Source organism: Adiantum capillus-veneris, chromosome 24 (genome assembly GCF_014529385.1).
Source record: "Adiantum capillus-veneris isolate H3 chromosome 24, ASM1452938v2, whole genome shotgun sequence".
NCBI classification, from domain to species: domain Eukaryota; kingdom Viridiplantae; phylum Streptophyta; class Polypodiopsida; order Polypodiales; family Pteridaceae; genus Adiantum; species Adiantum capillus-veneris.
In genome coordinates this window covers 55570138-55714316 of record NC_140954.1, presented here as the reverse complement: position 1 = coordinate 55714316, position 144179 = coordinate 55570138, and the positions used below count along the sequence as shown (strand labels likewise).

Sequence of the window (144179 nt, the reverse complement as noted above, 5' to 3'; positions counted from 1 at the left end):
GCTGCAAGTTTCCTCACAGGTGGGAGGATACAATGTATGCCTTATGTGGTTTGATGCTCAGGGAGACTAATGTGATTGCATTTTGAGCTCGGCAATGTATGCCTCGAGCATGTTTTTTTGCAGTCACAGGTAGAGCAGATATTTGTGTACTAGATTTGCAGGTGTTTGCAATGATGTATGCAAAGTGTGGAGATTGGTGCATGCATTTGGAGTGCGGTTTGATGCGCTTTGGTTGCTCATGGTTTTGAGTGTGCAGTCAGTTTGGTTACTGGTTTTGTGGCCGTTTTACTGACGAAACTCTGGCGAAATTTTCCCAGGAGTTTTATGCGCATCATTTATGCAATCTAGGTAGAGATTGCGGGTTGCACTCAGCATTTGCGTGCGGTGTTCTCTGCAGGTGGGAGATTTGTGCATGTGTATGCATCGATACCGCACAGTGTGGGCTTGGTGATTCGCTCACGGTTTGACAGGCGTACAATTATCTTGGCACACTCACAGGAGTGAGTATTGTGATGTATGCTTGTGTGGCTACGAGCTAGGTAGCCGGATTCGAGCACTAATGGCTTAAGGTTTTTCAGCAGGTTTCAGCTACAGGTTTACAAGTTTACAGGCAGGTTTGAGGGCTTATTTGGGTGCTAAATTTTCAGCCATTGTTTCCTCTTTGCAGGTGTCCATGTATGGCTCAGTTGTAGGCTGATCTGGGACACATTTGTGACTTGTTTATGCAGTTGTTTAAGAGCTGAATTTTGGGGCGGGGCTGTTTTGGGGCTGATTTGCAGCCATATTTGCAGACTTTTGTTGATGCGATTCGAGCCAGTTTAGGGCTGATTTGGTTGACATTTGCTACTCATTGTTGGTTGCTCTTTTGCGAGCATTATGGCTGATTTTTCATTTGACTTCCAGCGTTATGGTCTGACACAGTTTGATGGTGTAGATTTTGTTGCTTAGAAGGAACATATGCTTGTTGCATTGGCGGATTTGGGGCAAGATAAACCCTTGCGTGGTTTATCGGCGAAGCCCAATTCTATGCGTGATGATGATTGGCAGGATCTTGATGAGTTAGCCATGTCTACGATTTGTTTGCATCTGGTTGAGTCTGTTTACTGGCAGGTCTCGAGGGAGACTACAACTCATGCTTTATGGCAGAGTTTACATGCTATGTACGCAACATCCATGTCTACAGGGGAGTCTAGTCCCACTTCTATGTCCATGGGAGAGATTGGTCCCACACGCAAGTCTCGACGGCATAGAGACTTGACATGTTGGCATTGTGGACATAGAGGGCACATTAGGCGTCGATGTTTCAGGCATTTGAGACAATGGAGGCGACATATGTGTGATGCAGATTTGGGCATGACAGATGCTAGTGAGATCAGTACGGTGGTTACTGAGTATGCTTGTGACGGCGATGTCACATTTACATCTAGCTTGTCTTCAGACGATCTTATGTCTACGGATTGCATATCGGATTGCACATTGTCTTCACATTGGTTACTAGATTCAGATGCTACTTTCCATGTCACGTCGCATCATGAGTGGTTTAGCACGTTTTCTAGTGGGAGACTTGGTTGTGTGCACATGGCTGATGGTGTTGTGTATGACATTGAGGGTGCAGGAGACGTATGTTTGTCCTTGCCCAGTGGTATGAGATTTACCCTGCGTCATGTGCGTTATGTGCCAAATCTGAGACGGGATTTGATCTCAGTCAGACAGTTACGGGATAGTGGATGTCGGGTATCGCTGCTTGAGCAATCTTTTGCGTTGCATTTGGGTTCGCTAGTGATTGCAAGAGGTGCCAGGAGTGGTATAGGTTACCCATTGCATGTGGATCATGGGAGAGACAGTGTTGTCTCTGTGATCACGCAACCAGGTAGAGAGCGAGAGAGCAGGCGAGTCTCTTTTGCTTGTGGGTTGCAGGATGCTTTGCATGGAGTGCAGAGTAGTGAGCTCGTTGTGCACACAGTTGGGGCATGAATTGAGCAGTCACACAGAGTGGTGAGGACAGAGTCAGACATGCATGCTTTGCTAGTGACTAAGCAAAGTAGAGACTCAGTTGTGCGAGATACTTCTATGCAGGATAGACAGGTAGAGAGGTCTTGCTCTAGTGAGTCACAACAAGAGGACGTTGTGCAAGAGTCTATGCATACGGAGTTAGAGCATGAGATCTCTAGTGAGTCACAGCAGATTGAGTGGTCATGTTTGCAGTGGATGATTGCAGAGGAGGCTGAGACGTCAGCGATTATGCAATCATTCCTTTCTATGCTCGACAGTGAGCATGGGGATATAGTTGTGCAGGATATGTCTTCCAGCACACACCTAGAGCAGCTAGTTTGCTCTGAGGTTGCACGACAAGTTGATGCATCTTTTGCGGACAGTCAGGAGATGCATGTGGCTGACACGCCTTGTCAGTCAGAGATGCCTATTGCCAGGGATATATATGTTGATGCATGCTCCGTAGAGCTAGCAGGGCCCGCTAGCATTGCATCGGCATTTGGTGGTCTCATGTATGAGATGTTGATCTTGAGACCGGATATCGCAGCTGCAGTGGGAGCATTTGCAGTTGGGGTTGTCAGTCGTTTGTTGACTGATGATGGCATAGTGCACGAGGGAGATATGCAGGTATTGCGTACATACTTGCAGTACGTGTGCGGTACGTCTGGTGGTGTATGGACTTACACGGGAGCAAGACAGTCGGATGCACACGATCACAGCCAACCAGTGGGCATCGGTTGAGAGCGGTTTTCTCTCGCCTTTTGTAGTCTTTAGACTAGGTTCTCTTTCTTAAAGGCACAGTCGCCTTTAAGTGGGAGGTTGTTGGAATATAGGCGCCTGTGCCTTGCTCGGCCGCCCAGAGTCTGGGCACCCACTGACTTGTATACCTTATACATAGCATAAGTGTATAGGGGGCTGCTCACTCATTGAGTCTCTCCACCCACATCGTATGTGTGTCTCCTTCTCTCCCTCTCACTCTCCGTCTGTGGTGCTCCCCGATCCCCTTCAATGATGATAGACCGCTTTTGGCGTGTACAAAGTAGCGTTTATATGCATGGTCATATGTACAAAAAGATGTAAATACATGCATTTGGGAGCTTTGCATAGTGGTTTCAAGTTCAAAAAAAGGTGCAACGTGTGCACATTGTAAATATGTGTGCTTGCGTGTTGACAGTCGAGCATACGTACATGCCTGGATAGGGTATCAGGGCCTTGAATATGGTTCTAGGTGGCTTATTTTGGCTCTAGATAATGTTTTTGAGCTTTCTAGAATGTAAATAATGCAAGTGACAAGTGTGGGTACTCTCATCCCGCTCAAGAAGTTTGACACATGCGGTAACTATCTATTTGCGGCGCCTGATCTGCGGTGATACATGCATCGCCCTAGAAGTGGTCAAAAATGGAATGTGGGGATGTGGAAATGTGATTTGGGTATTGAGGATCAAGCGTACAAAATTTGGTGAATTTTGGAGACCGTTTGGGGTTTTTCCTGCAAAAAATGCCCGCCATGGGTCAAAACTGGGCCAAAAATGGTCAAAAAAGGTGTGAAATGGCTTCAAATTGCCACATCACTCACGGTGGCGTGAGCGTTCTAGCTGAGGGAGGACTTTTGAGGAGAAATATCAACACTTTCACCCCTCTGTGTGTGGGAGGGAGCAGGGTTCCTACAGGTGGTCTAGTGCAGTCCCGTTGCGTTCGCGTCCTGTTTTCGAGTGTGTGGAGGAGTGAATGAGAGATTTCTCTCTTCAATTTTGCACTTGGGAGAGTCTATGGGAGTTCTGAGGTTTCCATGGATGTGTGTATGCAAGGAATTGAGGGAAGAAAGTGCGGCTTTCTGCAAGACTATGTGACCCTGTATCGGTGCCATTAGGGTTGGCGCTACTCCAAAGAGTCCAACAGAGTGGAGTTTGGTGAAGTTTTCGCAATGGTTTGAGAGTGGCCTTTTGTGACTGGAGTTTTTGGGTTTTTGATGTTTTTTCTTGTATATTTTGGTCCCCATCAAGCGTGATTTCAAGTGTTGATCACCTCGACTCACCTTGTAGTGTCTACGGGCAGGCAAGGGCTTGTAGGTCGAGGCGTTTGGAGTTTGAATTGAGCTTGTGGGTAGTGTTTTCAGGGAACTTTTGAGTGGTAGTGAGTGAGGTGAGGAATTTAAGAAATTCCTTGTGTTGTGTTGAGTTGTCTGGGTGTGTGAGTGTGCGCACGACATCTTTTGCTCCATCAACGTGTATAATGTCTCCTAACTCAAATTTTCTCCAAATTTAAACTTTAGACTCCCCTTGATGTCTTCTACCCACTGCAAGTTTATTTTGTGATTCTTACCTTATTTTGACACTAGAGACATTATACGCATATAATGTCTTTTGTGGTAGACTGAGGTGACTTTTATCCAATGATTCCCTATCACTCAACTTTCAAAACTCAATTTGGAGATTTTTTGGGCAAGTTATGATCAATACAAGCATGAATCCGTCCAAATCTGTCTTCTGGCCTTTACAAGCTCAAATGAGCTCCAAATGCAATGAAATTTTGGCTAGGAACTTCTTTTATGCTCTAGGACACTGAGGTATGCCCAAATGTTTGTTATGACCTAGATCTGGCCACTAAGACATTAAATGTGTATAATGAATTTTGGCTCAGAATGACATGAAATTTTGCAAACAAGCTTAAAACATCATTTCCAACCCTTCCATGTGGTCAAAAGTGAAATTTGACTTTCAGATCTTGGCATGAGACATTATACGCATATAAAGTCTATGTGTTTAGATTTTGACAAAATTTGGTATGTGAGCTTGTCTTGTGGTGCTTAACACCCTGGTATGCTCAGATCTCAATTTTGGTCTCTAAAAGTGTCCTTTAGACATTATACGCATATAATGTCTAACTGGTCAGAATGAAGTGAATTTCACTCCAGAGGTTCCTCTCTATACTTGCAACTCACAACAAGTTTCAAAACTGAATTTTGACACTTTTTGAGCAAGTTATGATCGCTTTAAGCAATCACTTTGTGTAGATTTGTCTGTGGTCTTTGAAAGCTCAAAATTGCTTCAAATTGAATGAAATTTGACCTATATGCTTCCTAAATGCTGTAGATCACAAGGTTGCACTCAATTGTAACTTTTGACCTCAAATTTGTCCTCAAAGATATCATATGCATATGATGTCTTTTTTCTCATATTCTAGTTATGTTTCTACCAGAGGTGCCCCTTAGTGTGTACAACAAGAATATGTGCTCATAGAAAATTTTGGAACTCAAAAATGCACAGAATCATCACTTTTGATAAGGAAATCCCCTGAAAGAGTAAAATCCCCCCAGTTTTCAATCTGTAAGCCCAAATGAGATGAAATTTGGTGTATGTGCTCAACACAACATGCAAAAGATGGGTATAATGTCAAAAGTTCAAAATTTTTGCCATAGTCACCCCTCGGACATCATACACGTATGACGTTTGATAATGAATTTTTGCACAAAATTCATTCACAGGCATCCCCAAGTCTCTAGCACTGGCTTTCAAGCACATCTACAAATTTTCATACAAAAAATGTGCTCAAAATCACAAGATTTTCTTTTTTTTGTTTCATACACTCTGTCATTTGTCTTTTGGGTATCAACAGTTGGTCAAAACTTTAGTTTCAATGTGAACTTAGGGTAAAACCCCCCTTTTAAATACTCTGGTGCAATCAAATTTTTCAAATTTGGTCTCCAGATACCCCTTGATACATCATACACGTATGATGTCCAAGTTTAAAGAATTGCAATTTTTGTACACAAAACCTTTGCGCATGCCCTCTTATATGCACACAAAACCTTTGCACATGCCCTCTTATATGCACACCAACCTTTGCACATGCCCTCTTATATACACAAAACCTTTGCACATGCCCTCTTATATGCACACCAACACTCTTTTAAATACTCTGGTGCAATCAAATTTTTCAAATTTGGTCTCCAGATACCCCTTGATACATCATACACGTATGATGTCCAAGTTTAAAGAATTGCAATTTTTGTACACAAAACCTTTGCACATGCCCTCTTATATGCACACCAACAATCAATCATGAAAAAATGTCAATAGAAAGTTGTTTATTGCATTTTTTCTCAAAAGAAGACTTTTAGAGATCATGAATGCAAACAAGTACTTAAGCAAATATTTCAATGATGAATAGCTCTAGATCAAAATTAGATCACTTACCTATAGCTACTCCTAAACAACATATGGGGTTTGCATCTATGAGTAGAAAAATGCTTCAATGCCACACACGGACTAGCAAACGCTTTTATCACCTCACAAATCACTCGACCTCCAACAACTACTTTAAGTTTCAAATTCTAACTAAATCTACCTAGTCACAGACCCTCGGCAAGACACACGCTTCCTGGCTATCCGCTTGATCCTTGAATAACCTCTTCTGGATCCACTTAAGAAAAAATATTTTTTTAGCTGAGACAAAAGCAAGCAACCATCACACAAGTGTTAGTAGGAATACCTACCTAAGTCCCTTTGTCCTCGGCAACGGTGTCAATATTGCGGGAGCGAATCACACCACCTATAAAGTGCAAGCAACACAACCTAGATCAAAATGATGTCAATCGAGGAAATCTATGACATGATAGGCGCACGGAGGCAATCTCTTTAGCTTACCAAGTTGAGACCATCCCCATGCATACAACACTGTGGAAGGCTAACTAAACCACAATCTAGAATCTCACTACTCTCAGCTACACCACTAAGCCACATACACACAAACGAAAGGAAACTCACCAAATCATGCCAGAATCGTACAAAACAAGGAACGCCATTCCCTCACTATGATAAACCTGTCCCAAAGCCTCTACACTCAAAGTCCTAGCTCTAAACCATCTGCAAAAAACATGTATGAAGACAAAGCCGGACTTTGAAAGTGCTCGAGACTAAAATCTATGCGTAGCTTATGTCGCCACAATTCTAATGACTACTTGCAAGCAAAAAACAGACACCATTTGATACACTTACGACCACAAATAGCTCGTAATCAACATGCATGCTCCGTTCCAGGAGGAATGCTTGGGGTTGTCACGTAGCTCTTGCCGAGCCTAGCACAATGGTGCAGGTGGATCTCCAATGTGATGAACGAGTGGGGAGTTGTGTCAAGATGAATCTCATGCTCTCTCTCTCTCTCTCTCTCTCTCTCTCTCTCTCTCTCTCTCTCTCTCTCTCTCTCTCTCTCTCTCTCTCTCTCTCTCTCTCTCTTTCTCTCTCACACACAATCGACGGTCGCTTAAAACTTGATTATGATAAAAGTTCTCTTTACAAAAATAACCTAGGTACCTTATATACTAAGGCTACCATAGGTTAAACCTAAAATAGAGTTCAAGGGGTAAAATGGCTTTGTATGTACAATCTGGAAGTGCCATTGCACCTCGGCTTTTGCAACTAGACTAGCTACTTATTACAATTGATGTTTCTAACCATAATTTGTAGCATTTCATAACTCTCAGAAGATAAGACTTTGAGACAGAAATTGATTATGCCGTGTTGTTGACCCAGGGGTCCACAAAATACAATAAGTAGGCCCTCACACTTGATTTGAATGGCCTTTTACTTATTGTTGTAGAGACCCTCTTTGGTGAAAAGCCTTCTGTAAATGCAGGAGAAATGATAAAGCACACATGCAGTCGACCATCTCGAGAAGTGTATTGTCACAAAGATAGCCACAGCTTCTTGGATTGGTGCATCATATTTTTCAATGTGTTTATATGAAGCAATTGCATGACCCCTAAAGTGGAAGGAATTCTAGACAGTGTCTTCAAATTGCAGTGGCCTTTGCTATCATGTGTTATGTCACAGCAAGATTGCAGAAGGGCATCTTGGCTGATGCACAATAAGCCTATATTCTTTAAATACTTCAAGACAACACTTTATCATTAATGATAGTAGATACAAAGTCTGCCAAAACAATGAAAGAACTTGGCTTCTTTCTCCCAAGTTGGAGCACCAAACTGAAAAGCAGCAACAAGACTTCTTGGCAGACACTTTAAAAGACTGGCTATTTCTATGGTTACAATTGGAGGATCTAATTCTTATACGGCTCGCTACGTGTTTGATACCGGCATGGATGCATTTATTGATGCAGTAAAAAGCCAACTAGAAATCTATCAGAGAACTCACAATGAAGCCCAATGGAGGTAGGCAATCCGGCACCGACAAATGGAGGCCGACGTAGAAGCTTGGTCGCATAAGAAGGAACGGCTAGAGAGGGAAAGAGTGGAGAGAGAAATGTTAGAGCATCTCAGGCGAGAGAAGGAAGCAGAGAACCAAAGGTCAATTACAAACTCCCACAGAAAAGTAAACAATTAGAACCCCGGCAAAAATAGCAAACCTTTTGTAGAGTCTCTTAATAGCTTTTGTAATCATGGGAATCACCCTTTTGATATACAAAAGCTTTCATCAGTTTGTGAAATTTTTTTTATGGAAACCCTGTGTGTAGCTACTAGTAGGTTCGCTTCTTTGTTCTTTTTGTTGGTATTTTTGAATAGAAATCACTTTTTTAATGGTAGAAACCACTCATGGATTGGTAGAAAGCATTCTGACATTGGTTCCAGCTCGGTGGAAACTAGTCTAGAAACCATAACAGACTATGGTAGAAACCATGTATGTCCCAGTAGAATGGTAAAAACCAATACAAACCATTTAGAAACCTAATGAGTGGAAGGCCTTGCACTCAGCTGCTTGAAAGAAAATGGGCAAGAAACATTGTACATTTTTTTAGAAACAGTGAGATGGTTTGAGAGGAGAAGAGGCAACAGCCAAATGCAGTACATTCTCATGAGCTGATTTGAGAAGAGAAGAGGCGACAGTCAAATGTAGTACATTCTTATGAATGGATTTGAATACATTGTCCATATTTTTCAACACTCGTCCTCCTCAATGGCTACTCTATTGTCTACCTCAAGATCTATTGGCATGTTGTCGTATACTATGGCTTGAGTACAAGGTCTCATTAGCATCCTTTTCATCATCACTACCTAATGCATTGATAGGGACAATAATGTGATACATCCAACTTCAGCATAGGCCTCGTTTGTGCATCTTCTCCAAGCCCCTACAAGCACCAAGTGCAAAATCATGCTAGCCACCTAAACCTAAACGCTCGGGCATTGCAAGAATTGTATCCGTTAACAATATGAATGGAGCAAGATTGAGGAATAGCTTCAAAATCCCAACTAATGTTGCGGTCTGTATCCCCTTCTTGGATCTCCCAAAAAACTCTACCTTCTATATTTGAACTTGAGAACTTGAGCCATAGAAAGGCCACAACATCTCTTGAACATTTCATAGTTACACCATCTACCTTGAGTTGCTCTTGTGTCAACGCTCTCTTTATAACTACACATGCTCCATCATGTTCACCCTTGCCATGACCTGAGCAAAAGAAGTTCCATAGCATTTCAGTACCTGTGATATGTTTGTATCATGCAACAAAGTAAAATTGTCACTTTTCCTTGAAGTGGGATGCTCCTCTATCTGACCACACCCAATGATACTTTGGTACTAGCCCTTGTTCTTTCAACGATTTTTGATGCAGCAATAAGCAATGTTGAACAAACAATGTATCATTCTTTTTTCCATCCAATACATAAGAATGAACAACCTTCTAACCGCACTGTTCATCTGGAAGTGGTTTATATGCACTAGAATTGTGACTTGGAAGGAGTTCCAATGCATGGACTGGATTCATTTTGCTCTTTAAAAGTGGAATTCTTGGTAAAATCAATGATGGAAACAGTTGTATTGGCTGTAAATTATTGAAGAGACTCCTTAAATTATTCAGCTTGCCACTTGTAAATGAAATTATGTTTAATGAGCTTCTAAAGGTGCATATGAAACATATGGAGAAGCTCACTACAGGGTAGTTTCTTGTGAGAAAGATCCTTACTTTTATTTCTTCTACCTTATTACCAGTAATGCCGTTAACATAGACTACTATTTTGACATCCTCAAAAACTTTAACGAAAACCTGCAAATCCTTCAAAACTAGATTTGATGGACACAAGGCGATTTTTTGGTGTCACAATCAACACGGTTGCCCATTAAAAAATTGTACTCGTGAAAAGCTGAATTTATGGGCTTGGGGCACAAAAAACACTCACATAATGTTGTAGTATCTTGTATGCATGGTTAGAAGCATTCCAAGAAGTAGTGTGTAAGTCATGGGCACACATTGAGCATGTGCAATCACATGCAACTCCATGTGTTGCATGTGATTTATTTCTTCCCTTAAATATGTCATTTGCACATGCACAATGCAGCAACATGTAATTCTTTCCTTGAGCTTGCGCACAAAATATTTCTTTAAATACTCAAAACATTGTTGTTGAATTTGAATGTTTGGATAAGCATCCTTGAACCTTTCAAATAGCTCCACCTAAAAAACAACACAATAATCAAATCTAGAAACCAGGTATTCCAATCACCAAAGCACAACAGAGCCACAAACCACAAGAAAACTGCTAGAAACCTCCGAAAAACAGCTAAAAACCTCCCAATCAATGATGAAAAATCAACTAGTCAAAGCTAGAAACCATATGTCACATTGCTAGAGACCACCTTGTCATAGAACTACCAATCATATGCTCAGTGCAACGAACCACATAGGTGCAGCTAGAAACCTATCAAAAAGCAGTACAAACCTCCAAATAACTACAAGAAAGCACCTACTTACTGCTAGAAAATACAAACAAGTCAAGCACTACCGACAAACACTCGTACAAACCTGTCAAGGATTATTGAGAAACACCTACTCAATGCTAGAAACCCGGTAGGCCAATCACAAAAGCACAACAGTGCTAGAAACCTCCCAAATACTACTAGAAACCTGACAAGAAAAGATAAAAACCTCTCAAGAACTACTAATAACCTTCCAAGTAGTGTTGGAAAACTAGAATCTACCGCTAGAAACCTCCTAAGTTCTATTGCTAGCTATAAAATTGCTACTTGAAACCACCTAGTCAAAGCTAGAAACCATATGTCACATTGCTAGAACCACGTTGTCTGTAAGGTCCCCAACCCGCCTATACCAAGATCGGGATGGGATCCTTGACAGGTCTCTAGGTCTGATAAAAATCGGAGTCTCTAAACAAGAAAAATCCAAGGAATAGACCTTTACCATTGACAATGGCTTGGGTCTATAGCCTTAGAAGCAGACCCAGTCCTGTCTCGCAGCGGAAACGGGACAATGTATTCAAACAACCTACAAAAAAAAAAATCTTATTTAGGCCCTATAACTTCATCACTCAGATTATAGTTTCCTTAGCCAACGCTTTTTTCCCCCTAACATATGTGAGGGCACAGCCGTTGGTGGATTCCTCTTCCAAGTGAGAAGTTTCTAAAACGTTTTACTGCGCGGGAATGGATAGTTACCTGACTAATCAGGTCCACCCGTCCATGATTGACAACCTTAGTCAATCTCCACTTACCACCCCGCACTCACACATGATTCGTTTATCTTACTATCACATTGTTTTAAACATTTAAAATAATGGTTTCTTTTAACGTTTCATCACAATAATTTCTTGAAGACAGCATTGAAAGCATTCCTTTAGAAAACAGACATCTTTAAACTTAAGACAGGGTACTGTCAATCAAAACATTGTCTATAATAATCATGACCAGTACTCTTCTTGTCTCAAGACCACCTAAGGGTGAAAAACGGCACCCATTCCTTATTCAAATCCGGAGTGGATAAACCCCCACCCAAGGTTCCGGGTGCCAATACACCAAACCAGTTGCCCATACAACCGGGCGGCTCCCCTAGGATTAAAAAAGCGGTATCCTAACTTATGTAGAAACATCAAGACATGACACGGAGTAGAAACTCATCGTTCATGGGGGTAACCGACTTAACCGTGGCTAAAAAGCCAATCATTATCATCAATTTATATCAAGGAGTCGGAGGTGTCTTGAGACAAGCTGTCTTAAGGATGATCAAACATATCTTTCCTAATTCAACCAGTTTTAACCCAAACAATTCTCTCCTACCTTATAAATAAATGCACGTTGGAAGTTACCTTCCGTTTTGAGTCAGTTTATCCTTCGTATGCAATGCTAATTTATAAAATAAATTAAACTAATTAAAGACTTAATTGAATAATGGGACACCCACCTGGGATTGATTGGCCATCTGCTGCTGCACTGGCACCTGAAGACTCTCCTCCGTAGGCCTACTACTAGGCCCGGCTTCGTCATCGTGCGACGCTCTAGTTTGTTTTGAAGCTACTTCCTCATCATCAGATGTAGGATTTTCTCGGGTTCTTCTTGGTGCCATAACTTCTTATCCGTTTAAAAAGGACGTCTAATCATTAGGTAAATAAATCAAAATCTAGACTTAGCCTTTATATTCAACCGTAACCCATCCAAGGTTAAATTTATAGTCTTATTTGATAAATTCTTGACCTAGTAATTTCTTATTTGTCTATATAAGCATGATAACTTCTTCCAGCGCTTCCCTAAGGGTTTTCTAAGCTCTCCGAACTTTCTTATAATTTTCTATATCTTTTTCCTAATTTTCCTATCAACTTTTAAGCTAATAATTTACTTATTTTGGGATTAATATTTATTGTATTTAATTTCTCTTAAAGATTTCATTTCCTTAACTTGATATCATAAGTTTACACTTACTATAATTTTCCTAAAAACTTTTGACCACAAAGTCTATTTATTTTAATTAATCATTTGCTAAAAATAAGACTTTTGGTCAATTATAATTTTTTTAACCTCACCAATTAACTATGGTATAATTACCACAAGTAGATAATGATATTTTTGACCTCTGGTAATTATCTTATTATTTTCCAGCTTAGTTATATAATTTCCATCTTCAATTTTCAGCTAAATTTACAATAATTTGACTTAAATAAATACTTTTTTAACCTTGAAATATTCATCACGGCCTCTTTATTATGTAAACTAGGTTTGATAAATAGAATGTAATCATATAGCATGATTTACTAATTTCCCCCTTGAAATTTCCACCAAAATTAGTATATTTTGACTTAGATAAATATTTATACTACTTTTCTAACCTTGGCATAATTATCACGGCCTCTTTATCCTATAATAAAGCTCTGATAAATAGCATGTAATCATATAGCATGATTTACTAATTTTCCCCTTGAAATTTCCACCAAAATTAGTATATTTTGACTTAGATAAATATTTATACTACTTTTCTAACCTTGGCATAATTATCACGGCTTGTATACCCTATAATACAGCTCTCATAAATAGCATGTAATCATATAGCATGATTTACTAATTTCCCTCTTTAATTTTTATTTGAAAATGGTGTAATTTGACTTAGATAAATATCTATACTACTTTTCTAACCTTGGCATAATTATCACGGACTCTTTACCCTATAATATAGCTTTGATAAATAGCATGTAATCATATATCATGATTTACTAAATTCCCTCTTTAGTTTTTAGCTAAAAATAGTGTAATTTGACTTAGATAAATATCTATACTACTTTTCTAACCGTGACATAATTATCATGGCCTCTTGACCCTATAGTACAGCTCTGATAAATAGCATGTAATTATGACACATGATTTACTAATTTTCTCATTTCTTTTTGACCTAGAGATAGTATAATTTGACTTAATTAAATACCTATACTACTTTTCTAACCTTGGCATAATTATCATGGCCTCTTGACTCTATAATACAGCTCTGATAAATAGAATGTAATTATAGTGCATGATTTACTAATTTTCCTCTTTACTTTTTAGCAAGAATTAATATAATTTGACTTAGATAAATATCTATACTAATTTTTTAACCTTTACATAATTATCACGGCCTCTTTACCCTATAATACAGCTCTAAAAAATAGCATGTAATTATAGCACATGATTTACTGATTTCCCCCTTTAATTTACCCCTAAAAACAGCGTAATTCCAATAAGATAATTAGTTAAACTAATTTTCTGAGCTTCTCCTAATTATCACAGGTTTTGACACACCTAGTTAGCCACTGGTAAATATATCACAGCATTTAAATTCCATTAACTAATTTTCCCTATTTACTTTTCTCAAAACTTAGTGTATTTTAGCTAAAGTAATTATCTAAATTACTTTTCTGAGCTTCTCCTAATTATCACAGGATGTCACACATCTATTTAACCACTGATAAATATATCACATCATTTGAATTCCATTTACTAATTTTTCCTATTTAAATTACTCAAAAAATAGGGTATTTTAGCTAGAGTAATTATCTAGATTAAGTTTCTGAACTTATCCTAATTATCACCGCTTATTGAACACCTAATAAACCACTGATAATTATATGGAAGCATTTGAATTCCATTTACTAATTTCCCCTATTAAAAAGTGCTCAAAAAATAAGGTATTTTAGCTAAAATAATTAGCTAAATTATTTTTCTGAACTTATGTTAAATATCACGGGTTTTTAAACACCTAACTAACTACTGATAATTATATGGAAGCATTTTAATTCCATTTACTAATTTCCCCTATTAAAATTGTTCAAAAAACACAGTAATTATGCCTAATTAATTATCTAGACTAATTTTCTGAGCTTCTCCTAATTATCACAGGTTTTGTGACACCTAATTAACCACTGATAAATGTATCTCAATAATTGAAGTCAATTTACTAATTTCCCCTATTTAAATTGGTCAAAAAACAGAGTAATTCTACCTAATTAATTAGCTAGATTCATTATCTGAGCTTTTCCTAATTATCACGGATTTCTTAACACCCAGTTAACCACTAATAAATATAATATAGCAATTGAAATCAATTTACTAATTTCCCCTATTTAAATAGCTCAAAAAACATAGTAATTCTGCATAATTAATTAGCTAGATTCATTATCTGAGATTTTCCTAATTATCACAGGTTCCTTAACACCCAGTTAACCACTGATAAATATATTATAGCAATTGAAATCAATTTACTAATTTCCCCTATTTAAATAGCTCAAGAAACAGAGTAATTCTGCATAATTAATTAGGAAAATTACTCAGGAAATTATAGGATAATTTTCCTAGCTTAATGACTGTCTAATGCAACTCTGATAATTCCCTCATCTTAATCTAAGCTTAATTAATATACTTATCATTAATTCATGGTTAATTTGGCTAATTTCAGCTATAATATGATAGGATAATTAATTAGCTTAATATTACTAAGCTTAATTACAATAATCAGCAGAGATTGATTAATTTAAAGAGGTATAAGGAGCATGCATAGGCCTAATCTTTGATTTATTAACAATTTATCTTAATCTAACCTTGCTGATTAAGAAGGATTAGGTTAATTACCGTTAGGGTTAATCAATTAGAGATTAAACTCTAATGATTTCTGCGCAGTGTTCTCTCTAGATGAGAAAGAGAGTAGCACGGCTCCGAGTCTGTGTAAAATGTGAAGCTAGGGGTCCTATTTATAGTTTTCTGGCACTCATAAGCTCTCACCGGCTGAAAAAGGCAGTTGCTTGAAGTTCAAGCAGCCCCCAGCAAGTCAAAAAACGACCCCTGATCCTAAATGAGTCCCTGGCAGGTCAGTGATGACCCTCCCATTACCTGCCAGCTTTTAAAATGTCAATTTTGCTATAATTTGACCTATTTTTGCTTAATTGGTAAATATCTTGTAAATATCTGGGAGACCTTTAATAAAGTCTATGCTTAAATGATTACTGTAACCCTTCAATTTTTCTATTTTACTCAATTCACAGTGTAAACTTCCAGGGGTCATAACTACGCCAGTTTTTATCGGAATTCAATTCTGAAAATTTCTAGCCCGGGGTTTGTTGTGCTTAAGATTCCAAAAATACCAAGATTTGCCATGGTCGGACAATTCTACATTGCTTTTTCAATAATCATATCAGTTTGATTAAGCTTATACAACCTTTAAGGTTTCAGAAACTGGAAACCTTACATTGTCATTGAACTACCAATCATCTACTCAATGCACCAAACCACATAGTCGCAGCTAGAAACTTGTCAACAAGCAATACAAACCTCCCAATAACTACTAGAAAGCCCCTACTTAGTGCTAGAAACTAGAAACAAGTCGCACACTACCAAAAAACACTTGTACAAACCTATCGATTTTCAGTCCACCCTACCATGCATCCACCCTAAACATCTATTTTGAATATACTAAAACTCATAATGATCTCCCAAAGAGAGAGAGAGAGAGAGAGAGAGAGAGAGAGAGAGAGGGGGGAGGGTAGAGTTTAAAAGAAACTTTTTACTTGGCCCTTAATGTAAAGGGTGGATTTACAAAATCTAAGTCATTTACAAAGATTAGAGATTCACATTTTAAAAGACTTTGAGCTATTAATTGTTTGCCTATGCATTCTTTTTTTTAAGTGGATGCCTAGCAGACTCGCATTGGAAGGTTTTCCTATGCATTCTTAAAGAACCTCATTAAAAGGAACCTAGCATGCCTCCTTACGATACATCTTGCTCTATCTCATCTGCCATGGAGAGAGATTGGAGCCTTAAAGAATCATGCAAGTAACTATAAAAGTAGTAATTCACAAAAAATCATCCAAACATGTTGAAGATATTTTTCTCCTAGTTAGTTGATGTATTTGATATTGAGATGACTTTATCTACTTTAAAAGGATGTTTGGTTTAACATTTACAATGTGAGACTACCAATGTACAACGTTTAAACCATCCAACAAATCATCTACTCACAATTGTGAATTTGACAAAGAAAAACATTTATAATATGAGATGACCATTTTGCATTAACCCATTTTTGGCATGTACAAGGGACATTCCCTTGACTTGCTCTCTTTTTGCCTTGACCAATAAGAACTTTTTATTTTTTTGGTTCTTATTGGATGCAATTCAAAATTAAAATCCTTCACTAAATGTCTTAATTTCAAAGTGATTCTTAATTTCAAAGTGATTATGTCTCCACAATTTTAAAACAAGGTGAGAATTTACTATGGTATTCATAAGGATATTGAGAATACTTTCATAATACGAGGCTCTATTAGAATCCTAGCCCCCTCAAGGCACATGTAGTGCTTGAGGGAGACTGTATTCTTTTCTAGATAATAAAAATTCTGTCAACTCACAATTGTGAGTATGGAAAAAAATAAAACAGAATTTCATAATAAGAGGCTTATTTATGTGAGAGAAAAATAGAAAGTGACAGTAGTTTTTTTTTTCAAAACTCACAATTGTGAGTAGATTATATTATCATAGCAAAAGAATTACAGGTTCTTGCCATGCTCAAGTCTATCCATGATAGCGTTCCCGGGTCATTATTACATTGATTGGAAGGGGAGACAGCCTATGTAAGTGATAAGCCCACCCTTTCACCCAAGAGAGTCACTCATAAAGGCACCTACAGCCTCGCTCCACTCTTCATAGCTAATCTTTTTCCCAAAGAGCATGATCGCCTCCCTATTTTCTTGGACTATCTTTGGGAATGTAATTGTTTCAATGTGTTCTTGAATATCCAACCGCATCTCTTGCCTTCAAAACATAAAGGAAATAGCAGTATCTCACCATTTTTGTGACTATGAGAAGCGCTTCATTCTTAAATACCTTCTCTCCCAAGAATATGTACTTTTTTAAGAATCCTATTTTCCAAGTTTTATAGACCCATTTGCCAATTTTCCCTGCTAGACCACAAATTGTTGGACACTCTTTATATAGGTGAGTGAGGTTTTTACTACCTGATCTGCATTGTGGGCATCTACCAAGACCAATTCCCCTAAAGAACACCTTCACACAAATTAGCATGGCTCTCCATAAAATTTTCCACATGAAAATATTCATCCCATGTGGCCATGGCAGGCGCCAAATATTGTTTACAGTTGTCTTCCATCTTGACTCTGATCAATTCTTTCCCCATTTCTTGTAATGGGAATGGCCTATGAACTTTGAGAATAGCGAAATTACAAGAATTAGAGTGAGAATTTTTGTGATTACTTTGAGAACATAGAGGGTGAACTTAATTGATGGTAGCAACATGAACGTAATACTTAATTAACTTGGTATGAACAATACTTTTGCAAGAGAGAGAGTATTAGAGAACATGACAATAGTTGAGGACCGGATTTACTTGGAGCCGGTCCCCCCTCCAAAAGGCGTTTGTATTATAGATTCTCCCATCAAGAGAGACTTGGTACAATACAATCTTTATGTTCCATGTGACCTTGGTGATTCTATGAAGATGGAAAGATTCATGCATCACGAGCATAACATAAACTTTGCAAAGTATTAACTATCCCAAGCCTCAGTCCCAAGGCCTCAAACACCTTTGAAGGTGGAGAGAGCTAGCAGGGAATGAGGGTAGGAAAGAGGAATAAGAATCATTCATAGGAGAAAGAAATAGTTCCTCACTTATCATTACTCTTCTTGCTTAGCATAGCATAATAGCATAGTAATGAAGATGAAGAAGATGGCAAGCTTAAGCATTGAAGCATGTCTCTTGGTTGGATTTGCATTCCATAGCCAAGAGTTTTGGTGTAGGCTCTCCACTTCTCAACAAGCTTGGAGAAGGAGATGGATCTCTTGCACTTTCCACTCCACACAATGAGAGAATGTGTGTGTGTGTGTGGGAGAGTATACCCCCCCTCTCCTGCTTGGTTCACCTCTCTCTCTCTCTCTCTCTCTCTCTCTCTCTCTCTCTCTCTCTCTCTAGTAATATTTAATTACATCATTTGGGACATGTGTCCTCTTTTTCCTCTTTGAGAGAAAGAACTTAATTATTTATTTGTATGCATCTAAATTCTCATTGGACCCCTTTAAAGCCTATCTAATAGGATTCAAGCACATTATGAGGGCCACATGTGGAGAATTGTTTGAACGTGTCTTTTATGCTTCTTAAGTCATTTGGCTTGATTTGAATACTTTAAGTACTTAGTCAATCAAGCATGTGTCTTTTATGCTTTTCAAGTCATTTGGTTTGAATTGAGTACTTCAAGACTTAGTCAATCAAGCATGGAAACGTTCATGTATCTTGAGAATTTATCTTTGAATTTAACATTTCAAAAACCTTAGTGTATGTGTCTTTTATGCTTCTAAAGTCATTTGGTTTGAATTGAGTACTTCAATCCTTATTCAATCAAGCATGCAAACGTTCATGCATCTTGAGAAATATTTGAATTTAACATTTCAAAAACCTTAGTCATTTAAACATAAAAATCACCTCAAGCTTTGGGCAAGGTTCTCACAACCACTTTAAGTATTTTAGCACCTCATGCCTGGGGAGGATTCCCACCTCGAGGTTAGCCCTAGCTTGCATAAGTTCAAAGGACTTTTTAACACTAACTTTTGGAGGTCTTTAATGAAGCTAACCCTAAGGTCTTTTAAGCTCCATGAGAGGCACGTTTCTCTTTGATAGACTACCTCCTTTTGGACCCTTATTGAGATGTAGCTATCTCTCCTCTTGGTCCCTTGCTGAGGTAAATTCAGAAGCACTTATTTCACATTTCTCTTTAGTAGACCATCTCCTTTTGGACCCTTGTTGAGATGCAACCATTTCTTCTTTTGGTCCCCTGTTGAGATAGGCCTAGAAGCACATATCTATATCCTAACTCTTGTTCCCCTTTTATCTTCCCATATTAAATTATCATTTTAATATGAGAAAATAATTTGGTAAAGTTAAATATTATATTTATGACATTTCTTATTAAGCGGAGAGAGCCAATCCTTTGAATACATAAGTGTATAGTACACTTTTCTAGTTTGAGGTTTAAGGAAGTGTCTCTTCTTAGGACACTGCCAAGATTTCCACTTGAACTTGGATTTGCAGTCTAGTAACCACACCTTGTTCATTGGTTCTAGAGCTCTATTGATTAGTAACTTTTCTATCTCTTTCATATTATGCTAGAGAGCAAGGTGGTCTATTCCGTTCCAGTTACAACTGATGTGCTCCCAAAGTTGACCAAGATGTTGAATACCTTTTTGATTAGTTTTGTCATAAAATTTAATATCTAACTAGCCCAAATGATGTTCTCATATTAAATTGATCATTTAATGTGGGAGAATAAACAAAAACAAGAGTTAGAATAGAGACATGTGATTTTAGACTTATCTCAGCACACAGGACCAAAGGTAATGGTTCCAAATGGGAGATGGTCTAGCGAAGATCAATTCCAACTAATCGAGTCTAAAAGACCTTAGGGTTAGATTCATTAAGGCCTCCAAAGGGTAGTGTTAAAAGTCCTTAGACCTAGGACCTTAGGCAAGCTATGGTTGAGCTTAAGGTGGGAACCTGGCCCAAGCTTGAGGTGCTTGTCATGCTTGCTGACTAAGGTGCTTGAGGTGCTTGTTGAATAAGGTGCTTGAGAATCTTGAAGTCAAACCAAGCACATACCACATGTGTGTGGACTATTGAGCACTAAATTATATCACTATCAAAAACAGATTTCTCGTATCACAGGTAGAAGTTCTCTTTGATAGGCTACAAGGTTCAACCTACTTCAGTAGGATTGACCTTAGAAGTGGCTATCATCAAATAAGGATAGTGAATGAAGCTATCATACAGTCTACGTTCTGTATTATGTTTGGTCTTTATGAATATATTGTCATTTCTTTTGGTTTGACAAATGCTCAACCGCTTTCAACCGCCTAATGGAGAAAATCTTTAGACCCTACTGCAAGTTCACCAAAGTATTCTTTGATGAAATTAGCATCTACTCCAGATCCTTGGAGAAGCATAAGCAACACCTCCATGTAGTTTTCCAAGCTATGAAGGAGAATAAACTTTTCATTAACCACAAGAAGAGTGAATTTTTCCTCTAAGAGATTCAATACTTAGGTCATATTATCTCTCAAGATGGTATCCATATGGATCCAGCCAAGCTTGAGGTATGTGCACATACTATAGATGCTTCATAGAAAAATTGTCCCAAATAGCAGGACCACTACATGACTTGACCAAGAAAAATGCTAGGTACATATGGATTGCTAAAGAGCAAAGTGCTTTTGAGAATCTTAAAGAAAAGTTTACTTCTCAACCCGTGCTTACACTACCGGATCTCTGAAAACCGTTTGAGGTCCAATGTGATGCTTGTGGAGATTACCTTGGAGTAGTTTTTCTTCAAGAAGGACATGCCATATCATATGAGAGTCAAAGACTCAATTATGACAAGATAGTATGAGAAGGTGTTACTAGCTATTCGGCATGCCCTTGACACATGGAAGCACTATGTTTTTGGTGACTCCATTCATCCTATGCACGGATCACCAAAGTCTTAAGTACTTCATGGCGCAAACCAAGCTCTATGAAAAAACAAATGAGGTGGGAAAATTTTCTTTTGCAATTCAATTTTCACATTGTTGGTAAGCACAATCAAGTAGCTAATGCACTATCACGATTGCCAAGAGCCAATGCGGTGTCCATATCAAGTCACAATGATCTATCTTCTATGATACATGAGTATGCTACTGACCCCGATTTTAAAGATGTAATTTCAGCCCTTGCCTTAGGGAAGAAAGAAGAACCCTTCACCTTGCAGGATGATTATCTTCTCCATGGCAATCGGCTATGTGTTACTCACTCTCTTCATGATAAAGTGATGTATGAATCCCATGTTCCTCTCTATGCCCCCAGCGAGGGATTCAACCTACTATTTGAGGAGTAGAGACATATTTTTATTTGCCTACCATCAAAATGGACATACAAGACTATGTGTCAAAATGTGTGGTATGCCAAAAGAAAAAATCTGATAGGGGGAAGCAACCTATGATTTCTCCAACCTTTTCCATGGTAATATCCATAGGAGAGCATATCCATGGATTTTTTCTTTGGATTTTCCAAGTCCATCCATGGGAATACAAGAATATGGACAATAGTAGACAGGTTTAGTAAACAAGCATGTTTTATACCTGTCAAAAAGACTATTAAGACACACCAAATGGAAACCCTCTTCATATCCCAAATTTTTAAACACCCCATGGCTTGCCAACATCAATAGTGTTGGATAGAGATCCTCGAATGACTACTAATTTTTGGAAGGGTCTCTTTGAGAATCTAGGTACTAGGCTCAACTTCTCTTTGGCCTATCACCACAAACGGATGGACAAAATGAAATAGCCAACCTTACCATTTTAGATCTACTTAAGACCTATGTTACCAAAGTAGATCAACGTTCACAATGGGAAAAGTACCTACCTCTTATAGAGTATGTGTACAATAACACTATCCATACTACTATGGGGAAGGCACCTTTTGAAATCAATGAAGGAACAACTAAAAGTCCCTTGCTACTTAAGGTACATGGTAAGATCTTTGTTGGTTGCCGATGAGCATAGCCAAGACCTACAAGAATCTTTCCAAAAGATTAAGGAGGCTATATCCATCTCACAACAAAGGCAAAAGGTTGTTGCTAGCAAGCACAGAAGGGCCTTAGCTTTCAAGGGAAATTATTGGGTTTATGATTAATGGTATGAGAGGACAATACTTCTTTCTCGTATGTTACTTCTTCTTCTTCCTCCTCTTCCCTACCCCCATTCCCTACTAGCTCTCTCCACCTTCAAAGGTGTTTGAGGTCTTGGACTTGAGGCTAGGGACAAGCTAATTCTTTTATTAGATTAAGTTACGTGCACAATTGTGGTTCATGAATCTCTCTATTTTCATTGCACCATCAAGGTCTCAAGGAACACAAAACTTGTATTGTACCAAGTCTCTCTTTATGGGAGACGCTATAATGCAAAAGCCTTTTGGAGGGGGGGACCGGCTCCACATAAATCCGATCCTCAACTATTGTCAAGCTCTCTAATCTCTCTTGCAAGTATTGTTCATGCCAAGCTAATTAAGTACAATGGTTCTGTTGTTGCCTCTAATCAAGTTCTCTCTCTAATTTCTCAAAGTATTCTCATAAAATTGCTCACTACTATTCTCTAAATTCCGCTATTCTCAATGTTCATAGTCCAATTCTATTACAAATTTCCTCGAAAATTATTACAGAAGCTAGTAGCACAATCATCAATAGAGGTAGAGTATATTGCCTTATCTGCAACAACTAAGGAAGGAATATTGATTCGTCAATTCCTCGAAGAAACAAATCTTTGCATGCCTTATACCCATCACTTTACATTGCAACAACAAGTTTGCCATCATGATGACTAAGCAACACAAGCAAAGTGAAAGAACCAAACAAATTGATTTCAAGTAGTATTTTATTCAAGATTTGGTTGGTCTACACACCAACAGATGAACACTAGGCAAATTTTCTTACAAAACCATCTCCAAAGCTCAAGCACTAGAACTTTTGCAAATACATTGGACTTGTTTGAAGAATAGCACTACTCCCTAAAGTACTAAGCTTAGGGGAATGTGTTCAAATATTGACAAAAGTCAACACTTGTAAATATAAATAACCCTAGCACTTTAGGAAAATTAAAGTAAAAACATATGAATGGTCGTGAACCAAAATGGCGTGAACCAAAATGGCATGAACCTCTGTAAACTTAAATGCCCATTTGGGCCATAAACAATACAACTTCATCTCAACATACTCTTTTCAAGTCTCTATGTTTTCTGTTGTCTTGTCTGTACACTTACATTGTCTACATCAAATGTTGGTGGTGTCAAGGCATGCCCTTCTATACACTTCTTTGAAATGTGTTGGGGACAAGCATTGTGCCTCCTGACAGCACCATCATCAATGCCGCACGCTCAACATAATGAAGCCTTCGCAAGGTTTCATCCAGGGATGGAAGGTGGTTCTTCATCGATTTCCTCCACTCGCAAATTTTTCATCCACAAGAGGATAATGTTGAGGTTTTTTGGAAAATGAAACTAAATAACAAACAATAGCTTAGGTTAATGCAAATTTTTATTCTAGACGTAAAACAAAAACCTACCAAGTCCATTGTCGTTGTTTACAAGTTTTTTGTGATCACTCGAGAATTTCATCTCATTTATGAGAAACCTAATATAAAATATTAAAAAGAAAAGCTTATTGATTAGAATTTTATTTTTTGAAATATTATTGAAGGAATTGTGTGAGGTTAGCAAAATGATTGCTTCCAAACACTGATTTTGCACGTTCATATTTGAAAATTCATATTTTGCTAGATAGAAGTAAGAGGAAAGGAGATAACTAGCCTAAAATCTGAGAAAAATAGTGTAAAACTAGCTAAAATTTCCCCTTTGGAAAGACACGTGGAGGAGATCTAGATATTGATTAGAAAAATGACACATCTCAGATAGGAATCTCTTCAACATGTTGTTCAATACTTGTTCCACTTTCAAAATTGATCACATTTGGCACATATGTCGACCATAGCATTTCCAATCATGCTCGAGGGGTGCATTTATAAGGAACCACCTATATAATGTACATCAAAATGATATTTAAAAAAACCTTGTACTTACATTTGTGAGGTAGTAAAATGATCCGTTTTTTTTCAAATTATATATTTTTTTTATTTTCAAATAAAAAACCTTTTCGATAATGTTTTTAGTGCACCCCCCCCCCCCCTCCCCCCCCAAAAAGCACTAAAGACCATGCGGTTTTGAATGAAACCAGAGCCATGGGATAAATGACGAGCAAGTAGGGCATGAAATTCAAGATCAATGTGCACCGTGGAGATGCTAGCCTAGTTTACTTTTGTTACAAGAGTTTATGTTTCTTTGTTTGTGTTCACCATATAATGGTATGTACTTTATCCTTGCATGTCATCAAAAGCTATCAGCCCACATGGTTAGGGAATCCCCTATGTCATTGGACATGGCATGGATTTGATTCACCTTGCAAACATTGATCGAGGCTTTTTTTTTGTTCATCCATCCGTCTCGAGATTCCTGCGCTCAGTTCACAACCGTTGATCCCACCACTCATACATCATTAAGGCCTCGTGTGATTTAGTGCCCCCCAAATAAAAAAGAAAAAAGAAAAAATAGTAAATAAATAAATTCCTCATGATTTTTTTTCATGTTAAGGCCTTGCATAATATAAGGTATTCCTTTTCTTTTTGAAAACTCACAATGGTGAGTAGATTATTGTTAGCAGGGTTGTAGAACTACAAATTCCTCCTATGCTCATCTTGAGCCATGACATCTTCAAATTAGCATAGATACATCAATTGAAACGGGAGCCACCCCATGATAAAGGAGGTTAAGGCCTTGCATAATATAAGTTACTCCTAATGGCTTAAAAAACAAGGTGAAGTATTCACTTATCATTGAGGGATCATGAGAGTTAAACATCTATTTTGAAAAGGTCTAAACTCAAAATGATCTTCCAGAAAGAGAGAGAAAGAGAGAGAGGGTAGATTTACAATATGTAAGTTACTAGTTGCTATTTATGATTAAAAGTGCACAAACTTTATCCATAACAATAACAATTAAGGTTTAAAAAAAGATAGTTATCATTTTTAATTAAAATGTCACTTACAAAGCTTAAAAATTCACATTTTACAAGGCTTTGAGCTATTAGGTGTTTACCTATGCATCTTTAGAGAACCTCATTAAAAGGAATCTAGCATGGAGGCACTCATGAAGGCTTTGAGCTTTGGACCTAAAATGTGTGTGATAGTTTGCACGATGGGGGAAGGAAGCTATTCTGAGCTTCTCTTCAACAACAAGATAGTGGGAGGGTTTGAGTTCAAGATCATTCAATCAAGTGAAACTGTCTCCTTACCCCACTGCTTTTTCATATTGTCTCTCACCCTCTGGTGACCTCACTTGAGGACAGTGCGGCAAAAGGGGAAATTCAAGGTCTTTCACTCCCTGGAGGAAAATAATTGCTTGCAAATCTTTCTGTAAATGACTCTTTGCTCTTTCTTAAAGCCAAGTCAAAAATGCAGAGAAGAGCCCTCAAGATTATTCAACTCTTTGTCTCTACCTTCAGCTCTATGTGCAGTATATTGAGAAATCAAGATTGATATCTCTCTCAGAAAATGACTCCTTTGACCGCGCACAATGGTCAAGAGAATTTATAGGCAAGGGTAGTGTGCTCAGGCACCTAGATGCTCCACTTGGGATGGGTATTATGGATAAACATAGGTTGCACTTGCTTCTCACCAAAATAAATAGTAGAATGAGAAAATGGAAGTTTGTGCTTCTCCCCTTCCATAGTAGAGTCATGGTGATCAATGCCTTTATGATACCATCCATTTTATTTGTATCGCCGCTATTGAAACTAAGAAAATCCAATTGGAAACAATTCTTGAAGCTTATCAAATGGTTCCTGTGGAAAAGCAAAATGAAATCCACAACCCCTTGCCAATGGGGGAGATGGGAATGGGTAGCAAGAATAGGAATCAAGGCAACATTAGGATTATTGACCCTATGGTGCATGCAAAAGCTTTGTGTGCCAAACTTGTTGTCTCTCTAATGGATCAAAAATAGGAATGGGCTATCATGGCATGGGATATGATAAATGATGCAAAGCTTGACTCAAAAGAGGGCAAATGGAAGAAGGCCATAGTGCTAGACAAGATTTTGGAACCTTTTTGGACTTCCCTAAAGCTTGGCAACGACACATGGGACCTACCACAAAAGTGTAACAGAGGACCTTCAATCTTGGAATGGGGGGAGAATTTAAGGTACTTCAAGGATTCCTCTCTCAATTGGTCCCCTTGGCTCTCCAAACTTGGAAGGGGCTCTCTGGACCCCTTTTGGAGGGAAGTTGCATGAAAAATAAGCAACAAAGGAATTTCTAAACTCTCTCATCTTTGGGATGATAGAAGCTTTTGCTGGAAGGATGTGGAGCACATGGTGGTGCAACATAATTTGGGGATATATGAAAGGCTCCTTATTCAGTAGACTCTGGGAAGTATTGAGATCCTCGATTCCACCTGTCTGTGGATCAAAAATAGATTGGAGAGCCTGGCATTAGCCAAAAGACAAAGTGTTCTCGCTTCCCAAGACCCAGCTGGTGTACAAAGCAGATTGGTTTTTCCCAGTGAGTGGAGCAAGGCAATAGGTGCCACTATGACTGACTCTCTTGTGTGAAAGGGTGGGCTTATCACTTACCATAGGGTGGCTCCTCTTTCAACCAATGTAATGATGACCCGGGGAAGCTATCATGGCTTGACTTGAGCACGGTAGGAACTTGTAATTTTTTTGCTATGCTAATATAATCTACTCACAATGATGAGTTTTGAAAACAAAACTAGTGTCACTTTCTATTTTTCTCACACAAAGAAGCCTCTTATTATGATTTTTTTTTTTTTCATACTCACAATTGCGAGTTGAGAGAATTTATATGATCTAGAAAAGAATACAATCTCCTTAAAGCACTACATGTGCCTCGGAGGGGGCTAGGGTTGCAATAGATTCTCTTATTATGAAATTCTTCCCGATAGCCTTATGTAGGACATAGTGAATTGTGGAGACCTAGTCACTTTGAAATTAAGACATTTGGTGAAGGATTTTGATTTTTAATTGTATCCAATAAAAACCAAACAAATACAAAGTTCTTTTTAGTTAAGGAAAAAAGAATGAGGCAAGTTAAGGCAATGCCCTTTGTACATGCCAAAAATGGTTAATGCAAAATTGTCATCTCATATTGTAAATGTTTTTGTTTTTGCCAAACTCACCATTGTGAGTATATGATTTGTCAAATGGTACAAACATTGGACGTTGTTAATCTCATATTGTAAATGTTAAACCAAACATCCTTTTAAAAGTGAATAAAGTCATATCATCCAAATACATTAACTAATTACAAAAAAATATCTTCAATATGTTTGGATGCTTTTTTTTGAAAGAGTATTTTTATATAGTGACAAGCATGGTTTTTGAAAGAGGATTTTTATATAGTGACAAGCATGGTTCTTTAAAGCTCCGATCTCCTTCCATGACATATGATATAGAGCAAGGTATATTATAAGGAGGCAGCTAGATCCCCCCCCCCCCTTTTTTCCATACTCACAATTGTGAGCTGAGAGAATTTATATTAGCTTGAGAAGAATACAATTTCCTTCAAGCACTACATGTGCCTTGATGTACACAAAAAATGAGGATACCCAACTAGAGATGATACACCTACCCTCTTGAGTGTTCTAAGCAGTTCAATGCATGCATCCATTCTTTATTCTTGTTAACTGGCCCTCTTCTTGCCCCTACAACATGTATGAGATCAGTGCTCCAATGAACAATATTATCAAAATGAGCTACAATTAGCTTTTCCTTAAAAACTTGAAGGTTCCTAGACTTCCAGGCCTAGTTAAGGTAGCAAGATCTCATAATTTGTGTACACACCAAATTGGGCTGGTTTTGGCTTCCACGGCCTCCCAAGATCAGGTCATCTATACAAAATATGATCTTCCAAGTCCTTTGTACACATTTGCAGACCTTAGCGGCTAGCCCCTGTGAAGTAGGGCACCTGTCAAATAGATCAAGCAGCGGCTGACCTATAGCCACAACAAGTGTTAGAGACAATCCCTCTTGTGTGCACCTTAATCCTACTAGGCAAGGCTCCCCAAATTACCTCCTAGATGAATACCTTTGTGTATTCAAGCACTTTAATCTTCTACATAATATTAACACTCTTTTTTCAGCGTTCTTCTAACCAAGTTTTCTTCCAAATTTTGTTTAGTTAATCCATTTCCCAAAGGCCATGACCGCCTCCATACTTTCTTTGACTATCTTCCGAAATTTAGTTGCTTTCAATGAGTTTGCAAATATACAACCATTCCTTGCCTTCCAAACATGGTGAAACTAGAAGTATCTCACAATTGTGTGATTATGAGTAGTGCTTGACTCTTAAACATCTTCCCTCCCAAGAATAGGTCATTTTTAAGGAATCCTGTTTTCTAGGTTTTTTGGATTCATTTGCATATTTTCTCTACTCACCCACAAGTTATTGGCACTACTTGAATAGGTGAGCGAGGTCTTCCCTAGATGATCTACATGATGGACATCTATCTATACTAATTACCTTAGAGAACACCTTCATCCCAGTCAGCATGGCTCCCCATAAAACCTTCCACATAAAAACCTTCATCCTATGTGGCCATGGTAGGTGCAAAATACCGTCTACAATTATCTCTTATCTTGACTCTCACAGGTTCTTGCCCCATTGCTTATTAAGTGGTGAGAACTAACCCTTTCAATACATAAATGTATAGTACACTTCCTTAGTTTGAGGTTTAAGGAAGTTTCTATTATTAGGCCACTGCAAAGCTTTCTACTCAAACTTGGATTTGTAGTCTGGTAAACACGCCTTGTTCATCCATCCTAGAGCGGTACTGATTAGTAACCTTTCTGTCCCATTTAGATTATAATGAAGAGCCAACTGGTTTGTTCCTTTCCAATTACAACTATTGTAATCCCAAAGTTGACCGAGATGTTTAGTACCTTTGTTATTAATTTCCTAGTTACTTCTCTCCAAAAAGGGGTCAATAGGATGCTTTTAGCCTTGGAGAGCCAAGGGGACCAGTGCGTTATAGGATTATGAAAGTACCTAAAGAACTCTCTCCACTCCCAGGACTCTGTGTCCTTATAGCAAGTTTGCTTGTCATACCCCCAAGTTTAAGAACGGCCCACGGAGGGGCAATCAACTTGTTGTGCACTTCAAGCCCTTTCCACATACCACTTTTCAATTGTATCTTAGAGCTATACATCATATCTTTTGCCATAATATCCAGCACTTGGTCCTATTTTTTTAGTGCAACCACAAGTTTGGTGCACAGGGTTTTTTCATGAATGCTAGGATTAAGAATCCCAAGACCACCTTGATCCATAGGGTTGGCAACGGTTTCCTATTTAGCCATTGCCAGGGTTCTAAGTCTTTACTATTATTCTTTCATAAGAATCTCTTAATTGGTTATAAGAACTCTTTCTGGTTGCAACTGGCCAGCGTAAGCAACGGCCCATTGAAGGCTAAATAGAGAAGCAAGAAGCAATTTGTAACCGTAATTCTACTCAAAAAGGGGAGGAGTACTAGTATTTTCAAACATGTGGTACCGTAATAAAATATTATGTTTTTGAAAAAAAGAGTATAACAATGAACTATTTAGATTACAATATATTTTAAAATCATAGAAAATAATTTTTGACACGATACTCAATGCCCCTCTTTAAATAGAATGGTACACAAATCTCAACACCCTCTCACAAGGTCCTAAAAGAAATAAACAAAAAAGTTTATTATCATTAGCTTGCCATGTGGCACTAATCTGCAAGCTTTATCCAGTGATCGAGAGATGCACCCAAAATCCAACCCTTAATTAAGGACTAACAAGGTGAGAATTCACCATGGCCTACATAAGGCTATTGACAAAATTTCCTAATAAAAAGCTTCTTTGAAAAAAAATAGAAGTGACACTATTATTTTTAAACATGTAGCGTCGTAATACAATATAATGTTTTTTGAAAAAAAATGTAACATTGAACTATTTACATTACAATCTATTCCAAATGCATGTAAAATAATGTTTGACACAAAACTCAATGCCCCTCTTTAAAGACCGTGGTACACAAATGTCAACACCCTCTCACAAGGGCCTAAAAAGAATAATTTAAAATTATCATTAACTTGTCAAGTGGCAATAATCGTCAAGTTTTTCCAATGGTCCAGATTTGCACCCAAACCCTTCATTAAGGACTTCTTATGTAGTCCAATAATGTAGTCTAAAAATAAAAACTCCACCTAAAATGCAAAAGTGAAGTGTGTAGAAAATAAAAAGCTTCTTGCAAGCGGGAAAATCAGAAGACTTTTATTCTATATAAAGAGGTGGCCTTGCCTATATGCAATGTGTCATGCTTTTGTGGAGTTTTATTAATTTTAAAATGATTAATGGTACATAAAAAAGAACCAAAAGTTCTAAAAAACTTATATATTCAATCTTCGAGTCATTTGTTGCATCTCCTCCAAAAACGAAAATTGCAGCATTTGAGAAAGATTATTTGAAAGGACATGGTTTCATTCTCTTCAAGATTTTGTAAGGCACTTTTGAGGGACACATGTCAAGCAGCAAGAATTGAACAACCTTCAAGAGGCCAAAAATATATTCACTACCTACATAATGCAAGGACACTCTAGAGAGAGGAAAACTTTAAAGAGAAAATAAAGGAGAACAGAAGCACAAATGTACCAATGTGCACTGAACAACCTTCAAGAGGCCAAAAATATATTCACTACCTACATAATGCAAAGACACTCTAGAGAGAAGAAAACTTTAAAGAGAAAATAAAGGAGAAGAGAAGCACAAATGTACCAATGTGCACTGGAGCACTGGACCACCTCTTGACATGGAATCAAAAAGTTTTTTGATTGTCCACCTTCATGTGTCATTTCATTTTCTAAACTTGTTGTTCACTTATGCATTTAAGATGTGTTTCAATGCAAGGACACTCTAGAGAGAAGAAAACTTTAAAGAGAAAATAAAGGAGAAGAGAAGCACAAATGTACCAATGTGCACTGAACCACCTCTTTACATGGAATCAAAAAGTTTTTTGATTGTCCACCTTCATGTGTCATTTCATTTTCTAAACTTGTTGTTCACTTATGCATTTAAGATGTTTTGAAACAGCTTTTATTTTTTTGAGATTGGGGCCCTAATAGCATAGCCCTAATGGAGAAATGACCGAATTTGTAGAGAACCTTTCTTTTGTTTTCATTGGAAACAACCTTGAGAGCTCGTGGACTTCCTTCGTCATGAATAAGATAATCAACAAGTCCTCCATAGAATAGTGGCCACATATATTTTTGGATTTCTAAAAGAAACCCTTAGTGTTGTGTTGGGTTAGGGAGATTTTCGTTGTTTTTAGTACATGATGAAGACTTACCTTTCATTTCATATCCTACATGTCTTTACTTTTCTTACATTCTATTGTTTTAAAATGCTAAAGTGAAGCTTCACCTTGCGTAATTTTAGTAAATTTTACACACACACATACATATATGGGTTTTTTTTAATTCTAATGTTTTAGAATGCTAAAGTGAAGCTTCACCTTGCATAATTTTAATAAATTCTACGCACGCACACATATTAATTAGTTCTTTTTATTTCACCTTTCATTCCACAACTTCATATTTCTTACATTATATAGCTTGATTCTATACAGTGTTAACGTTTGAAAAAGTCTCTTTTATTAGGCGGCTGTTGGTCGAGTTTCCTCCTCACAAAGAAGAAAAATGGAAATACTAGAAGAAATTTAGAGATTTGTAGAATTTTTAGACGACTTTCTCACATATTTCATCGGTTTTTCTTTCGTTTACCATGGTTTGCAGCTAGCTAGTCTCGATTTTCAATCGGCTCAAGACTAAGCTGAGGCAATCCTTTCCCAAACACTGATACCATTTTAATTCAACCTAACAATTTTATCACTTTCTTATTGTTTTTGAAAGCCGCCGTGACCCTTTCACTTGTTAGCAACAGCTCTGTCATTGGAATGTTGTTGCATGTGAGGCTCGTACGACCCTATTGCTCATGACGTCTTATGGCAGTAGTCAATGTTGGACATGCTTGCTCCTTACGGAAAAGGCTTTATTCTAAGGGGCTAGGTGTGCCGCGAGAGGGGGGCCCTAGTAGTTCCACTCATGGCTTATTGTTGTGCCTATTACCTCCACCCTCATTTTTGGTGTTGTCGAAGAGGCCTGCCCCCTCTGGACCCTCATGTTGGGGAACTTTGATGACAGTTTCTTCTTGGATTTGATGACACCTCCAACAAAGTGGCAAGCAATAGTTGTGTGTCTAGCGAACGACCCTCTCTTGGTGGCCACACTCCTTGGTGGTTAGAAAATTGCCCTCCTTCTAGTCCGCTACAAATGATGGTGTTTGGCTCTTTATTAAAATCCTTTTGATTGTTGGTTTGTGGCGAGTCTGTTGCCACTTGGATCTATCTCCTCTTGGGCATTTGGCACATGATAGAGTCCCATGGGGTGAAATTTTTGTTCACCCCCACACACACACACAACCCCCCCCCCCCCCCCCCCCCCCCCCACCCACCCCCCCCACAACAACCCAAAAAAAAAAAAGAACCACCAAAGTATGTTAGTTATGTGTTTGATTGCATTTCCTTTTTCTTCTCATTATGATATTACTTGAGTTTTGGATCCTAGAAAACTTGGTGGTTTGATTATGGCTTTGTTTTTTAGGTGATGGAGCTATCAAACTCCGCCTTGCTAAAAATATGTTTCTTGCTTTCATGATCTCCTCTTTTTGTATGGGTATGGCCCCCTTTTAATTCTTGTTAATTGTTGGTTTTATGATGGGTCTATATTGGTTTTATGATGTGTCCATTGGTTCCATGGCTCCAGTTGAGCATGGCCTACTCTATATCTTTTTTGGTTCTGATCACATATAGACTCACAAATTGAGAGTTTTTGAAAAAAACACGGTGAAGAGTCACGAAGGCTTGCTAAGTTGAGGGGGATGAGGGAGGGTAAGTTTAAATAATTGTTTAAAATCACAACTAATTTTTGGAGTGTTTTAATATGAAATTATATTATCTATTTTTAAAAAGTGGCTCTTACCCGCTCACCTTAAATAAAATACATTAATTAAAAGATGCCTTTAAGATTCCTTCTAAGCTCATCGCCTACCCCTCACCTCCTGCTCGTGTTGCCAAAACCTTCTCTCGTCTGTGTGCTACCCTTCCCTACCTCTTGGCGTGTGCCTGTGAGCCTGCAAATCTATCTTCTTGGTGGCAAGCTTGCACCTAAGCTTCCCATTCATGGACTTGCACCTAAAGAGCAGTCCCTCCACATCATCACTAATATGTCTGTGTCAAGGTAGGACGCAAGAAAAAGAGAGAGAGAGAGAGAGAGAGAGAGAGAGAGGGAGGGAGGGAAGGGGGGGGGGGGGAGAAGAAGAAGAAGAAGAAGAGATTTTATTTACATATGCCTTGTGAAACATCCCTACCACTTCTCTACCAGAGAGAGAGAGAGAGAGACCTAATTGGGATCCATAGCCTCCACCTGGCTGGCCTCCCCCTTCTCACTCCTCTACCTCTAAATCTCCTTAGGCATATTCTCATCATAATCACTAATGGATCGTTTTTTTATTTTCTTCCAACTGGTACCCCCTACTTACAAATGGTTTATATATTACAAAGGGCCTCACCTAAATAATAAGGTAAAAGGACACATTGCACAACAAAATTTTGAAACAAAATAAAATAAAAAGGAAGTAAAATAAAAAAACACATCAAAAACTAAAACTAAAAAATATTTGAATGTTTTCTTATTATAAGAAAAGATAGATTTAATAAGCATACAAAATAATAAAACAATTTCGTGAAATGAAATTTATTAAAGATCTTAAATGAAAGGACCCTTTGTTAGTGGGTGCTCGGTGCCTATAGCCTGCACGGTACCCTAACAAATCTTTGGTCAATATTTTCTATCTCTTATCTCTTTTGCATTAAAAACATCCCTATGATCAATTATCATGACCCGAGGTCTTATTCAAACTTCCTAGTGTCCTAAAATCTATTTGTCCATTTCCAAACACCCCATATTTTCTCTTCTCTATTTTACATACTCCCTCTTTACACACACACTCTTTCCATTACATACACACACTCCATTTTCATTAGCATGAAGAAGAAGCTCCACAAAACTGGCTATGGCTACTAGGTATATATCTCTTCATTTCTTCTTAAATATAATTCACCTATATTCTTCCTCTATCGCTGATGCCCTAATACAAATGATCTACTTCAACATATGTGAAATTGAAGTGACTATTCATCACTTTAGCAACACCAATGCAAAAAATAGGGTGAATCTTCCAGATTTAGCTAGTCTCTCATCTTATCCAATTTCACCATTGGTAAATTTTTCTTTATGTTGCTCATTGTATAGACCCATAATAACTATAGATCTAAAGCTTACTAACTTAGTAATAGCCCTACCACCTATTACTTCACCTAAATCACTTACCTCCTAAGAGAATTTGAGTTTGTAATTAAGAACAATTATGTGAACTCTAATCACTTCAAGACCTATAAAAGGAGAGCCTCTCTTTGTAACAAGACATGAAGTAATGCAACAAGTAAGAAGCTAGAAGCTTCGTATTCAAGAAGCCTTGCATTATGTCCATGCTAGCTTAGTGAGTGACAATTGCCATAACCTTGCATAATGCTTGCTTAAACCAAAAATGCAAAGTGCTAAACGTTTTCCCTCAATTGATATTGCTTGATATCTAAGGGTAGTGCATGAAAATGATAGTTGTGCTTCCATAGAAGAAAGGAGAGAAATTGTGTGTTTCTTCTTTAGTTGTACGCTCCTTTTGGTGTTCATCAAAGAAGAGGTCATTGGGATTCAATTCTTGATGATGTTCTCTTGTCTTTTGTTTGCTCAACATCAAAGAATCCATACAAGTGTAAGTTTTGCAAGTGCCCTTTCATTTTTTGGTGGTTTGATTGGTGTTTTGTGTGTAATCCTAGCCAGGGATTTCATTCACGTCTTCACGTGAACTGTGAAGTGGTAATAACATCAATTCACAAGCACCTGCTAGCCCTTCCTGTTAGCTCAGTGGTCTTTTTGTCTAGCCCGGCAGGCAAGCTGTCATGCCCGACGGGCTCAGCTATATCCTTCTCTTGCTCCCCATTTCTAGAGGTGGCTATATAAACTATGTCTTATCCTTGCATCCGTCTATTTTGGCACACTTGTTGGCTTAGTTGAGGTGTTGCTTTTCATTTAGGTAGCTTTGATTCCTATATTTTTTAGCATCACGAATAATCACAATTGACTTTCCCTTGGGTGTCTATCCGCCTGGAAACAAGTTTGGGTAGGGAGCATCCTTGCGGAGGGTATAGGTGGTGCAAGTGCTTGGGGTTCCATTTTATGGCTGGAATGGAGCGCTCTTTATCACTACACCTATGTATTGTTTGTTACATATAGTTACCTCCCTTTGGTGTCTATCCGCCTAGAAAAAGGTTGGATAGATAGCATCCTCGTGAATGGGTTAAGTGGTGTTAGTTCTTGGAGCTCATTTCTATAGCTGGGATGGAGTGCTCCTTATCATTACATCGGCGTACTTTTTTGTCACGTTTAGTTACCTCACGTGGGTGTCTATCCGCCTGAAAATAGGTTTGGGTAGTGAGCATCCTTGTGAAGGGTTTAGATTGTGCAAGTGTTTGGAGCTCATTTCCTATGCTTGGAATGGAGCGCTTCTTATCATTGCATTGACGTAGTTGTTTGTTACGTTTAGTTACCTTGCCTGGGTGTCTATCCATCTGGGAACGATAAGGAGCATCCTTGTTAAGGGTTAGATGGTGCAAGTGTGTGGGGTTCATTTCTATGGTTGGAATGGAGTGCTCATGAACTACACCAGCATACTTCTCTGCCCATTTCTATTGCTAAAATCAAATTTTTGCTTCTTTTTTCTTTATGTTTATATGTATATTATTTTACTTTATTATACGATTGTTCAATTAAATACTGTTTTTCAAAAACATAATATTTTTACAATTGTATGAATGTATAGGTGGCTTGTGAACTTGTCATGGACGCCAATGCTTTCTTTCAAAACATCAATGCAGCCACTTCTAGTCGCCTGTTGATTGGTGGTGAAGTATCAAACAATGGAGCTTCCAATAAAGGAAAGCGCAAGGTGCTAGGGCCTAAGTGGAAATTTGCTGAGAACGTAAGATCATTTATAGATTGGTGTTGCAAATTATGTGGCAAAGAAAAATCAGGAGGTACACCTCGTATTAGGGAAGACTTCCTTGGATCAGGGAATGGAACAGCTAATTATAGGTCTGATGGAGGCAGATGTAATGGTGTAGGTCATGAGAGTGCTATGAAACACTTGAGAGCTAGAGTTGTTAGGAGGTGTAGCCAATGCAAGGAGACCTAGAATATCGACTCCAAGCCATTATACTTCAGAGCACCAAGGAAATGCTGCTTCAACACAAGGCGGACAAAATAGTGGTGCGCCCTCCATGCCGGCCAACACACACACACAAAGAACTAGCACTCAAGATGGATCACCCGAGTACTAGTTTGAAATGTGTAGAATGACGCAAGTAAGTCTAGAGCAAAGCTTTCAATCAACTGCTCTTGAAGAGGCACAATTTGCTCTTGCACAAGCTATCTATTTTACATGCGGTTTTATGTTGATGGTCACACGAGAGTCATGGAAGCCTGCATGAAGAAGATCAGTGAGTATGGGGCTCGTTTTTCCCCTCCATCATATCATCAAATGCAGACAAAATTCTTGGATAAATGCTTTGTAGACACCCAAAAATAAGTTGATAGATTGATCTTGAAATCAACTGATCAAACAGGATGCACTATAGTCAGTGATGGATGGTCAAATGTCCATCGTAGGCCGTTGATTAATGTAATGATATCCAGTCCTCAAGGGAAGTGATTTATTAAATCGGTTGACAAGTCGGGTGAGATAAAATCATGGAGCTATATAGCCGATATACTCACAAAAACAACTCATCAAGTTGGTGTCCAAAATGTAGTACAGGTGATAATGGACAATGCCAAAAATTGCAGAGCAGCAGGTCGTCTCTTGGAGGAGCACTTTCTTAGCTTGTACACATTTGGTTGCAATGCACATAGCTTGAATCTTGTGTTGCAGGAATGGTATAAGAAAGACGACACTGATTGGTTCAAAAACATTATACATAATGCAAGGAAGGTTCTCGGGGGGTGCACTATATAATCATGTTAACGTATAATGTGAGTTCGGTAGGACGGGTTTTAAAATGTCAAAATTTAAGGCAATTTAACAGCGATACATAAAAATAAGGGGTTTTTATATTCAATTTTGAAAAATTTTCCTTAAATAAGGGGTCATTTTATTCATTTAGACATGTTAAAAGAAGGGTTTTTTAATACTACACAAACGCACGTTACATAGGGGGTAATGAACGATGAACCCCTCAAGAGAAGGTGGTCAAGTTTATTTTGAAGAGACAACCTGTGCTAGACATGTATCGGCAATGTATGTCCACAATATTGAAGCTTCCATGTGAAACCAGATTTTGCACTAACTTCTACACTGTGGAGAGTCTTTTGCAAAATAAAAATGATGTTTTGGAGACAATTGTTTGTGTTGGCTTCTATGAGTGGGAAGCATAGCAACCAATACGAGTAAAAACAAAGGTTCGATCCGTGAAAGTGCTTATTGATGATAGACACTTTTGGTCTGATGTTGGGGACACATACTTGGTGATGAGGCTTGTGATGATATCTTTGTGTCAATTTGATCTTAAGTTACCCAATATAGGGAAGGTATACATGTGCTGGTATAATGTTCACGAGAGCTTGAACTCTCCTTCAGAGACAAAAAATTGTTTGATCAAGCCCTGGAGAGCACCTTTTAATAAGGCTAAAAGAGATATCTTAAATAAGTATGTACATGCTCGATGGGTTAGTGCACATAGCCCACTACACAGTGTTGTTTTTTTGCTTGATCCAGAGCACTGGAACATGGATTGTGATGAATCAAATGAGGAGGTGATTGAAGACTTCTATGAGGTGGTAAGTAATTTCTATAGCAATCCAGATGATCAAGCCTAAGCAGTCATCACTGACCTGACAAAGTACATGGTAAAGGATGGCCTTTTCAATTCGGAGTTTGTGCAAAACCTTGCATCGGAACAACCAGCATGGAGATAATGGCTCATGAATGGTGCTTCAGTGCCTACATGGCATTGATTCATCGTTAGGGTTCTTGCACAATGTGCTGCCAATTCAAGTTCCGAGCGAAACTAGAGTACGTACAGCTATGTACACTCGACTATTTGTAATTGTCTTCTTTGTGAACGAGCCAAGAAATTGGTTTACCTATAGTGCAATCACAGGTTACTTAGCAACATTCAATCAGAAAGGTATGAAGAAGATAGACCGTGCTGGACTGTGGATATGAATGACAATGACGAGGAGCAAGGGGAAGAGGTGACAATCAAAGAACTTGAGTTCTATGAGCTTGGTGGATGTACTTTGCTTGAATTGAATGCGTACCTTGAGGCGGATGATTTTCCTCGTACTCGGCAACTAAGGGCATTGCGGAGCAATGATGTAAGCATAGAATAGCATTGTAGGTTAACACTTCATTGAGGTGCAGAACAATTGAATGTAATGCAAACCCTTTTTTTTGTGGCCTATGGCCCGTGGACCAAGTGACATACCACAACTTTTATTTTATTGCCATATAACACGGTAGTCTGAGTATTGTCATTGATGAATTTAAAAAGCATCATAAATTGTGTTTGCAATTCCAATGGAAAACTTTATACACTTTGAATTTATAAAATTACTTTATGCACCAAGGAAGACTATCAAACCTTCACGAATCAATTTACCAACATTTAAAAAGTCACAGCAGTTTTACAAGGCTTCAATGCTCATTGCAAGAAGGGAGACATATATAAGGATCATAAGAGTCACTGCAACCCACTCTAGGCTAAGATTTTTACAATTTACAAAGATAAATTCAAATTATCCAAAATAGACTCTCTCTCCCTTGTAGTTGCTGCCAATAAGCGTTGATAGTCTTTCTCCATTTTGAACATGGAATACATAAGCTCATCAATCGGAGCCTTGAAAATGTGGCACTCTTTTTTATATATAATCTTTTGCATGAGACATGGAAAATGATACATGTGGCCACAAGCTATTTTGTGGTGTCCACTCCAACTATGAAAAAAGTGTCTGCAAACCGGGCAAGGGCCCACTTCATCCTCGGTGTGAGTTGGAGGTGGCTGCAATGTGTTAGGATGCTCGATCATTGTCATGATCGATTTTTGTTGAACCCGTTTCTCCATTTCACAAAGTTCACACCTAAGCAACTTGATATCTCTCAGTAACTCTTTGTTATTGCTTGAATCCCATTTGTTATTGCTTGAATCCCCTTCCCCCATTGTCTGTGTGGAGGTACAAAGCTGTGTTTGCAATTCCTCCACAACGTCATGTGTTTGCATAGCAGAGCCAGCCAATGCATATTTTAGCTCCTCTCGGATATTGTGACTGTCTCACTTCGGATATCCACTATGCTCTTATAGGGGGCTCTACTGTTGAAGTCCACTGGCTCATTTTGAACAAATTGGACGTATAACATCTTTGCAAACCACAAGGGATAATCTGTGTGGTTTAGTGTACTCCTTGTGCATGCACGATATATAGCTTTGGCATGCATGTGTATGTCTTGCACAACACACTTATCCAGCTTCCATCTTTCCTTGAGAATAGAGAAGTCAGGACACATTTGGCTATGCTTCCTTGACCATCTCTGTGGTGACATCTTTGTTGATGTCTTTCCGTTGCTTGCCATTTGCCAACGCCCACTCACTGGTCCTTGCGAAAACTCTCGCTTGGTCATTTGGGCCAGTTGCATCTACAAGTGCACGCAAGCAATCGTATGCTTTTTTAGATTTCTCAAGCTTGTCCATACCTATCACAAACACATTTACACTATCTCAATGTGTGATAGAACTTATGTTTGCATCATAGATACAATTGAAACTCCAGTGGTACACCTTGGTTTAAGTTATCACAGCACACCACATTTTGTATTAATCACTTTGCACCATGAGTCCATCATTCCAAAAAGACTTTACTTACAAATATAGTGTCTAGATTTCAACTAAAACTATAACAACACACCACATTTTGCATTGATAGCTTTGCACCATGATGCCATTACTATAAGAAGAATTTACTTGCAAAAAGATGTTTAGATTGCAATAGAAAATATCACAATACACCACACTATGTACTAATTTCTTTGCTTCATCATTATAAAAAGACTTCACTTTTGAATACAAATTCCAAGATTCAACAAAAAATATCATGAGACACCACATTGTGTATTAATCGCTTTGCACCATGAATCCATCATTATAAAAAGGTACAATTTAACTCAATGGTCCATGAATATACAAAAAGCTCCATTTACATATGTCAGATAATCCAAAAATGACCACTGTCTACAAAAGTGAACAAAGTAAACTAAAATCTAGGCATCATCCCACTAAGCGGACACAAACACATCTTCGAGTTGAGCTCTAACATATCTAAATGCTCACTCATATTCTGCAATGTTCTTTCTCTACCTAGGTGGTTGTTGTAAGTAGTTTTTCCGCATTATAGAGGCAATCATGCCGCAATCACGCTTTTGCCATGGCACATTGTAATGCTCTCAAAAAAAATTACACCAATCACATAGTTACTCAATGCAAAAAGCAACTGCATAGGTGTCAGTGGATTTCAAATACGAACAAGTAGCTTTTAGGTTGCAAAGCTTGGGGGCCCTCCAAGGATGTAGGGCATGCTTTGTGGGGTCTTTGATGTTGGTTGCTTGCTTCTCAATGTCCATTCGCAGTGCCAACCCCCAATCAATGACACCCACACGTGGCACACCCTCCTTAGTGAAGTCAGTCATGATGTTCCATGGGTGCAAGTCACAGTGTATAATGCGTTTGTGTGCATGTGCCATGGTCTTCACTAGAGCATCCATAAAATAAGGCACCCAATTGAGCATATGCTTGCACATAATTAACTCTTGCTCTGTGGGAGGGCGTCTAGGATCTTCTTTTTGAGCCACCAGTATGTTAGAAAAATTTGCCTTTGGGTGGTGGAACACACTCTAACATGTCACCCAGATCCGTTCCATTGAAGCAAGGAAAAACCAGAGACCATGGCTCTTGGTGTGTTTGTGCTATGCATCTAACAATGCCCCTATGGAACAATTGCATGCTCGCCTCTAGAGCGAAAGATTGGTGGCTCTCTATTGCAACTCCTTTGAAGTCTTTGACCACATACTGCACTTCTGGTGGCAACCGAGTAACTCCATCAATTGTGCACTCTGACACAACTCCGTAGCATCCTTTCCCAAGCTTTTGATCATGTTTGATAGCTGCAAGTGTGAGGTAAACACCAATGGAACACTGAGACATAAAACGGGTGCATAATAAATGCTCCATCCTAGCTTTTGTATCTGATCTTCCTACTGTTGCATCTTGAGAGGACCTTTTTGAATAAAATATGGATCTAAATTTGTGGCTATATACATCTTGAGCATCAATATTGCACACTCTTTTAGATTTTGACCTCTCTACACACCATATATTAGTCCAATGTTGTAGCTTGTCTAGATTTGCATCCGTTGGTGCATCAACACCCAAGTCTTTTAAGCATTGTTTACAATATTATCTATTAGCCTACGAATAGCCTTTGCATCTATAGCTGACAAGTGTGCCTAAACTGCTTCAATTATCGTATCAAAGAAATGATCTCTACACGTCTCACTCTCCAATAAAGAGGTGATCTCCTCCGTGGTCAAGGCACATATACATGTGACCAACAAAGTTCTGATCTTGGTTTTAAACTCCTTCATTTCCAAAGGATCCGTGTATGCTACAATCAACACATATTTTATGATTTTTAAAGACAACATAACTTTAAATTTTATAACAAATATATGCTTCACGCATTGAAACTACCAAAACACTAGCTTAAAGAGTAGGAAATCATTCAATAAGAGTGACGACACCTCCAACCCAGTAGTAGGGTCGATGTCAATACCACCACTAAACTAACCCAACAAGACAAGGCATCATTCAATGCAACTAACGACACCTCCTACCCAATAGTAGGCTTGATGCCGATAGAAATACCAAACTAAGCCTAAAAAGTAGGGCATCATTTAATCAAACTAACAACACCTCCTACCCAATGGTAGAGCTGATGCCAAAAGAAACACCAAACTAGCCTAAAATCAAGGGCATCATTCAATGCAACTAATAACACCTCCAACCGAATGATAGGGTTGATGTTGATAGCAACACCAAAATTAGCCCAAAAAGCAGGGCATCATTCGATGAATATAATGACACCTCCAACCCAATGGTAGAGTTGATGCCGAAAGAAACACCAAACTAGCCTAAAAAGCAAGGGCATCATTTGATGAATCTAACAACACCTCCAGTCCAGTAGTAGGATTGATGCCAAAAGAAACACCAAGCTAGCCTATCAACACATAAATCACTCATAAAACATAAAAGTAGTCTATTAGCTTGTACAACAACACTCCCAGTCCAATAATAGAACTGATGTCGATAACAAGGTTAATAGAAACTACCTATAAATTGAACGTAACCAACCATGTTCAACAACAACACTTCCGGTCCAAAATAACACCGATGCCGACGTGAACACAATCAACACATTGTAAAATAGTGTTGGCTAGTCTAGCATTTCACAACGACACTTTCGGTCGAATATTAGTACCAATGCCGACGTGAAAAGCAAGATCAACATACTTTTAAAACTACAAAAAACTATTATTAAAAAAAAGTATGCCAACTTAAAAGCAAAGTAGTAAAAGTGCTTATGAAATTAAGCTAAAATTTATACCGTAGTTTTTTGTGTTCCTTGTGAGGACTCTTTTGTTGGATACATGTGCAAGTCAGAGGTGAGAATTGTGAAGAAAATGGGGCCCCTAGTGGCCCTATTTATAGGTACCGTTGGGGCCTTCAAGGCTACGAAGCGAGACCATCAGGGTTGTAACCCTCCGGATATCTTTTTTATCTCATCGAGGCCCGGCGGGTCACATAGCTATACTGGCCGGCAAATCTCACCAAGCCTCCCGGTCCCCTTCGATTCACCATGCCATTTTTTGTGAATGTGAAGACTTGTGAATTGAGAATTTTGTTAATTAACAGTGTGATTAAAAAAACACGTGATCATGTGAATCTGAAATCTCTGACCCTAGCCCCAGTAAGCCGTTTAAGTGAGTGGCAAGGTGAAGAGGTTTTCCTTGCCCCTAAGACAATGCTTGGTGTGGCTAATTTGAATGTTTGTTTTGTTGATTTCAAATGGGACTTGAAATTCTAACTCTTGTAGGGCCTAATCTTGGTGTGTTATGGTTTGTTTTGGTTAAGGAATTCATATCACTGTGCCGGATTGTTTGAAGCTTTGAGTATGCATTGCTTGAGGTTTTGTCAACGTAGTGGCTAAGAAGTGTGGTAGAACTCTCTCACTCATTCTCTCATCGTGAAGTGGAAGATGCACTCAGTATCTTGGGTCACACAATCTTTAATTTGTAGAGTGGTACTCTCTCTCTCTCTCTCTCTCTCTCTCTCTCTCATCCTAGTTTGTGATTCAAAAAACTAGGTGGTGCCCCTACATTCCCCAAATTGTGTGTGTGGTGTTTGGGAGTGTTGTTGTTGTTTGAGTTTTTGCATGTTGTGTTTTTGTTAGGCCCCAAGCCCTATGACCAAGATGGGAGACTTGAGAGGTGTCTAGAGGCCATTTCTCTTGTCACTTGCCCCATACTACCTCAACAATAGGTATAAGAAAATTTGTTTATGATTGTTCAAGTTTATGAGTTTTAATTTTGTATATGATATTTCTAACACATAATTGTAACCATTTCTTTTAGAAGCATGATTTCCATATTAATAACATAGCAACTAAGGACAATTTCTTTTCTAATGGAGAGGTACATAATGGGAATAAATAGATATTTACTTACTAGAATTGACAAGTGGCAAAAGCATAAGTATTCACTAAAGTATATGTAACGTAACACAAATGTTCAATAGAAGGGATTTTATATTTTTCTAAAGTTATAGAAACATATGCGCATAAGGCCTATAAGGGGTACTTTTAATCCATTTTGGTGAGCACACATGATATAGGAAAATCTTACATAATGAACGCCTCGAGCTGTTGCTAGACTCCTCTTTGACTAAAGAAGTTTACAAGGGGAATTGTTGTGTAGGAATGGACAATTACTAGACTAATTGGATTTTGAAAACCTTAGTTGATTCCCACTTACCACCCAGCACTCACACATGCTTCTTTATTTTATGATCACTACCACATTCTTTTCACACTTAGAATAATGGTTCCTTCCAATTTCTAGTAATAATGATTCTTTAAAACTTCCTTAAAACAAAGTATTGAAAGCAGCATTGAAAAACATTATTTATCAAACAAACATCTTTAGACTTAAGATAAGATGTTGTCAACTATAAATAATCCTTGGAAACCATCACAAATACTCATATTGTCTCAAGATGACCTATACAATGCTGAAAAATGGCACTCATTCCTTTATTCAAATTTCGGGGTGAAAAAAAACATCACCCAAAAGTTCGGGGTGCTCATATGCCAAACCAATTGCCATACAATTGGGCAGCTCCCCTAGGATAAGAAACGGTATCCTAAGATATGTACAAACATGGGACAAACATATACATGCATGGAGTAAAGACTCTTCATACATGGGGATAATTGGCTTATCATTGACTGAAAAGCCTTCATTGTTCATCATCTAAAGTGAAAAGATTCAAGGATTTAATGATGTCTTTAGACAAGTTGTCTTAAGGATGATTAATAATCCGATAATTTTGAGTTCACCTAGACAAACTAAAACATTCCTTTCCTAGTTTAACAAAAACATGCATGATGATTCTTGGAAGGTATTCTTCCGTTCTCAACCAATCTAATTTCCTAAGTACCTAACTATTCCTTCACAGATACAATGTTATAACTTTAAAAATATTTATGCTACTTATAAGCTTATTTTATAACCAAGGACCCGCCTAAGATTGGTCCAGAATCTGTTGAGGTTTGGGGACACAAACTTTCTCGTCCGTCAAAATGCTACTTGGACCAGTGCCATGGTCGTGAGTGGCCTTGGCCTATTGGTGGTAGTATCATCCTCCATTTGCTAATTTTCACGAGTTCTTTTTGGGGCCATATTTTTTATCCTTCTAAAAGGATGTTTATCCACTAGGCAAAGTATAATAATTCAAAACTTACCATAAGAATTTTCACAATGCGTTTTCACCAATGAATTTAGTCCAAATTTTCTCAAAGTCTAACCTTTTACTGGACTATGTTACTATAAGTAATTTATTTTTTGAAAAAATATTATTATGGGTTTCCAATGCTTTGATTCAGCTATAAGGGAGTTCTCACCCAATCCCAAGTCTTAATCTGATAATATTTCCCTTTGGTTTATATTCAAAAATAGTGACTTTTTGACATGCTAATTTCATAAATTACTAGATATCTGAGGAAGATATTTCTATCCTAGCTTCCTCAAGGCATTAGGGAAAAATTGGACTCTCAAAGGGGCCCTATAAGGAGGTTTGACTTTGCCTCTCTTGTCCAGAGTAGTGGGCAACCTGGTGAAGTACATAAACACTTTGTCAAAACCCTATCAGCCAACATGTCATTGGAAAGATCTTAGAAAGTAGGTTCTAAATCCCCAAACTCTGACAAATTTGGAGTTGATTTGTAGAAGTTATGCCCTCCCCACTAAAGCTGAAATGTGGGGGGAGATTCCACTTATAAGACAGAGTTATCACGTCAAAAATTGGAATCTTCTAAAATATAAAGAATCTGATGGCATGCTATATATCAATGGATAAATCTTGATGAGTACATTCTAAATTCAAAAGATCCGACAAGTTTTGAGTTCATTCGTAAAAAAATTATTGTGCATCCGTTTTGGACAAGAAGGAGAAAGTCAAAATCCTTACAGGACCCATTTGAGAGTCCAAAATTTCCCTATTGTGTATTTAAGCTCTCATAATATCCTATAATTTTTTGAGTTGAATTTCTACTTTTCTCCTTTTACTTATAATCAGAAGTAAAACATTTTTTACTTAATAATTAGTATAATTGAATATCTCATTAAAATATATTTATCCCAAATTTATAATAGTGTATTCTAACTTTGAATTTTATCTCAAAAGATTCTAAGTCGATTTACTAGTTATTTGTTTTAAGTTTTTGCTAAAAAAAGATAATTTAGAACATAGTAATTAGTAAAACTAATAATCTCATTTGGGTATTTTTATCATGAGTTGCTAACAATGTATTCTAACTACTCTAAAAAATACTTCATAATTCTCCCAAAAAATTACTAAATTTTCCTTTCAATTGCTTATTAAAAATAGAGAATTTTGAATTTGATAATTAGCAAAACTAATCAGCTAATCATGAGATGATTATCATGGTTGGTTAGTAGTGTGAAGCTCTTTGATAATTACCTCATGATTGATTACTCTATATTTCCTAAATTCCCTATTAATTATATGCCAAAAATAGATAATTAATACTTTAATTAATACCAAAACTCAGTAAAAAAATTTGATATAATTTTTGTAACTTTTTAATAGTGTGTAAAAGCTCTAAAAATTAATTCGTAATTATCTAAGCTAATTTGGTATATTTTTTCTTAATTAAGATCAAAATTAAGTTATTTTAATCCTAATATAGGTTAATAATTAACTAAATTATTGTTCTTAATCATGAATCTTGTATTGAATGGTTTAATTAAGTATAATAAGATAATCATCAATAGAGAAAAGCCTAATATTTTCTAATTAATAATATAATTAGAAAAATAGATCTAAATTAATATGTCTTTCATTAATTAATCAGATTAATCACTTAGAGTTTTTACTAGGGATCTATTTATAGTTTTTTTGGCAACCAAGACCTACATTTAGCAATTCCCAGCTCTCCCAGCATGCCCCTAGCTCAAGAAAGTGCCCCCTTCTACTATTTCAAACTTTGGTAGGTCCAAAATATCCCCCCTAGCACCTACCCAGCTCAAATTTTCAAATATGCTAACTTCAATTATTTTGTTACTTCAACTAGAAATACTTGACCCATGTGAAAAAATATATGGTAGGCTATGTGAAAAACTCAGGTGATCTAATAATTAAAGGTTTCCAATTATTAATTTTATTAAAGTAATCATGAAAATTTCTAACAAGGATTCAGAGGTCAGTTTTGGTTCGAATTTGATTTAATAAATTCTAGCTAAAGTAAAGTTGTACTTAAGATTCTAAAAATACCAATTTCAACTATTGTCAGTGAAGTTTTTATTGGCTTGGAGATTCAAGACTCTTTAATTGGCTTTGTACACCTTTTCTTTATTGCAAGAAAATTGAGAACCTTGCAATCACCCCAACTTAAGAACTTGAGATGTCCTCATCTCAATGAAAGTTGGGAAAACCTTTGAAAAGAGAAACTTTGTATTTTCAAGTAGCATCAACGGTGGGATAATCTTTCCACTTTACCAGATGTTCTAAGGGTTCTTTCTCTGGTTTCAAGGATGCAGTCTCGATGGAGTTCAAGAACTCCTTGCCTTTGCATTACAATTTTTTCATCACCTAAAGCATGATTGGATTTGGGATGTATGGTTTAAAAAGACTGCTATGGAATACCTCATGAACGTTTAATGTGTTTCGGCAACTTCAATTTATAAGTTTGATCACTAAGTACTTTAATTACTTCATAGGGACTACAATACCTAGGAATTAACTTTTTGAATTTTCCTAAAGACACATTGAGTCTATGGTCGAGGTCCAAGAAATACTTTATTACCTTGCCTAAAAAATTCGGTCATATCATTCTTTTACAAGCATAGTGATTTTGATGGTCTTTAGCAACTTGAATGTCATGGTGTATAGCCTTTGGTTGTGCCTCCATTTTAACATCCTCTTCAAAGCTTCTACCCTTATAATGGGATCGGAAAACTTCAAAGGTGATATACACTCATGTCCATGGAGTGCATTGAATGTTGACATCCCAATGCTTCTATGGAAACAAGAACTATAAGAAAACTCTACCAAAGGTAGAAGTTGTATCCACTTGTGAGGCTTTATACAGTAATAAGCTCAAAGAATGTCTTTAATCACCTGATTTACACGTTCCATCTGTCTGTCAGTTTGAGGATGATACATTGAGCTAAAAAATAGTTGGGTTCCTAAAGTTTCGAATAGCGCCTTCCAAAACTTGGAAGGCAACTTCGCATCTCTGTCACTTATAATTATTTTTGGAGTTCATGGTGGAAGCCCGTGAACTCTAAAGATCTCTTTGACAAAGAGATGACTTATATCAGATGTTGTATAGGTGGCCTTTATATTAGATGAGATACCTTGGTTAGCATGTCTACAACTACCATCAACGAATCATAGACTGCTTAAACAGTGGGAAGAATGGTTACAAAGTCCATGATTATGAACTCCCACTTCATTTGAGGAATGTCTAATGGTTGAAGCTTTCTTGGCATCATCACACGTCGGCTTTAAAACTTTGATAGGAAAGACATTGTCTGATGTAATGAAGTACATCTCCCTTCATTATTGGTCAAAAATAACTTTTTCTTAAAGCATTAATGGTTTTTTCATATCCAAGTGTCCTCCTACTAGGGTGTTATGTCCTTCATAAAGGATTAACTCCTTTAGGGTTGAATTCCTAGGAATGTAAAGCCGATGCTTGTTGTAGAGAAGCCCATCCTCAATAGAATGGTCCTTAACCATGGCTCTTTCCTTTACCGTTGGGTTGTCTTATATAGGATCTAAAGATAATCTTTATCTTCCTGTGAGCCTTCCTTAACCCTATCCAAAATTGAATTGTTGACTATGGAGATGGTCCCAAGGAAAACCATCTTGCTGAGGGCATCAACAACAACCACATTTTCCTTACATGGTCTATACTGTATTTAAAACTCATATCCCTATAAAAGTGCTATCCATCTTCTTTCCCTCATATTGTATGTTGGTTGTCAGAAGATCCATTTTAGACTTTGGTGGTTGGTGATTAGTTGAAACTGACATCCCAAAAGATAATGTCTCCATAGTTTGAGGGTGTGAATGATAGCCAAGAGTTCTAGATCATGAGTTGAATAGTTCAACTTATGAATCCTTAATTTTTGGAAAGTGAAGGTGAGTTGTCAGCCTTCTTGTGTTAGAACTTCTCCTATGGAAAGTCCACCAGCATCTGTTACTATCAACATGAGGCTCGAAACTCAATTGTGACCCATTTTATATTGTTTTTTTGTAGATCTCTAAAAGATATCCCTTCAATGGAACTTCTATGCATTATATTTTTTTCACCTTTGAACAACTAGGGATCCACAAACTTTCCATAGCTTCTTTAGGTGTTCAACATTTGGATAGGAGTTTACAAGATCAATCTATTACCAAGTAGAGGAATCATAGAAATATGGTTGTTCTTAAGGTTGCAGCTATTGTTGAATTCTTGTGAGATCTAGATCTAAACAAATCTATGGGTAGAATTTTGAGGACGTTAAGGAAGAGGAAGGAGTATGAATGGTTGAAGGAAAGAGAAATCATGTCAGATTTAGCTAAGCCTTCTGGTCCATTATGGCTTAGCAAGCTATAGATCTACACAAATCTATGGGTAGAAGTTTTAGGACATTAAGGAAGAGAAAGGAGTACGAATGGTTGAAGGGAGGAGAAAACATGTTAGATCTAGCTAAGCCTTCTTGTCCATGGCTATTGTAGAAAGTAATGAAGATCAAGTAAAACCTCCAATGAGGGGATGCGGCTTCGAATGAGCTCTAAAGGAAGCTAAGTTGGTAGATGTAGGAGGTAGGAAAGAGAAGAGTCAAGAAGTAGCTTCAGGTAGCCACACCCACCATTTCAGTCCGCATGGCATCAAGTCATTGGCCCATTTGCTAATCTCATCTTTTATCCCATGGCAAATAAAGAGGCCCTCTAGACCCCATTCCCTTCCTAATGAAAAACGGTTGACAAGAAACATGTTTGGAATGTTATCTTTGGGAGAGCATTGGTCACAAAATATGCCCAATGGGATAAGGCTTCAAGATAGTGGGATGTTTGTATTCAATGCAAGGTGCAGGATTTGTTGGATGCAATAAAGTTTACTTGCATCTTGAGGACATATGATGTGATTCAGGATGTTATGGGAAAACAAAATCATAATGAGATTGATAGTTAAGGGTTGTCAAGCAAAAACATTGTACTTGGTGAAGCTTTGACCTCTGTGTAATGTGAGGGACTCTCTCTAAATGCCATCACGTATTCTTACACCTTGAAGGTATCATTGATGAGCTTCTGGCCAAAATATTCTTAATTAGATTACAATATTGCAGGGTTTTTTGTCATTGGAGGTGTGCAAGGTGATGCACTATCACAATTCTCTCTCTCTCTCTCTCTCTCTCTCTCTCTCTCTCCCCCCCAAAACAAAAAGTAATTTCTTTATTGTATAATATTTTTCTGACGTAAAGGACCATGAGTTGTGGCCTTGTAAAAGCTAAAATGACATCTTTCAAATCTAGAAGATGTCAAAGAGGATCCTCAAAAAAAACTTAATATATAATATGAGAAATCTCTAACCTTGGTTTCCTATATTTCTAACATCAAATTGAGGGGTAAGATAAACCTCCGAAAATTTGGAGGAATCTATCAAAGAACTTCAAATTTTACTAGATTTAATTTTAGAATTTTCCACATCAAGGTGTACAAAAAGGACACTGAGTGTCCTTCCCCCAAAAAATTGGGGACCCCATGGTAAGCCACAAGGACGTCGCGAGCCATGGCAGGAGCCCGTTTCTAAGGAAAGGGACATTGAGTATCCTTTCCCAACCGTCGAGAGTCGAGAGGAGGGGGGCCATCAAAAGCGAGAATTTGTAGGAGTTGTAGTGTGCACTGGCAAGAATCTACAGGAGTTTGGCAGACATTACACAATATTATGATTGTTGAGTGTTAGCAACTCAATCCATTTCGATTGTTGACCTATGGGCATCTCATTGAAGGCACAAGTTGTGGATTCTGCATGCTGACGTGCTGCAAATCTGATAGCTATAGCGTTGCATTCTGCTCAGTAAAGTGGTGTCGATGGACGGTGCAGAGTGCACGCCCCCCTTGACGGTCTCTAGGAGTGTTTGGGAAATATGTGTCTCATCTTAATATCGTGTCGTTTTCAATTTCAAAAATGCCGGTTGAGGGCAAGGGGAAAAGGAGAAATCATGCCCCAAAATAGAGAAAAATAGTGCAAAAAACTAAAAAAAAGTAACATAATTTTCTAAAATTTCCTCTTGACAATATCAAGGAAAGGAATTTTGTATGTTTGGACTCTGGAGACATGATTTTTTCCGAACACTGGTCTCTATAATTGATCTTCGAGGGGTGCTCGTGCCCATCCAATTTCAAAGATTTACGCATATTTGGATAAATAAGTGTATTTCTTGAAAAGTATCTCACACTTTTACCCTGTGAAAATGGACAAAAATAAACCAAAAACGAGCAAAATGCTCATCAAATATGGGTCTTAACTAGACCAATTGCCCCACACATGGCAAGGACATCCATAAAAGGTGGAAAATGAAACCCCTTTTCAATGTACCTCTCCTGCCAATCAAATTTCAAATGGTTACACACCTTTCAATAAATAAATAAGTGTGTTTTTATAAAAGCAGCTCACATTTTTGCCTAGTAAAATTTTATAAAAAAAAATTTGGGGGGGGGGGGGGGGGGGGGGGACAAGAAGATTTAGAAATTTTCTCATGTAGGTAAACGGAGTCTTTTCAGTGTTTTTCATACAATGCATAACATCATGAGCTTCTGCTCGAGAGGCACCACATACCTAGCTAGGTACGATTGGCGGCAGGGGACCGCCGGCCCCTGGTGGCCGGCCGGCGGTCCCCTGCCGCCAATCGTACCTAGCTAGGTATGTGGTGCCTCTCGAGCAGAAGCTCATGAAGCTCATTACCTCAAACATCATGAGCTTCTGTGAGGGAGGCACCACATACCTAGCTGGGTACGATTGGGGGCAGGGACCGCCGACCCCCCCACCGGGCCTGCGGTCCCCTGCCCCCAATCATACCCAGCTAGGTATGTGGTGCCTCCCTCAGAGAAGCTCATGATGTTGAGGTAAGTCACAATGTCGAGAATTTGTTCAAAACTTGTTGTTGTTTGGGTGTTGGGGATTTTGGTTTTTTTTTTTGGGGGGGGGGGGATGAGCAAACTGTCTATCAACCTTGACTAGGCCTAGACCAAACATGGCAAGTATGTCCATTGTCCATAGAGGAGGAAACTAGAAGGCCTTTTGAGTGTACCTCTCATGCTACTAAAGTTGGGTACACGTTGTGCTATTTCTAAAGTATGGAGGCCTGACATGAGGACCACACTTTGGGGCACATTGGAAAATGCAAGCGCCAAAATTTTTGCATATGCAGCATGTGCTAGTTTTCACTTTTCCCAACAAGAATTATAGCCTTGCTTCAAAATACTCCCCATCCTTGTTGTACCATTCATGTCTCTTCCTCAAGGCTCTTACTATTCAATGTCTTTAGCCCTTGCCTTTCATGTTATTCCTCACCTGCCCATAAAGCTTCAAAGTAAAGTCTCTAAAACATTTTGGTACCACCTCATCCATGTCCCTAATCTATTGCTTAAAATTTGCTTCTATGCTTTGTAATCAGGACTTGCCAAAAAAAAGAGCCTCCAACCCAAGAAAAAAGGGCACATTGTGGAGCCATCAAGGCGGTGTTCTCTTTGGAATCCATTTCGTGGTACGATCTTTCTGGTAGAATTGGGTTTGCAATAGCTTCTTAAAACTTTTCCAGTTTCTAGGTTATCAATTGAAGCATTTGCCACTATCTACACTAAATTTGTATAATTTAGCAGTTTTCTTCATGCTAAGCTTGGAATCTAGCCAAGAAATTTTGCAATTCTACCTAGTAAAGCTATGTTGACCCCAGTTGTTTTCAAACACTGGTTCTAATCTATGCTAGAAAGAGCCCCCATTTTTCTAGCATAGATAACCACTATGTATGCAAGAATCCAACCAATTTACTTGATGTTATAGCCATATTGCTCAAATTTGAATGTTGAAAAAGATTTTTCAGTTTCAAATGAAAAAATTTCCCAATAATTATGGTCAAGGCTTGCCAAAAGCGTAAAAAGGGCACACTTAAAGATCTCCCGATTTTTAGGTCAAAAATTTGAAGGATTTGCTAGATTTTATATAAACCTTGTAACAGTTTATCCATTTTCTTCGACACAAGCTCGGAATCTAGCCAAGATTTTGTAAACCACCGGTTCAAAATACATTGTACCTTGATCTTTTATAAATACTCGTGGCTATTGAGTTTCTTTTAAAAACTTTGTGTTTGTACAATTAAAGTTGATGTGTTTGTCATATACACAGGAAAAGATGATCAAAAGCTAGATGTATGTGGCAGCATCACTTCATTGGCACAATATTATTCAAGTTAACTTTTAGCCTTCACTTTGACGATTCAAAGGCTAAGCGGAGCTTTCTAGATATTCCCCACTTTCTAAATTTGTCCACTCCAAAAGGTTGCCATCATTTCCTTATTTGGGTATTAGAGATCTTTTCTTTTAAAAAAACAAACAGAGCATGGTGAATGCTAAAGAGGACGTTGAATTGCTCAAGAAAAAGAAAAGGGAGGGGATGGCTTCCGAAGCAGAGCATGGGAGGTGGCTTGAAGCAAAAGCAACTGGGTGACAAGCAGTTGGAAGTGGTAAGGAAGACAATTACTATCAAGAGAGATCTACCTTCAACTTGAGGATGCCAACCAAGCACATTTCTTGAGAGCACTCAAAGTCAAAAGATAGACAATAGTGCAAGACCCTGACGGTATGGCTAAGTTAACGCTCAATCACTTAAGTCATATTAAAAAAGTGTGAGTTGTCCTTCTCAACAATATTAACATAACTTTAACACCCTCAGAAGCAGACCGCTTGGAGAAGCCTTCATTGCAAAGCATTTTGGGAGGATTTGAAGACCCCTATCATGCGATTGGCTAACAAATCCCTTCTAGAGGAGGAGTTGGATACAAGCATGAAAAGAAGTCTCATCAAACCCATCCCAAAGCTTGCGTGTTGCTCTCATGTGAAACATTGGTGACCCATCACAATGATAACGGATCCCCAAAGCTATTGCCCTTAGGTTGGCTCCACCCTTGCATAAAGTTATCACCTCCCACCAACACAACTTTATCAAAGGAAGGTCAATCTACGATAACATTCTAACAACAATGATCGGCATCAAGTATGCAAACTTCACCGATCAAGAATGCGTCCTCCTACAACTTGATTTGGACAAAGTGTACATTTGGATCCTCTAGTCTTATATAAAAGACATTATGAAAGCACTAGGTATTGGTCCTCCGATCATTCAGACAATGCATACCCTTGGAGAAGAGAACCACTTAGAGATGTTTTTTAGTAATAGAATTGTGGGTGCTTTTGAAGTGAAAAGATCTAACATATAAGGTTTTCCACTTGCGCCCCACTGTTATTCGCAATTGGCTTACATCCTCTGGTCACCATGTTGGAGGCAAGTGTGGCAGGAGGGGAAATAGAAGGGGTCACACTACCACATAACCAACAACTTCTGACAAATCTTTTTGTTGATGACTCGCTACTCTTCTTGAAATCTTGCCCAAAAGAGATGAGGAAGGCTCTAGAGATTTTGCAGACATTTGTCATAGCCATTGGATCAAAATGCAATGTGAAAAATTCAATAATGATCAAACACGACTCGCTCGACCCCATTGAATGGTCGAGGCACATTGTCTCAAAAGGAAAAGTTTTCCGCCACCTAGGAGCTCCACATCAAGCCGAAATTTCTCATAAACAGAGGCTCCATTGGATTAGGGACAAAGTTTGGGTCAAGATGCATAGGTGAAATTATGTGCTCCTTCCCTTCCACATTAGAGTGAATGTGATCAACTCATTTATGAGATCCCATTCCTGCCCTTTGTTGGGCCTCTCCTCAAGATAGAAAAATGTGACTGGAAATTTGGACGGAATTTCAAAAACCCATGAAAAGATTCTTGTGGAAAAATAACACCAAAGATATCATCCTCTGGTAGTGGGCTAAATGGGAGTGTGTTGCTAGACCTAAAGAGCAAGGTGGCATAAGGATTCTTGACCCAACAATGCATGTCGAAGCCCAGTGTGTTAAGTTTATGGTCTCAATCACCAAACAAGATGGGGCATGGGCCATCATAACATGGGACATGATTAACAAAGGGATGCTAATCTCCTAGGGGGGCTTGTGGAAGGAGATCAAGTTTCACGACAAATTGTTGGTCCCTTGATGGGAAAGCCTAAATCTAAGTGGCCTCACGGGCGTGCTAATAAGTGCTCCAAACCTTTCGGGGCACTTGAAAAACTCCATTACACATTGGTCCTCGTGGCTAGCAAAAGGGGAAGTGACTTTTTGAGTTCGTTCTAGAGAAAAGTTGCCAAAAAAATCAATAACAAAGGACTCGTGCACTTAACCCACTTCTAGGATAGAGGTAGCACAAGGTGGAAAGAAGCAGATCAGCTGACTAAACAATATAATCTAAATGACTATTGATCAATAGAATACTCAAAGGTCTTAGTAATGTTCTTGTGTCAATCTACGAAGCTAAGTTTGATTGGAAAGCATGGCATTGGCTAGAGCACAGAAACTTCACCAATCCAAAAACAAAGGCAATCTATTTTAAACTTATGTTGAAATAGATTGGTTATTCCCACTCAATAAGCATTGGGTAGAAATAGGGGCTAGAATCCAGATGGGTGTTAGTATCTAGCAACATATGGGACCGTCAGTGGCCCTTGCAAACGCAAATATTCCTATGGGTGAAGATTTTAACAAGAGGGATAGCTCTTATAGATGCTCATGGTGTAAAGTTGCTAGTGACGATCCTCTTCATTGTTCAAGAATGGTCTAGCTACGAGAGGCCTTGCAGGAAAAATTTGAAAATGGATTCAAAAACTTGGAATATTTTGTTCTTCAAGAACGACCTTATCTTGGGAGGAAAGAGATGGAAAAAATCAAGCTATCCTAATATAAACTCAAATTGTCCAATTTTGCTATTTTAGACAAGTTTGGAAGTCTAAGAACCGACGTATCTTCAAAGACAACCACTTGATGAACAGTCGCAAACAAAGAAGTGATCATCTCTATTGAAAAACACAAAAATTATTAAGAGTGGTAAAAAGTATTAAATCCATCACAGTTTTGGTGTCAACCAATTCAATATAGTTATCTAAGTAACTCACTTCGATAAGGGGTTGTGTTGCTCTGCAACGTGCATTATGTCCCTGCAAGGCACATAACATGCTTGAGGATCATTGTACTTTACGTTTTGGGTTAATATAACACCTCCACCCACAATTATGAGTTATGGACACACACACACACAAAAAAAAGGAAAGATATACAACATGGAGCCATAGAAAGAATGGGTTCAATGGGATTAGAAAGAAGAAAAGATACACAACATGGGAGCCCAATAAATAGGTTTAGAGTATTTGGGCATAGATCTTTCTTTGATAAACTGCATTCTTGACTTTATTCTCATTACTAGTATGTGAGCCGTGTGTTGTTGTGGCCAAAGAAATATCATCTCCATTCTCATAGGGCTATCTTCTCTTCCAAGTGGAACACTATCAATACTTAATGATGCATGACACAACCTCTTGACAGATTCTAACAAACATGAATATATGTGAGACGCTACAAATCATTTTTTGATACCAAGCTTGGGAGCTTCTGAGAAGGGAAATAGATTGCGAAGAAATAGACCTTATAGAGAGTTGTAAGGCTCATTTTCAAGATTTGAACTTAGAAGAACTAGATCTTCAGAAGGGGTAGCCCTATATTGGTAGAATACAAGACCAAGTAAAGTAACGACCAAAAGGTATCAAAACGATTATAAAGTAAAATACTAACACTTATTTCAAGAATTACGCATTTATTCACCAAAAAGGGTAGCATCAAAAAGAAATTTACAGCAAGTAAAGTAAAGACCAAAAGGTATCAAAATGACTTTCAAGTAAAATACTAACACTTATTTCAAGAATTATGCATTTATTCACCAAAAAGGATACCATCAAAAAGCAATTTATAGTTTTGAATTCACCAATGTATACTTACCTTCATGAAAAATGAGTTCCTACAAAATAGTTCATCGAGTTTTCTTTAAGTACTAAATGTACATAGGATAGAAGTACAATACCCACATTTTAGTATTTTTTTGCTAGCTTAGTTACAATGGTACTAACCTGCCAAATAAGTCATATAGATACCAGTATACTGTAATTAGCATAAATAAATCCCTACGAGTTGTAGAAGAAGCCTTAATCTTTCAAAAGAACAAAGTAAGGGAGGCCCAAAAAAGGAGCCACATCTAGAAACCATTCATCAAATTTGCCCATAACGGTAAGGCAAAACATGGTTTCAATCACATAGTAGAGCCATAGTCCAAGGTGAATCATTGGTATCCCATTTAACAACCATCCTCAAATGTCATGATCAACTCCCATAGGGGAGTAACAAAAAAGTTCATTAAAGAAATACCAACAAATGTAATCACCTAGTTACGGCAGATATTTCATTGATCTAGCATCAAGCCCCAAGGGTATGCACTCCACTAGAAAATATCAAAAATTCAAAGTAAAAGGTGAAGAAACGCGTGTCTTTCCTGCATCTAACCATATTAAACCAAGGTTTAATCTTCAAATGTATGTCTCTCTTGCATCTAAAAGTTAGGAAAAACCTCATAGGTTTTTCTAGTAGAGTACCAATATTTTAGCATGGCCAAGAAATTTTATTGAGCAAGCAGACAAAGTAGAGTCCCACCGTAAGAAAGCACCAATACTGACGTGCATCAACCATCTAGGTTGTACCAAAGGAGTAACAATCTAGAAGAGTAGTAAACATAACTCAGAGGCAATCAACCATCCCTAACTATTGGCATCATCTCCCATAGGAGAGGAGTAGAACAAGTTAACCATATGAGCATAATATAATAAGGTAAAAAGCATTGTATCCATTTGGACAAAGCAGCCTTTCTACCACCAGTAAGTCAGGTACTAGGGTATCCAGCACATCCAAATCCATATACAACTTGCAAATCAGGTTTAACCCATTGTCATTAATTAGTTAGGGATTGAACTAGTGTAAAACAAAAGTAATGAGTGATTTGCATTTGAGTGAACCTTCACTTATATAATCAATCACTCAGGTATATCCTTATTAATTATGTTCTCATTTATGTCCATTCTCTAAAACCCAATGTTCACAACTTACAAAAAAAATTGATAGCATCTTGTTTGTCAAAAGATAATATTTTCAAAAAACACCAGTCATAGCCATCTCCAATGAGATCGTCACATGAGGTTTTACGGCTTAATGTAGTCAAATTTATTTCAAATACCGTTAAAAATAATCCACTTATACCTAGAACTGTTAACCTTGTGTTGAGAAATTCCCTGTAAATATTTCAACAGTACGGCTATGTTGCCAATACCAGCTCCGGCCCGCTTTAATGCTAGTTTGGTACCAAAGGACACTTTAGTGTCCTTTTTCCACGATCATAAGTAATGTGGTACTTGAAATCTAGAAAAGATCTTAAGAAATGGTTTTACAAACTTATAAATTGTAAGTCAAATTACTCACAAATATTAAAATCCCCCACTTTTGTACACAAACTCAATAGTAACTACACTCATGAAAAGCACCTACGCAAAACAACGATTGATCCTTCACTAAAATGCATCCACTAGTCTAAGAAAAAAGTGAGTAGGTTGCATGCAATAATCCATGATAGCTACTTATATATGTGCTTGATATTTTTGCAACTCTCATGCGCAAAACAATTTCTTTGCAACTATAATTAAATATAGAAAGTTATGTGGATCAAATACGCAACAATTGTGAATTTAATGAATGACCACATAAAACATTTATTTCATCTAAATTTTTATTTTCTTATGTGGCATATGTACTGGATCACATTACTTAAGGTGATACTTTTTGATAGTTATGGAAGCCACTTATGGTGATTTATGTCATATCCCAAAAACTGTGCATGTTGAAATTCTTATTCTTTATGTATCAAATATTAACCTTATAATAAAGTTCACTTTTGAATTTTTTTTCCATTCATCTCATTTATTTGCATACAAATCCCTCATATGGACACAACTAGGGAATCTATATGTACACTTTGGGGAGAGGGTTTGAAAAGTTAAATAAACATAAGAATTACACGTAAGCTCTCAATAATTTTCCCTTCTAAACTTAGAGGAGGGGATGATTTTTTTTTTTTGGGAAAGGCGGGAGAAGGGGGGGGGTTGGTAAATTTAAGTTGAGAGGGAGAGAAAAAGATAGTGTTTAGAAAACACAAAAGAAATTTTTATCACACAACATAGTTAGCTACTTAGCCATAGTGTGTTTAAATGAACCACAGAAAGCCTTATACATAAAATAAAGATATACCATTCTGCAAACAAATCATTTAAGCTGACAAATTTTCCAATAGATCCTGCATGCGGGCAACCAGTCGTATCCCATTGTTGTGCAACTTTCGTAGCCTTTCAACGTCCATTCTGCATTCGTCAAACATCCTTTGGAAGTATCATTTTGTAAAGTCCCACAATGTAATTTTGATCTCTACTTAATATAACGCTCTCACGCCCTTTGTAATAATTAAAATATATATATAATGATATTTTTCATTTAAATTCTTATAAGCAAAAGAAGGAAAACAACCTAGGCATGCTTACCATTTAAAAAAGTCAATGAACACTACACAATGCAATTACATAGATGATAAGATGGCATCATGTCACAATAATCTGATGGTCCGCATCAATAACGTCTTAAAGAACTTTAGACTTAAATCACGGGCCAGCACTCATGAAACAGTTATCTACACTCAAATTTATGGTCCTTGACACTATTTTGAGAATTTACATTTATTTTTGTAGTATACTATCCAAGTGTTGCATGTGGTGCCACTTGCTCAAAAGACAACACTCCTAGTACTCTCATTGATTTCAATAGCACATATGCCTTTAAACAATTAAAGAAAATGTTGTTTTACCAAAGTCGTGTCCCTAAATTGGTCATAAAGAAAGCCAAAAGAACACACTTACGAGGTCTATTGAGATCTTTAACATGTTTGTCAGAGCATCTAATACATTGGTTATACCAAGCCTAGGGAATTCAGTGCTAGTCTTTGGGAACAAGTGTGTCCCGGCTTACAATCGCGTCGTTTTGAAAAGAAAAAATGCCGCTTAAGAGGAAGACAAAAAGGAAAAATCTTGCCATGATTTTAAGAAAATTGGCAAGCCTAGGGAATTCAGTGCTAGTCTTCGGGGACAAGTGTGTCCCGGCTTACAATCGAGTCGTTTTGAAAAGAAAAAATGCCGCTTGAGAGGAAGACAAAAAGGAAAAATCTTGCCATGATTTTAAGAAAATTGGTCTAGTAAAAATCGTCTCAATAATTCAAAATTTTCTCTTTTGAAAAATCATAAGAAAAAACTTCGCATGGTTGCGAAAATGGGTTTTCCCAAACACTGGTATTAACCAGCAACAAGAAGGAGACGTCACCTGTTGTGCAACAAAATGCCCCTTATTTACTCTCCCTTGTAAACACCCCCATTTACAATCATGTGTTACCATACGCTATCCCTAAGGGAAGCCCCCAGGATACCAAGTGGTAGGGCTCTCAAAATTTAAACAATTTTTTTATTTTACATTAATACTTGCATAATTTTGCCAATTTTCTTCGAGGAAAGCCCAGAATCTAGTCAAAATTTTGCAATTTTAGTCGTTCAAAAATGGAGTGAAGGGCAATTTTTTTGTATACACTACCTCATATAGTCCTACCAAGTGCATTACATTAATTTTTTGCAATTTAATCCAAAATAAAACCAAAACGTGAGCAAAAACTAGAAGGCAGGTAACCTTAAATCAAAGCACCATAACTTCATAAGACCATGTTTGAGGCATTGGCATATTAGACGCCCATTAACCTTGGAAAATGTAGAGCACTGCTTGATGGCTTTACACTCAATTGTAGAAGAGTCGTGTTTTATTGTCAAGGCAACACCAAAGCACGAGAAAAATAGTAAGAATAGAGGAGAACGGTATTATCGAGTTATATTCCCAATCTTGATGTTTGGCTAGCCGACAGAATTGCAAGGAAGGGTTGCTTAAGTTCATTTAGGATCTCTCTCTCTCTCTCTCTCTCTCTCTCTCTCTCTCTCTCTCTCTCACGCACGCACACACACACACACACAAAAATAGTAGTGGTTGATGATGGAGGCGGCAATTCCATTGAACTATAGTTGGTAGCTGCAACAATAGGGGATAGATATGGTGCAATTCCATTGAACTATAGTTGGTAGCTGCAACAATAGGGGATAGATATGGTGCAATTCAATTGAACTATAGTTGGTAGGTACAACAATAGGGGATAGATATAGTGTCAAAGGAGAATGAAAGAAAGGTGTTCATATGGTACTAGTTATGTCAAAGTTAATGACAAAATGTGATATGGCACAATATTTGGAAGGGTAGAGCTAAGTTAGTGTTTTTCCCTCCAACTTGAACCTTGCAAATAGTCCATTTTTGAAACCTTTTAAGCGTCTATCCATTCCAAAATTCATCGCGCATGACAATCGATGGCAAGGTAGCCTTTTTGGGCTTGCCATTTTAGACCCCAAGAGCTAAAGTTTGGGATTCTAGTCATTTCCACATTTACTTTTTTTCTGTAATCCTTGAATTTTTTTTTTATTCCTTGATTTTATTTTTTTATCCTTGATACTTTCTATGAGGCCAAGGGCACTATGAAGTGGCAAGGGCTGAGGGGTTGCCTATAAGTAAGCATAGGGTTGGGTGAATAGCTATGCTTCACATCTCTTGGCCTTAAACTCATATCGGAGCTTCAATTGCAAGCTATTCTAGAGGTGTGGTTTTGCTTGCATGCATGCATAGAGGAGGACCGTGGAGAAAGGGAGAGCACAGCACTGTGTGGGAGAGGACCCCTGCTTGCACACAAGCTTTTTGGGCGGCCTGCACGAAACTAGGTGATTTTGGGGTTGTTGGGTTTGCAAGGAGGAGGGCAAAAAATTCCATTTTTTCGTGGCAGTGAGATAAGAAACCTACAGCGCGCTCTCTCTCTCCTTGTTCCTTGTGCTATTGTCGCTTGCTACCATAGCCTACTCAAGGAAGTTTTTTTTTTAATCTCATTCACATCTTGGCCGGCCACCCTATTTTGGGCATTTGAGGTGGCCATCAAATGCTAATAATAGTTACACAATGATTGAAGATTCCTCAACACCGCATTCTTCTCTGTCTTCTCTTCCTTCTCTTGCTACTTCTCTGTCACTAGAATAAGAAAATATTTCAAGTAAACTAAAACGACTTTTAATGGAATACAAGGATGTGTTTCTAGAAGACTTATCGCCAGAGTTACCATCGAACACACATTTTGTGCAACACGGCATAGATATGGTTGCAAATAGTAAGCCCGTTAGTACACCACCCTATAGAATGTGTCTTCTGAGGCTATTGAGGTGAAATGTAAGCTTATTCACTACCTCAATAGAGGGTTTATTCAACCTAATTATTTACCATGGACATCTCCCATCTTAGTGGTGAAGAAAAAGGACAGTAGTATGTGCATGTGTATAGATTATCGTTGTTTAAATACGTTTACTAGTAAGAATAACCTTTCCAAACAAGGTTTGAACGTTATGAGTTTTTGCTTATACCCTTTGGGTTAACCAACGTGCCAGGCACTTTCATGATGCTCATGAATAGTATCTTGGCTAGAAAAACTTGTCATTCACTACCTCAATAGAGGGTTTATTCAACCTAATTATTTACCATGGACATCTCCCATCTTAGTGGTGAAGAAAAAGGACAGTAGTATGTGCATGTGTATAGATTATCGTTGTTTAAATACGTTTACTAGTAAGAATAACCTTTCCAAACAAGGTTTGAACGTTATGAGTTTTTGCTTATACCCTTTGGGTTAACCAACGTGCCAGGCACTTTCATGATGCTCATGAATAGTATCTTGGCTAGAAAAACTTGTCATTGTTTTTCTTGATAATATCCTAGTGTGCAATGCCTCTAAGAAAGAGCATAGCATCTAAACAAAGTGTTTGATTTACTACTAAGTGTGATTTTTTGAAAGCTTAGATTCACTATTTGGAACATGTAATTTCAGCCATGAGCCTTCGTATGGATGAATCCAAAGTGTATTCCATTCATTAATGGCCTTCTCCAAAAAATATGGAAGAGCTCCATGTTTTCTTGGGATTTGCGGCTTTTTATCTCATAAGTTTGAAAAAACTATTATGGAATTAATGTTCCTATGATAGAATAACTAAAAGCCACGGGAAAAGCCTTTTAGTGGGGAGAAGCTCGACAAAAAAATTTTGATGCTCTCAAGGTTGCCCTAGCTATTGCACCCATTTTAGCTATTGTGGACCCCGCGAAACCTTTTATGCTCAAAAAAAATTCTAGTAATCGTGCTATTGCAATAAAATTTTCACAAAAAATATCAAATTATCAGAATTTGTACATTTACATTCCTTGTTTCAGGAGCTTTCTACTGATATATCATGCATCATAGATCTTCAAGATTTAGCTCCTGTTATTGTACTAGTTAGCATATATCAAAATTATGTTAGTTAGCACTATTCGGGACAGCTTAAAGCATGTCACATTATTTACCCTCTTGTATTCATCTGGTTTTTCATCTAAGTTATGTACGTAAACACTTGGATTGGAATGAAAATGTAATTGACCAAATTTTGGTCGATCACATTGAACCTCCAATCCAGCCACATGAACCCAAGCGCATTCTTGACTACCATGATTTGCATACCATCATCATGTGTCATCAAGCATTAGTTAAGTGGAAAGACTGACATGAAGAAGGTGCCACTTGGGAAAACATTAATGTTATTAAAAAAAATACCCTACTTTTGTTTTCGATGACAAAAACACTTCTCCAAAGAGGGAGTATCGTGAGGCCAAGGGTAGTGTGAAGTGGCAAGGGTTTGAGGGTTGCCTATAAGTAGGCATATGGCTAGGTGGAGAGCTATGCTTCAAATTCCTTGGCCTTAAACTTTTTGGGTAGTTGAATAAGCAAAGTGATTCTTTGTAATCAGCCAAGAGAAGCTCTCTATCTTAGTACACGTAAACATTGAAACATTCTAGAGGTCTTCTTCCTTCCTTGTACTAGTCCTATTGATGATTAGCTGAGTATAACAAATGGCCAGTGGCTAGGTAAAGTTGCTAACTAGTTTAGGTAGGTACTCATCTCTCTTTCCAAGTCTCCACCTAAGTCCTACAAGGCCTGGATGTCTTCATCTGGATAGCCTCAGGGCCTTCTATCTCTTGGAGTTTAGATAAATCTAGCATTGATCAAATATAAGCCTTTCTAGGGAATGTGATGAAGAGGTGTTCAATATTCAGGAGGGCATTTTATTTTTTTATGATAGAGGGGATAGCTAGTGCCCAGACAATGGGGGGAGGTCGAGAAGAGATTATCGCTTGATGGAAAAATGAGTCTCACCAAAGATAGAAAGTGGAGCGAGTACTCTCCAAACTAACTACCATAACACTATGTTAATAATATCATGTTTCCTAATCCTTTCATGGATGTACAATACTAGTGAAAATTATTAGCTCTCAAAAACTTCTTGGAGAGTGGAGTATTTCACATTCTAGATATCTCCAACTTGCCATAAGTAAAACTTCTCCCTCGAGTTGGTGAGACCCAAATTGGCAATGACCGTTGAAAGTGACTTTCCTCACTCTCCTATCTAAGGGGCTAACTTTACACACTTTCTTTAGTAGCACAAGGTTGTACTCATAGAAAACGCACCATGTTTTAAAGCCCAAGTAGAAATTAGTATACAAAGGCATTCACTCTTTAGAGAATAAAGAGGATTATCCCTTCTTTATGTCTGGGATTATATGAAGGTGTTCACTCTTTAGAACTCAGAATAAAGAGGATTATCCTAGGATTATCTCTTCTTTATGTTTGGGTTTTGGTTGATGAGCTTTAACAACTTTCTTTGGCATCCAAATCATAGTAGAATGACTTCGTGTTTGGACAAAAAATTTTGGTAGCCAAATTTGTCTATCACGCCGGAACCTCTAGTCGCTTGGATAGGTGCCCATTGTACAATTTGGATGACCATCAATGAAGCCATAAAGTTAGCATGCTAAGAGCACGCTTTTGATTTCTTTAAGAATGGTTAAGTAGCGGTTAAGTAGCCAAGATTTCCTGGGCTGTTCAATATAATTCACTCACGATTGTGAGTTTTGCCAAAAAAAAAAAAGATCATGTAGCATGGACGATGGACTTTGTCTTTAAATGAGATTATGCCCCCTTTTTATTCCTAGATTGGGACGAATTGGATCGCTTTGAGCTAGAGACTTGCTAGGGGAGCGCCCTCGAATCTACCTATGAGCAATAACCATAGGTTATGCAGTGCCTTGGAAAGATAACAGTACTATTGTAACTTTGAGCCACTTTGGGTGTTATAAGGTCTCCTTGGCTTTTTATCCCTGTTGGTAAAGGGGAGAGCTGCGTTATAACGCGTCCTATCCCATTTTTTCTAGGACACGCTCTCAAGTGGCACAAGCCCCATTGCCCATCCCCACATTGTACCAATTGGCAATACGTTACCACGGTTGTGAGTCTTGTGACTGAGGTAAGGAATGGTCCGCCTCAAAACTACACGTGCATATATTACTACAAGCCCTTCCTATATAAAGAGCTCTTACTCTCGCTCTCTCCATCAAAGCCCCCATGGCCTCCAAGCAAGTAATTCACACACACACATACTGTCTACTGCATCTTCTCATAAGCATTCTACTCACTTGCCCCTTTGCCTCTTGCGTCCTTTTACCTCACACACCCATTCACCTTCCATACCACAAGGGGGCCCTTCTTGCTGGCGATGGACCCATTAAGCTTCACCTTACATTCTATGGGGATTTTACGCCTGTGGAGAAGCATGCAATCTTAAGCTTTGTTGAGTCTCTTAGTGGTGAAAGCACCCCTTCTCACATCGTTGAAGTCTCCTCTGCATCTCCACAGAGTGAGTCTCTCAACTCTCTGCTCCCTATAGAAGGTAGCGTCAGAATTGGAAGAAGAGGGCTTTCTTCTTCTAAGCATAGTGGGCTATTTTCTGATCGTCTAAAACCAAGTGGGTTTTTATCCTTCAAGCTAAGAGCAACTGCGTCGTCTTCTTTTTCTTCTTCTTCTGGGCAAGAAGAAAGTGGGTCTTCTTCCAAGCTCTCTTCTGAGCATGGGTCTTCTTCTAAGCCGTATTCTGAGGACGCAAAAGCAAGTGGGTTTTCTTCTTTCAGGCTAAAATCAAGTGGGTTTTCTCCTAAAGAGCTAGAAGCAAGTGGGTTTTCCTTTGAGCAAAAAGCAAGTGGGTCTGTTCCTTCTGAGCAAAAAGCAAGTGTCTCTTCCGAGGCAAAAGGAGGGAGATATTCTTCTTTTCCTCGGCAAAAAGCAAGTGGGTCTTCTTCTTCCAAGCTCAAAGCAAGTGGGTCTTCTTCCACAGTGGCTAGATGGTGGTCTCTCACTCGAGCATATACAGACCTGCGTGGGAACCCAGTCTCTCAAACCCTGCTGATTGAGCATCAAAACTCTGACAATTACTCTCTTGGCAAGCTTCTCTCCCACTCTGATATTGCCCTCTTAGCTAAGAGATCTGCCGGAGCTGCTTCCCACGACCCATTGAGCCTTCACATCATAATAACTGCAGCAGATGTGGGTGTTGAGGGGTTCTGCATGCATGCATGTGGGCAGCATGCCCACATGGAGACTGAGGGAGAGCTTGGTAGAGTTGCCTATGCATGGGTGGGCAATGCCCGGGACCAATGTCCAGGGTACTGCTCCTGGCCGTTTGCCCGTGCTGAGTACGGACCAGACATGGAGCCCCTTGAGGCGCCCAATAGTGCAAGTGCAGATGGGATGATCATCAATTTAGCAAAGGTTTTAGTAGAGGCAGCTAGTAACCCATATGGGGATGGCTACCATGCAGAGGGAGTCGGCATAGGCAGTGTTTGCACCGGAGTGTATGGGGAAGGAGCCTTCCCAGGCTACCCTGGGCATGCTTATAAGGATGCACAGACAGGAGCCAGCTTCAATGCGGTGGGCCTACACCAATCCAGGTTCTTACTTCCTTACATTTGGAATCCGCTCACCCTCTCTTGTGCTGTGCATCCCTAGCCAGCCAGAGAGAGCCTAAGTGTCCTCTTGTGTATAAACCATAACATAAGTGTTGCTTGAAACACTTAAATTTCAAAAAATCCTGAGCAATGTCTTTCCAAATTAGTTTAGCCTAATATTCTTTGGTATGCTCAAGGCAGTGATCACGCGATGCAGAGATGTCTGTTACGTTTTGCGGTTGCATGGTCACATGTGCATCAATTATTTGTCTTAAAAAGTTTTTTTGCAACTATGCAGGTTTTGACATGTTACTGGTAACTCTGGTGCACACATGACCACATCCTAATATGCTTAAATCCAATTTGGGTAAATCAGCAATTGGCATGCTTTATGAAAGAAAAAAGGGGTTTTTTTTTTTTTGGCCTTGAAATCACCTTGGTTTATGCCAAACATCTAAGGTGTTTACCCTATGGGCTTGAAACCACCTTGATGTATGCCAAAATCTAAGGTATTTACCCACGATAAGTTTTTAGCAGAAGGTCAAGTGTTTCTTCTTCTTCCTTCCTTTGGTAGAAGGTCAAGTGTTAATTTCTATGGAGAGTAACTAGCTTTGGGCAAAACTCTCTCTCTCTCTCTCTCTCTCTCTCTCTCTCTCTCTCTCTCAATTCATAGCTCAAGTTAAAATGATCAAGGGCAGTACTCGTTTTCATTGAAGGGATCACTTATCAAGCATGGCCCTCCGAGAAACAGCTTTGAAGTCCAGAGAATCTACTGGACTCTAGCCAAGTAGCATACAATAGATGTTTTCATGGCATGAATCTATGAAAAAGCTTTAAGGATTTTTAGCTCATGGCATGAATCTATGAAAAAGCTTTAAGGATTTTTAGCTAACATGTGCCATAGCTTTGTAATGCTTTCTCCCCACTATTATAACCTCCTCCTTGTGCATTACCATCCTATCACCTTTATCAAAATGGAATGACCACAAAGCTATCTCCCCACTATTATAACCTCCTCCTTGTGCATTACCATCCTATTACCTTCATCAAAATGGAATGACCATCACACTATGATAAATTTGAAGTCACCTTCTCCTTGTGTATTGAGACCATTCACTTACATATACAATATTCTAGGAAGGACACACAGTGATAAATGATTGCTTGTAGATTTTCCTTTTAGCTCATTTTTGGAACCTCTAGGGAGGATCTGATACATTATTGCTAACTTTCCTCTTGTTAAAAACAATTGAAATATTGCTAGGGTTTCAAACATGTGTGCACATATACAACACTTCAATTTCATGCCCCTATTGCTTGGAGCTAGCATATTGCCATGACACTCACAAATTGGAACTGTGCAAAAACATACAACACTTCAATCACTTGCCTATTGCTTGGAGCTATAGCATATTGCCATGACACTCACAAATTGGAACTGTGCAAAAACATACAACACTTCAATCACTTGCCTATTGCTTGGAGCTATAGCATATTGCCATGGCTATCACAAATTGGAACTGTTCATAAATGTCTTATGTATAAGGGGATGCCCACACAAGGGGCTAACTCTTGTTTTGGGTTACCCCTTGCCCCTCAAATAACTTCACCTCAAAGAGGAGTAGTTAGCATATATCCACAGAATAAACCCCCCACCCTCTCTCTCTCTCTCTCTCTCTCTCTCTCCGTGGGGAGAGAGAGAGAGAGAGAGAGAGAGAACCTATCACATCAATCAAAGCATGTGAGACAACTTGTCACATCAACCAAATTCTAGCTTACATTACAATTACCCCGTTCCATATTGGGGGGCACGTAAGTTTTTCTGCTTCTTTAAAACCCTTCTCCCCAATGCCCCATGTGTTCTCTACCATTACCATCATGTTCCACTCGTAAAAGTGTGTGTGTGTGTGTGTGTGTGTGAGAGAGAGAGAGAGAGAGAGAGACAGAGAAGAAGAAGAAGAAGAGTTTTAACGTCATGGGAAACTATACCAAGAGACCTTAAAGATCTATCCGACGAGGAGAGTTGAACTCAAGACCTATTATTCAAGAGGGAAATGGCATAACCTAGAGCTTGAGAGAACTATGCACTCACACAGCATGCGAAGCAATAAGAGAACAGATTGTGTTTGACACTAGAATACATTCAATGGGAGAATTGGGTGTATGATCTTTGGTATTGTCATATCAAAGGTAAAAATTGTTTAGGTCTAAGGTTGGTTCCTAGGGACAAGCACTTGGCCCTTTACCCCAATCACTTCTCACTTGAGGGAAATATTTCTTCACACACAAGAGAGTGCCCATCACCACACAAAAACCATGATGTTTAAACCTCACCCATACCCATGTACAAAGCACTCAAATGATAGTTCTTTTGTAAGAAATTTTTACAATTTCCATAGGTGTACCCCCTAAGGATGAGTCTTGTCTTGGTGTCAGTCTCAAGTGGGAGGGATGTCAGGAATCGTGGTGTATCCATTTGGAGATGGTGTAGCCGACGATCCGTAGCATGGCTCTCACAATGCGCATAAACACACAGAATTGCAAAAAAACCTAGGTGTATTTCGGCTATCTGACCATAATAGCCATACATGCCATAAACATTCTAAAGACCATGAGCAAATCATGCACAAAATCCGTACTCAAGCATACATGAGCTTCTCAACACTTCCGTATCTGCAAAGCATGATGTTTATGTGTGTGCTCAAAGAAGTGTGACTACACAATTTTCAATCGGTTCGATCTTCACCAAATCAACCCCACACTTCTACATACAAGAGAAGCCACGTGCTCTTGCTACTTCTCAAACACCAACATAAAAATCCTCATAGAGCATACATACTCGAGATAGACACTTGCATCGCACCCCTGAAAATCTCTTCCAATTGCATCTCGTTCTAAATGTTAATGAATGCAACACTTGAGCCTCTCATAATTGTCCAAATGCCTTGTTTTGCATGAAATGCTCGATTTAGTGTAAGTACTGAATGCAACAACATACTAAGTTGTTATGGTAGAGATTCATGAAATTCACTAGTGAATGTACAGATATAAACATGAAGTAGACCTAATGTCCACATGCCTTACAAAGTTTGCATCGGTTGGCAAAATCTGTGGTACGATAAGTAAAGAAGCATTGTGCTTTTGTCTCTCATCATATGCATGCCACAAATATGTCAATAAGGTTTACCTCAAATATTTCAAGTCAAAGTTATAATGTAAAAATTTTTTATGCATCCATTTCACAAGTTTACTTTGTGGCTATTGGAAGGCATAGAGAATCAATGTCAAAAGAATTTCATGTATCTCTCTTTGTATTATGGCATTGACTTATTAAAGCATTAAACTTATGATACCACTCTATTTGCGCCCAACTTTCGACCATAAAGAATTTTATGTTTCAATGATTCATGTCAAAGTTATCCTCTCGCTTTTTTTTACTGCATCCATTTAACAAGTTTCCTTTGTGGCTATTAGCAAGCATAGAGAATCAACAAAAGAATGTCATGTACCTCTATAAGACCCAAGGAGTTCATGCATCCTAGTAACCTCCCAACCATGCTCTCTTATAGAGCCCCACCTAGCATACATGTCTAGCATGTGGCAAGCCTTGCCCTCTCCCTTGGAGAATAGTTTTTGTTCTCAAAAACAAAAATGAAAAACCATTTCTTAATTACCTAATGTTCTCGTAAGTGGAACCTTCGTTAGGTTCACCCTTCCATGTGATAATAATCTTTGTAAACATCATAAAGTATTCTGCATAAATAGCTATATTCACTGATGAGAAGATGAAACATTAGAAATGCTCATAGCATAAACACTTGGTAAGTGAGACATCTTGATACACCTGTTAAAAGCAACAATAAGTAAAGACTACCAAAATGTGCATAACTAACCTACAACCACTTAAAAGCTGTCGTACTATTTTATCTTGCCACTTTTGTAGGCAGAATTATAATCATAACTAAATAGACAACTTTGACTATGTAATTGTTTAAACAAAGAGTGTCTTAATGATCCTCAAAGAATGAAAGCAATCAACACTTTAGAACCCATCATGACACATGTCAAAGAATGACGCCAGTGTCATAGTCCGTGAGATTCATAGTCCACATGTGTAATATGTCTCATATGATATGTCGACTTTCCATGTGAGTCTCTTTTGCAATGTTCTTTGACCTTATATCATCCATCCTTGTGACAAATAGCAAGTTCCATTTATCAAATCTCTACCGTTGAGTCATGAATCCAATCTTGACTAAAAGTGAACATCTTATGTGATATAGTTTCCATAAAGAAATCGTCGATAACTTAGGAGTGATATGAGCGTACGTGCATTCCTTGTTCCACCAAAAGCTTACCATGAGTGTAGCATGAATTATACATAACATCATCATTCTTTTAGTACCACCATGGGACCCATGTCCACAGGTTGTCATTATAATAGCTAGAACTTGTGCGTGATCCAAGACCCTTGTCTGCAACATAAATTATCGTGTAGATCTCAACATGGAGAGCTCTTGGTGTGTTGTTGAATCGTATTTACAAGATTAAAAAAATGCCTTGCATGTATCAAAAAACATAACACTAGAATACTTAATTGTGCAATGTTAAAGAATCAGCAAAGTAAACATCACATAATTGTTTATAAACACATTCACTAATAAGAAAAAGAATCATCTGTTGCATGAATATAAAAATAATAAAACCCAATCATAAATGAATCGTTTCTTGTCAATAGAGACAAAACAAACATCTTGGTAAAAATCTCCATAGTCAAAACATAATAGAAAATCTATAGGGCAAAACAAATGTCAATCATAAAACCTATGTGCAATCTTATCCAAATCCATAAGCATTTTGTTACCACCAAGCGACCACCTTTTATGTAGCCATGGATCGGACTTGTCGAACCTGCTAGTAGAGTATTATGTTATTGATTGGGCTTGTTGGTTAGGTAGGAATGGTTAAGAGTGGTCGCCAATGAGAGGCACACTTTAAAACTGGAACCTATAATGTTTCGGTAAGATCAACCAAGTGTGGACGCTCAAATGTAAACGGACAAGCCCATATAAAAGTCAATCTAAACCTAAAATAAATCACTCTCATTTGTGCAATGTAAGAAGAGTGCTCTTTCTCCATGTCCTCCGTCTCCTTTGGGTACTAGTATATGTGTGTGCTTGAGAGAGAGAGAGAGAGACACAGAGAGAGAGAGAGTGATCAAGCATTGCGGAGACACGATGGCGGTTGAGCGCGGCACAACGACGGCTCCCTCATCTTCGCGACGAGGAATCCTCCACACCAACAAGCGTAGAGCGATGAGTGACACACCATTGTCATCTTTGAGCTTACTAGTTTATGCTAGTTGCGTGCTTGGAGCCATCTATGGCTTGCACACAATGTTAAGCAAGTCCCTTGCTTCGATACGTACAACAGAAGCCGACATTTTTGGCGCCGTTGCCAAGGAATCGCCCTGCACTAAGCTCAAGAGGCACTCTGTGCTTCTTCTGTGAGTGTTTGTGTTAGGAAGGAAGAGAAAGAAGAAGAAGTTATTTTCTGCAAGTTTTTATTTCCTGCATAATCTCTGTTTTCTGCCAATGTCTGCTTGCACATAATCTTTTGCACAGTTAATAGTTAGTGTGTTAGCTAGTGAATGAGTAAGCAGTTAGCAGAGGAGATAGCTTCACTGTCAAATAGTAGTCAACAAAGTAGTTAACAGAGTAGTTAAGCTTAGTTAGTAGACTAGTTATTTATAGAGGAGATAAGATTAGGTTAGTTAGAAGAGTAAGTAAAGGTTTAGTGTGTGTGACCCAAAAAGGCCACTGAAACTGTGCGTGACCGTCCACGATATTGTTTTAAAAAATTAAAAAATAAAAGAAATTAAAAAAAAACGCTCGAGATATTTGAGACCAAAAAGAAATTCGAGAATTAAAATAAAAAAACTTATTATCCTAAAAGGAAGGGATTGGGATCAGTACCATTCCCCAAGCCCAAGCCTCAAGCCCTAGTCGATATACTACTTACACTACCTTATATATAAAGATTAGGATCTCAAGTGAAGGGAGGACATGTGAAACAAGTTCTTCGAGTCCTCCACCATCCCCTTCACACTCACTCTTTGGACTTACTAATCCTAGTCCTCTCCCCACCTAGAAAAAGATTAGTTTTAGAATTCTGAAGGCTGTACGTAATCGAATCGGAAGTTGTGAAGCACGTCTCTCTAGCCAAGACGCTCGTTTTGAGTTATTGCACGTCTTATTCTGTGGCTCAGTTTTTTAAAAAAGGACCAAAAATACAAAAAATTGGATTATAAGCACCTAAAAAACTAGGTGAGCGGTCTTCACGGACACTCACCAACACCTCTAGAGTGTCAAGGTCACATGCACGAACTCTCTAGTCATGTGCTAGAGGACGAGCACATCGAGAGTGTCTCCGTGTACGCGGGCACCCATTATTCCTCTACCTTAAGCTCTACGCCCTCAACGAGAACCCAAGGTAGTACCACTCATGACCCATATATTGTGTCTAGTGATTCTTCCTCTGACTACGACGTCATGGAGAGTTACCTGATGTCTAATCCCGATAGCTCAAGCCAAGACATGCATGTCATGGGCCCACGGTCTGGGTCTAGCGTGCTTAGCCGCTTGAAGGAAACCTTTAGTAGAACCACTCGCTCCGAACATGGGGCTAATGATGTAAAAGAAGGAGGTGGGGAAGTAAATTCGTCATTCATAACCAACGTAGACGCCATGCTCCTGGAGAGTATGCACATAAATACTCAATTCACTACACCCCCTGACTCTTCAGAGCTATTCCTCTCCGAAGTTATATTACCTGATGATAGAAGCCTTGCCAAAGTACAAGAAGTTGAGCGGTATATCATTGCGGCTAGGAAAAAAGAAATCAAGAGCTTACGCAAGACGGAGCAACGAAGAGAGTTAAAAGCAAAAGCCCCTATGTCAATATCATTGCTAGGAGAGCAATCGAGTACTCATGAATTAGAGACCACTAAGGGTCAACCCATAGAGAGCGACATTGAATCTAGTTCAAAGGACACCCCTAGCACCTCAATCCTCGATGGAGCGTTCCTAAATGAGAATTGGGAGTACGAACTACAAACGGAAACTCCAACCGAACTATACACAGGTCGCACCTATCACGTGGATTGGTTAGATGTCCTACAATCCACAACGGGTACTACTAGGGTAGAGGATCAACAACAAAGAGTTTGTGAAGTCATCCATAGGGTTATTGAGCTAGAGAGACAGAACAAGGGGATCCACATGCCCTCAACGGGTCTCATGAAATTCTTGGATACAGAGAAGGTTAAACAACCAACCTTATTGCAAGTGGAGACTCCCTCGGTAAGTCCGATGGATCCTCCATATGTTGTTTCGCCAGAAGTCTAAGTGCAATCTGAGCCCACAAGTAATAGCTTTACTGAGATCAGCTTTATGAGTATAGATTTTGATCATGATATATTCTAAAATGCAAGGTTATATTTTTAAAAGACCCTCTAGCTAACATATTTAAGCATATCAAGAGGGTTTTCTTAAATAAACCGTCTAATGCAAGTAGCATTTAATTTAAATTTGTCAAAAAAGGACACTTAAAAGTGTCTTGTTTTGGTACCAAACTAGTGTTAAGAAGCCAAAACGCTGAAGGAAGCCGTAGTGCAAGCACATATACCTAGTGAGAAAGCATTGCATAAAACTCACGTGTCTTGACAATGCGCATGCAAGTGTACACACATCATCGACACAAAAAAGAAAAATTTATAATAACTACATCTGACGCGTTCAAGAACACGAAGGGATCTACGGACCCTTTTTCTAATGTGCGAATCTTGGTCCTTCGCACAATTTCATTAACTAATACGGTAGCAATGAGTGGAGCGATCTATATGCTTATGCTCCAAGAGCATCACCTCCATGAGAGTTGTATCAAGCACTGTGGACAAGTTTTGTGTGGTCGCTATGACACCTTTAGGTCAACTACTTTTGGGCGTGGTGGCATTAAGGGAGGTGTATGTACGACTATTGTGGACAGCTTTGCATAGTCGCCATGAGACCTTTTGGTCACCTTCTTTTGGGCGTGGTCGCATTCAAGGAGGTGTATGTATGACTATTGCAGACTCGTGGCAGCAAACCATTGTGGGTAGTGTGCCAAGGGGTTTATGCCAAGCAGGTTCCAATGGGTCTCTATGCAGGTACATGGCTGCCTTGTGGGTTTTTTGAACATTTATGCGCCCAACCGTGCGAGTGCATGGGCTGTCCGACAAGTAGAGGAGTGGCAGTGTTATGTTACACATCCCTGAGAAGATTTTGCTTGATATAGAGCTCAGAGAGCAGGTTGTTGCACTTTGGACCAAGAGGCCCTAATTTGGCTATTGTGGATCCTTCGAAAAACATTCGTTTTAAAAACGAATGCTAATAGTCGTGTTAATAGAGCAGTCCTTCTCTGCAAGAAGGAAGACCAACTGCATTTGAAAGCAAAAAGCTTGATTTCGAAAGCAGAATTATTCTACTTACGAAAGAAAACTCTATGCAATAGTGTCTGCTTTGAAGACATGGCGACATTATTTATATAGAGCTCAGTGTGAGATTGTGCTTCACCATGAAAGCATAAAATGGTTTACACGGTAAATAGATTTGAAAGATCTAAAGACGAGGTAGGCTGCGATTCTTCAGGAGTATAATGCAAAGCTCTAGTATCGTAAAAGACGATACAATGTGATAGCAAATGCACTGCCTGAGATCAACTTTCTTCTTTTACCGAGCTTCGAAGTGAGTTTCTGGAATCTCTTAAGGACAAATGTGAGCATGATGATGCATACTAAATAAAGTTGAGCGCCTGAAGACAGGAGGTCTCTTGCATCCATTGGAGATTTCTCATGGTAAATGTATCTCTATGGATTTTGTTGTGGATTTACCAACCACTATTGACTTGGTAAGGGTAATCGTCGACCGGTTGACTAAACTTTGCAAGTTTATTCGAACCAAATCCACACTTAAGACTCCAAAGCTAGCTAAGCTATTTGTGGACAATCTGTACACGTTGTATGGGTTGCCCAATATCTTTGTGAATAATCGTGATCCCAAGTTTAACAATCATTTTTTGAGGGTTCGTGTACACAACTCAAAATACGTACCGCAGATCATCCTGAGACAAGATGGTCAAACAAAACGGATTAACCAAGTGCTAGAGAATATACTACGAGCATACCTTAGCAAGCAATCGGATTAAGAAGATTATCTCCATATTCTTGAGTTTGCTTACAACAGTGCTAAGCATGTGACAACTGATTTTAATCCTCATGCTTATGTCCACCCAAGCCACGAGCTACGATGGGATTGGCAACTGAAAAGCTTCAAAAGGTTTTCTCCAAGACCATATAAAAATGTCGAGACTTGGCTCGTCCAAATGTTTGACAAGCACAGGATCGGTATAAAAAGTATACTGATAAGAAACTTCGATAAGTTACCTTCACGAAAGGAGAAGAGAGATTTTTGCGTGTGTCAGAGCATTCAAAAAGTCCAGAGACTAGGTCAACACCTAAATTATCTCGGAGGTTTTGTAGGCCTTTTAAGATACTCCAGCGAGTTGGTGATATGGCCTTTAAACTCTCATTACCTGCGCACTTGCATTCATCCAATATTCCATGTAAGTCGTTTACATAAACGCTTACGTAAGAACGACAATGTTATTGTTCAACAGATTCAATATTCCATGTAAGTCATTATGTAAATGCTTACGTAACGACAACAATGTTATTGATTAGCAGATTCTCGTTCATTGAACCTCCAACTCAACTGCATGAACCTGCGTGTATACTCGACTATCATGATCTACGTACGCATCATCATGTACGTCGACAAGTATTGCATTCATCCAATATTCCATGTAAGTCGTTCACATAAACGCTTACGTAAGGACGACAATGTTATTGTTCAACAGATTCAATATTCCATGTAAGTCGTTACATAATGCTTACGTAACGACAACAATGTTATTGATTAGCAGATTCTTGTTCACATTGAACCTCCAACTCAACTACATGAACCTGCACATATACTCGACTATCATGATCTACGTATGCATCATCATGTACGTCGAAAAGCATTGGTTAAGTGGAAAGACAGACGAGAAAGGTGCCACTTGAGAAAACATCAGTGCTCTTTTTTTTTAAATCTCACTTTTATTCTCAAAAACAAAAACGCTTCTCCAAGGGGGGAGTAATGTGAGACCAAGGACTAGGCTAAAGGCCCAATCTGAACTCACCATGAAGCTTGCCTATTTAATGGCAAGAAGCTAGGAGAAGAGTAGGAATTGAAAACCTCTTGCCTCATATATGAGCAAGTGGCAGTTTAAGCATTTACGAGGCCAAACTCAGTTCAACGTGCTCTATAGAGAGAATCCTCACTATTGAATAAAATGAGACATGTCAAAGAATTAAACCACGTGACGAGAGATATATAGCGTTCTTACGGACAAATCATTAGACTAAAGAATAACAAAAATCAAGTTGTTACTCTTTGATTTCTATACTTTGATAATGTTTCAACAAAGGGTCACCAGTGCACGCAATCAGAGCTACATAAAATAATCAAAGAGATGACTATATTCATGAAAGACGAACAAGGCATCTCAGTGACCCTCCTACTATCACGATTATCACAAAAAGGACCCTTTGTACACTAAGAGAAATGTCCATTCTTACATAATGTATGATCCGGCATGATGGCAAGCTAAGTTTTTTCTTTTTCTTAGTAAATGGCATTCATCATCTCCGGCGGGCGGGGGGGGGTCACCCCAACAAGGATGTAATGTTTTCAAATTGATCAGTCACTTTTGACATAATAGTGATTTTTTGGTGTGGCTAATCCCTCGAATTAGCCGCTAGCGACGGTCTGCTAATCAAAGAAGCCAATTGTGAAGCTTCTTGCGAATGTAGAGGTCTTCTACACAACGCCAATGGTCACAATGTGAGTGCACATTTAAACCAATCTGGTATGCTCGTAAAGAGGGAGCAAATAGCTGATTAATTTGGCCAAACCGATCTGTGTAATGTAATGTTCCGATCATAGGCACTTCTTTGTACTGGAACATTACACAGCCAATTCTCAAGAAGACATTGGAAGTATTACTCACCTTTTGATCAACATATCCATTAGGTCATGCTGGTGAGGGCCTTTTGTTGACCATACACTCAAAACAAACAATCTTGTGTGTGTGTGTGTGTGTGTGTGTGTGTGTGTGTTGACCAGGGGTGCGGTCCTTGCCTTGCCTTCACACATAATTTTTGCCACTTCTTTGCACATTACATACAGATCAATAACAGTGAGTTATTGGATGTTCAAAGGACGTAATAAAGTGCCTGAGAAGATTTTGTGAAAGAATGGTGTCACAAACAAACTGATTAACGGTCAAACCGCACAACAAAAGACCCAAAAAAAAACCCAACGTAACTCCCGAATATAAAAAACATATATAGCACAAGTCTGAGCAGTGCATCAAACCTTATGGTTCTAAGAACAGAAGATTATGCATTAAGATAAGGACGCATGCCCGTGTACAACCCTTAAACACAAACAACCGCCACCCTGGTTCTGTTGTTTGCCAGTTACTACTTATCCCATCCCAAGAAGACCGCGTGCATACTGTGTCTGGTGAAATGCAAGAGAGAGAGAGAGAGAGAGAGAGAGAGAGAGAGAGAGAGAGAGAGAATGTGGACAAGCCTTGTGGGCAATGCTCTGCAGCACAAGAAGCATACAAGGCTCTACACAATCTGCCAATACTGGGGGCGAACCCCCTCCCCTATGAGGGGTGCAACCTATCTCCCCGCCTCCCCATAGAACCCCCACAATCCATAAATAAAGGGAATGTGAAAAGTCACCTGCAGAAATAGGGCACCCACTCATGGGTTGCCCAATGGTGGCTAATTTGACAAATGTGTAAATCACCCATGATGCCTAGACTCTAGAAAAGTCCCACAAGGCATGGCACAACCACAAACAAAGAATCCCTTACTCACAGTTCCAGACAGGAAACCCAAAAGATCCAACACCCCCTTTAAACAAGACCAGAGATCCGGGGACCTCAAAGAGAGAAGGAATTTTATGACAAGTCCAGTCCACTTCATCAAACACAGCACCTCTCGAGAGAATCTCATGGGGCACGAGGATGGACAATGTTGTCCACCAATGGCAAACCGATGTAGTGTCCGCCATCAGCTGTACAGGCCTAGAGCTCCAGTGCCTATACCCTGTAGGCATATCATCAACAGCTATAATTTATAAAAAGAAAAGTAGGAGATCGGCCATGCCTTCACCCAGGATGAGTCGAGCCAACCTGCTCCATAGTCCCGCTCTCCAGAAGCCAACATTCATGTGTCTGTCTAGGCTCTATCAAGGAAGTAGGGGCAACTGGCAAAGACCAGTGTTCAGCAAGTGCCTGGAGACGATGAAGGTGGGAAAATCAAGTGTGACATGTAAGGAGCTGCATCATTGGAATCAGAATCCAACTCATTCTTCTTTGGGCAATTCCTCCTAATATGTCCTTGTTCCCCACACTTGTGACATATCTCCTCCTGCGATCTTCCACTAACTCCATAAGTATCCTCCTCTTGTGCCTTTTGCTTCAGCTTTGCTATCTTGCATAACTGTTCAGTGAAGGCCTCACAACCCCCTCTAAATCGGAGCCTCCCCTCCTGATCCAACACCATGAGAACAAGCTCCTCCCATGTCAAATCACGGGTCCTTCTCAAAGTACTCAAGGCTGAATAGAAAGCCCTATACTCGGAAATGAGATGTGTCATCAAGATGATAGCAGTATCCTTTAAAGAGATCAGCCCTACCTGAAAAATCATCTGCTACATCTTCTGCATCTGATGAAAGTGATCCTTCATGGACTTTGCCGAGGGTCCACAGTCCGCACTTGTACCCCTAGGTGAGTCCTCTTTATAGACGTCGCTCAATTGTAGACTTCATTCAAGATCGGTCATACTCCGAATGTATGCAAATGTATGCCGAGTACAATTGAGAGAGATGCAAGACCAGATCCTAGCATTAAACCAATCCCATGAGCGTTCATATTGCTGAGTGCTCGAGCTTCTCCAACTCTTGAAAAAAAGATTAAGCCTTGAGGATCAAAAGAAACGTGCGCACTGCTGCTGCATGCCATCGCTCACCCATCGTGCTGCTCTTCCCCCCCCCCCCCCCCCCCGCCGGGAAAAAAAAAAAGGCGCGCTGCTTTGCTTTCCTCTCTTTTGGAGGAGTTGGCGGGCCTTTTTTCATTCTCCAACCCACCTCCTACACAGTCAAACAGTCCTCGTACGCCTTCACAGCAGCAAATATAGATGGCAGATTCTGCTCCGCCCCAGAGGGACTCACCATCTGACTTCCTCATTCGCTGACAAAGCAAGCAAGCTTAGAAGCAAGAATGGAGCGCCTTCAGGCCATCGCTGTTATCTGCAAGATAATCGACACCCGACCTAGCAAAGGAGAGGTGCGCCATCTCCTTTAGGCCCACCTTCTATTGAAGGTGGGAAAGATCATCGGCGTTCAGCTTCTCGATTGAGGCTACTATCAGATTGAGTTTGAGACTTCCGAGATGGTGTCCAAGGTCATTGCGATGAGGCCCATGGCCATCCAAGCAGTCAGAGCTCATTTTCGACAGTGGCACCTGTGAGAGTGCGCGACTGCAGAAGCGTGTGAGAGAGAGAGAGAGAGAGAGAGAGAGAGAGAGAGAGAGAGAGAGAGAGAGAGAGAGAGAGAGAGAGAGAGAGAGAGAGAGAAACACAAAACAACAGAGATGAAAAAAGGGGGCATCATACAAAGGTGCCCAAGTAGGGCAATGCAGAGAAAAATGCCTCACGACCCAACAAGAAAAAGAAATATATATGAAGGCCCCGGACAATGGTGGGCGGCCGGCCCAGAAGTGGGCAGCCAGACAATGCAGAAAAAATGCATATGCAAAGGTTGGCCAACCCGGAGGCACACTACCCGTACATGCATGCCCTAGACCTGTGAAGCAGCAGAGTGGTGTAAGTCTAACACCACCTCTCCGCACCTATTGCTGAACAAACTACATGAAGCCGGAGATGTGAAGGCAAATGATGAAGATGTGTGCTGCAATGTGCACAGAAGGACAATACTTGCCACAAATTGCTGACGTGTCAAGCCACTAAAGAACGTAGTCAACCTTCGGATCCCGACCGAGGGGCCTAAGCCCTGAAAAGAAGAGAAGGGTTCATCTCTATGTGCACAGCTGTCGGAGGGCTGAAAACAGAGAAAACAGCAGGTGTATATGGCTGAAATCTGTAGCAAATGAAGAGGATTCTCGCCGGAAAGGCACCGGATGCCGAGCCGTGTAGTAGGCAAGATCCAGTGAGGTAAGGCTATCGCTCCCCTCTATTGCACAAAATGCTGCCCTGCTGTCCAAAACAAAGGCATTTCAGCCCAAAACGCAGATTTGCCAAACGCAGATCTGGCTGAAAACGCAGGTAGAGGGGAAGGGTTTTCCGGCAACGAAATTACCCAAAAAGGCCAGCGCTGGCAGCCTGATGCAAAAACGCAAGGGGGTCCTCCGCGATTGAAAAACGTTGATTCCATCGCATGCCTAGTTGTTTTGCAAAATGCTGGCAGATCTGCAGAAAAATGCTGGCTGATCTTTTAGCAAAAAACGCTGGCTAATGTGATCCCTTGGGAGGAGAACCTCTGCAGAAGCGCCTAGTCCATGGAGAGCCTTACTCTCTGATACCACGTGAGTGCGCGTGTGCGGGGGGGGGGGGGGGAGACGAAACACCAAAGATGGGTGAAAGGGGGCAATCAGCCCCCCACCGACTACCAGAGCATGAGAACCTCAATACAACAGATATATGTCTATGAGTACCCCCTTGGCCCCATATATAGGTGCACAAGGGGAGTTAGGGAAATGCAGAGCCTCACGACCCAACAAGAAAAAGAAATATTTATGAGGGCACCCGGACAATGGTGGGTGGCCAGAAGTGGGCGGCCGGACAATGCAGAGAAAATGCATATGCAAAGGGTCACCAGCCCGGAGGCACACTAGCCATACATGCATGTCCTAGACCTGTGAAGCAGCAGAGTGGTGTAAGTCTAATAGCCCCGTGGCTTCGATTCGGCTACTGATGTTCTTGTCGAGGAAGCAGACCTGCCCATTTTGGTCTGCTTCCTCGACCTGAGGAGAGAGTACCTCCCGCTACTTTCCAAATAGGTTCCGAGATTGGGACTGTATTGGAGACACCACGCACAGCAGCTCCATTGTTGCTAGGGCAGCAAGAATACCTACGGTACGTGTTCCGGTTCGAGACAACCTTGGGCGACTGGTGGTTGGCTTTGTCAGAGCGTGCAGTATTCGGGGCTCCCGAATCAATGCTTCATTTGTAGACAGATGGGCCATCTTGCGAGGGCCTGTCCACAAAGGAGGCCCCGACCCTCAACACAGACCCAGCCTACCAAGGCTGTATAGGCTTTGCAAGCAAACTTGCAGGGAGCACACGCGGGTACCTCTTCCGAAACACGTGCCCAAGCAGAGGAGGGTTGGCAACAGGTTAATGAGCGTCATCGTCAGGGACAGACGCGCAAGTTTGGGGCCCCCAATGGTCGGCCTGCACCAAGCCAGCAGCCACAAGGAACCGCTTCGACCCTCTATGGCAGGATGAGCCGGCGGATACCCCCTCCACCTCAGCTTTGCCACCGACAGCCCCTTGCCCTACCCCTCCGCCTACCATCCCCACTTCTCCGCCTCCACCTGTTTCCTCCGTCTCTCTCGTCCCTCCCACTAGTCCCTCCGCCCGTCGCTTGTCCCCTCCCACGCGCGCCGCCAGCCCCAAGGGACAGGCCACTTTTCGGCAGCTCAGAGGTCTCTTGGCAGTGCATTTGCCACGAGCCGCTTGGCACAAGAGAAGCAACCCTACCAATGGACGCCCTTGTTGGCGCAGGCGTCGCCTTTTGCGGCAGTCCCACGTGGGCTGACCAGTTTTGACATACGTCACCACTCCGACTTCTTCCGACTACGACTCTACACGTTTTCTCAGTGACTCTTCTCCCGACCTTGAGGAGGCTTGCTTCAGAGTAAGGTAAGGGGGCCAATACAGTGGCGGCCCCCGTTACTAGTGCTATAGAGGGCTTGTAATATTGCACAGCAATTCAAAATCACCAACGACACGTCAGGGCAAAGTAGACGTGTTAGACTTGGATGCGTGTGTACTGAGTTCGCAACCGTTCTTCTACTCGCCCTTTTTTGAAATATTACAATTTTGCTCTCGAATTATTCTGCGAGCTGCTCCATCACCGATATTCTGCTCACAAACCTTTTTCTTTTGGGAGTGCAGCATCTCGCGAAGCAGAAAAGACAGGCGAAATAGTAAAACGCTATCTGTTGTAAAAAAGCGCTTAGTCTCCATTTCGCTAGAATAGCACTGGCCCCTGCACCTTATATGTTCTCTTTCTAGCAACCAGAGGGGCAGAGACCCTGGACGCAACAATTGGTTGTTCCTTCCCATTGTGTGGTAGAGATCAAACTGAGTGGACTATGCATACAATGCAGACTGGCTCAATATTCACGCTCTCGAGTTCTCTCACCACATGGGAGACTTGGGGGTGAAAGACTTGATTCAGACTCTGTGGCCGTTGGCCAAGTTCTCTGGGACACCACCAGATACAACAGGATATAGAAACACTGTGATACACTTTTTTGCAGATACTCAGAGTGCACCTTGCTATTTATATGTTCATGAGGACTCTTGGACAAAGGATGAAGCTCTACGGACTGCACGCCTTGCTTGGGTATGGGTCTAGCAAACACTCCAGACACAACTCTCTTGAGGTCGCTCAGATGCGGATTACTCCCCATCCAAGCTTGCCTTTAAGATTGTGAGATTGGTTGCGATGGCAATATCAACTTTCTCTCACTGACCCGCTAGGTGGACCCCAGTTTCTACGTCAAAGTGGTCAACTCAAACAGGAGCTCTAGAGATGCCTTGTGACTGGAGCAATCTATATGCTTATGCTCCAAGAGCATCACCTATATGAGAGTTGTATCAGGCGCTGTGGACAGCTATTGTGTGGTCGCTATGAGACCATTAGGTCAACTACTTTCGGGCATGGTGGCATTAAGGGAGGTGTATGTACGACTGTTCTGGACAGCTTTTGCGTGGTCGCCATGAGACCTTTTGGTCACCTTCTTTTGGGCGTGGTGGCATTCAAGGAGGTGTATGCATGACTATTGCGGACTCGTGGCAGCAAACCATTGTGGGTAGTGTGCCAAGGGGTTTGTGCCAAACAGGGCCCAATGGGTCACTATGCAGGTACATAGCTGCCTTGTGGGTTTTTTGAACATTTATGCGTCCAACCATGCGAGTGCACGGGCTGTCCGACAGGCAGAGGAGTGGCAGTGTTATGTTATGCATCCTTGAGAGGATTTTGCTAGATATAGAGCTCAAACAGCAAGTTGTTGCACTTTGGACCGAGAGTCCATGAGTCAACAGCACGATTGGTTGTGGCACGCGAGGAGGAGAAGCAACTATGTCAAGGCATTGCCTCCTTATAGAGGATGCAGGAGCGGCACCCACGTAGTCCCTGGATGGAGGACCAAATGCAGCAAGCTCGCCAGGAGCTGATCACCATTGAGAAGCTGATCACCATCGCCTTATAGAGGAAGGAGAAGCGGCACCCAGGTAGTCCCTGTTTGGAGGACCAAAGGCAGCAAGCTCGACAAGAGTTGATCACCATTGAGGCGCGACGTCATGAGTTTGCCTACCACCAACAAGCATCTCAATGAACCCATGTGGGCGATAAGAGTTACTGGAGAGTTTTTTGAGATGGAGGGTCCCCGCCATGCGCATATCAGTGTTCGCCAGTTGAGGAGACAAGATGAGTCGGTTGCCACAGAGTTTGAGGACATACAAATAGTAGCTATTGACTTTTACCATGAGCTGCTCTAAAATGAGCCGCAATCAGAGCGTAGGGATGCATGCAGAGAGCAAGTGTGGACACAGATGCCTTGCCTCCTCACTAAGGAGATGCGACAAATGCTTGAGAGCCCTCTGTTGCTAGCAGAGGAGCTTCAAGAGGCTCTCGAGGCACCCCCTCGTGGCAGTTTCCGAGGAGAGGATCATTTAACTCCTAGCTTTTTCTTGGAGTACTGGGAGGTGCTTGGACAGGATCTGTGTAGTGCACCCCAGCACAATTTGCGCACTCGTGAGATGCTTGATAGCATGAGCGAGAGTTTGATCTACCTCATCCCCAAGGAGGGGGGATCTCCATGTGAGATTCGGCAATGGCGGCCCATCACCATCCTCAACTCGGCCTACAAAATTCTTACAAAGGCTCTGAATTTGAAAATTAAGCCACTACTTTATCCTTGACAACATCTTCACCTCTTGGGAGGCAACTACTCTTGTCCGCTTGCAAGGAGAGGATCTTGTGGTGCTGCTTCTCGACTTTGAGAAGGCCTAAGACAGAGTTGATTGGGACTTCCTGGAGGGCACTATGCGCAAGATAGGTTTTCCAGATGCATGGATCAGAGGAGTGTCTGCTCTTTATAGCTGTTGTGAGGATTCTAGTTACTAATTCTTAATTAAGTACTTAAACTCATGATTAAGACTTAAGAAACTTGCACTTGACTGTTAAGTGCAGCGGAATGAATGTCTGGGCTTTGCTCAAGATGAGTGCTCCGAACTGTGCTCAAGGTTCCTTTTTGTTCTTATAGAAGGGAGAGCCTTCCATTCTTAATGAGAGAAAGCTATGATCACAAACAAAGTGAATGGACACTGTGCGTGCAAGTGTATGAGACTGAGAGATAGAGAGAGAGAAGAGAGATACGACACCAGAGACGTTGTAAAACCCTCCTCCAAAGGCCCCACTCTCGTCGGCGAGAGTGGTCTACTTATGATTGCTAATGGGAATGCTTATGATCATGTTGTGTGCAACCAGAGGATATGCATCTACACTTAAGTGACTGGGCATGCACAGTCTACGAATAGACTCACAAAAGTGTCAGATTACTTCTAATCTAGACTGACTGGACTTGTCGTGCTATAGCTTGTCCACGGATACATAGGGTTGGATGTGTCACGTGACATCCCCTCCTTTTCAGAGTGAGGTACTGGTACCAAACTGTATGGCGTCGAGGGAGATCGCCAATAGCATCCGGAATCCTGGAAGGGACTCTTCGCCGGCCCACTTTGATGTGTGGGTCGTGCGGTACTTGAACTTCATAAAGGTCTATAACGCTTGCTTCTTTTGGTCGCGCCGAAAGCGACACAAAGTCTTGTGTGGCTCCTTCAATGCTTCAACTTCGTCTAATGTCATGCTTCTTTCTTCTTCGAGAATCGCCATTTTCTTGAAACCATTTCCAACACAAAACCATGAACATACCTATTCCATGTAAAGTGAGTGGAAAAAATCATGTCGTCTTAATAGACTGTGCATGCAATGTAGATGAACAAATAGACGAAGTGCTAAACCGTTCACCACATACACGCAAACAATGAGATCGAATCTTTCTCTTTTGATCTAGAGCAATCAACTGTGGCAATTCACAACGGAAATGCGCATGCTTAGTGCTCATACTTTCATGTACTCTTTCTACAACTATGTCATGCCAAGGAAGAGACATGGAATGTGACTTCCTTGAATGCATACTTTTCAGCTTTTCATGAAAAATCTGCATACATCCGTGTTCATTCATGAGCGAAACGTGCTCGACGTACAATATGCCATGCCTAGGAAAAGGGATCACATAAAGATGCTGACTAAAATACAGGAAATGATCACGGACGAAACACTCGAACAATGCGTGCGTATCAATCATGCGAACACATAATACTTCCTGTAAGGGTTCTTTCGACCTAGGCTCGAGAGCCAAGATCGGTTCTTCTTGAATGATCGAATCGTCCTGTAAGGGTTCTTTGGACCTCGACTCGAGAGCCAAGATCGATTCTTCGTGATTGATCAAATCTGCAACGAGGTTAGCTTCGCTAGAAAAAGCATCAACTAACTCATCATCCTTGTGAACAATCACATCTTCTTCATGAAACTCATCATGCTTGTGAGAAATCACATCTTGATCATGCAAATCATCATGCTGGTTAGTATCATCCAAACCATCATTCAAATCATCATGCAAATCATGTGTGTCTTGCTTTGGAGGAGAAGAGACCGAGAGAGTCTCCTTTTCCCGAATCTTTTCGCTCTTCGCCTACACATTAGAAATGAGAGAGGAAGAATGAACAACGTTCTTGCGATCCAATTCTGTTTTTCTTTCTGCGTACTTGCGATCAAATTCTTTGGCCTCTGAGCATAATTGCTCGCGCTCACACTCCATGGCTGCCATGCTTGCTTCGTGCCACGTTGTCATCATGTCCATCATCGTCTTGCACCAAGCCTCCATAGGATTTGATGCAATCCTTGGCGTAGATGGGGAAGGGGGAGGGTCGGAAAAACCTCCTGGTGGGGAAAATTCTTCTTCGCCTCTCTCATGCTCATCACCTCCAAGCGAAGTATCCATTCAGCTTCGAGTGATGACCATCCACTGAAGTCGTGGGTTCTTGTGGGTTCTTATTTTGGGTTCTTAAGTTCACAAGGACCTTGGATTCTTAGGGGTCTTGGTTCTTGGGGTTCTTGAGTTCTTGAGGTTCTTGCGGGTCTTGAGGTTCTTGGGTTCTTCTTTCGCTTGCAGTCTGTGTTAGAGAAGGATCTTCTCTTCACTCGAGTTCTGCTCTTTTCCGCGAACGCACCCCTTGGCGGCCTTGCGCTCACACCAAGGTTGCATTTTCCCACCTCACGTCGATTGGCCGGCCGCTAAGTGCACGGTCCGCTCTCAATGAGTGGAAAGAGGCACAAGGGGAGATTGGACAAGCCCTTCTTTCCTGGGATTCCTGTCACTCTTCAAAAACACGATTAGGAATCAACACGCCCAAGCGAACTTGGGTTCGTGCGACTGCAACAAGCAAAAAAAAAAATGTGGTTCTTTCCTTGAGTGATACAGAACACTGCCAAAGCTCTGATACCCATGTTAGGTGCAACAGAATGAATGTTTGCGCTTTGCTCAAGATGAGTGCTCCGAACTGTGCTCAAGGTTCCTTGTTGTTCTTATGGAAGGGAGAGCCTTCTGTTCTTAATGAGAGAATAATATGATCACAAACAAAGTGAATGGACACAGTGCGTGCAAGTGTATGAGACTGAGAGATAGAGAGAGAGAGAGAAGAGAGATACGACACCAGAGACGTAAAACCCTCCTCCGAAGGCCCCACTCTCGTCGACGAGAGTGGTCTACTTATGATTGCACAAACTGGTACAAACTGAATGCATGTGACTGATGCAAGTCTAGGCTATGTCGGCGATGACGACAGGGACGACGAGACCGACCTAAGGGCTGAAATTTGCAATCTTTTATCTGCTGTCCAAAAACGCTATGGGCTGAAATCTGCTGTTGCCGAAAACGCTATGGAAAACGCTGATTTTGCTGGTCTTTAGGGCTGAAAATCTGCATCTACTGACGGCTGAAAACTGATGTCCTTTGGGGCTGATTCTGCTACTCTTTTAGGGCTGAAACTGCAGGTACTTCATAGCTGAAAAACGTTGCATGCTGAGGTTTCAACTGCTGAAAACGCTAGGCTTAAATCTGTCAAAAACGCTAGGTATGGGTCTCCAAAAACACTAGGTGCTGAAGCTTCTGCTGGCAATGAGGGAGATGGAAAACGCTAGGCTAAAGTGAAGAGGAAACGCTAGCATGGGGGGAATCTCTGCTTGGAAGGAAAGTCGCCACCAAGGGTTTTTGCTTGAGAAGTTGCTTGTTGAGCTTGGGCTCCTGATGCCTCTTCTGCCAGAAAGTGCTAACTTTGGTTTGCTTATATATTATCTTACCCAATTTACCCTACTCAGTTCCCAACAAAAGTCACTTCAAAATAATAAATGAAAAATGTCAAAAATAGGGAAAATAGGCTAAAATCACTAGAAAATTCCCCTGAAGGATTCTGATGGATTCTGATGGGAATGCTTATGATCATGTTGTGTGCAACCAGAGGATATGCATCTACACTAAGTGATTGGGCATGCACGGTCTACGAATAGACTCACAAAAGTGCCAGATCACTTCTAATCTAGACTGACTGGACTGACTGAACCCTTGTCGTGTTGTAGCTTATCCACGGACACATAGGGTTGGATGTGTCACGTGACATTGACTCAGAGATAAGACTCAATAGACTCTATGTTTGATTGATTCAATGATTGCTTCAAAACTGAGTAAAATAGGCTCCTTATATAGGAGACAAAAAGACACAAATGAAAAGACACGTCTCATGGTGAAGAGACGCGACTTTAGACGTAAAACACATCCTTTCGGTGAAGAGCTACAACCATTGGAAGAAGAGTCGCAACCGTAGAGCGAAGAGGTGTGACCAATCGTCGAAAGAGTGTGGCTTTTGGCGAAGAGGCACGTCTCTTGAGCAAAGGGTCATGACCATCCAAGCGTAGGGGTTCTCCTGGCATGGCACTTTGCGCATTTGCAACTAGGAGTAGATGTAATACTGTAACATAGTCACAATCGTGATATTCCCTCCCATTTAAAATGAGAGCCTCGATTAAAGGAATGACTTCTCATGTTGATAGAACTCTGGAAAAGCATCGAATCTTCGAAAATCTTCAATCTTTGAGTTATCTGAAACCTTTGTCTTGAACCTTTGCTTTTTGCGAAACCTTTTTGCTTTGACTGCTAAATGCCATGTCATTGTATTATTCAAAAGATTTTTTAGTTGACTGCAACAAGGGATTGATCTTCAAAATCCTTCATGTGATATAAAACTTCTGGTTCAAAATCTTCCAATAACTTCAACTTAGTAATCATTGGAGAGGATTTTGGCTTGAGATTGTAATCATCTTCCAATAATGAATCCCAAAATTCTTCAGAATCATCTTCAAAAATTGTCACTTCATGACTTGCAATTGGCATATCATCATCCAACAAAGAATCAAAGATATCATAATCTATCTTCTGACTCAGAATTTGCAACTATGTCCTTATCTTTATCTAGTAACGAAGTACTACTTGGAAAAACTTCTTGTTTGAAATCATCTTTGTCTTCATCAATTGATTCAGGAGAAGTTAAAGAATTCAAAAATTCATCAATTATAATATCCGCATCTGCATCAGAGATCATATGCGTTTTATAATCCACTGTATCATGTTGTTTGACTTGTACACATGAAGCTTGAATCACTCGTTCCACATGATAAAGCCCGTGTAAAATCAGTTCACGTCCATCTTTAAACAAATTGATGGTATGTCCTCGAAAGCTAATAGCTGGATCATACTGAAATAACCAATGCTGACCAAGAATCATGTCGTAATAATAAGATAAAGGCATGACCTCAAAATCTAGTTGATCTGCATAATTTTGAATATTGAATTGCAACTATCGAACTATCTCATCACAAGTTAAAATTGATCCATCTGCTAATTCCACATCATATAAGTGAGATGTCTGCTGAGTTGGCAAGCCAAGGTGTCGAACTATCCGAGTGATGACGAAATTATTAGAGCATCCACTGTCAACCAAAACATTGATGGAGCGACCATTGAGAGCTCCGAGAAGGCTCAAAACTTGCTTTGAAAGAGGCTCCAAGACTGAAGAATTGAACTGAACATGCTTCATAAGGATAGTCGTATCCGCTGAGACATGAATTGTATTGACCACATATTTTCCTTTATCTTGAACAAAAGCATGTTGTTCAGAATTCGATGATGTTTCCTTTACCACGATCAAGTGAAGAAGATATGCTTTGAGATTGTCAATCTTGAGAATAGAACCTTGAAGTTGAATAAGGCTCCGTTGCTTGCTGTCTGAACTGAGATCGTTGCTATTGACTTTGGTTGTAGCTCTCTCTGCGATCGCGCTCTAAAAAGCAAGCGTTATTTGAAGTTCTATCACCACGGAAAAAGTTCCTTGTAGGGCACCGATTATCGCCAAGACGCTCCACATAGGCAATTGTAGCATCCAAAGTGGTAGGGTTATATTTGTGTACATTGTCCTTCAGGGTTGGTTCAAGCCCATCAATGAAACTGTGTAGTTTATCACAGGAGCTGAGATTCTCTATCTCAGTCTTTGAAACTCTCTGATGTACGCGGCCAAGGAACCTATTTGGCTCAGGCGGCGAAGAGAGGACCGGGCATGAAAATCTGCATTGGCAGGTTAAAATGCCTTGCGAATAGTGCGCCAAAAATTTGTCCCAAGAAGGCGTGTGTTTACCATCAGCAACCATCGTTGCCACCAAAGAAATGTTGTGTCCTTGAGCACAGAACTTGCAAGCGCAACTTTTTCACTCTCTGCTAAGTCCGTGTTGGACGAGTAGACCTCCATTTTGAATAGCCATTGGTCTAGTATGCGCTTGTCGCGGCGACCATTATAAGGCTAGGGCAATTTAACATCCACTTTCTTCTTCTGTGCAGCATTAAAAATTTTATAAAATAATTGAAGTTCACGATTGTCTACCTCATCAATTGGATCTGGTTCGTTTTGTTCGTCCACTAAAGCTTCGGAAGTTGTGGAAGAAGCAGCATTAGTCGTCCGAGAAGTTGTAGGATGACTCCAAGAAGTGTTTTGCGTCTGCATCTAGTCCAAGCGAGTGTGGAGTGATGCAAGGCTTGTGGAAAGTGTGGCCATCTGCTCCTTGATAAGAGCATCCTCAGACTGGCCTTCGTCGTGATATCGGCATCGTAACTCTTCAAAGGATACAGGAGCAGGTGCTGCGTTTAGAGCAGGTTCTGTTGCAAAAGCCAGTTCTGAAACTGGTTCGGGTTCTGGAGCTGGGAAATTGGAAATTACGATGACTTCGTGTGCAGAAGGGGATTTTTTAAATTTTTTTACGAGATGCATAGAACGGGTGCAAAGAAATCCGTCGTCAACCATGTTGCACACAAAGGGAGTCTTCCAGAAAGTTCAGCATTGGCGCTTATGCTGCACGACACGATGGAAAGTTGCCGATGAAGAGGTGCAATTCAGGAGCTCCTGCAATAATTCTCAACACGAAAATATATGTTGCATGTTGTGTGACTGTTCGCAGGAAGCGGTGCGAGGGCGGGTTCGAAAGGGTGTCACCCGAGCAAAGGTGCACGAGGTTCTCTTGGTACGCCACGCACATACATCTGTGTAATGTTTGTTATTTGTGTAATTGGAACATAAAAATTCATGTTACCTCATGCTCGTTTGTGTGTGCATACCACCTTTCTTATGCTTCCATGCAACTCCGAGAAGGGGATAGAGTGTAGGGGCGAGGATGAGAGGCTCACAACCTTCAGGTCCCAGAAAAAAAATTTGCTATGATACCATTGTGAGGATTCTAGTTACTAATCCTTAATCAAGTACTTAAACTCATAATTAAGACTTAAAAAACTTGAACTTGACTAAGAGATAAGACTCAGAAGACTCTGTGTTTGATTGGTTCAATCAATGATTGCTTCAAAATTGAGTACAATAGGCTCCTTATATAGGAGGCGAAGAGACACAAATGAAAAGACACGTCTCATGGTGAAGAGACGCTAATTTAGACGTAAAGACGCATCCTTTCGACGAAGAGCAGCAACCATTGGACGAAGAGTCACAACCGTAGAGTTAAGGGGTGTGACCAATCGTCGAAAGAGTGTGGCTTTTGGCGAAGAGGCACGTCTCTTGAGCTAAGGGTCGTGACCATCCAAGCGTAGGGGTTCTCCTTGGCTGGCACTTTGCGTATCTACAACTAGGAGTAGATGTAATACTGTGACATAGTCACAATCGTGACATTCCCGCCCACAGTCAGGTGTTGCTAACGCCGGAGTTCTTGCATCACCCAGCTTGAGAGGTAGATCACGAACTTTCTGTGGGCAAGGAGAGACACGCAGTCGACTCGAGCCAAAGTCTCTTGGCAAGTCATCACCCTACCTTGCTCTCAAGGGGGGCTGGATATCACCGATCCAGCACAGTAGAGTAGAGTTCTCCTTGGGAAGCTCATTGTCGGAGGAGAAGCCCCAGAAAGAACTTTTGCTACACCGGATTAAAGGTCAAGTTCCATAGACAGGTGGCCCTTGGAGCCCCTCCACTAGTTGGATTTTCACAAAGATGCACAAAATGGATCCGAGCAGGAGATGGGAGGACCGTTTCGCGTTGAGCTTATTTCAGTCTTAGGAGCAGCTGAGGGGGAAACTAAAGCGACATCAGTCCACATAAACTAAGGAGCGCTTGAGACAGTCTCTTACATGGAACTCGTTGGTGAGTACACAATGAGGTCACATGGTTGGCAGTAGACCCTCATCGCTATAGGACACGAGCGAAGTGAAGGGATCGACTGCGGAGGTTTAATCCGCCATTGATCAAATGTGATCGTGCAAATAGGTTAGGGCTTCCCCTGCGTAGCGGCTGCCCTAACCTTTTTGATCCCTTTACTCCTCCCCTAAGTCACTTATAAACGAGGGCAGTAGACCCCATGTCTCATGGGGTCCCATGGCAGAGGATCCAACCCGCATCTTGGGAGACTGGTTGCAGTTTACAGCACATCCGGAGGAGAGTTAGAGCATCCAGTTGTGCGGCATGAGGGGGATACAGAGCATGTGTCAAGATGCCGAGGCTCTACCAGCAGAGTACCGCATGCCTCTTGAGCCGACACCTCTCAACTGAATGGGGGCCTCCACTTGTGTCACAAAGTGATGGCGTGGCATGGCCTAAAGGACAATGGCCGGTCACAAAAGGGCCAACCCTAGTGAACGAAGTAGCAGAAGAAGTCGCCCAAACTTATGAAAAGTTGCCAAGTGGCCTAAAATTATTTGAAAAGTTGTTCCAACTTACTGTAACCCAGCCGAGGGGCCTAAAACCTTAGAAGTAAAGCAAGACACCCAAATTGCGTACCAACTAATGATGGGGCACGATGTACGAACTTCCGTGATTTGCGGTGCAAATCGCGTTGACATGCTAACGTGGCACACCGTACAGACAGCCCAAGAGGGCCCTAGCTTTTGGATACCACATACTTTTAGACTACTGCTTTTCATGTATTCTTTTGGCCAGGGGTCTTTATAAGAGATGCCACGGTCTCTTCTCCAGCAGATTTTCTTGGGAGCATTGCGGAGAGAGTGGACCCTCGGACATTGGTACTTGTTAAAGCATTATAATAAAGAAATACCAAGGGGTGCCTGTCACAAACTGATGACGTGGTAGGACCACCTAGACAGGGAGCTGATGACGTGGACAACCGTATGGATTACCGCAGATTGCGATGGCATGCTGACGTAGCAACAATACGGACCCCCGTGTTTTGTGTTGACATGCCACATGGCAGGCTGTACGGATTTCCGCCATTTGTGCTGGCTGCTTTTGGGGACAGTTTTTGAACCATTGCTTTTGAATTGAATGCTTTGGGGATCTACTTTTGGGGCATCCCTTGTAAGAATAAATAGAACCCTAGGGGCCTCACTCTAAAAAGCATATGGACCATAGTTACCTGGAACGAGAACGAGGAACGGGAGGGTCCAGAACGGGACGGGAACAAGGAGGAGGAGAGGGGGCCAGAATGGGAACGGGAGCGGAACAGTCGACTAAAGTAAGGCTTGGATTACCTCCATTCAGCTGAGTCCCAAATCAACTCCTAAACAACCTCAAAACTGCCCCCAAATTTGCCCCAAAACCTGCCCTCAAACTGCCTCAAATATGGCCCCCAAACAGGCCCAAATGAGCTCCCAAATGCCTACTTTTTCTCGTGCCGCCCCGCGTTCCGCCGTTTCGCCACATGTTCTCCCCCGTTCCAGAACACCCTTCCAATTACACCCCATTCGGGAACAGCGTTCCGTTCCCGACTCCGTTTCAGAAACGCGACTCGTTTGGAATGCCGTTTCAGAACATTTGGGCTGCGTTCCACCCATTCCCTGTTACACTGATCTGGACGCAAAGTTTGAGAGCAAAGGTCCTGCGGGTGTTATACTTTGCTCAAGCATTAATATAAAAATTAAATACCGTAAGGGGCCCCAGATTTTGGGGCCAATACTTTTGAGCACGGAACTAGGTCGGGCCGCGTCGACTCCAATTATTTAAGTGTGATAAAGTTCTAAAGTATTTTAAGTGATTCTCTCGTGTGTAGTGCCAAATTTCGGACTTGGGGTGCCCAAGTCTATAACAGTGGCAATCTTTGGGGCCCCACTTCTAGGCCGCGGAACTCCGTTTTGCCGTGTCGTCTCTCTCTCTCTCTCTCTCTCTCTCTCTCTCTCTCTCTCTCTCTCTCTCTCTCTCTCTCTCTCTCTCTCTCTCTCTCTCTCTCTCTCTCTCTCTCTTTTTTCTTTTTTGGAAAAATCAGGGCTGTATATTACTGAGTACAATATAATCCCCAGCGGATGCCAAAATAGCCTATCACATGGGGTGTACAAGCGGAATGTAAGGTTGAGAGCCACTATAGTGACAACTCGACTAGAACAATCTCATGGTGGTCTGTATGATGAGTGGAGGAGAAACCACTGAGGAGGTGCATAATGCCATGTAATCTGTCCACCTGTAAGTGTGAAGAAGAGTGGAGATCGGGCCCAACACCGAAGGAAGTCAAATCGACGAGCCTCGGCTGCTCTAGATGTACCTGAGGAAGAATCCCACTGCCAAATGAGGGTGTGAATGATGTCCAACCAAATGGCAGTGAGGGTATCCGGAAGGAGTTGTGGAGTCGCACTGAGAACGTGAAGACAACGAGCTCTCCAAACATTCCAGAGTGCAATGCTAGTGATGACTGAGAAGATTTCATCACGTGTCTGAGGATCCCCCTGCCAAGCAATCTGTGGTAACATAGCCAAAGTCCCTCGCTGGTAACCAGTCGAGGTAAGCATAAGAGCTGGATCTGTGTCTGAGCCCTCGTAGAAAAGATGCGGTCCGGGCATCGGCATCAACCAGGAGACAGATCCCCAAGTGAGAAATCCATGCTGAACACAAGCTCTGCTAAGTAAAAAGCAAACTGCTAGCCACACTGAAACCGGCCTGTTCGATCCAAAAAGGGCGGTAGACTTTACTTTAAACCTTGATTTAGCTTTCACCCATTATTAGTCGTCTATTTTACCTGTACTTTCAAGACACAACAAAGGGGAGAGGGATACAGGCTGCTAGATTGCACCTGTATGAGTAGACGGACACCAGATTGGCCCCTAACTTAGGCGCCCCTTTCGGTATTTCTTTATTGTTCAAAAGAGGGAATAAACGCTGTGGTTCCTACAAGCTGCCCCGCACAAACTCGGCTGAATTTCCACTGTTCCAGCCCGATTTCGGCAGCATAACTGTACTAGAACCCTTCACGGTCAGTATTCCCACGCATTGACTGACTTTCCCGACGCATACGGGCACTTTGCAAAACCTGGCGAGAATCTGCAGCACGCTGAATTCTCTGTTTTCAGCCCTGAAAATGCTCCAGATCGCCTGTACAGCGGTCCCCTTGCGTCCCCGAACCTCCTGGGGGTATTAGGGTCCGTTTAGGGCCAAAACCCTAAACCTGCAAAAATACACAGCAGGCTGTAATTCACTGTTTCGGGCTCCGTTTCGCGTGCCGGTCGCATCCCTAGCAAGTCCTCGAGCTCCCGCACCTGTAGGGCTACTTGCCCTTTGAATTGGACGAGATTTCTGGCGTGAAACCTCTCCGAATTCACCTGTACCTGCGGGGGGATTAGCCGCTAGCTAATCCAGTACCTGTGCAAGAGGCTCTTGCCTCGGCAATCGCGCATGAACCCACACAACTGTACATTGGTCAAATGAAGAGCCCACTAGAGGGGCATAACATACTGCCAAAGGGGAGAGAGAGGGCAGTGCGTAGCGTGCAGGGCATCACTCCTGGCACCGCACTGTGCATAAGAGGGAAAGCAAGCACTCCATAGCTCTTAACCTGTGACAGAGACTTGCAAAATGAGCCTCCCAGCTATAAATCACGTTTTTGCCTTCTCTATAAGTAGTAAACTGGCCTCAGAGTGCCAAGTGTCACTCATTTGTGCATTTTCCCGCTTTAGACCCTCGGGTCTAAAAATATCTCACCTGCAGCCTCTGTTGACTTGGCCACAGAGTAACAAAATGATCCCCATGTCAAACTGCACGTAATGACGCGAAGACATTTTCAGGTCCCAAAATAGCAGTTCCCTAAATTTTAGGAGATGCTGCCATTGTATCTTTCTAGGTCATCCGACCCTCTTTGTACACTGCGGCCACATCCAGAACTGAAATGTAGCCTCTGTAGCAAAGGATTCCACTTTGGCTAGTCAATGACCCCACTTGGCTAACCATAGTCCTTGTCCAACCTTAGTGCTCTCTTGCCCTCAGGCCTGGACTCCCTCTGGACAGTTCCACACTAGCTATGCAATGCAGGGCAGTTAGATTTCCCGAGGGGTGTTTCCAAAAAGTGAAAGTAAATAGATAATAAGAAAGAAATCAACAAAAAGGATAGATAGTAGTCACACGCTGGTGACATACCCCCCTCTTGAAATCTCAAACGTCCTCGTTTGCATCTATGTCGTACATGCTTACTGTCAACACTGATGTATTCAACACCTGTCGACACATATACGACACATACATGCTCATTGTCAACCCTGGTGTATTCAACACCTCGTCGACTCATGTATTGCCTGCGTGTGAACCCTGTCCCAATGACATAGTGGTAGCTGCACACTCTGCCATTGCTTTGAGTCACTAACTTTCCAATGACAAAATGGTAGCTGCACATTTTGCCACTGTCTTATAGTACACGTTGGATCCCGTAACACTTTCGAGCATACCCAAACCGACAGTTTAAGAATGCAGTTACACATGTACTCTTTAATAGAAGCAATCACTGTATCCTTGACAGACTGACAAGAAATACTCACTTCTATAGCACTAACCAAACTTTTGGACATTCCATAAGAGCAATTGCCAAACTGACAATCTGTACAGCTCTAACATTCATGTAACAGGTATTTCATTTGAGCTCACTTTAAATACCATGTACATCATTTGTTTCAGAAGCCATTGTCACACTGACAATCCATGTAGCTTTGAAACTCAAGGGGTCAAGGTAGGTTGCAAATCGAAGGCTTCCAGGTAAAGTGATAACACAGTTGGTGACTCTGCAAGTTCACCTTCTTCCATCCACTTAGCATCCATTGGTGGATAGTTTCTGAACTTTACCAAGTAACGCCTAGCAACCTTGCCTTTCACTTTCCTTTCTTTGTGTGCCAAAATCTGTTCAGGGACCAAGATCTCGTCAAGTTCCTCGACTTCCGGCTGATCTTCAGCTGGAATAGCTTCTGGCACATCACCCACATAGGGTCTGAGAAGACTCACATGAAACGCATTGTGAATCTTCCAACTGTCAGGCAATTTCAGCCTATATGCAACATCACTGATTATGTCGCACACTTGAAAAGGCCCATAGTAACGCATGCTGAGCTTTGGAAACAGTCTTTCCTTGCCCTTCATCTTCTTTAACCTTGCCTTTTCAAACCGTAGAAGCACCCAATCACCAAGTGAATATACCACTTCACGACGGTGACGATCAGCTGCTTTCTTTTGCTTTGCCTGAGTCCTTTCTAAGGCCACTTTGACCTTCTTGTACATTTCATCCATGTCTTGAACATACTTATCTGCTTCAAATATCTTGTCCTTTGTATGCAGTATGGGAGGAACTTTCTTGCCACCTTCAACTATCTCAAAAGGTGCCTTGCCAGTTGATGAATGCACTGTATTATTGTATGCATACTCCACCAATGGCAAATACTGCTCCCACTTTCCTTTATGTTCTGACACATAGCACTTCAGCAGATCTAGGACAGTAGAATTTGCCTCTTCTGACTGCCCATCTGTTTGAGGATGAAATGACGAAGAGAATTTGAGCGTGGTACCCATATTCTCAAACAAGCCTTTCCAGAACAAACTAGTCATGCGTGGATCACGGTCGCTAATAATCGACTGTGGCATGCCATGATACTTGAAAATATTGCTCATAAACAAGCGTGCCATCTGATCTGGCTTTATCTTCTTCCTGACAGGAATAAAATGAGCCTGTTTGCTGAATCTGCAAATAATGGTCCAAATACCATCATTTCCTGTCTGCGTTCTTGGAAGATCAAAGATAAAATCCATAGCAATACTTTCCCATGGTTTATCTGGAATAGGTAGTGGTTGCAATAACCCTGGTGCCTTTTGCCTGTCAAACTTGACCTTTTGGCATATTAGGCATTCTCGCACAAAGGCATCCACATCTCTTCTCAATGTAGGCCAATAGAAGAATGTCTCAACCGCTTTAACTGTAGCATCGATACCACGATGCCCTGCATACGGTGGGACATGACTCTCTTCCATAACTTTGCGTCGCAATGGCTTTGTGACACACAATCTGCCATGCATCATCATGAACCCGTCTTTAAGAAGATAGTGTTCATGACGTTGTCCATCCATTAGTTGCTCGAAGACCCTTGCAAAATCTTCATCATTTGCATACTGTTCTCTCATATCATCAAGTTCATGATGATAAGGAATCGACACAGCTGAAATTTGTGGCTTCCTTGACAAGGCATCAGCCACAACGTTCTTCTTGCCTTCCACATGCACAATCTGAAAATGGAACATGGACAAGATATTTGCCCATCGCATATGCTTCTCAGATAACTTTGTCTGTGTCAAGAAGTATCGCAAGGTCTGATGATCCGTTTGGACAACGAAATCTGCACCTAGCAGGTAGTGTTTCCAACTTAAGAGCGCATGAATCACAGCCAGTAACTCTTTCTCATAGACCTGCATGGTCATCTCTGGCCCTTGCAAAATTCTGCTCTCATAGGCTACTACCCTGCCATCTTGCATTAGCACTGCACCAATGCTACTACCGCAGGCATCACACTGGACCACAAATGACTTCCTAAGATCTGGCAACACAATGACTGGATCCGAAGTCATCTTTTCCTTTAAGAGATTAAAAGCTGAAATCTCTTTTTGTGTCCATCTAAAGGTGACTGCCTTCTTTTGAAGAGCATGTAAAGGTGAAGCAATCTCAGCGAAATTTCGGATAAACCTTCTGTAATAGGAGCATAGTCCCAAGAAGCTTCGGACATCATGCACCGTCTTCAAATTTGGCCATGACTTGATCGCTTCAACTTTTGCAGGATCCATTCTGACACCATCCTTTGAGACAATGTGTCCCAGAAAGTGAATCTCTTCCAGAAAAAACTCACTTTTCTTTGCATTGATGAGCAACCTATGACTGCGTAGCTTTTTGAACACAATGGCCAAGTGATGCCTATGCTCCTCTTCATTCTTTGAGTAGACTATCATGTCATCAAAGAACGTACCAACAAACTGCTGGTGTGGACGGAAAATTCTGTCCATCATCCTATTAAACGTAGCAGGAGCATTTGTGAGACCAAAGGGCATCACTAAAAATTCGTAAAGGCCAAACGTTGTTCTAAAAGCAGTCTTGTGCACATCCTCTGATCTAATGCGGATCTGATGATACCCACTCTTTAGATCTATCCTGCTAAACATAGCTGCTCCTTCTAATTTGTCCATAATATCATCAATTCTAGGTATAGGGAACCTATTCTTGATGGTATTCTTGTTCAGTGCACGGTAGTCGATGCACATACGCCATGAGCCATCTTTTTTCTGCACCAACAATACTGGAGAACAGAATGGAGATGAACTGGGCTGAATCAGCCCTTTTTCTAACAGCTCCTGTACTTGGCCCATTATCTCTTTCTGCTGAGCCGCACTAACCCTGTACGGAGGCTTATTTGGTGGGCTACAGCCTGGCACCAAATCTATCGCATGGTCCTCGGGTCTCTCTGGCGGTAATTGAGACGGTAATGAATCGGAAAAACAGTCACTATACTGTTGTAAAAACATTGACCTTTCTTTATCTAGCACAGATAAATTTGATTCATCACAATCTGACACTTCACGTGCAAAAACCAAGTACGCAAAAAGATGCTTTTTCATTACAGAAGTAATAGCAGAAGCTGATACAGTAGGAATAGACTCCCCTTTAAGCTTTACATCCAGAATGTGAGTCTTTCCCCTGCTCTGTACAGTGATCTTTTTGTTGTAGGCATCCATGATTCCCTGTACACGAAATAACCAAGGAATACCTAACAACACATCACATCCGTCCAGTGGCATGATGTAAAATTCTTCAGCATCTACATAGGACTGGATATGTAGACGCAACTTTCCAATGATGGGTGTCACAGCCTCTGTATGGCCAGGACATGCCAAACCTGCCTCTGCTGTATACCCCATCTCTTCAGGTCTGATTCCCAACTTTGAAGCCAATTCTGGGGAAATGAAGTTGGCTTTGGCACCTGGATCAAAGAAGATAAGCACTGTTTGATCCCTAACCTTTCCCCATGCTCTGCAAAGCTCACTTGCATCTGAATTTGGCTTGTCGCCCACCATATCTGGCACTAGACCAGCCATGGGCTTCTTTCCTTTCTTGTCTTCCTTGTCTTCAGAATCAGCTGGCCTTTTCTTTGTAGGACAGTTGTAAGCAATGTGGCCAGGCTGCTCACATATAAAGCATTTGTTCTCTGTCCTCAGGACCTTCTTTTGCTCTTCTGACTTGCGAGGAAAACGTCTTTTCCATTTCTTTGCTGGTCCTTTTTGTGATTCAGCCGTAGCTTTGTCTTTCCCTGCGTTGGCTGACTCCTGAGTCCCTTTAGGAGCCTCATTGGGAACGTGCTTCTTGGCTGAATTTTTCTTGCCTGATCCTGCCTTGACGCCAGTGTTAAATTCACAATCTTCTCCCTTGAGCAAACCATTGCCAGTGTTTGCTACCTCGATGAGCTGCGTCAAAGTAGTGACTTTTGTCTTCGTGCAGTATTTTCTCAATCCTTTGGGTAGGCCACAACAGTATTTTTCAATCTGTTCTGTCAATGGCACAAACCTATAGGAAGTTACTGGAAGTAGAGCTTTCCAAAACTTCCGATTGTAATCATCCAGATTTCTGCAAGTGGCAGCATTAAGCTGGTGCCATTCTGTCATGACATCTGCTTCGAAATCATCAGATAACCATGCTGCTGCAAAAATCTGCTTGAAGTAAATCCATGTGGACGGAGCTTGCCCTTGAAGCAATAAAGTTGTCCACCATTGTCCCGCATTCCCTGTCAAGAAAGTGGCTGCCTTGCGGACCTTTGAAGCCTCTGTAAAGTTTCCCCCTGCATAGGCCTTGTCAAACTGCTGGAGGAATGAAAGAGCCTTCTTCCTGTCATCAAACCCTGTAAAGGTCGTGAATGACACTCCTTTGCCACCTTCTTTGTACGGAGTTGGCCTCTCCAGCGGCGTTAAATTGTCATATGGAAGTGACTGAAACATGGGAACACTAATAGGGTTCATCTGTGTTCCTTGGCCGCTATTAACTTGACCTGGAAATGCCATATTTGGCTGCTGATTTGTAATTCCAGCCATACCAAAATTTGCTTGTGGCATCCCAAATTGTCCCTGAGTGCTTTGAAACCCTGGTTGCATACCCATGACACTGTACATGGGGTTAGGCATCATCGTTTGAGCACCCGCAAACACTGTTCCTGGCGTATAAAATTGATTTCCAGGTGCATGACCAGCCATGCTCTGAAATACCGATCCACCTCCAAAATAGCCAGGGTGTACTGAAGGTGGTGGGAAGACCTGTTGCATAGCCTGTAAGTTGCTTCCCTGCCCATTAGAACCAGCTATAGGCTGTTGAAAGGTGGCGGGCTGAATTGGTACAGCTTGAAAAACTGGCATCTCAGCCACCTGTTCTTGCACCTTAGGCATACGTTGTGGAGACTGCATGTTCTCCGTCAAGTGTACAGGTGTTTCCATTGACTGTGCGGTATGAATCACCTGTGCTCGAGCCTTAACAGGCTTTTGAATATGATCCAGTGACCCAACTTGCTGAGACGGAACCGGAGGTTGCAGAAAGGCTAAAAACCTCGGATTCTGCATTACTTGTGTGAACATAGCCACAGCAGTAGCCAACTGGGTCCTGAATATATCATCATCAGTCTGTGGTGGTCTTGAGGACTCACCCACTTCATGTGTCTGTTGACCCTGTGAAGAGGAAACCTCTTCAGTCACATCATCTGGTCTGTCAGCCATAATTACAATTCCCTGTGTCTCGTCTATGATCCCCTGTGTCTTCAAGCCGAAAACTGCCCAAGGCTCACTTCTATGGGAAAAAGTGATTTAATCCCGTCGATGGAACCATGAAACCGGCCTGTTCGATCCAAAAAGGGCGGTAGACTTTACTTTAAACCTTGATTTAGCTTTCACCCATTATTAGTCGTCTATTTTACCTGTACTTTCAAGACACAACAAAGGGGAGAGGGATACAGGCTGCTAGATTGCACCTGTATGAGTAGACGGACACCAGATTGGCCCCTAACTTAGGCGCCCCTTTCGGTATTTCTTTATTGTTCAAAAGAGGGAATAAACGCTGTGGTTCCTACAAGCTGCCCCGCACAAACTCGGCTGAATTTCCACTGTTCCAGCCCGATTTCGGCAGCATAACTGTACTAGAACCCTTCACGGTCAGTATTCCCACGCATTGACTGACTTTCCCGACGCATACGGGCACTTTGCAAAACCTGGCGAGAATCTGCAGCACGCTGAATTCTCTGTTTTCAGCCCTGAAAATGCTCCAGATCGCCTGTACAGCGGTCCCCTTGCGTCCCCGAACCTCCTGGGGGTATTAGGGTCCGTTTAGGGCCAAAACCCTAAACCTGCAAAAATACACAGCAGGCTGTAATTCACTGTTTCGGGCTCCGTTTCGCGTGCCGGTCGCATCCCTAGCAAGTCCTCGAGCTCCCGCACCTGTAGGGCTACTTGCCCTTTGAATTGGACGAGATTTCTGGCGTGAAACCTCTCCGAATTCACCTGTACCTGCGGGGGGATTAGCCGCTAGCTAATCCAGTACCTGTGCAAGAGGCTCTTGCCTCGGCAATCGCGCATGAACCCACACAACTGTACATTGGTCAAATGAAGAGCCCACTAGAGGGGCATAACATACTGCCAAAGGGGAGAGAGAGGGCAGTGCGTAGCGTGCAGGGCATCACTCCTGGCACCGCACTGTGCATAAGAGGGAAAGCAAGCACTCCATAGCTCTTAACCTGTGACAGAGACTTGCAAAATGAGCCTCCCAGCTATAAATCACGTTTTTGCCTTCTCTATAAGTAGTAAACTGGCCTCAGAGTGCCAAGTGTCACTCATTTGTGCATTTTCCCGCTTTAGACCCTCGGGTCTAAAAATATCTCACCTGCAGCCTCTGTTGACTTGGCCACAGAGTAACAAAATGATCCCCATGTCAAACTGCACGTAATGACGCGAAGACATTTTCAGGTCCCAAAATAGCAGTTCCCTAAATTTTAGGAGATGCTGCCATTGTATCTTTCTAGGTCATCCGACCCTCTTTGTACACTGCGGCCACATCCAGAACTGAAATGTAGCCTCTGTAGCAAAGGATTCCACTTTGGCTAGTCAATGACCCCACTTGGCTAACCATAGTCCTTGTCCAACCTTAGTGCTCTCTTGCCCTCAGGCCTGGACTCCCTCTGGACAGTTCCACACTAGCTATGCAATGCAGGGCAGTTAGATTTCCCGAGGGGTGTTTCCAAAAAGTGAAAGTAAATAGATAATAAGAAAGAAATCAACAAAAAGGATAGATAGTAGTCACACGCTGGTGACACACACTACATGAGAAGACGAGCATGACCAAAGACAGTGTGCAGGTGACTCAGGTAGGCGCAAAGAACAGCGAGTACATAACGGATCATGACCCATAGAAGCTAACCAAGTCCCAACTGGAAGTCCTGAATGTGCAATCATCCACACGAAAAAAGAAATACGACGAGCCACATGTAAATCCCAGATGGCTGACCAAAACTGTTGAAGATAGGCACGGGAGAGACCTGAATGTAACTAGAAACGCATACGAGTGGGTTGCTCTGGGTGCTGTCTCATCAATGCGAATCTTCCAATTCTGACTGTGTACTCAAAGAATGATACATGTGCACCGGTGGGGTTAGAGTGAGGCCAATGCCACTCACCTGGGTCCCAATAAAGTTGAGATAGGACACGACCCTCCCACACCCAAAGCCTCCAAAGTGCAACATCAGCGGAAGCGAAACGGGGGTCAACACAACGACGCTTCCCGCGGGAGTCAACTACTCGTACGGCCTCCCATCGAGCGCCGGGGTAGACAAGGTGCGGAGAGGTAGTAGCATATGTCAATCTAGCATGCATCCCCGTAGAGTAGTCAGTATCAACTGTGAACAGCATGGTGTCTAAACGAACTAATAAGAGAGTGCTCTGAGCAAAGAGGCCTTCCCAGCCACAATGCGGAGGCATCTGAACCGTGCCTCGCATGACTGCGTCCCAGTGTGAAGGAATGGCAAAGTCAATCTCAAGCAGTCTGTCTGTTACCCCGCTACCAATGTCATGATGTTCTGCCACAAAATCTGCATCCAGCATACGTGTCTCATGAAACAACCGCATAGAGGCAACAAGGCCAGTGTCCCAAGCAGCCCAATCAATGTGAGTCCTCTCTCCAAGCTGACGGGGTGGATTAACCAAAGAATCAAGAACTGCATCATTCCAAATGAGAGGCTAGCGCTCAATCTCCTCACGGCATGAGGGAGGTGAGCGTATGATAGCTCGTCGCATGGATACCCAAATCTGAAGGAGCGATCGGATGAAGGGTGAGAGAGTGCTGGTGCACAAGGGGGCATCCGTAAAGAGAAAACGATACCTTGTTTGCCAAGTATGGCCATCTCTAGTGCCGAGGCGTGGACTCGATGTGGAAAGAGCGGCCTGAAGAAGCATCTTCCAAGGTTCTTGGCCAGGAAAAAGACCCCGAACAATAAGATTGGTAAGAAGGGCGCAGCTCTGTAATTCTGGATCAATAATGCCAAGGCCACCCGCTGACCTAGGACGAATGATCGTAGACCATCTCTCTCTCTCTCTCTCTCTCTCTCTCTCTCTCTCTCTCTCTCTCTCTCTCTCTCAGTTTTGTTCAAATATTTCAATTACTCTCGCATGTGTTGTACTAGATCTTCGGCTTGGGGTGTCCAAGCTTATTACAGTGGTATCAAAGCCCAGACGATTCTTCTTCTACGGAGGATCTTACCCTTTATTTGCAGCACACATGGATTCAGTCGACGAATCCTGCCTGGAGGAAACTGTTGCACCCGACCATTTAGATACAGGAGAAAACAAGGGAGATTCGAACAGATGTCGACTACTATACGACGATTCAGGAGAAGAGTATGATCTGTCTCCACCCGCAGAATACGAAAGAATGGAGATGCAACGTCAACCATAGGTCGACACTTGTGCTTGACAAATGCTTCACTACTCCAAGGATCCCCACTACACAAATTTTTGGCGAAACACCCACTTGATGAGGTGCACTCTCGTTGGCATGCTGCCACCATCCGTTCGCCTCTCAAGTTGGCTTTGAAGAAGAATTCTACATCGGCAGTACCAAGACAAAGGGTGTACTCAAAGGAAGAATTTGATGAAGCTGTAGAGCGACGAGTCGACAGACTCCTCAAGACCAAGACGCCGCCGTGGAAGAAGAGTCGGGCAACAGCCTATCCCGGCTACTTGCGTCAAAAATCTACCTTTGAGGCTGCCTATATGCCAAAGAAACGTGTTCAATTTCCAATTCATCCTCCTCCTCTTGTGACAGTTTGGAGAGCTCCTCTTTCTTTGACTCCAGCGATCACGAAAAAAACAAAAAGTGGAGAAAGACTCAGAGACATAAGACAAGAAGAAGGCAAAGAAGAGCAGAAGATCTCGGAAGTACTTTGACAGTTCGGTCTCAAAAGAAATTCCCAAACATAGTGGTCTACCATACTGCTACGCAGCGAAGCACCAACAAAGTGGCTACAGTTCAAGTAGGTTTTCACTTCTTCATAGCTCACTCAAGAATACGAGCAAGATGTAATCACATCTTGGAATCATCAAAGGATGATCAAGGAAGACACACTGAATGTCTACTGTCAGAGATTTTGGGGTACTTTTCTACCTGTCTCCTCTTTTAAGAAAATCGCCTTCAAGCAACAAAGTGAGCGATTCTATTGTGGACTACCCAAAGAGATACCGAGTTATTGTCTGCAGAAGAAGTCTGAGTCCATGCAGTGGTTAATGGGACATGCCAAGCAAGGGTTTGCAATGCACGCAGGTACTCTTACTTACCCTGCAGATAGGCTTGTGGCAATCCGGACCGGGCAAGAATCCAACAACAATAACAAGAGAAAGGGGAAACAACAGAAAAAGAAACCTTGGGGCCATTGGTTGTTAGTAAAGAAACGCGCCAAGCAGGGTAAATGTTATGGATGCGGGAAACAAGGGCATGTGCTTACCAGGTGCCCCAACAAAGCATCCAATGATCACATAGACAGAGAGTTCCAAAGCAGCATGGGAACGACCAAAGAAAGGAAAGACAAAAGCATGATTGGTAGCAGATTTTGTGGGGACTGACCTGAACAAATGGATGAAAGTACGGAGCTCTGCAGACCGTGGGGGAGGATCCCTCATCTTCTTTGACGGAGGAGATAAGGCCAACTTCATCTCGACTTAATTGCAGCGCAACTTGGGATTACGTTAGAGGAAATAAGACCACCGAACAAGGCAGTTCTAGCAACACCAGGACAAGATGTTGCCATTACACCTGTCATAGGCAAACTTTGGTTGCAATGTCAGGGATATCTAGGGCACAAGGACTTTTACATCATGTCTTTGGAAGGGTGTGATGTCCTCTTGGGAATTCCCTGGTTCCACAAGAATGGCGCAATGGTCGACTACACGGCGAGAAATGCGACATTTAAAGAATGAGAAAGGTAGAGATATAGTACTTGATAAAAAATTAAAGGGCGAGTCTGTCACAAAAATACGGAAGCGTAAACTGACGTTTAATTGCACTTCAAATACTCAAGAGAATTAGAGAGAGAGAGAGAAAGCTTGACACTTCATTGGGGACCAGAAGATGGGCTGGTCCCCCCCCCCCCCCCATAGAGAGAATATCTTTATTACTAAGGGAGAATCTTTACAAGCACAGGAACGGGGCGAAAGCCCATCCTCTATTCTTTCTTGTCCTTTTTCTGCTTCTGACTGAGAGAGTAGAGGAACTGCTCTCTGACTACTGAGAGGATCTATCCTCTTCTGCGAGATTTTGGGAAGCTCTCATAGGGGAGAGTCTACCTTCCACAAAACTCATCGGAAGCTCTCACGAATGAGGGTCTATCTTCCGCTAACTGTGCCACTTTGGACGTAATCATTCCTACAATTAACCAACCACAAAAACATGCAAAACACACACACACGCTTGCTGTAATTTTCTGCACATAACCAGAAATTGTTACCTCAGCGTGTTCCAATGCCAAATTGGAGGTCCTTTTCGCGATGGAAATGCTCCAAACTTGGTGTATGTGTAGAGTAGGTAGTGGGGAATGAGATTCTATTAAGACTTTGCTGAAATTCACCCTAATACAAGTGATTAGGGACTGAAAACAGGGAATTTGCAGCAGCTAGACAAGGGAGAAAGAGAGTTTTCTACTACTTTACGCGATGAAACTTCTCCCAAAGCTGCAAGCAACCATGAGAGGCCTTGTTCTAGGTGATGGGTGCTCAGAGGGTCCACAGACACCACAAGGTGCTGCTCTCAAGCTTCAATGGAGAGCTTCACTGCGTAGAGGATGGTCAACTTGGTGGGGGGGGGGGGGGGGGGGGGGGGGGGGGGGTAGTGCACTGCCAACCTGGCAAGAGGGGGAGGGGCTGCTCTCTTATAGCCTCCCAGAAGAGGGGGCGCTAGCATGAAGAGAGAGAGAGAGAGAGAGAGAGAGAGAGAGATTGCATGGGAAAGTGTGCCACTTGGCACACTTACTTTAAAATTTAAAAACCATTCAACTTTTGACTTTAAAAATCCTATGCTAGTTAATGAAATGTGCAATTAAGTGCACAACTGTACACATAGATACAACCAATTAAATTGTTAGCTGCTCCCCAGCACAATGCCGTACCGACATTGCTCTGGCATTACCTGTTCGCACTTGTCCGGCCATTTGGTCCAGCGTAAATCATTTAAGAATACTTTAACTAACTTATCCTAAGGCCGTAAAATAATCAGGCCTTAGAGTTAATATTCTAAGGACCCCATCTCATTCCTGTGCTTGCACTAGCGCGCGTAATTTTTTGAGCCTAAAATCTGAGGCTACTATCTACCCCTTCATTGAAGACCCGATTTCCCAATCGCTAGGGCTTCAGGGTATTTTCTGCTAGGGTCTCCCTGAGGTGCAATGGCCCAAACTTGGGCGCACCTGAGGCCCCAGAACTACTAAATCTATTCTGATGTGCACACAACTAATTAGATAATTCTTTTCTCGTAAATAAATTAATTATTTACAAAGTCTGACTTAGTTGCATCCCTCTTGGTTCTAAACAGTTGACCTCAACTATAGAGCATCAACATAACTGTGCAAGATATCTGGGTAGTCCTTAAGATCGGACTCAGTCATCCACTTTGCATCTAAAGGAGTGTAATTCTTGAACTTGACTAAATACTTTCAATGTAGACTCCCGGACTTGAGTTGTCTCTCCGAGTGGTGTATTATTTGTTCAGGATGAAGGATTTCCTCAGTCTCTTCGACTTCTGGAGGATCTTCTTGTATTGGCGCCACTGGAGGAGGTCCAACATATGGTCGTAGGAGACTGACATGAAAAGCATTATGGATGCGCCAGTGAGAAGGCAAATCCAATCTGAAAGTCACATCAGTGACTTTATCTGTAATTTTGAAAGGGACGTAAAATCTATGGGAAAGTTTGACAACTTTCCCTTTGCCGACCCGCTTTTTCAATCTAGCTTTCTCAAACCGAAGCAGGACATATTGGCCTTTTTCTAGATTGAGATTCCTTTTGTGCTTGTTTGCTTTTCTCTTCTGTTGCTCTTGAGTACGAAGAATCGCTTGCTTTACTTGTTGATGGGCAATATCAATATTGCGCACAAATTCATCTGCAGCGAAGATGTTTTCTTTGGTAACCATAATAGGAAGTAAGAGTGGCTTCCCATAAATAATTTCGAAGGGAGCTTTACCAGTTGAGGAATGTATGGTATTATTATACGCAAACTCAACGATTGGTAAGTATTGTTTCCATTCGGATTGTCGTTCCGAAACATAGCACTTGAGGAGATCTAAAACAGTGGCATTAGCGATTTCGCTTTGACCATCTGTTTGAGGATGATAAGCTGATGAAAAGTCAAGCTTACTTCCCAAGTTTTCAAACAATGCCTGCCAAAATAGACTAGTCATGCGGGGATCTCTATCGCTGACAACAGTCTTTTGGCAATCCATGGTGTTTAAAAATCTGAGCTAGAAATATTCTAGCCATGTAATCAGCTTTGATCGTCTTCTTTACTGGAAGAAAATGTGCTTGCTTACTGAATCTGTCTACTATAGTCCAGATTGCATCATTTCCATTCTTGGATCTAGGTAGATCCGTAATAAAATCCATGGCAATACTTTCCCATGGCGTGTTAGGCACAGGGAGCGGCTGAAGCTTGCCATAAACTTTATGTCTGTCATATTTTACTTTTTGGCAGACTAAACAGATAAGGGGGCTGATTTGGAGGAGAACTTCCTGGGATCAAATCAATTGTATGATCCTCAGGTCGCGAAGGTGGGAGTTCATTTGGAAGTTCATCTACAAAGCAATCTTTATAACTTTCTAATAACTTCTTAAGTCTTTTTTGCTCTAAAGAGGAAGAAAGTTGTGAAACAGACACATCTCTCTCTCTTGCAAAAATCAAGTACGTTGAAACACACTTTTTCATTTCTTTCTTGATGGCAATGTGATTGGCGATAGGAATACGCCAATCACCTGCATCTGCAAGTACAAGATACTCCTTTCCTTTATGAGCAAAGGATAAGGTTTTCTGAACATAGTCCGGAATGGGATGGCATCTTGTAGTGTTAAGGCATTCCCAAGATAACATCGCATCCTTCAAGTGAAGCTAGTAAGAAAGACTCTTGATCTTTGTAGTCGTCGACCTTTAGATTCAACTTCCCTATGATTGGAGTAGAGTTTGAGTTCTGCCCTTTGAAAGTGGATTGTGCTTGAATAGAAACTCCAAAACAATTGGGCTGCAAGTTCAGGTCATCAACTAGCTTGGTAGAGATGAAGTTGTCTGTACTGCCAAGGTCAAACAAAATTGGAGCCCGTTGGTTGTTGATGCTACCCCATGCTTTAAGAAGAGCTCTTTCTTTTCCATCCTTGGTTGTATTTCTCTGTACATCTGGGACTGCATTGGAAGAGGGTGGTTGTGGAGGTTTGGTAGGACAATCACCTTTCATATGACCAACTTGTCCACACTTGAAGCATCTTCCTTCACTAATGTAAGTTCGCAACTCATCAGGAGAGAGATATCTCCCTTTCTTGGGCTGATTTGGCTTTGCTTCTGCTTCGGAGGCGGTTCTTTTCTTCTTTTGAGAAGAAGAAGTAGAGGTAGGCTGCTCATGGAGAGCCTTCTGCTTGGCATGGTAAGTGCTTTGCTCCATCTTCCTGGGAGTACCCTTGTCATGTATTCCATCAGCTATGCGGGCTGATTCCATAAGTATCTGCAAGTTACCTCGAGGGTAAAGCTTCATACCCTTTGGCAAGGCTTCATGCAATCCTGCTTCAAACTTGCGCATCTTTTCCGAATCGTCAATCTTCTTGAATGGAGTGACTTTCAAGAGAACGTCCCAAAACCTATCCACATAGCGTGGAATAGTTTCGTTCTCCGACTGTGAAAGTCGATCCCATTCTTTCTTTACCTCTTCCTCATAGTCTGGAGGAAGGAACTGTGCGTAGAACTCCTTCTTGAAAGCAGTCCAATCTTGGGGTTTACGATCTTCCAGGATAAGGGTTAACCACCAACTGCTGGCGGTGCCTTTCAGGTACATACTAATATATATACCTTCATAAGTTCAGAATAGTCTGAACTCACGAATTATAAGAGGGAATAAAGCACTCATAAAACTATAAAAGCAAGGGACACACGAAAAGAAAAGAAAAACAAAAACAAACAAACTAACTAACTAAATCACTTTGATTGCTTCGAAACGAAACTAGATAAAACAAAACATTATTAACTTAAAAATGTTTTCAAAAAAGGTATGTGTAAAATAAGTTGACGCAACTTACTTGGCTTAAAACAAGTACTCAACTTTAAGCAAAAAAAAAAAAAAAAAAAAAGGATAAGACATCTTGAAAACTTAATCCTCGAAATCAAACTTCACACAACAACCTATAACAGAACACATTCTTAAGTCCTTAGGTAAGCTAAATATGAAATCGAAAAATGAATACTATTACAAACCTACGAAGAGCAAAGAACCAAACTTGACAATATGTGATCTCAACTTCACTGCTTGTCCAAACAGGAAGAATAAGATTATCACCTTTATCATGCATAGCTTGGACAACAGCTATGACATCCCTACCCACGTCGTCAGTGCCCAAGAGTAGGTGCAGGTTTATATAGAGGTCATTCATGCTTTGAACGTACTCTACAAAACCAACGAGCTGAGTTTCTACATACTAACATGGCGAAGCTTGGATCTTTCTTTAAAATTCCCTTCAGCAAATGCAACTTCGAATTGGCGGATGAAAGCCAATGCTGTCATTATCACGCCGCCCATTGTAGGTGTCGAATTTCACATCTTTGTCTCCCGACTTGAATGTTTTCTGCCTGTGGTGCTTCTTCTTATGATACTCCTTCTTTCTATGCTTAGACTCCTTATGGACAGGAGACTTTTCCCTTGAATGCACTTCTTGCTGCGATGGATCGTCAAGAAACATGTCTTCCGAAGCAACGATGTCATCCAGATCCTTCATGAAAGAGAACTGAGGGGAATCAGGGGGATCCTGCTCTTAAACCTTTGGGTTAAACCGCACATGACGTTCTGGAGGTTTCCTGTGCCTCTCGTGCATACGGGAGGTTCCAATCAAAGGATCTTTCCTTGGTTCTGGCGCCTTTGGGTTCTGCGGGATTTCTCCCGACCCCATCGGCATTTTCTCCTTCCCTTTCTCAAGAGTATGGAGAATCTTTTGGACTTCTAGATGGGAGAGAGCTTTTTGCAACTCTTCCACCTGCTGTTGAAGGAGAGAGAACTCTATCTCACGTCCTCCCATTTCTGCAGTCTGCCAAGAGTCGTCAATCCCTTAAGGAAGAGAGAGATGACCTTGCTCTGATACCACTGTCACAAAAATTAGTAAGCGTAAACTGAAGTTTAATTGCACTTCAAATACTCAAGAGAATTAGAGAGAGAGAGAAAGCTTGACACTTCATTGGGGACCAGAAGATGGGCTGGTCCCCCCCCCCCCATAGAGAGAATAACTTGGGGGGGGGAGTAGTGCACTGCCAACCTGGCAAGAGGGGGAGGGGCTGCTCTCTTATAGCCTCCCAGAAGAGGGGGCGCTAGCATGAAGAGAGAGAGTGTGAGAGAGAGAGAGAGATTGCATGGGAAAGTGTGCCACTTGGCACACTTACTTTAAAATTTAAAAACCATTCAACTTTTGACTTTAAAAATCCTATGCTAGTTAATGAAATGTGCAATTAAGTGCACAACTGCACACATAGATGCAACCAATTAAACTGTTAGCTACTCCCCACCGCAATACCGTACCGACACTGCTCTGGCATTACCTGTTCGCAGTTGTCCGGCCATTTGGTCCAGCGTAAATCATTTAAGAATACTTTAACTAACTTATCCTAAGGCCGTAAAATAATCAGGCCTTAGGGTTAATATTCTAAGGACCCCGTCTCATTCCTGTGCTTGCACTAGCGCGCATAATTTTTTGAGCCTGAAATCTGAGGCTACTATCTACCCCTTCATTGAAGACCCGATTTCCCAATCGCTAGGGCTTCAGGGTATTTTCTGCTAGGGTCTCCCTGAGGTGCAGTGGCCCAAACTTGGGCGCACCTGAGGCCCCAAACCTGCTAAATCTATTCTGATGTGCACACAACTAATTAGATAATTCTTTTCTCGTAAATAAATTAATTATTTACAAAGTCTGACTTAGATACAGAGTCCATCCCACTTGTATCGGCTTCGGCCATTTCGAATTAATGATATCCACTCTGTTTGTTTACTCGATCTACTTAAATGAGTTAAGAGTAAATAAAACATCAAATTTGTCCAACCTCGAGAAGGAATGAAAGATGTTTTGCAAGCTCAAGCTCATTGTTTCTCTGAAAGCTTACCAAGAGAGTTACCTTCTCAGCGTCCTGCAGATCACACCACTGATTTGATTCTTGGCAACACGCCACCAAATCGGCCACCTTGCCAAGTTAGCCGAGCCCAAAACGAGGAAATTGTAAACCAAGTGAAAGAGCTTCTCAAGAAGGATCTAATTCAGTCCAATACATCACCTTACTGTTTGCCGATGTTGTTGGTATTAAAGAAAGATGTATCTTGGAGAATGTGCATTGACTACAGAGCTCTCAACAAAATCAACAGGTTTCCAATATCTAGGATAGATAATATATTGGACAGGCTGCAGGATTCTACATGTTTCAACAAAATGACATGAAGGCTATCATCATATCAAGATCACTCCTAGAGATGTATACAAGACCAAGTTCATGACGTCCTTTGGATTGTACGAGTATTTGGTGATGCCTTTTGGTCTCACGAATGTTCCTGTAACGTTCAATAGGATGATGAACAAGATTTTTAGAGAGTACACGTCATTTGTGACACCTCTTTCGACAGCATCATCGTATTCTCCAAGAGCGAGGCAGAGCACAGATACCATCTGTTACAAGTTTTCCTCGCACTACAGCAATATCGAATGGTGGTTAACGGGAAAAAGAGCGAGTTTTTCTTGCCTGGGACACACGAGGACGTGGCAACTGCTAACCTTAGTTGTTGGTTTCTTTCCAATGACTTTTGTTTAATTTTTGAGACCCTCTTTTTGAAGTTGCAAATGGTCGGACATTGTATGGCCAATGTGAACGGTAATTTCACCCGCAGACGGGAAGTTGGTCGGCACTGGAATTTGTATAGTAAGAGGATGTCTAGGCTCAATTCTAGGTTCCCCCATCGCACTTAGCAAGTTGGTGGATACTAGGAAGTGAAGAAAATAAAGGCATAAAGTCAAGGTGGGATCACCAACAGAAAGTATCCAACAGTTGGGCCACATTGCACTTTTGGATGCGGTCCCAATGAGGATAGATGGTCAGATGACCAGTGGGAGCCCAACGGAAGCATCTCCTAAAAATTAGGGAACTGCTATTTTGGGCCATGAAATGTGTTCGTGTCATTACCTTCGGAATGACAAGGGAAACATTTTACAACTCTGCTGCAAAGTCAACTAATGCACCAGTTGAGAGATTTTTAAGCAGAAAACCCGGTGCAGGGAAATTGCATGCATGAGTGCCAAGTGGCACTTTTTGGCCAATTTACCAAGTTTGGGAGAACAAAACTCGTAACTGACTTTATGGAGCAGTTTTGGAGGCTGATAACTTTGAATTTCATCCATTTCTCTCCATCTTTGAGCTTCCCATGACTTTACCTAGGACCAAGGAGCTCATTTTCAGCATTGGAAGGCATCAAATGCGTGTTTACAGGGCTGTTTTATTGCGTTTTCAACGATACGCAATCTATTTGTTCACAGATGCACAGAAGAGGGGACGCTCGATTTATGCGATTTATGCTGGGGGGATGCTTCATTGAGAACCTATCACAGGTTAAGAGCTATGGAGTGCTTTCTTTCCCTCTCTTGTACAGTGTGGTGCTAGGAATGATGCCCTGCACGCTACACACTGCTCTCTCTCCCCTGCGTGCAGTTATGTGATGCCCCACAAGAGGGCTCTTCATTTGACTGATGTACAGCTGTGTGGGTTCATGCTTTTGTGCTAAGGCAAGAGCCTCCTTGAGAAGAAACAGGGGTGGCTAGCTGCTACTCCAAAGCAGGCACCGGTGAGGGTCATAACCTCACCATACAGGTGCAAATTCAGCGCTGTGTATGCGCAGAAAATTGACTGTTTTTCAGCCATACGGACGCCAAAACCCTTGGGAATCCTGTCCCACTGGCAGAGAACAGCTAGGGGACTGTTTGGGGCTGAAAACAGGGCAAAAACCAGTAAATACAGTGTGATGAATTTGCTATTTTTGGGCAGAAATCAGAGGGAATACGCCAGTGGAAGTGAGTTCCAACAGGGGAATTCGTTTCACGCAAGTTTTCGGGCTGTTATGCTGCCGAAATTTGGCCAAATCAGGTAGTATCTCGCGGATACAGGTAAAGGATTCCCAGGACTCTACTTTGTAATTACCCTCTCAAAGAATAAAGAAATACCGAAAAGGGAGCCAATTTTGGGGCCTACAGGTTGTTGGCGTCTACTCGGGGCATTCTAGCTTCCGAGCCGTGTGTGTATTCAAGTGTTAATTCCCGTCTGTCACAAAACGGGAGCGTACACGAGCACTTAGAAATCTGAAAAATAAAATACTTTGCAAAGGTGAGAGAAGGGAGAAGATCGACACAATATTGGGGACCAGAAGATGGGCTGGTCCCCCCCCCCCCCCCCCCCGTCAAAAGTATTCTTTATTCAGGGAGAATTCGTAATCTTAGACACGAAGGTCGTGCTTTCCCGTAAAGGGCTTGGGCACAAGGCCGTTCCTTCCCGTGAGGGACTTAGGCGCGAAGCCATACCTTCCCGTAAGGAACTTAGGCATCAAGCCGTACTTCCCGTGAAGGGCTTTCCCGTAAGACGGGAGATTCCTACAAAACAAACCACACAAAGCAATAATTCTCAATGCGTATCAACACCTTATACCTGTCGCTCCTTGCTCAGAAAAGCGACCTCCATACTCAGTCGTCACACGAACACTTGCAATTTCCGTTGCCAACACTTGCTCCAGAATCCCAGCGCTAGCTTCTTCTGCTACTTCCGGCGTGTATAGAACTGGAACGCTTGCTGCCCTTTTATAAGCCCTTGCACCCAACGGGAATAGGCCCTAGAGAGAGGAGAGAGGGATCGTTGAATCTGGCGCTTTCTAGAGAGAGGAGAGAGAGCTCGCTGTTTTCAGCCCCTCCCTACAGTTTGCGTAGGTTTTTTACGTAAGCTTTTTGGGGATGCTTTATTTTATTAATAAAAGGGCTCGTCACTTAAAAGTGACCAGCCACTTTATAAAATAAAGTGTGAACCTGTTCAAACTTTAAAAACTCACTCGGTTAGTGAAAATAATGCTACACGAACACATTCCAGGCGTCCCCGGGTGCAGAACACGGCACAGATGCAATGCAGACACAGACTCCTCGCGGTGTCGCGCAGCTCCACTTCCATGATGGAAAAATTATCAGAAAGATGCAAGTCGAGCTTATTTGAAGCTTACTTGATGAATGATCAGGATTCGGTGTTCAAGGCTTGGTAACAAGCTACCTTTATGAGTAATGTATGCTATATTCAACTTTTAAGGGCCAATAATTGTTTTTTATGATGCTAAAAGTGGATATCCTCCAAGCTGACAAAATGGGAGTTTATGGGTTGGAATTGTAATACTTGGAATGTTGTTCATGCTTGTCTTTACGGCTCGCTGATGATTGGAGTCCGGATGGAGAAGTTATGGCCAATTTATCATTGTCGGAGTTCGGTTCCGTTGGTGTTTGGACTTGCCTCGAGATGTGTGCCAAGGGTGTTGAATTCAACTTAGCTGGGGTTTGATTAATAGAGCTCAAAAAGGGCTCTGTATGTGCTTAACAAAGCTCAAATCGAGCAATAAATGCTCAACTCATGGGCGTTTAATTCTCGTTGCAATTATGGACAACTACGACGATGCTTGGTTGGTTTTACACACCGGCGTTGAAAGTTGAGCTGAATTTACTTTTAATATGGGTGTGAACCCATGCAATTGAAAGGGAAGCCTAGGGACAGTCACGGCGCCGTGACTGTCCCCAAGATATGAGGATTTTTACTAGGCAAAAGGAGGGCAAGAAGAAAAGGAGATTTTCGAAGACAAAAGGAAGGCGCTCATGCATGCCTAGGCTTAGCTTTGGAAAGAAAAAAGAAGTCACGCTTGGGCTTAGCTGGGGAAAAAGGAAAACAAAGGGTTGGAAGGTTTTTTCTTATGCTTAGGTTTTTGGAGATGAAGAGCTTGGGAACACAGCACGTTTTCTTTTTTTAAACTCTTATGTTGTGCTTTGGGGAGGGGAAGTTTTCTATGCATGGTGGGAGCTTGCAAGAGGAAAGCAAGGCTTCGAGCTCTCACCTTCTTGCAAGGGATCTCTCTCTCTCTCTTCTCTCTCGTTCCCGGCAAGCAAGGAAAGGCATTAAGGATTGGAAAGCATGGAAAGAAGGAAGATGTTCTCGCTCTCTCGTGCTCGAGAAGCAAGAGGGGATTCCAAGGGAGGCTACAGCAAGCCAAAGAGGAGAAGGCAGATCGAGGTCGAGGCTTGAGCAGGCAAAGGCAAGAAGAAGGGATTTACAAGCGAACGGGAAGCTTGAAGTAAGCAAGCAGGCTTGAGATAGCGAGCTGGGTCTTGAACCAAAGCAAGAGAAGAAAGCAGGAGAAGGCATGCACGATAAACGAAGCAAGGAAAAAAGTAGGAGGAAGTTAAAACTAGAGAATGGCAATTAAGCCGGTCCAAAGCACTGATGATCGAGGCAGTGAACCGAATTGAAGACTGCAGAATCCATGGGCAATCGAAGGAGATGAAGCAACATGAGGAAATTTCTATCACCATCATCCATTAGAGATTGAATTAGCATTTTGTTAAGTCCGGTGTCGTTAACGGCCCGGTTAATCCTGTAATAAACGGGAGCTTAAACTCCTAGTTAGCAGCCGATCCAAGTGACAGTGCTGTTCACAGTCCGCCTTGGCTAAGGACTAAATTGTACTCAAAGTAATATTCAATTAATTGATGATTGCGGTGATTGGCAGAGCTGTCATTGTCTCTTGTTCTCTCTCTTTCACACCTCCCACAGCCAGAGGCCCGACGCCTGCCCAGCTCACGCAGCGAACACATATCCCCCGACAACGGGAAAGCATCTGCCCTTCCGCGAATGTTCCTGCATTTCGTAAAAAGCTTCATTGAACCCATCTTTATTCTTGTGCTTGCGTTCTTACGCGTATTTTCTTACTCAGTTCGGATTTCCTCCTTAGCCTACGGAATGCCCCCTTACTGATGCACCCGTCACCCATTATGTGACGCATCAGGGGCACTCGTAACCCGGCCCTTTCCACCGAACTTACGGAAACTCCTTCGCCATGTTTACCGTCACCCATCAAGTGACACATCAGAGTTGTCCGTTCTTGATGGCACTTCTTATAGCTACAATCTTTTAACAATTCTTAACGTACACAATAAAATATCCTAAAAAGAAATTAATCATTAAAAGAAAAAGAATAGTTCAATTAGCAACACCGTCGTAGGGTTCTCTTTGCAAAGTGTTCTGTGTGTGTGTCTAAAGTAAAGAATTTCGGGGGAAAGCCAACGCCTACCGCCCCACGGGCCAGTTTCATTGTCTCTATGGAGGGTGTAAAAATGGACCCAGCCAAGGTTGATACCATTCGAGATTGGCCAGATTTCAAGAATGTACATGAAGTTCGAAGCTTTTGGGTTTATGCTCGTATTACCGGCGGTTCATTCGAAAGTATCTGGAACTTGCTTCTCCGTTACATATTCTGACACAGGAAGGGGTTCCTTTTTCTCGAGGACTATCTGAGATTGCAGCATTTAAGACTCTAAAAGAAGGTGACAATTGATCCAGTGTTGGTTCTCCTAACTTGCCCGTAGGCTGTGTCCAAATCCCGGACAAATTCATCTGCTGCAAAGATCTTATCCTTGGTTAAAAGGATCGGTGGAAGCAAAGGCTTACCATAGAGAATCTCAAAAGGTGCTTTCCCCGTCGATGAGTGTATGGTATTGTTATATGCATACTCGACAAGGGGCAAATATTTCTCCCAATCAGATTGCCGGTTTGACACATAAGATTTTAACATATCTAATATTGTAGAATTGGCTATCTCACTTTGCTCGTCTGTTTGAGGATGGTAGGCAAATGAAAAATTCAACTTCGTACCAAGATTATCCATCAAGGCACGCCAAAAATTTCCTGTCATGCGAGGATCTCGATCACTCACAATAGACTTAGGCATTCCATGATGCTTAAAGATCTGTGCCAGGAAGACCCTAGCCATATGATCTGCTTTGATCGTTTTCTTGACTGGTATAAAGTGTGCTTGCTTGCTAAACCTGTCCACAATGGTCCAGATCGCGTCATTTCCAGTCTGAGTTCTAGGGAGGTCCATGATGAAGTCCATGGCAATACTTTCCCAAGGTTCATTAGGCACAAGCAAAGGTTGTAGCAACCTAGGCGTCTTATGCCGATCATACTTCACTTTTTGGCAAACCAAGCATTCCCTGACATACTTATCAATGTCTGCTTTAAGGCTAGGCCAAAAGAAATATCTTTCCATTGCTAAGGTCGTAGGGAGAATACCCCGATGACCCGCATAAGGCGAAGCATGTGCTTCATCCATGATCTTCTTTCTTAATGGTTCCGCCACACATATGGCCTGATGGTGGCAGAGATAACCGTCCCGAATGGAATAGGGAAACTCATTCTCTCCACGATGTAGCTTTCCCCAAATGGTGGAGAAATCTGGATCATTCGGATACAAATCTGGTAGTGCTTCTAATTCTTGGTGATACACCGAAGTGATAGCGTTCACCCTTGGCCGCCTAGACAATGCGTCTGCGACCACATTCTTACTCCCAGCCGTGTGAAGGATTTGGAAGTGAAACATAGACAAAAAGTTTGCCCATCTCATATGCTTCTCACATAGTTTCCTTTGCGTAAGGAAATACCACAAACTCTGGTGATCAGTCTTGATCACAAAATCCGCTCCTGGAAGATAGTGCTTCCAGTTGGATAAGGCGTGAATCACAACCAGCAACTCTGCATCCTTAAGCCGTCTGCTTTCGTAGGCCACTGCATGGCCTTCTTGGTTTCAGACTGCTCCGATGCAATCGCCTGAAGCATCGCAGTGAACCTCAAATGGTTTTCTTAAGTCAGGCACTATCAAAATAGGTCCATGGCTTAGCAAGTACTTGAGCCGATCAAAAGCTCCTTGTTGTCTCGATCCCCATATGAAAGGAATCTTCTTCTTTGTCAAGTCATGAAGTGGTCCTGCTACATGAGCAAATCCTCGAACAAACCTTCGATAATACGAACATAATCCTAGGAAGCTACGTACATCATGTACCATAGTGGGAATAGGCCAATCTTCTACCACTCGGATCTTGGCAGGATCCATACTCACTTGATTGTGAGAGACTATATGGCACAGTTACCGGGGAACGCCCCCTAGCCTCCGTTCCGGCGTTCCGGGGGGCAGTTCCCTTCCCGAACGTTTCGAAACGTCTCGGAACGTCTGACGTTTCGGGTGGCCAGTGCAAACCGGAACGGCCGTTCCGGAATGCCCCTGGAACGGCCAACGGCTACAAACAAATTTGGCAAAAATTGAAAAAATTGAAGTAAATGTTTGGGCTTCTGTTTGAAGTGTGCAAGGCCTCAAGGACTCATAAAATGCACCCCCCTCCCCCTTTCTCTCCACAAGCTAATCCTCAAGGCTCAAGCTCTCTCCCTCTCACACTCTCAAGATCTCTCTCTCTCTCAAGACTCACTCTCTCAAGGCTCAAGGCTTCAAGCCTTCAAGCTCTCTTCCTCTCCCTCCCACTCTCTCAAATCTCTCCCTCTCCCTCTCACTCTCTCGAGTCTCTCCCTCTTCACTCTCTCTCTCTCTCTCTCTCTCTCTCTCTCTCTCTCTCTCTCTCTCTCTCTCTCATCATCTAGTCATAGCAAGGTTGAATGGTCTTCAAAACGAGTTTTTTGTGAGTATTAGAGTCAAAGCACTCTAATACTCCTTGTATTTAAACACAAGGAGCTAAAAAATGCACTATTTGGGTGTTTTTTATACCTCCCATTCCGCGCCGTTCCCGTTCCGGACCCCTAGCCGTTCCCCCGTTCCGCGGGGATCCTGTCGCCGTTCCCGTTCCGCGTTCCGGGTAACTATGCTATATGGCCGAGATAGTGTATCTCTGAGAGAAAGAACTCGCTCTTCTTTGCATTCACATGCAACTCATGCTTTCGCAATTCTTGAAACACTAAGTCCCAAGTGCTTCCGATGTTCCTCTTCTGACTTAGAGAAGATGAGTATGTCGTCAAAGAATACTCCCGTAAAAGCTCGATACGGGCTGAAAATGCGGTCCATCATGCGATTGAACGTCGCAGGAGCATTGGTCAAGCCGAAAGGCATTACCAAGAATTCATATAGTCCAAAGGTTGTGCGGAAAGCAGTCTTATGGACATCCTCAGGGGCGATCCGTATCTGATGATACCCACTCTTTAAGTCTATGCGACTAAAGACACTTGCACCCTGTAACTTATCAAGAATATCATCAATCCGAGGGATCGGAAAGCAATTCTTGACCGTGATCTTGTTTAAAGACCTATAGTTTATGCACATTCAAAACGTGCCATCTTTCTTCTGCACCAGTAGAACTGGAGAGCAGTAGGGTGAAGCACTTGGCCGTACTAACCCTTTCTCTAGAAGCTCATTGACTTGCTTCAAAATTTCCTCTTGCTGAGCAAGACTCACCCGATAAGGGGGTTGATTGGGAGGCGAGCTACCCGGTATGAGATCTATGCGGTGATCTTCCGGACGTACCGGAGGTAGTTCATCAGGGAGTGTGTCCGTGAAACAATCTTTGTACTTTTCAATAAATTGAAAACGTTTAATGTCCAGACTAGAGAGTGAATCCCCACTAGTTTTATCCTTCTCACGTGCAAAAATCAAGTAAGCAGAAACACACTTCTTCATTTCTTTCTTAATGGAGTAGTAGTAGTAGCGGCTTCCTCCTTCTGACGAGATGATCGAGAAGTAGAAGTATAATCAGGAGAGTAAGATGGAGATGAGATAGAGATGTCCTTGCTCTCGTCTAGCAAAGAGAGCGCTTTTTCCTGCCCTTTCCTTGGAGTAGGCCGTTCATTCCGATCTGAAGATCCTTTGTGCACCTCGGCACGTTCTTCTTCTCTTTCCTCCTGTGGTCTCATGCCAACAGTGTGGTCTGGATGCCTGGCTGCATCGGTCCATTCGTTTTCTTCATTCCGCCCAAGAGCTTTTGGACATCTGGCAATAGTAAGATTTGTTGTAAATCTGCAAGCTGAGCTTGCACTTGTTGAAGCTCCTCTTCAACGCTTCTCCCTTGGCCCGACATGGTTCTTCCCGTTCTTCCCGGAATCGTCCTTCTTTGCAGAGAAAGAGAGGAGTCCGAGCTCTGATACCACTGTCACAAAACGGGAGCGTACACGAGCACTTAGAAATCTGAAAAATAAAATACTTTGCAAAGGTGAGAGAAGGGAGAAGATCGACACAGTATTGGGGACCAGAAGATGGACTGGTCCCCCCCCGTCAAAAGTATTCTTTATTCAGGGAGAATTCTTATACAAGCACGAGAACCCGAGGAAACCCCTCCGTTCTGTAATCTTAGACCCGAAGGTCGTGCTTTCCCGTAAAGGGCTTGGGCACAAGGCCGTTCCTTCCCGTGAGGGACTTAGGCGCGAAGCCGTACCTTCCCGTAAGGGACTTAGGCGTGAAGCCGTACTCCCCGTGAAGGGCTTTCCCGTAAGACGGGAGATTCCTGCAAAACAAACCACACAAAGCAATAATTCTCAATGCGTATCAACACCTTATACCTGTCGCTCCTTGCTCGGAAAAGCGACCTCCGTACTCGGTCGTCACACGAACACTTGCAATTTCCGTCGCCAACACTTGCTCCAGAATCCCAACGCTAGCTTCTTCTGCTGCTTCCGGTGTGTATAGAACTGGAACGCTTGCTACCCTTTTATAGGCCCTTGCACCCGGCAGGAATAGGAGCCGAAAAAGCAGAACCTTAGCGCCCCTAGAGAGAGGAGAGAGAGGGATCGCTGAATCTGGCGCTTTCTAGAGAGAGGGGAGAGAGAGAGAGAGAGAGAGAGAGAGAGTTGTTTTCAGCCCCTCCCTACAGTTTGCGTAGGTTTTTTACGTAAGCTTTTTGGGGATGCTTTATTTTATTAATAAAAGGGCTGGTCACTTAAAAGTGACCGGCCACTTTATAAAATATTTTAAGTGACCAGCCACTTTATAAAATAAAGTGTGAACCTGTTCAAACTTTAAAAACTCACTCGGTTAGTGAAAATAATGCTAAGTGACCGGCCACTTTATAAAATATTTTAAGTGACCAGCCACTTTATAAAATAAAGTGTGAACCTGTTCAAACTTTAAAAACTCACTCGGTTAGTGAAAATAATGCTACACGAACACATTCCAGGCGTCCTCGGGTGCAGAACACGGCACAGATGCAATGCAGACACAGACTCCTCACGGGAAAGCATCTACCCTCCCGCGAATGTTCCTGCTTTTCGTAAAAAGCTTCATTGAACCCATCTTTATTCTTGTGCTTGCGTTCTTACGCGTATTTTCTTACTCAGTTCGGATTTCCTCCTTAGCCTACGGAATGCCCCCTTATTGATGCACCCGTCACCCATCATGTGACGCATCGGGGGCACTCGTAACCCGACCCTTTCCACCGAACTTACGGAAACTCCTTCGCGATGTTTACCATCACCCATCAAGTGACACATCAGAGTTGTCCGTTCTTGATGGCACTTCTTATAGCTACAATCTTTTAACAGTTCTTAGTGTACACAATAAAATATCCTAAAAAAGAAATTAATCATTAAAAGAAAAAGAATAGTTCAATTAGCAACACCGTCGCAGGGTTCTCTTTGCAAAGTGCTCTGTGTGTGTGTCTAAAGTAAAGAATTTCGGGTGAAAGCCAACGCCTACCACCCCACGGGCCAGTTTCATTGTCTCTATGGAGGATGTAAAAATGGACCCAACCAAGGTTGATACCATTCAAGATTGGCCAGATTTCAAGAATGTACATGAAGTTCGAAGCTTTTGGGTTTATGCTCGTATTACCGGCGGTTCATTCGAAAGTATGTGGAAATTGCTTCTCCGTTACATATTCTGACACAGGAAGGGGTTCCTTTTTCTCGAGGACTATCTGAGATTGCAGCATTTAAGACTCTAAAAGAAGGTGACAATTGATCCAGTGTTGGTTCTCCCACATTTGCAAAAGCCATTTGAGGTTACTATGATGTATGTGGTCGCAATCTGGGAGAGTCTTAATGCAGGAGGGCCATATTACAGCTTATGAGAGCAGAATGTTTCCGCAACCAGAGCGGGTTACACAAATTTATGAGAAAGAGCTATTGGCAATCATCCAAGATCTTACTCAGTGGTGCCATTTTCTACTGGGAGCCGACTTTGCAATGTTCAGCAATCACCAGCCTTTGTGATACTTCTTGTCTCAGAAACAACTTTTGGACAATCAAATGAGATGGGCGAATATTTTGTCGTAGTTTCACTTTCAGATCGTTTATGTTAAGGAAAGAAGAACTTGGTGGCACATGCATTGTCTCGCAAGCCATAGATTTCGGCTATTTCGGCGATTCACAATCAGAGCTTCAAGGATATGGTTGATTAGTACGCCATGGATCCAGATTTTGCGGACATCTTTGACCAGTTACAGAGCGGGGACACAATTGCACGTTATTCTCTAAAGGAAGGCTATTTCATGCGGAAAACTATGTTGTGTGTTACTAAGGAGTTAAGGAGCAAGGCTTTGACAGAGTGCCACGGTCCGCCTTTTGTGGGCCATCACGGCGTAGAAAAAGGCAAACCGTGGCACTCTGTCAAAACCAAAAAGGATGTGGACGAGTTTGTTTGCAATTGCTTAGTATGCCAAAAGGTCAAGTTTGACATGCATAAGGCACCAGGTTTTCTACAACCTCTACCTATTCCTAGCCGACCTTGGGAAAGTATAGCAATGGGCTTAATTTTTTATCTTCCCAAGACTCAAAGTGAGCATGATGGCATTTGGACACTCATCAACTGATTCAACAAACAGGCTCACTAAGACAGATAAAGCCGATCATTTGGCTAAGTTGTTTGTCTCGCAGATTTTTCTGCTTACATGGTATGCTTGAGTCTATAGCTTCAAATAGACATCCCCGTTTTACAAGTTTGTTTTGGAGGGCAATCTGGGAGAATATTGGCACACGGCTACAATTCTCGTCCTTGTTCCACCCATAGACAAATGGGCAATCGGAGATAGCCAAATTCAGTGGTATTGGACTTGTTGAGTTCGTACATCTCTGATCAGAAGACTCATTGGGACAAGTATTTGCCCTTGGTGAAGTTTGCCTACAACAACACAGTTTATACGTCTACGGGGAAGACACCATTTGAGCTTCTCAATGGACACCCACCTTGGGCACTCCTATATATGGAGTCAAGGGGATACCCATTTCATATAGTCTGACATTACATTGTACGGGGCTCATGCTCTGGTAGTCAGGGGGGCTGATCGCCCCCTCTTCCCCTACATCAACGTTTTGTGTTGGGCCTACTGTCTCTCTCTCCTCTCTCACGCTTCCGCACACGCACACTCACATCAAACTCCATCTTCATAACTGAAATTTGCAACAGTGTATGGGCAGCTTTGATGCACTTCTCCAACCGATGCAAGAGAGAGGAGAGGGGCTTCTAATATACACAAGGGCTGCCCTCAAGAATAGGGGGCTGTGCTCTTTTCTTTTTAAGCAAGTATAGAGAGAGAGAGAGGAGCGATGTAAAGAGCGAAAGGAATTGCCATCTAGCGAGGCTGCGCTTCGCCTCCCTTCTCAGAGAATCAATCAGACATAGAAAACTAGTTGCTTGTTCCTAAATTGGCTTTATCTTACAGAAAAATAATTCTAAATGAATTATTGGATTTATAAGTGAGAGGGTTTTCTCGCTTGGAACACCAAGGAAAAATAATTCTAAATGAATTATTGGAATTTTAAGTGAGAGGGTTTTTCTCACTGGAGACATCCGAGTACAGAATATTCCTAGTACGTCATTCAGAGTAATGACGGGAGCACTGTGAAAGGGAATATCTGTAAGGCCACCAGGAACGGGTACTTCTGATGCGTCACATCGGATGGGTGACAGGGAGCATCGGGAAGAAGTATCCGACCATCCGGGAACGGACATCTCTGATGCGTCATAGGATGGGTGACATAGAGCATCTCGAAGGAGATTGTACCGTAAGTTCGGTAGGAAAGGACTAGGTGATGGGTATTCCTGATGCGTCACAAGGTGGGTGACGGGTGCATCGGAAAGGGGATATCCATAGTCGAGAGGAAATTCCGAACTGTGTTAGAATTGTGCACAAGGAAAAAAGAAAGCACGTGAATGAAGATGGGTAGACTCTCGAGATGTGATCCGGAAGTTGAAATTCCCAAGGGAAGGACTTCGTGTCCAAGAAAGCGGAGTTATTCTGCAGGAACAGGACTCTGGAAACAGAGTCGGAATAGAGTTGCAGGGATGCCATGCCCTGAGTCTGGAAGGTGTGATCCAGAGGCGAGAACCTTGGTTCTCAAGGATTTGGAATAAGGAATGGAAGTTCCTTGGAATAGGGTTTTGCCCTAGGAATCGGAAGCTAAGGCTTCCGGGAACCATCAAGTCTTATTCTAGAACGAACGTGGTAATACGTTCGGTTCAAGTGCTTGTATAGACTTCTCCTCAGTAATAAAGATACTATTACGGGGGGGGGGACCAGCCCATCTTCTGGTCCCCAATACTGTGTCGATCTTCTCATTCTCTCTCTCTCTCTCTCTCTATTTATTTCTCTCTATATCCTTTGGCTTCAATATTAAGTGATAAATTTTATTTATCCGAGTATATTTTATATTGTTATGCGCTCCCGTTTGTGACAGTGGTATCAGAGCATGGTCTCCTCTCTTTCTCTGTAAAGGAGGATCTGGGAAGATACGGGAAGAAGCCATGATAAGCCAAGAGAGAAGTAAGCAGGCGGAAACCTAAGTCCTGCAGGAAAAGCTCGCAAAGTTGGGAAATTTTTTTCTCTCTGCAAGAAGTCGACAGAAGACTTGGGATTCTTTGAGAAGGCAACAAGAGCATGATGCTCAAGAACCTAGAGAATCCAAGGAGCGGAATGCTCGAGATCCTTCAAAATCCAAAAAAAAATATCCATGAACATCAATCCATAACCATAGCCAAGAAATCCCGTCATTTCGGGAAGGATATGAAGGTCTTTAGACCTAGGAACACCCCAGTCAAGTTTGATACTTTTGACGGAAGGGAAGATGTCCTGAAAGCTACTGCTTTCATTCGACATTTTGAAGTTGCCTTTGCAAACGGCAATTTAACAAGACTTGGATTCCATTCAAGGCTGAATTTTTCAACAAATTTTTTTCGTCTACACTTTGAGGAAGGCATCCAAGAAGATTGGGATGGGTTTGCCCAATAGGAACACGAGTGAGTCAAAGCAAGTAGGGGTTCACTCTTGCCAAGGTACCTCCATTCTTGATCCTCTCTGAGGAAGGAAAGATGAACAAATTTAACGAAGGACTTTTGCCTGAATTTTGTAAACCCATCTGCAAGATACTTTGCAGCAGATGGTAGAGTCAACAATAAAAGCTGAAAGTGTACACCTTAGTGTACATAGAATACAATCCCCGCAGTGGGACAAGAACCATTGAACACAGAAACAACGAATTTTTGTTACCTCTCCTCGAAGGATACATTGCTATCCGGAGAAAGTTTGGAGTAAGGGAATTCAATTTAACTCCTGAGTTTTTGACCCTCACACTTTAAGTGAGAGGGTAAGTCTTTGATCAAAGTTAAATCTTTGAGGAACTCATCAACTACGTATTGCTTTTATGCACGAGATATGCACGTGTCTAACCAAGACAATCACTCTCGAGTATTTATGAGAGTAAGGTTGAGTCAGAACATTGTTTTATACGATGAACTACTTTGCTTAACCATCCGGAAGGTCCATGATTGATCTGGTATCCGGTAGTTCTCCAACAAATTACCTGCTATTGTGGGTAGGAAATTATGAAGGAACCATTCTGAGCTTTCAAGCAAAGAAAAGCTTTCATGAAGCTTGGGTACTCTTTAAGCCCACAACCCCTACCCGGTAAGGGAAAATATGGTAGTGCTTTTTGCACAAGTGAATGAACACTCTCTTTACGAGGGAAGGAACAAGCGACGACTACGGCGTGTGCTTGAGGAATCCAAGAATTATTTGATGAGCGGGTTTTGCTCTAAGATCGAGCCAAGGGATCGTCAAGTTGAGCGTCTTCGCTCTAAGGATCTTACGAAGGGAAGAAAATTTCCCAGGTTCACCGAAACTCTAACACAGCTTAAGAATTATGTACACCTTTGAGTACATGGATAACACACGAAGATGCAGACCTATGCCAAGGAACTGGATGAGAGTTTGTTATACTCTCTTCAGCGCCTTTTTGCGCGCAAGGATATTCCGACACGAGCATCTCTATTTGAGGTGTGTTCGGTAGAAGGAATTTGAGTTTCTCTACGGAGAAGAGGTTTTCTGATGGTCGTTGATCATTGAGTACGCTATGTGCTTTTACCATTACAGTAGTAACTTTTGGTTGCGGTATATGTTTCTCCATGAGCAAGTTAAGTAGCATTTACATGCTGCTGGAATAAATTCGAACTATTATGTTCGTAAGAATATAGTTCGCCAACCGTTTCAAAATGGTAAGAATGAAAGAGGGTTCGCTCTATCGTGAACCGGGTTTGAACGTACGTTCAGAAAATGCTATGGCTAGAATTCTATCTGCCTTAGATTTTGCAAGGCGTCATTGATGCTTGCAAGGAGGAAAAGATTAGAAGGAAGTGCGCCGTGCACAAGGAATCTTCGGATTGGAACCGTCCGCCTACGTTGAGTGATGGCCCGAAACAAGAACCTTCTTTAAGGTGATCACACACTTTGTTTGTGAAGGAAGACATCAAGATTAATACTCTTATGATTTGGGCATTCCCTATGTGGGAGGACACAAGAGGTTTAATACCCTCTTGACTAACAGCGCAAAATTATGCGCAAGGACAAATACCTAGATTGATTTCTAGGAAGATTATTCTTCTCGAAACAATTGGCCTACCCAAAGCAAAGGCCCGGAATAAGAACTTACTTTGGTAAGATGACACACCTTGTTTGCCCACAGGAAGATTCACACGAGCTTAATGCTCTCTACATGCCCTATGCGGGAGGACAGAAGAGGTTTAATATCCTCAGGACTAATAGCGCAAGGTTATGCGTAAGGACATAGACCTAGATTGATTTCTAGGAGGAATTATTCTTCTCGGGATTGAGAAGGTGAAATTGAGCTAACAAATTCTCGGATAAGGAAAACTTCCGATCTATTGGAAAGATGTGAATGATGACTTTGATGATAGGTGAAGGATATCCTCGAGGTACTAGAGGAAGGACATGAACCGGTAAAGCTAAGTATTGAATTATTGGATTTTTGAATTTTCGTTTAATTTAATTTTTAAGTTCTCTTTTGAGAAAGGACTAGCTCAACTCACCATTGAGCAAGATTTGGAATTTTTCCGATTTCTCCCCGGCAGTTCAGTTGGACCTCTACAGTTGAGGACAACACTTTATAAGTGAGAGTGATGTTGCTAAATTGGCTTTATCTTACAAAAAATAATTCTAAATGAATTATTGGATTTATAAGTGAGAGGGTTTTCTCGCTTGGAACACCAAGGAAAAATAATTCTGAATGAATTATTGGAATTTTAAGTGAGAGGGTTTTTCTCACTGGAGACATCCCAAAGTACAGAATATTCCTAGTGCGTCATTCAGAGTAATGACGGGAGCACTGTGAAAGGGAATATCTGTAAGGCCACCAGGAACGGGTACTTCTGATGCATCACATCGGATGGGTGACAGGGAGCATCAGGAAGAAGTATCCGACCATCCGGGAACGGACATCTCTGATGCGTCATAGGATGGGTGACAGAGCATCGCGAAGGGGATTGTACCGTAAGTTCGGTAGGAAAGGACTAGGTGATGGGTATTCCTGATGCGTCACAAGGTGGGTGACGGGTGCATCGAAAAGGGAATATCCATAGTCGAGAGGAAATTCCAAACTGTGTTAGAATTGTGCACAAGGAAAAAAGCAAGCACTTGAATGAAGATGGGTTCAGAGGAAACTTTGAGGAAAAACAGATGCTTTTTGAGAAAGCGGGATTGCTTTTCGGGAAAGCAGATGCTTTCCCGCGAGGAAGTCTATGTCTGCATTGCAACTATGCATGTGATTGCATCAAGGGACGCCTGGGAAGTACTGTGAAAGCATCGTTTTTAACCTATAGGTTTTATTGAGTTTTTAGGCAAGTTCAGACTATTGTTTTAAATACGCCGGCCGCCCACTTAATAAGTGGGCAGCCATCTGATAAATAAGGCAACAGATCAGCCAGCGTTCTCTCTCTCTCTCTCTTTTTCTGGCAGAACAGCGAAAAAAAAAAATTGAAAAAAAAAAAAACCGGCCGCGATTTCTACGCGAGCAGCTATTCGTGCCCGTGGCTAGGAGCTATAAAAGCATCACATGCCCTCACTCAGAGGGGAGGATCAGTTTTTGCAAGAAGGAGATGCTGCTGCAGAGTTCACCCGCAAAGAAGACGTTTGCCGGTGATGCCAATGGCTGCCCCAAGTGTACCAGATGTCGCCAAGATTCAATGCGCGAGTTCCCTAGCGAAGAAGTGCCTACGAAGCGTGTTTCCATCGCGACAAGCTGCTGTTTTTCTCTGTTTTCAGCCCATAAACGTCGTAGACGGGGCTGATTTACGAGAAGGAACCCGAGAACACACCTCTTTTGTGTGTAGGATTGGAAGAGAGGATTTTCTATGTAGAGATCTCTTCCGGGGAATTGCTTTTTCGAGAACCGAGTTGCGTTATGAACGTCGCGACTTTGAAGGTACGATTTTTATGTTATGATCTCTAAGTATTTGATTGCAGGTGTACTTCCTCTTCGTGAGGGAGTAGGAGCAGAGGAAGGCATTAAACTCTGCAGGATAAAAGCGCTCTGAGGAACTAGAGCCAGATCAGCCCAAGGGTTTCGTACCCAAGTTTGGGAAGCAGATCCATGGATTGAAGAGAGGTAGACTCTATAGATGTGATCCGGAAGTTGAAATTCCCAAGGGAAGGACTTCGTGTCCAAGAAAGCGAAGTTATTCTGCAGGAACAGGACTCTGGAAACAGAGTCGGAATAGAGTTGCAGGGATGCCATGCCCTGAGTTTGGAAGGTGTGATCCAGAGGCGAGAACCTTGGTTCTCAAGGATTTGGAATAAGGAATGGAAGTTCCTTGGAATAGGGTTTTGCCCTAGGAATCGGAAGCTGAGGCTTCCGGGAACCATCAAGTCTTATTTTAGAACGAACGTGGTAATACGTTCGGTTCAAGTGCTTGTATAGACTTCTCCTCAGTAATAAAGATACTATTACGGGGGGGGGACCAACCCATCTTCTGGTCCCCAGTACTGTGTCGATCTTCTCATTCTCTCTCTCTCTCTCTCTATTTATTTCTCTCTATATCCTTTGGCTTCAATATTAAGTGATAAATTCTATTTATCCGAGTATATTTTATATTGTTATGCGCTCCCGTTTGTGACATGCTTCTTAGGAGTCCCCCCTTTTATTGGCCAAAGTTGCTTTTTCCGTGAGAATTCACATGAAAATATGGTAAGAGTTGTCACAAGTTGCTGAGGAGGCATAGGCCTAAAGGGCCTCTAGAGTCTCAGTGGATAAAAACCTGCAAACCAAAAACCATGCGAAAATGATGATGTGGCATTGCTCCCGTTTTGCGTTGACATGCTGACAAGGCAATAGGATAGAAAAATGCGCAAGCAGCTAATGACGTGGCAGGTCGGTACGGCCAGCTTTCTTGCTGTCTTTGCATGATAAATTTTTATGCCTAGCTTTTATGGCAAAGAGCTTTTAAAATCTAATGCTTTTCAGGGGTTTTGCTTTTAGATCCCATATACTCTTTATAAGTGTGCCCAGGGCCTCAGTCTCAGACATATAAGCTGTGAGAGCTCGTGCAAAGAAGGGCCCTCAGGAGTTGTACCGTGAAATTGAGCAGTAAAGAAAGAAATACCGAAAGGGGCGCCTCACATGCAACATTCACCCATTCCAAAATCTACTCAAGCCATGGGAAAATCCTATGTCAATGCATCTCAATGATTCCCTCACCCACCTTGTGGCACATTACTCATGTTCATATATCAGCATCTCATTCACCAAACTTGAGGAACCTTTAGCAATGCTCTATGTGAGCCATCTTGTAAACCATCCAAAATGCCAGCTACAAACGATCAGATACATTTCCTATCACAATGATCTCACGATCCCTCTGAAACACACTCTAGGAATACCTAACATAGGATGGTCTCAAGGATATTCCATCTATGATGCTCTCCTCATCCTTCTAGTGACACAACTTGAATGTGCCTTATCACAGATTCATAAAATATCATAGCTATAGATAATTAAGAAATAGAGGCTCCCTCCTTTTCAGCCCTGCCTGACAACTCTATGACAACAAAGTGGCAGAACGAAAACACATTAACATCAAGCAGTTATTTAGAGGAGGTCGAGCCATGCTGTATAATACATCTATAAAGGTCAGCTCAACTTTGCTACTAAGGAAACAATACAAGGGAGAGCACAATGCTTGCAAACCTCGGCAATAAAAGTGATGATGATACATCAGAATGATCATAGGGTTGTTAGAAAAGCCCATGAAATGACCATGTTTTCTCGAACAGTGTGTCTGTTCAAACAAGATGTGAGAAAAGTGTACAGTCTGTCAGCATCGTCACTTCATATGCTCTCAATCAACTGCTGTATTCCTCTCACACAGCACCATAGCTTTCAAGATTCTGCCTTGACATAATAATTTCACAGGATGCTCACCAGACCTAAACTCTCTTTTCCAGTAACTATTTGCATGTGCACTTCGCACGTCAGGTTTCCTAAACAATATAAAATGAAAAACCATGGTGGGACAATCGATATGGCTAAGCAACAAACGGTAGGAAGTTTGTATAGAAAAGGGCAGTGAAGTGCATGAGGCCAAAAATGTATGGAGCATGGGTAAATCCCGAGCTGATGTAAATGCCCCACTGTGCAAGTACACCATCGGTTAGTACTATATATGCCTTCTAGAGATTTTGGCTTGAGATTAAATCAAAATGAACTCAAACCCCTAAGACTCGTATAAATTCACTTATATAAATTCATTTATATCTGCTCACTCCAAATGCTCAAAATAAAAGCCTTCATTAACGCCTACAATATTATGAAACTCAGATTGTTAAAGTACTGGTGCTTCTTTCACTACTTGCCATGGGCATGAGTGATGAAATGTTCTGCCAAGAGAATTCTGAGAAAAGCCCTTTCCAAGCGTCTATGAAGAGACATTCCGGAATATGAAAAGACATGCTTGAGCCGGAGCCGGTCAACAAGGACTCATAGCTCTCTCTCTCTCTCTCTCTCTCTCTCTCTCTCTCTCTCTCTCTCTCTCTCTCTCCACACACCGATTGTTCATAACTTTCTTAATGACACAACTACTCTGGGTGATAATTAGATATTTGTCTACATCAAAAGCGAGGTTAGCTGCTGCTGTCCACCTACAGAAACCTTGTTCTAACGAGTTCCTAGATCGTGCTATGTGACAAATAATTACATGTCTGCTTCAAGGCAGACTGCCGGGCAGGTTGAACCAATCGACATCAACTAAATTACTGCAGGAAGTAAAAGCAAAATGAAGTTAACTTTGGTGGGCGGTCGTAGGGTTGGAGGAGGGAGGAAACCTTGTTTCCAGGTCTGTGAGCTTGGTAGTGAGGAGAAGGCGCACCTGCTCTTTATGGGCTTGGGTTCTGCGGTGGGCTTCAAACTCGTGCTGGTGCAGACAATGCTTGTTGCAGACTTTACAAAGCCATGTGGATGACTTCTTCTGCATCCACAAATTCATGATACGAGCGTGCCTCTCCAAGGGAGAACGCTTCTTCCCACCCTTCGCCATACGAAGCCAAGAGACAGAGACAATAATCGTCCAAAACAGAGGAAACAATCAACTTTTCTGAGATGAGAGCAGTTGTTTTTTTGGCCTGCTCCGAAGGGGTGAGGCCTTTAGTCCCCCCCCCCCCCCCCTATAGGTGACACGAGGTGTCACTGGAGGGATCTATGGCAATGGCGCGTTTTCGGTGGGGTGAGGGGCTTTGAGCCGTCGGATCAATGCAACAGGAGAGGCAAACTTTTATAGTATTGCAGTCACACGCTTTTCAAGCAAGCGCGACGGGCGAGCTGGATAGGGAGCACGAGTCTCAAGCGGGAGGTGGTGAGGTCGAGTCCAAAGCGGGGGAGGGTGGGGACATTACCTTTTTCTCATGGAGAGATGGGATCAACGGTGGATTGAATATCCACCGTAGATCCCTCGAGAAAGCCCCGTGACACTTATGAACGAGCCCCCCCCCCCCCCCCCCCCTTCTTTTTCCTAACTAAAATTAGCTCCTGTATTTCTGTATTTTTTGATTGTTTAAAGCAAAAAAAACCTTCACCTATGATGATGGCAAGTGTAACTCTCCTCAAGCAAAAATAAAGAAAAAGTTGGGTGGCCATTTTGAGTGGTGAGCGGTGCCAGAATCAATAAGGTGTGTGTGGCTTAGGGTAGGTGGCTTTCCCTTGAGTTGAGGGGTAGGGTTAGATATGGTATAAGATGGGTCATTAGAAAGCGGTTCCTTCTTTGTGAGCGCCTTGGGCGGCGATGTCGCGTTTGCTGCTTAGGGTTAGGGATTTCACCTATGTTGTGTCGAAGAACAAACTCTCTGTCTCTACCAGTGTTTTGCAAGTGTTTTGCTTCTCGGCCTTGGACTGGTGCTATTGCTGACACAACGGCGCAGTTTTGTAGATCGATTTGAACACGTTCTGTGTTGCGAGGCTCATGGGAGCCTTGGGTATATCGGATTTGGTTATATGGCTTGAGCCCCGTAAGCGATCGCTAGATTTTTTGTGATTCGAACAACACACTAGACATCCTCACCACTTCATTCTGGCACACCCATGTAAAGTGTGTTGAGCTTGTGACACCTATGCGATAATCGAACATGGTGTTCGTCAAGACCTTGAATTGTATCAGAGTTGGAAGTCACACCAAGGAGTACTTGGAGTTCATCAATACAAAACACATGAAAAAAAACTACAACATTGTCACAACACCTCACCTCTTCCATAAACATGTCAAAAAATCAACATAAACAAAAGGTTTTTGAAAAGTTGAATACTTGTCCATATTTCATCAAGGCACGTGACAAGCCACACAAAACATGTTCAAGAAATATTGATCTCCCAAACAATCCACGACTAACTACAGGGCTAGCCCAATCCTTGAACTCAAGCCTAGCATGATAGTGGAAATATGTTCAGGCAACATTGACATTATGGATGGCTTGGTCAAGGGGGCAAATGGACTTCTCAAAAAAATAGACATCAAAGGACACTCCCATGTAGCGTGGATAGCCTTGTTTGATAATTCAATGGGTGAAAAGCAAAGAAGGCAAAACCATCCATCTCCTCCATGATCGCATCGGTCCACATTGGACACCAATACTTGACACAACAAAAGAGTTCGAAGACGGCAAAAATCAACTCAACATAGTATCCAAACCCCATCTACCAATTCTGGCTGCAAATGCACAAAAAATCCATAGATACAAGAAAAAAGGTTATTGTGTTTGACTCTCGATGGTACGAGCTGGTTGGGGGGGGGGGGGGGGGGGGGGGGGGGGCACAAGAAAATTTGTCGGTGAGTGGGGGCTTGTGCCCCTTTTTTAGGATGTTGGTTGTTTGGAAGTTAAACAAGTATGTAGAGAAATGATCATACCAAAACCAAAATCTTGTCCCATTGACCCAATTTTTGCCCTCATTTCACACCGAGATATGGTCAATGATAAAATTGTGTGTGGTTGTCAGTCTATAAATTTTTTGGGTGTATTTTCTTGAGTCCATGATGTCACGTGGCTTCCTATATCTATTGTTGAAGTTGTCATTGTCAATGTTGAAATCCTCAATGAGAATGCTTGGGATGGTGCAATCAATGTTTTGCATGGAGTTGTGTAGGTGGAAGAGGAAGGTTTCTATTGGGGCTTTGGGTGATATGCACACATTCACGACATGGATGCGAGTCACGTTCGCTAAATGGAAGACAATGGCTATCGCCTCTATTCTTGGTGATGAAAAAAAGGTTCTCTTGGACAAGTGGATGTGTGGTATGTGGATAGACCGTATTCGTTATGTTGACGGATGTGATGAAAGCTTGGTGCAAGTAAGTTTGTTTCAGTTTTTTCTTTTGTTTCTTGCAAGCAAAGGATTGATGATGATGTGATATTGGAATCATTTTCAATGTGTTTAATGTGTTTTTGGATAGACACAACATTTAATGATTGAACAATGTGATGGGTGTGTGCAAGAAGAGTGAGTGGCTGACTCAAAGACTCCCACAGTGCACTTGTTCGAAGGCGCTCGATTTCCTTGAGAATGTTTAGATGAATTTTGATGTGGTTGTCCAATATTGGGTTGAGAATGTGTAGGTTGGAAGGATCTTTGATACGTGAAATTGTTGTGTAGACCAAGCCATGGTTGTGTATCCCGACAGGGTTGAAGCCATGGTCGAAGGCTATGGACGTCATGGTCAAGCCTTATAGAATCTCTCCCTTCACAAGTCTTGTAGCTCTATTTTTTTGCGATATGGAAGTTCAAAGAACCATTCAATTTATGAATTCCCAAGGTGTATTGCTTCTTTTGTTCGTCTCTAGAACAATTTTTGTCCAATAGGCCTCGTTATTTTTTCACTTGTTTAAATAAAAATAAAAATTAAAAAAAAAATAGCTACAACTTTGAAATCACAACACACATACCAACCCCCCTAGGTGGAGGCAGCCCAACCAACTCTTAAAATGAGTTTTCTCGACCAAACAAGGTTGACCAAATCACATGGGAAACGCCCCTAAGGGATAGAACATGTCTTCGAGCAGTCAAGGGGTGTTGAATCCACCGCCTTTGAACTCATAGGCTATGACTCTTCCAAATGAGCTAGCACTCGTTGACTACGAGCACTTGTTGCATACCCTCAAATACAGAGGAAACAAAGTCACCTTTCTTTGAGATCAGAGAATTTGTGAGGTCAAAAGTCCAATGCCAAAAATTCAAGTGCCACTAACAAAACAGTGCCATCACTACAGTGTTGACTATGAAAATGCGCGCGCGCACACACACACACACACACATACACACAGGGGGGAGAAACCATCTACTTACGCACAAGCACTTCACGTAAACAAGATTAAGCATTAGTTTAAGTCATTAAGCATGCAATCTTAATGATCAAGATATAGCTAAAGACAATAGAGACTAGAAAGCTATTCCATTGCAAAAAGGAGTCATCTCTCAAGCGCGGTAGAGATTGGAGTAGAAATGAGATTGCAATAGTGCATTGGCGTGAGTGTGCTGGAGCTTGTATCTTGACCTAGAGAGCTCCTTGCTTGGAACAGGTGCACCACTCAATAAGGTCCTTTATATAATTTTTTGCATTCCTTCCTAAGAGTTCATATTGGCAAATTACAATAAAGTTGGCCCAAATTGACTACTAACCTATAACAAATTAGACCCATTGGGGCCCACAACAACTTCCATAGACTTTCCTATTCTTCATACTATACATGTGTAGCTAATAATAACTAAAGTGAAATAAATGGCAATTGTAAAATTATTTCCACTGTGAACAAGAAGTAAGAGTAAGCCATGGTCCAGGAATGATTGCGGTGTCCATATTGCTCTCCATAGTATGAAGGACCTTTGGATACTTCTATGTGCCACCCCCCCCCCCCCCCCCCCCCCCCCCCCCCACCCCCCCCAAAAAAAAACATCCGATTTGGCATTCCATTCTCAAACACCATCTATTGCGTGAGCATCACGCCAAATCTTTTGAATATGGCTTGCCAAAATTGACTATTAAAGTGAGGGCTTCACTCGCTATTAATGTTATTGGGCAACCCATATAGCTTGTAAACAAACTTCATGAATAGCCATGCTAGCTTTGGAGTTTATAATGTTGACTTAGTAGGAATAAACACACATCTTTGTCAACTATCCTACCACAAGCCATTTGAGGTCCACAATTTGTGGTGGGAAAACCAACATCAAAATCCATAAAGAAAATTTCCCAATTCCCATTTGGATGCAATAGCCCACATGCTCTCAGACACCCATCTTTGTTTATGTGGCACTTTGACAACCTATTCATTGACTTCTTGATGCCACTTTGGCCATTCAAATTTTCCATAAGAGTGAGCATGATCTCTATACCCCTAAATGACCTACACTTGGACTAATATGGCACTCCTGAAGTATTTGGCACCTAGTATATGACTATATAGGTACATTTACTTTCCCCTTATATTATCAATGGAAAATTGTTTCCAATGAGTCATTCAATGCTCATCAAAGGAGAACTTTTTGTGGAGTTACTAGTTACACCTTCTCTAAAGTGAGAGAGACCTCTTCTTTGGACTCTACTCCACACCTTACAGTATGACAGTCGAGTTCACTTTTTCCCTTAAGATATCCCAACAACTTGCTTGTTAGCATAGAATTTATTACTTCCTGACAATGCAAAAACTTTACAAAGATGCTCCAAGTGTTTCATTTTTTAACTCTATAAAATGAGTGTCATCCAAAAATATAATGAAAAATTCACATAAGCATCATGAATATTGCTAGGATAGTCATAACCTAAACAAAAGCTTGAGAAGCCCAAAAGTGTGTTCTAAATGCCATCTTAAGTATATCATAGGGTCCAATCCACACCAAATGTTATTCTAAACATAAATAAATAATGGAAATGTATAACATTTCACACAATTGATCAAACAATTCACCAAGCCTCCGTAGTGTATATTTATTCTTTCTTCTTTGAGCATTTAAATTGCGATAATAATCTACTCACATATGCATAGAACCATCCTTCATCAATAAAGTTGGTGAAGCCCATGAAGAAGTTTTGGTGGGCCCAATAAATGCATGGCAAAGGTAGTCAATTGAATGACATTCCAACTCCTCCGCTTCTTTAGTGATAAGCTAGCAACAGAGCTTATGATGGGCTTGCTGTCCCATACATTCATATTCCAACTCCTCCTTGAAATTTCTAAAGTAATTTTTGTAGATGTGCTTTAGTAGGGGGGAGAGAGAGAGAGAGAGAGAGAGAGAGAGAGAGAGAGAGAGAGAGAGAGAGAGAGAGTAAATGATAGCGCATGCAGACTTGACTTCTTAGTAAGCTCTATACAACAAGACTTGGTAATAAGCATGCACTTGTTGCTCATTGCAAATTGAGTAACCTTAAACTCCCATTTAGACTTTAAGTGTTCTTTATCTAGCCTACACGTGAAACCTTGCACCTTCTTAAAATCATCAATGTTGTCCAGCTTGAGAATGAAAACCCAACACTAGAAGTACATTAGTGTAGTGATAGATCATGTAACTAACACATAACTCAATCCATCCAATTGCAATCTTGGTCTTCATAAATAGAAACTCATTCTACAAAATGGTGTCTCAAACATTATCCACATGAAATCAATTTTGGTTTCACAAGCATTGAGCACTTGCAGAGCTTGTATTCAAGTAATCAACTTTCCTCCATTGTTAAAATCCTATTTGGGCTGCAATGAAGCCAATGAAAATGCTCCACTTGTGGAGGAATGTGTTTACATCATGTTTCCCATTGCTTGGCATGAAACACAAGCTGCTTGGTATTCTTAAGTAGAGAAGTGGAATCTTATGTATCTGGAGTCCTTGGTATCCCAATGGCTTAAGCTCAATTGCTCAAATGAGAAGCCTACTCAGCCTACCCTAAGTTTTGAGCCAATCAGATGTTAAGTATGGAGCCTGATTTACCACTTGCAATTTTTTGTGTTAAAAACGCACATTTGTAAGGCCCCTGTAATGAGGAGAAGCCATCGTGTGTGAAGAAAAATCACTTGCCAGAAACCAAAATTTTCACAGCCACTTCACCGGAATATTCCTTTTTGCCAGAATATTATGGCCAGACGGCGATCAAAAAACGATCGGTCATTTGGCTGTTTGGCCGGCGGCTGATTTCAAAGGTGGACTTGTCTTCTCAAGGGCGCCCTCACATGGGCACATTGGAGAGTCCAAGTCGGACTTGTCAACACAACGGCGGCTACACACTGCTGCCTATCATGAGAGAGGACAACCCTTTTGGCCTATAAAAGGAGGCCTCTTCTACACACAAAAATGGATCGTGAAGCATTGTGGTGCATTGTGAAGTTGATGCGAGGTGGTGAGGGTGAAGCAAAGCGGGAGCTCCAAAAGGGCATAACCCTTTGTAATCTACTTCTTGTTTTGAAGTACTAAAGCCATTGAGTGGCTGCTTTCCCGTGGACGTAGCCCACATTGGGTGAACCACGTATATCGTGTGCACTCTCTCTCTCTCTCTACTCTCTCTCGTGTGTGAATATAATCTCTCTCCATTAAGTAAACTACTCAATCATCTACTTAGCTACGCCTTATTTCCTAACAAACTGGTATCAGAGCAAGGTTTTCTCATAGCTAAAGTATCTAAAGGAAAGGATTCCTTAAATTGAGTGGGAGTAATGATGGAGGAAGAGAAGCTCAAGATTGAGAAGTTCAATGGAAAGAACTACCAACATTGGAAGATGCAGATTGAAGACTATCTCTACCAGAAGGACCTTTATTTTCCACTAGGCGGTCTTGCAAAGAAACCCGCACCAATGGAAGATGACGCATGGATTGTCCTTGATGGAAAGGCATTAGGAACAATCCGGCTAAGCTTGGCGTCAACGGTGGCCTTCAACATTTCAGAAATGAAGACCACGGAGGACTTGATGAAGCCACTTGATGGCCTCTACGAGAAACCATCAGCATCCAATAAGGTATTTATCATGAAGAGCTTGTTCAAATTAAAGATGGAAGATAATGGTTCAGTTGCAGAACATTTGAATAAATTTAACACCAACATAAGTCAACTACGATCGGTAAAAATCAATTATGATGACGAAGTGCGAGCTCTCCTTATCCTATCGTCTCTACCGGATAGTTGGGACAGCCTTGTGATGGTTGTAAGTAATTCTATCTCTGGCACAAATGCTCTTAAGTTTGATGATGTTGTGGGTGTTCTCCTAAGTGAGAAAATGCGAAGGAGAAGCATTGGAGAATCATCAAGTGTTGCACTCTCAGTGGAAACAAGAGGAAGGCCAAAGGAGAGGTTCAAAAACCAAAAGGGTCGTGATCGCTCAAGGCAGAGCAAGTCATGCACAAAGTCAGTTCTTGAATGTTGGAACTGCGGCAAGAAGGGTCATGTCAAGAAGGATTGATAGTCCAAGAATAAGAAGGAGTCGGAGTCTCAAGACAACAAGCCAACATCGGAGGCCAATGTGGCAGGTAAAGTAGAGCAAGATGCTCTAATTCTCTTATTAGACAATGTGTATACATCCTGGATAGTAGATTCCGGGGCTTCATTCCATGCGACACCGCACAAGCAACATTTCCAAGATTACACCAAAGGTATTTTTGGGTATGCATACTTGGGAGACGATGAATCTTGTGAAATTGTCGGCAAAGGTACAGTTTGTGTCAAAACTACTAACAAAAATGAATGGAAGCTTAAAGATGTTAGGCATGTTCCTTCTCTTCGCAAGAATTTGATATCTACAAGACAATTGGACGATGAAAGTCACAACATTGCATTCGGAAACAAGTGTTGGAAGATCTCAAAAGGATCTTTGGTGGTTGCCAAAGGAGAAAAAGTTGGTACACTTTACTTGTGTATTGTTAGCACACAACCTTCAACTTGTGGAACGGCTATAGAAGTTGATAGTGCGGTGTGGCGCTATCGGCTTGGCCATATGAGTGCCAAACGAATGCAAATCCTTCAATCAAAGAAGCTTCTACCAGGTTTGAAAGAAGTGGACTTAGAGTTCTGTGAAGATTGTGTTTATGGTAAACAAAAAGAGGGTAAAATTTCAAAAATCAGAAAATGAAAGAAAAAATAAAAAACTTGAGCTCGTTCATTCTGATGTTCGGGGTCTTGCAAGTACACCATCACTTGGTGGTTCATTGTACTATGTAACATTCCTAGATGATGCGACTAGGAAAACATGGGTTTATGTAATGAAGAATAAATTCGACGTGTTTTCCATATTTCAAAGGTGGAAAGCCTTTGTGGAGAATGAAACATGTACCAAGGTTAAATACCTCAGATCCGGTAATGGAGATGAGTATTGTAGCCAAGCTTTTGAAAGCTTTTGTGCTAGCAATGGCATTTGGAGGCAAAGGACAACCCCAAGGACACCTCAACAAAATGGAATTTTTGAAAGGATGAACAAAATAATCATGGAGCAAGCACGAAGCATGCGGCTACATGCAGGCCTACTGCTTGAGCTTTGGACAGAAGCAGTAAGTACGTATGTGTACTTGATCAACCAGTCACCCTCAAC

General features: G+C 41.4%; 1 protein-coding gene and 1 long non-coding RNA gene across 2 annotated transcripts; one reads left to right on the top strand and one right to left on the bottom strand.

Moving 5' to 3' along the window:
• Positions 1–66254: 66254 nt before the first annotated feature.
• LOC147426399 (uncharacterized) lies at positions 66255–67843 on the top strand. Its single transcript, XM_086498354.1, has one exon. The coding sequence runs from the start codon at positions 66297–66299 to the stop codon at positions 67731–67733; it is 1437 nt and encodes a 478-aa protein (XP_086354480.1). The 5' UTR covers positions 66255–66296; the 3' UTR covers positions 67734–67843.
• A 3727-nt stretch (positions 67844–71570) lies between these two features.
• LOC147426398 (uncharacterized) lies at positions 71571–135848 on the bottom strand. The gene is made up of 2 exons (XR_015186188.1): positions 135506–135848; positions 71571–72147 (listed from the first exon to the last, which is right to left on the bottom strand). It is a non-coding gene; the product is annotated as an uncharacterized LOC147426398 (long non-coding RNA).
• Positions 135849–144179: the final 8331 nt, after the last annotated feature.

What these genes read in the sequence shown, in the direction of transcription:
- LOC147426399 (XM_086498354.1), top strand. Translation starts at nt 66,297, where the DNA reads ATGGCCTCCAAGCAAGTAATTCACACACACACATACTGTCTACTGCAT.